Below are 138322 nucleotides of genomic sequence, written 5' to 3'. Positions count from 1 at the left end.
TCTTGCTGGACAGTGTCTTTCAGCAGAGGCGCCTCTGGGTGGGGGAGCCTTTGCTGGAGGAGAAAGGAGGCAGGCAGATGTGGGCACCGGGGGCAGGCTCGGGCAGGGTGGCTTCCCCCTCCCCGGCCCCCACCCCACCCCACTTCCCAGCCGGGGGGCCTCCAGACAAGCCTGACTCTGCCTGCCGTCCTGGTAGCAGCCTGCTCCCCTCGGGTGGCCTCTCCAGGGGGCTGGGCCGTGGGCAGAAGGAAGGGCAGGAGAAGATGCAAGAGCCCTGAGGCTGTGCGGGCCGAGCCAGGGGAAGGTTTGTGGGCCAGGGGAGGAAGCCAGGGCCTCTGGGATTCCACACATGGCCTGGGAGGATTCCCCTCTCCTCCGCCTTGCCTCCAAGGCTGGCCCAGCTCTCTGCCCAGCGTGCCCAGCCTGGTGCCTCAGCCTCCTGATGTTTCTAGAAAAATGTGGGTGTGCTGCAAGGGGGGCTCGGGCAGGAAAGGAAGCCGCCCTAAGCACGTGGGAGTGGCCCAGGCCACAGTGTGATCTTTAAATCTGAATTCTTCAAAGCCTGTGGGGGGCACATCGCTGGGTTTCCCTCTCCGCCTCCTCCACTAGACTCACGGACCCCCCGGGCAGGCTGCGGCTGACTCAATGCCTTGTCTGTGTGTGTGTGTGTGTACACGCGCACATGTTGGAGGGTGGCCCACGGAGGCCAAGTCCTGCCTGGGGACAGAGCAGGGCGGAAGGAAGCGATCAGCACCCCATCCCCTGCCCGCAGCCCGGGGCCTCCTGCCCACCCACACTTCCCTCCCTGCTCCTCCAGCCCAGGGTCTGGCTGCCCCGGTGAGGGGTGAGGGACACAAGCCCAACACGTGCACACCCCCAGCCGCCGGGTGAGGACCCAGAGGACGGGTGCGGGTGCTGCCTGGGCTCTCCTGATGGCCCCTCCTCGCCCCAGCCTCGCAGGCACACCCACCATGTGGCCCCTGTGGCCCCTCACGGCCCTGCTGGCCCTGAGCCAGGCCCTGCCCTTTGAGCAAAAAGGCTTCTGGGACTTCACCCTGGACGACGGGCTGCCCATGCTGAATGACGAGGAGGCTTCAGGTGCCGACACAACCTCGGGCATCCCAGACCTGGACTCCCTGCCGCCCACCTACAGCGCCATGTGCCCTTTCGGCTGCCACTGCCACCTGCGGGTCGTTCAGTGCTCCGACCTGGGTCAGTCCACGGGGATGGATGTGGAAGTCTGAGGGTGGGCAGGGGGTGACCCGGAGCTGGCTCCGGGATCCTGATTGCAGTGTGGCAGGGTGTCCACTGGTCTGCTTGTCAGCAAGTGGAGAGCTGCACGCGGATCTGCATGCGCGTGAGTCCCTGGGCTCCACGCCACCCTGGGGTTGTGGCCGTGGCTCACACTGGTGACGGTGGTGACGGCCCCCAGGTCTGAAGGCTGTGCCCAAGGAGATCTCACCCGACACCACTCTGCTGGACCTGCAGAACAACGACATCTCCGAGCTCCGAAAGGATGACTTTAAAGGGCTCCAGCATCTTTACGTAAGCCCACCCTGGCCCTTCCGAGGGGCTGTGAGGAGGTAGCAGGATTGCAGCCTGGGGGACTGGCTCCAGATGGGTGTGCGCATGTACTTGTGGAGTGCGAGAGGGGACCGGGGACCCGGGGAGTCCTAAGAGAGGTCTGGAGGTGGCTGTGGTGGGAGCGCCCAGGGGAACAGGGCACATGTGTGGGTGTCAGCAGCCCAATTCCCTTTTCCTCTAAAAACTGTTCATCTTTGGCTCCTCCCAGCAACACAGTAAGAAAAGATTTTATTGCAGCCAGGGTGCAAGTGGGGAAACCGGGGTGCAGAGAAGTGGCTGGCTGCACAGAGAGACCTCCTGGAGGCTGAGCTGGGGCTCAAACATCTGTAAAGTCCTGATGACTGCTAACCGCCAATCGCTAGCTCAGCTGGCAGGGGATGGGGGGAGAGGAGAAGGCGGGCAGGTGGGGAGCTGGGTCCTTCACTTCGGCACCTGTGCCGCCTCAGGCCCTGGTCCTGGTGAACAACAAGATCTCCAAGATCCATGAGAAGGCCTTCAGCCCCCTGCGGAAGCTGCAGAAGCTCTACGTCTCCAAGAACCACCTGGTGGAGATCCCTCCCAACCTGCCCAGCTCCCTGGTGGAGCTCCGCATTCATGACAACCGCATCCGCAAGGTGCCCAAGGGCGTGTTCAACGGGCTGCGCAACATGAACTGCATTGGTGAGCGAGGCCCCGCCCACGGTGGTCCTCACCCCATCCCCATGGTGGCAGGGGCAGGGAGGGCCAAGGAGGGGGCTCAGCCAGAGCAGCTGAGTGCTGGGCCATCCAGGATGGCCATGGACAAGCTCGCTGGACCTCACAGAACTTTCTGGAGACTTGTCTAAGGGCATGCCCCATAGCTGCCAAGGCAAGGTGAAGAGAAACTCAGGGCCCATAAGGAAAGGGAAGGGAAAGGGCTGGGTGGGGGGTGGGAGCCCAGCCTTGACTTCTGTCTCCCTTCCCTTTCTCCCTGCTCCCTCTGCCCTGTAAGGCCTGTGCCAGGCCCAGTGCCCTTGGGAGTTAGTGGTCTTGAACAGCGAGGAATCCAGGTTTAGTCCACTTGCATTAGTGAGTTAGTGGCGCTGCTTTCAGGGGGAGATGGAGGAGCGGGTGATTAGCAGGGCCCATCAGGCCAGCCTGAGCCAGGCAGCTGACAGGCCCCGGGGGTGTGCAGGCAGACGCTCGCCCTGGCTCCAGGGCTGAGGGGGCTTCTCTCCTAGAGATGGGTGGGAACCCCCTGGAGAACAGTGGCTTTGAACCTGGAGCCTTCGATGGCCTGAAGCTCAACTACCTGCGCATCTCTGAGGCCAAGCTCACCGGCATTCCCAAAGGTAGGAAGGCAGCCCTTGCTTCCCACGCTACCTGGCCTTCGGGGCCCAGACGGGCACAGGTGGAGGGCCTGGAGCCACCTGGAGCAACTCCGTGTACTCACGGAGGGCTTTGGCCGCCCCTATCCCCACCTGGGGCAGAGCTGGGGTCTCTGCTCCAGCAAGCGTGGGAGCATGCGTATGCGCACACACGGCCTCCCCTCCTGCACTCAGCTCAGAGCATCCTCTTTTCCCGGCAGACCTCCCCGAGACCCTGAATGAACTCCATCTGGACCACAACAAAATCCAGGCAATTGAGCTGGAGGACCTGCTCCGCTACTCCAAGCTGTATAGGTGGGCTGGGGGTCTGAGGGGGAAACGCAAGTCCACCCAGTGCCATGTGGCCCGCAGGCCCCACCTTCTTTTTCTCACCCACCCGTTTGCAGGCTGGGCCTGGGCCACAATCAGATCCGCATGATTGAGAATGGGAGCCTGAGTTTTCTGCCCACCCTGCGGGAGCTGCACTTGGACAATAACAAGCTGTCCAGGGTGCCTACTGGCCTTCCGGACCTCAAGCTCCTCCAGGTGAGAGCCGGGGGTGGGCAGGCCCTGGTGCCGGGTTCTCTCAGACTAGGGGAGGGGAGCAGCCTACGTCCCAGGGCAGCTCCTCAGCCCCTGCCCGCCCCCCCCCCCCGCCCCCCGCGAGTGGAATGGGGCCTTGTTGTGCAGCTGGCCAGATGCGTGGTCCGACCAGTTACTCCCACTCTGCCTCCACCTCCTCATCTATAAAGGAGCAGTCTCGGGGATGCCTCCCTCAGTGCCAGTCACCTGCACTGAGGAAGAAGAGGGTGGAGTGGGGCCCCACTGTGGACAGCGGGAAGGGCCAGGCAGGGGGAGAGCAAGATTGTGAGGGATGAGTGGGGTCCAGCCTGGTACATGCTGGAGCTCAAGGTCTCTCGGTGGGTGGAACACCAGAAAGGTGCGGCAGGGCTCAGGCGGTCAGGGAAGAGTCTGGGCACCGGGATATCCAGATCTTTAGCAAGACAGGGACAGCCCAGGGCAGGAAGTGGGTTGATGAGGGGATACAGGGCCTGGCCTGGGGTTCTCTCAGCCGCCCTATCCCCAGCTTGTTTGCCAGCCACACGGATGAACTTGGCCTTACTTGGCCCTGCTCTGGACCTCAGTCTCTGCCTCAAACCCATTCACACGTGCCAGGAGACTCGCCATTCTCGCGGGCTGTCCGGTCAGAGCCAAGTCCACCGGAGCCCTGCATGGGACCGCCCAGCTGCAGCGGCAGCGCCCCCATGGCCGGCTCAAGCGCGCCCTCTAGTGTCCGTGTCCTCGCCGCCTCTAGAGGGCGCTGCTGCGGTCTGAGCACCTCCCTGCAGGCATCGGGTCCTCACTCTCTGGCCCTCCTGTTCCATAGAAAGGGGCTTCAAGGAGTTGAGGGCTGGAGGTGCGGGGTAAAGTGACCCTGACGAATGGGAGAAGGAGGAGGCTTTCTCCTCCCCTGTCCCCAGGGCTCTAGAGTAAGAGGCTGCTTCCCTGAGGGCAGGCCCAGAGCCCAGGGAACACAAAGGGAGGGCCAGGGACTTTATGTGAGCCCAAGGTACCATCCTTCCCACATGTACAGCCCCACCCCACCACTTGTGCCCCACGTACTCTTCACTTCACACCCACTCCCCCTGAGCTCCTCATCCCAGCACCCAGTCACACACCAGTACCTTAATGCTGGCCAACACCCACCAACAACCATACCCAAACCTCAGTTTGCTCCTCCAGACAATGGGAGCATCACCTCCACGCCCTCAAAGGGCCCCTTGGAAGCAACACAATGAAATGTGGCCCACAAGGCAGTGGGGCAGGACTCAGCTGGGAGGGAGGGCACCAGCCCTCAGGGTTCTGCCCTCAGCTCAGCCTAATCAGGCAGGACAGACTCGGGCAGGGGGTGGGGGGTGACTGGGCCACAGCCCTGAGCCTGAGCCACGCCCCTCTGCCCCCAGGTGGTCTACCTGCACACCAACAACATCACCAAAGTGGGCGTCAATGACTTCTGCCCGGTGGGCTTCGGGGTCAAGCGAGCCTACTACAACGGCATCAGCCTCTTCAACAACCCCGTGCCCTACTGGGAGGTGCAGCCGGCCACCTTCCGCTGCGTCACTGACCGCCTGGCCATCCAGTTTGGCAACTACAAAAAGTAGAGGCGGCAGCAGCCGCCAAGGTGGCCTGGGCAGGGTCTCTCGGGACCAGAGCAGATGTCCTGAAGGGGGACGCAAAGCAAGGGAGCGAAGCCAGTGGTCAGCTGCACCCGACCCAGCCCCACCCTTGATCCCCAAACCCCCACTCACTGCCCCCCAATGCCCTCGCCCTGGTTCCCAAGTGTGCAGGCAGGGCATGAGGCCCTTGGCTTCAGACCTGCCCCTGCCCCTCCATCATAGCCACGCAGAGGTGCCCCCCATCAAGCTTTCTTCCCATTCACCCCAAAACCAAATTGTCTGAGGCTCCAGTCCAAGGAAAATGATCCCTGGGTCTGGGGGGCCAGGGATGGAGACAACAGACCCCACTGAGCCCACCCCACCTTCCTGGCACACATCCCTCCTCAGCCTGGCCTGCTACCCTTGTCCTCCCATACCCACTGCCACCCTTCTGCAAGTTCGTGGCCACCCATCCCAGCCTCCTCGTTCCACTGGCCCCTGGACCAGTCCTCTCCATCTCTCTCTGTCTGTCCCTCTCTCATCCTCCCTCTCCTCCCTCACATCTTTGGGCTGGGTCTGGTCTGTGTCTCGCTGGGCCTCTGCCCAGCCCCCACCCAGGCAGGTGGGGATGGGGGACAGCTGCCCCCTCCACGCCCAGGCCTCGCCCCCAAGCCTGGATGATCCTACAGGAGGCCAGCAGGCGGAGGCGCTGCACCCCCACCCCGTGCGCTCAGCAGTCAAGGAGGAGTGTTGGACTCAGCCAGACCCTGAGAGTCTGTCCCCTGGGAGGGAGCCAGCTGCCCCCAGAGTCCGCATCGCGCTTCTCACTGTCCCCCTCCCCCAGATGATGGCTGGTCTCCCCTCCCCTTGCCTTCTGGCCCCTGGTGTGGTGGGGGTTCCAGCGATCACGCCCGGCTTGAGGAGGGGCTGCTTCTGAGGTCGGTCGTTGTCTTTCAATTAAAGAAACACTGTGCAATACGGCTGTGTGTGCAGCCTCTTGGGGTGGCCCGGGGACCCAGGAGAAACAGGAGCCCCGAGGGGCCACCATGGCCGGCTCCCAGGCTCTGCCTTTCTGTGCCCACTCCAAGCCTTGGGCTGCCTATTTGCTGCTTTCCCTACCTTCAAGTGGGGGCCCTCAGCACCCCCAGGTTCGGGGCTGACCCAGGAGGCCCCAGGCAACCAGGCAGAAGGCCCCGGGCTGCCCCCTTCCCCTCGCTCCTAGTCACTCTGTTGCCCAGGCTATCCTCAGACTGGGCTCCTGAAGCAGTGCCCGCTGAGCTAGCACCTGCCCTCTCAGAGCGGAGTGTCTGCCAAGCGCCTGCTGGCTGCAGAGCACCAGGCTAGAACCCTGCCCCGCCACCGAGAGGCAGCCGGGAAGTCTTAGGGCCCTGCCTGCCTGTTTGATGGGGTCGGGGGCTCAGAACAATGCACCAGGGGGTGCGCTCCCAGGAGGGCATCCACCCAGCAGGTCACCCTGTGCACCAGCAAAGCCAAGCCCAGGTCGCAGCGTGCGGGCGCTGGCTCCCAAAAGAGGATCCAGGGCACAGCCCGTGAAGCCTGGGGACACAGGTCTGCCCCGGAAAGGGCAGCAAAGGGGGGGACTGTCCCCTGAGCAATACCCCTCAGATGGCAAGCCTGATGGGCTGAGCAGGAGGCAGGCGATGGCCTGGCCGCTCTTCCCTCATCCCACACTAGGGGCCTGTGCCCTGGGTAATGGGAGCCAGGGCTTCCCTGAGCAGCTGTGGGCCACCAATGAAAACAGAGCAGGCGGGGCTGCCGGGAGCGCCAGCCCAGGAGAGAAGGAACGCAGAGGCGCTGCGCGCTGGCTCCGTGCACAGAGCCCTTCCGCCTGGCCTGGCCTGGCCTGGGGCACCCGGTGTTCCTGGGTTTCTCCTTTTGGGGACGGGAGGCGCCGCTCAGTGTGGTGGCCCAGTGATAGAATGTCACCCGTCGGCATCATAGCACTATTCTGGGCCATGTGCTGCATGGCCCAGCAATCTCTGCTGAGCTGGGCAGGCTCAGGGCAAGGGCATTGGCAGGGGGCCAGGAGTCAGGGCCTCGGTCAAGTCCCCTCTCTGGCAGGAGGCGGGGCAGCTGGCACAAGGGCCTGGCGGAGAGAGAAATGCAGAGCCCTCAGGCCCCGGACCCTGTGGTGTGGTTTCAACTCAACCCCTCCGTGGACCGCTGTCTTCTCTCCCAGCCTTCCTGCCCTCTCAGTCAGGAGCATCGGTGCCACAGCCACCTAGTGGGGGGTGTGGTCATGGTGAAGGTGCAGAGGAGACCCCATTGTTGGGCCCCAGGGAAGGTGTCCCGTGGGCCCGGTGGGTCACCCCACACGAGATGGCACAGCGCCCTGCAGGCAGGACCCACCCTCTGCCGGACCACAGTGTGGCTGTGAGGCAGCCATGGGACCCCTGAGGCACCACTGCAGGCACCAGGGAGGTGAACAGGGCCACATCCCGCGCAGGCTTGGCGATTGTGGCTGGAAGGGAGGTCTCCCTACCCAGAGCACTTGGTCAAAGAAAAACGGCCCACTTAGCTTCCCTCTGCCATTGACTGTGTTGCAAACTATTAGATGATAATAATAACAAAACAAAAGTTGAGACTGACTGGCCTTTGAAAAAGCTTATGGCAACATCTCTGCCCGCCAACAGCCCCCCCACCCCGTGTACACTTCCCCGTACGCCTTACACACCACGCAAGACTCCTCCCTGTGGCGCTCAGGGCCCAGCTGTGGTCCCGGGAAGCCCCAGGTGGCAGAGCTGCAGAGCGCTGGGATGCTCCGCTGTGAGCTGTGGGCGGGTGGATGGGCAGAGGGGGGTGCAGTCCCAAAGCCTCGGGAACCCGCAGGAAAGGGGTGGGAAAGATGGGGGAGGTGCCAGGTCCAGCAGCAGCCTACACTTGGATGCAGACTGGACATGAGGTGAGAGCTGTGGAGTGGGGAGAGTGGGGTGTGGTGCCCCTGGGACCTGAAAAATGCCCCCCGAGGGCCAGGAGCACCCCGGGAGTTGTGGGCACGCGAGTGCAACTCAGAGGAGGGGTCTGATCCAGGGGCTGAGCTGGGATGTCACAAGTGCACGCACACACACAGGGCAATGAAAGGCTCACTCGGGGCTCACCCTCATGGCACAGCTCACATAGCAGCTGTCCCATGAAAAGAGAGGCCACCAAGGAGCTGACTCTGAGTGACATGGGGCTGGGGTGGGGGACATTCACAAGTACTTATTGCAGGTCAGGTGCCTTCTGGATGTAGCCGGGCCCAGCTGGAGCCTAAGCTCAATCCACTGCTTGGGTTTAGACAAGTTGGGGCTTGTCAGGGGGCAGCCAGCCAGGTGTTCACAGGCCATGGCTGCGGGTGGGGGCAGGGCACCTAGAGGGGCAACCCCTCCTTGAAGGGCATGAGGGGTAGAGGGGCCCACTCGGAGAACTTGGGGGAGGGGTGTTCATCCATCACTGGCCCCACCCCCACAGGCTCCAGGCTCCAGGCTCCGGGCTCCGGGCTCCAGGCTCCAGTCTCAGGAGGGAAGGGGTTTCAGAAAGAGGCAAAGCCAGCTCCACTCCGGACACGTGGGGCAGGGCACCATCGCCAGGGGTGGCACAGAGCCACTGCGGCCCCGGAGAGCCCAGGGCAGCTCCAGCACTGAAGGGCTGCAGCTCAGGGCTGCCAGGTCAGGGCTGGTATGAATTTCCTGGGGCCACCACCGTAACAAAGGGTGGGCGGCTTCAAACAGAGGTGGAGTCTCTCGTGTTCCTGGAGGCCACAAGTCCAAAAAGGGTACCAGTAGGGCCGCACTCCCTCGGAAACTCTAGGGTAGGCTCCTTCCTTGCCTCTTCCAGCCTCTGGTGGCTCCAGGCGTCCCTTGGCTTGTGGTTGAGTCACTCCAATTCCTGCCTCCATCTTCACAAGACCTCCTGCTGTGTCTGTGTGTCAACTGTCCTTCTGCCTCCCTCTTACAAGGACACATCACTACATCTCAAGATCCTGAACTTATATCTGCAATGGCCCTGTTTCCACACAAGGTCCCAGTCCAGGGTGGGGGGGCCGGGGGATGGTTAGGATGTGCACGTCTCTCCAGGGGCAATTCAGCCCCTCCCACCCAGGGCTGCAGAGGAGCACTGGCCTGAGATGTCCGGGCACGCTGGTGACCCCCTAAGCCGGGGGTGGTGGCTGTGATCTCAGCCAGGGAGAGAGTGGGAAGAGGGGGGGGACCAGCCAGAGGGGCTCCCTTTTCAGGGCTGGGCTGAGGATTGCTGTTCCCAGAGGAGGCGGTGACAGCCACACCAAAAGTGGCAGGAGCGAAACCAGGCAAGGGAGGGGTGACAGCTGTGGGGCCCACGGAGAGGAGGGGCCTGGGGACAGGCGGTGGCCATGGACCTGGGAAAGAAAGCATTGGGGAAGGGGGAGGAGAGTGAGCACTGAAGAGGCAGCTGGCTCTGAGCTCTGGGAGCAGGACGCACTTCACGTGCCACTGCCAATGCCCCCATGTGGACAGCAGCCATCAGTAAAATGAACACCACCCCCAGAAGTGATAATATGTCCCCTGGTCCCTGAGGGAAGACACTGATGCAGTGCCAAGTGAGTCTTCTCTCTTATCTTCAGCCACTCCCAAGCCTCCCCTCTCAGCACCCATTTCTTCCCCACTTCTGTCCTCCCAGAGCCACTGACACATATCTGCTAAGAGGCTGACCAATAGCCCAGGTGTTTGCTACCAGCCAGGGTGCACCCCCTGTTTGAGGGAGGCTCTGTCAAGGGCCCGGGGAGGCCAGGGGCCTCAGGCCTGGGGTGGAAGGACGTACCCCTGTGCCAGACTGCAGGGAGTATGTCTCCCCGTAGGAGGCCAGGAACAGGGGCTTGAGTCTGGAGGAAGGGCTCTCAGGAGGTGACCCACCGTTTGGGTCTCCTTTCCCCCTGTGTAGGTGCCTGGGGCAGGCTGGTGCCCCATCACCCGGCCCGATGAAGCCCCAGCTTGACCACAAGCTCCAGTTGGGGTCTGGTGCCCCTCCGAGCGCAGGGGTGGCCAGGAGAACAGCGCGGAGACACCGGGCCGCAGGGGCAGCCCTGGGCTCTGGGGCTGCTGACGGCCGGAGGGCGCTAGAGCCAACCAACATCCGGGGAAGCAGCTCCCTCTCAGAGCAAATCCCAGCAAAAGCAGACGGGGTTGGAGTGCAAGGGGAGCGTGCGCTTGAGTGAGCGTACATGAACAAACTGTGTGTGTGTGTGTGTGAGAGAGAGAGAGAACAATTGTGTGAGGCTGTGTGAGAGGTATGAGGGAGGGTGTGAGCGTGTGTGACTGAGGGGTAAGAGTGGGTGTGTGTGTGAATAACTGAACAACTATGTGAGGAAGCGTGAGTCTGAATAACTGAGCGTGTACAAGCGTGTGCGAGTGTATGTGAATAACTGCGGTGAGCGTGTACAGGTGTGAGAATAGCTGAGCACGCGTATGGGTGGGGCGCGTGAGCATCAGTGAGCTGTGTGCGGCAGCGAGTATGAGTGTGACTGAGGGAGCGGGACTGAGCACTTGCAAGTATGCGTGAGTGAGCCTGTGAGCACGCGAGAGCTTTGGTGTGAATGTGCATGAGGAAGCACGTGTGTTCCGTGTGAGCGCGTGAGGGTGTCGGCGCGCCCGTGTGTTCTCATCCATGAGGATGTGTGTCAGCATGTATGTCTGTGTGTGTGCGCGCACGCACCCGCGCTTGTGACCTCCACCTGCACTGAGAGGTGCCAGATCTCAAGGGCTGTCCATGGTACAGCTGCTTCCTGCAGGAGGGCCAGGCCGCGGGGAGGTGTGCCAGTCCCCTGGCCCAGGGAAGATCCCCTGCAGTGCCTTTAGGTCTCTGTCACAGTGGGACCTCCTCAAAGAAGCCTTCCCTGAGCTCCCAGCACCATCTTTCGTCTCCCCTTGCAGTGCTCTCCTGGGGCCTTTACCAAACCACGATGCCTTGAGTTCACTCTCTGCCCACCAACTCCCTGTTTTAGGGTCCCTGCTGCGTCCATGGTGCCCAGCCCAGGCCTGGCACACAGGATGCCCCGGGACCCTGTTTGTCCAAGGCAGGAGAGAATTAGTGGCTGTGTCCACACCTCTTCTACCTGCCTGCTCCGGGGTGGTGATGCTCGCTGCGGGCCTGTCACTTCCCTCCTACACACTCAGCCTCCTTCCTGTGCCGCCCCCACCCCCTTGCACTCTGGCTCACTGCTCACAGGCAGTGGCAAAGGCCTGATCCGAGTTCGGAGGCACTCACTGTCCCTGCGGCTGGGCTGCTTGGGGCTTTAAGGACCAGGGGCAGGGCTGGCCAGCTCCCGCCTGGCCACTGAGTGTCCATGGGCACACACTCAGGTCTCTGACCACGGATGTGCCTACGTGCATTTTATTTGGGCGTATGGGGGTCTTCTCTGCATTGGAGCTCTGTCTGTGTCTGTCTCCACTTGTGTCCACCAATGTGTGTCCCTGTGTGTCTGCCTCTGGATAACCACCTGTGTGCAGGATCTCTCTGCCTCTTGTATAAGGGTGTTTCTGTGATAACCTTTCGGGGTCATTGACTTTGAGAACCTGTCCCAAGCTCCAGCTCCCCTCCCGGAAAAGATGTCTTACTCCCACCAGTTAGCAGGCAGCTCTCGGAGGTCACCGGGTGGGGGTGGGGGGCAGAAGGGGGCATGGACCCTACATTACAAATCAGCAACTCAGCTCCACACCCCATCTGACTGTCAAGGAGACGGACCCAGGGGACAGTCTGGAGAGGAAGCGGCAGCCTGCCTGGTGCCCTTTCTCTGAGCTTCCTGGTGCCGGGGCCCCCCAGTACCCAGCCGTGCCCACTCCCACTTGGCCATCGCCCTCCGGGGTCACCGCCAGGCCAAGAAGGGCGGGCACCCCCGCGCATCCTGGGGGACAGAAGGGCGCGCACCGGGCGTGTAGCTGGGGAGCCGCGTGCCTCTGGAGCCCCGCGGCCCCCGCGCCGCGCGCCGCCCCCCGCGCCCGCTCCCTCCTCCCTTCCTTCTCCTCCCCCCTCCCGTTCCCTCCCTCCCTCCTTCCCTCCCTCCCTCCCTCCGCGCTCAGAGCTGCGGCTGGAGCCGAGCGCACCGCGTCGCCCGCCGCCGCTGGTGCGGAGCGTGGGGAGCACTCGGCCGCAGCCCTCGCCCTCCGTGGAGGGTCGCGCCCGCGCCGCCGGCCAGGCCGCCCCGAGCCCGGGCCTTTTGGTCCCTGGAGCGGATCATTGCCCGCCGGGTGCCCGCCCGCAACGACTAGCGACAGCGCCCGCCGGAACCGAGGCCGCGGAGGCGGCCGTGCCCATGACCGGGTAAGTGGTGCCCTGGGCGCGCGGGCGCCGCCGGGGTGGGCGCGGGCGCGGGGCGGGGGGGGGAGGGCGGGCGGCCGGGCAGGTGGCGCGGCTGGCAGGTGGGGGCCACGGATCCCTGCCCGTGGCACCTGCGCCCCGCGTCTGGCCTGCTGTGTCCTTGCGGCGCCGGGGCCGCGCGTCACCCCCGGGGCCCTGGGCCGGCGGGCAGCGCCCCGCACCCTGCACCTCGCGCCCCGCATCCTGCGCGCACGCGCATCTGCGTCTGGGGGGAAAGGCCGCCGGGGGCTGCGGGCGGGTCCGGGGCTGGCACAGTGGGGGGCTCCCGGCCCGAGCTGGAGCCGGCCGCCCGCACGCACCTTCTCAGAGCCTCTTGGCACCCCTCCCCCCGCGCCCTCACACTGTGTCATCCTTCCCGGACACACTGTCTGAGAAACCCTCACACGTTCCCCCGCCGTTGGTATGCCAACGGCAAGCAGCCCCGGCCACACTTGGGTAACTCCTTCCCCATCCCTCTGTGCACAGCTGTCCTCCCCTCCTCACCTGTGTGACCTTGGCCAGATGGCTTCTCCCGACGGGTCCTCAGTTTTCTCACAGGTTTAGGATTCTGGAATTTGGAGCGCTGGTGTGGCATCTCCCAGAGGAGGGAGCCCTGGGTCTCCCCCTTGGACTGTCCTATTCTCTCTCAGACCTAGTCTCCTTCCTTCTGCTGGCCCCTTTAGGGCTTATGGGCCTAGCCAGCTGCGGGGGGGGGGCACAGCATGGGGTAGGGCAGGACCCGTTGGAGCCTTGGGAGCCCAGGGTGAGGATCTGGTTGGGAGAGAGTGTGGAAAGGCTCCCCGAAGGGACAGGGCAGGGCCGCCTCCTTCAACCAGGCACTTGACACTCTCCGGGACTGGGGTGGGGGAGTGGGGCCACTAGGTATTTCAAAGGTGAGGCCGTTGGGCCCCCAACCTCAAGTGGGCCCCTGCTAGCCACAGGGTCAAGTCCAGCCTGACCCCAACCATCCCAGTCTCCCTCGGCTCCCTGCAAGTACTTGGGTGCCAGCCTGGCAGGCAGTCCCCTCATTTGCCTACCAACTCTTCCCCTCCCTACCCACCACAGTCACCCCTCACTAGACTGTGAGCATCTTAAGGCAGGGACTGGTACTAGTCTACACTCGGGTGCCCAGCACAGGCCTGGCTCAGAGGGGGCATGGGTTTCTGCGTGGCACATTCACGACCTTGACCTCGCTGAGTCTGCAGAATCACCCGGTGAGGGAGGCAAGGCCTGGATTTTTGTCCCCATTTTTCAGACAGGACAATCAAGGCCCCAAGAGGGGAAGGGACTTGGCCCTGCATTGACTGGATGGGCGGCTGGCTGGGGACACGCTGATGGGCCTGGTGGGGGGAGCACCTCCCACACGTCCTGGCACGGTTCTAAGCAGGTTTCTAGACCCTCTGGCTGAGTCTCACAAGCTACGCCACTGTTTCCATCACCCCCTTTCACAGCCAAAGACACTGAGGCCACACGGCTCACGAGAAGGGAGCCGGGATGCAGACCTGGCCAGTGTGAACCCCCTGCAGAGGGGAGGGCTGGGGGGCAGCCCAGGCCCCTCAGGGCCTCAGCTGAGGCTTGGAAGAGGGTCTGAGGGTGGAGCCAGCCCCCGGAGAGCAAGCTGTTTGGAGGGGGCTGGGCAGCCGTGGTCTGAGGGTGTGGACTGTCCCTGCTGCTGGCCTCGAGGAGAGGGGAGGGCCATGGACACAGCCCGTCTGGACCAGACCAACCTGCTCCATGCCCAGTGCCGCCAGGTGGTCTGAGCGCAGGGGCAGGCGTCTCTAGCACATAAGTCGGCAGGGGGGGCTCACGCAGGCAGATGGAGCTGGGGCGGCGTGGGAGGGGGCTTTGTGCAGAGCCAGAAGGAAAGCCAGTCCTTCGGGGAAGGAAGCCCCGGAGGCTAAGAGCGCGCTGGGGGGAGCTACAGCGCCGGGTCAGGTGGCAGGCAGGGCCACTGCAGCAGGCCCCTGAGGGGCAAAGAAGGGGGCAGGAAGCTCCGGGGTTTGCTGCCAGCTCTGTGCCTGATGGTCTTTGTGACCTTGGCTAAGTCCCTTCCCCGCTCTGGGCCTGGGGAGCGTGGGGGTGGGCCTCGGTGGACTCCGCTGACATTTCAGGATTCAGAGCTGGAGCTTCAGAGGGTGAATCATTTGCGAGCGCAGGGAGGCCAGCCGTGAGTCAGTGAGCGCTCTTTAGCCCAGAACAGCTTCTCCCAGTGCAAGGAGGCAGCAAAGGGGGCTGGGGTCAGCGGCAGCCCCTCCCCCTCCCCCAGCGTGGGCAAGGTGAGAGTGTCCTGGGCCCCTGGGGACTTTGAGAGCTGAGCTTTGGCTGGGGCTCTCGAAGCCGGCAAGGCCAGGCCCAGCTTCCTCCTCCCACCTTACAGAGTTGTCAGCACATATGTGGGCTCTGCCCGCTACACTCCCTTCTGTTTTTAAACTGAGGGCGTATATATTTAACTGATGGCTGCTGTCTCTGTCAGAGGTTACCAGCACCTCAAATAATGTCAGTAATGACAGGGATAATAATTTGTGCCAGACACTGTTTTCAGTGCTTCACAGCCATTCTCTCACTTCAATGAAACAACCAAAGGAAGCAATGGCGTGTTACTGTCCCCGTTTTGCAGATGAGGAGACTGAGGCCCAGAGATTAGGCAACTTGCCCAAGGTCACACAGCCAGTAGGTGGTAAAACCAGGATTGGAAAGCAGACCATCAGGCTCCTGAGTCTGATTTGTGCGGGTAGCCACTGGTTCCGTAGCCTCTGGGAGTCTGTGCTGAACTCAGCAGAATGGCACTCTGAATGAGTGAGCCGATTGTCGAGGGCACCTCCAGTCCTGGGAAGACCCTGCAGGTCAGAAGCTGAACCACCCGGACCCCCCATCTACCCACTGAGAGAAACAGACCAGCTGTGGATTTATTTGAGTCCGAAGCAAGTTGCGGAACTAACCGCCCTTCAGTAAGTCTTCCCCATGACCCCTCCAGGGCACCTCTACGAAGGTGGGTAAAAGTCTGCTGATAGGGGGACATCTGTGCTGTGGTGCCGAGGGCCAAAGCGTCAATCTAGCCCAGGGCGTGCTGCCCGGAAGCCTCACCAGTGCCGTCTCTGAGATGGGCCCAGGAGCCGGGTTCTGGCTCTGACTTTGCCAGGCACAGCAGGCAGACACGTGGACCACACAGATGATCCTCCCCACCCCACCCCCATCCTTTCCCAGAAGACCACTTCTTTAGCTGGGACCTCAGCTCCTTGCTGTTTCTCCCTTCCCTGCCCTGGCTAAGCTGGCAGAAGCCAGGCCAAGTGGTGCCTGGTTGGAAAGCCCTCCCCTGCCTGTGCACCTTCTGTTGGGTGGGAGGTGCTGGAAGTGGGCCTGGGAGCGCCACCTGGAGAGCAGGATCTGAGCCCACACATCACCAGGACAGAGGAAAGAGGCGCTCCACCAGAGGAGCAGAGGCTGGGCGTCCCAGACTGTCCAAGGTTGGGAAGAGGATGAGGCCAAGGTCACGTGGCTAGTAGGTAGCAGAACTCAAACCAGAGCCACAGGGCAAGGGAGAAAGGCGCAGGTGGGGGGAAGGGCTGGAGGTTTCTCCTGAGTCCCGTGTCTGAGGACTGGCAGGGAACTTGGAGCACAAGAGGTTTCTGGAAACTTGGGTCCAAATCAGAGTTGTGCGACGGGGGTGCTGTGGTGCATGTCCTTGGGGATTGCCTTATGTAACGGGGTCTTGAGCTTGCTCATTGTTCTGTAGATTGCTCCTCAGTAAAGGGGTACCCTTTTATTCAAATTAGAAGTGCTTTCCTGCAGCCACGGTCTCCAGCGGCGAGGTTCAATGTGACAGCCACTAGCCACAACTGGCGATTGAGTGAAAATTAAGTAAAGTTGAAAATTCCTTTCCTCAGCCACACACCACGTTTCAAGTGCTTGGTAGCCACACGTGGAGAACATTTCCATCATTCCAGAACATTCTGTCACCCTGTGCCGCTTTAGAGCCAATGCAGACCAAGTCCTCACAGGGACCTTGAGGCCACTCTCAAGCCTGAGCCCCCAATGGCTCCTTGACAATGGAGCAGGCCAAGCAGGTGTGGCCACCTCCGGGCAGCCTGTCTGTGCCCTGCAGATACTGGAGGAATCACCAAACGCTTGCCCAGGTGCCTGCACAGAACCGGGCAAGGGAGGCAGAGTGCCTCGTTGCAGAAGCAGCCCACTACTTGGTGGGCAGCAGCCCTGGCACGAAGCTTTGGGCAAATTCGGATCTGACCCCTGCCCTGGGCTTTGGCTCACTCATGGGGCATGCTAGAGGCGCCTGGGTAGCTCTGCAGACGGGAGATGCTCTTGGGTGTTTTTTTTTAATACGTTTATTTCTTTCATTTAAAAATAATACATTTAACATGCATGCTCTTTACAGAAAATTCATGAAAAGCTGAGAAGTAGAAGATATAGGAACACACACACACACACAACCCCCCCATCCTATCACCAAACTGCAAGCCAGTGTTTCCCATTCCATTGGACGAGTTTCCGCTCCGTTTTCTTTGCATGGGCTATTTATTTTCACATTACTGTAATTATACCATGGGCACAATTGTGTAATCTATTTTTTACTTCACACAAGCATTTTCTTTATTAATGTAATCCCTTTCTAAATGATTTTTTTCAAAATGGATATGGTTTAATTTTTTGAAGATTAAGAAAGCAGTAAGTACTTATTGCAAAAATAAAGAACTTGAAAGGAGCAAAGAAGGAACTACGCATGATCGCTCGCTCATTCAACAGCTATTGCTCGAGCACCCAGGATGTCTTGGGGCGGTCCTTGGGGCTGTAATTACAATTTTTAATGGCTGAATAATATTCTCTCAAGAGATTGTAATTCGCTTAATTATTTGGCTATTTGTGGAGATCCAGGCAGTCGGATTCGTTTCCCTCTCCTACGTGAGGCTCTGCTGTGCATCTCGGCGGGTGACTCGTTCTGTCCCGAAGAGAGAGTGCCCAGACGGAAGCTCATTCTGCCAAATTGTGCTCCAAAGGGCTTTTCTGGGCGTCCGAAGGGCTGGCTCGCTGCAGCCTTGCCAGCATTAGGCATTATAATCAAACAATCTGGCATAAATATCTCGGTCCAAAATACCTACTTCAGTTTCTATTTTTTGAATTGTTCCTGAGGGCGAGCATTTTTCCACATGTTTGTTAATTGTATCTTTTCTTGTTCAGTGATTTGTCTGTTCCTCACCTTTATTTATGGAGGTCCCAGTATTTCCTCTTGTGGGTCTGAATGAACTTTATCCATGAAAGATAGTGACAGTTCAGCATACTTGTTGCTAATAATTTAAAACCGTCTTTGTTCTTTGCCTTCTCATTTTTTTCATGCAAAAGGTTAACACTTTCTATCTCACAATTTTTTTGTGATTTTTTTCCCTTGCTTGTATGCTTACAAAATCACTTACAGAAATCTGAGAACTTTCCAGAGATGGAAAGTTTAACTCTTTCATCCAGGGGTGGGCAAACTTTTTCTGCAAAGGGTCAGCTAGGAAATATTTTCCACCTGGCAAGCCACAAGGTCTCTGTCCTGACCATGGCTGTGTGCTGATAAAACTTTATTCACAAAAACACTTGGATGCCAGCTTTGGCCCTGAAGCTGGAATTTGCCAAGCCCTTTTTAATCCCAAAAAAAAATTGTGTTGGGGAATAGTTATGAGGTGAGGTTCCCCATTTCTTTCATTAAACCATTTGTCCCCTGGTCAGTGTGTGCTCCTGGACTGTCTGTCCCATTCCATGGGCATGGGCACCCACGCTGGTAACTGCATCTCTTGATACCCTTGCCTCTTTGTCCCCTGAACTTGAGAGCCATTTGTCCAATCCCCCAAATCAAGCTCTCGTTCTCTGGGCCTCTTTAGAGTCCGGAGCAGCGGCTGCTTCCCTGTGGACTCGGGTGGTGTCTGGCTCTCTGCAGACACTGTGGGTTTTCCTCACAGAGGGACACAGGGGAGGCGGGTGTGGGTGGGAGAGCGTGATCAGAAGCAAAGGCTCACAGCTGAGGATGGCCAGACAGCCCAGGATGGCCAGCCCCTCCTGATTACGAAGCAGGAAAACAAAGCCAGCAACCAAGGAAGGGGCAGGGAGATGCCGGCGTCCCTGCCGGCCATCTCCATCCCAGCCACGGTGGACCTCAGAGCGCGGGGCTTGGGTCCTCATGCTGTGCTTTGGAGTCACCTGCCTGGCCGGCCCTGAATGAAGGTGGACACCACCGGGCTGCCGCGGGTACTTCTTCCCTACTGGCCTGGGAACGTCCTCAGCCCCCGGACCGCGGGACCCTGGGAGCCCCTGCGCGCCTGCATCCTGACGCACACCCCGGACTGGGGGCAAGGCCCGTGGAGCTGTGGGGGGCTCCCTGCCAAACCTCTGCGCACACGATTGCCCGGCAGCTCACGATGGAGGCGACCGCCCGGGGAGGGCCCTTCTCCGTGAAAGGACCAGCCTGACCACAAGCGCTGAGCGCCCTCCATGGTGCCCAGTGTGAGGAAGGGCCGGGCACCGCTTCACCGCCACCGCTTCCGTGCGGGCCTCTGCCAGCCACGCCAGGCCCGGGGGACCTTCCCTGACACCCCCTCCCCACCCCTGGGCGTCCACTCCGTTCCTCCTGGAAGAACCTGAGCAAAGTGTCCCGCCTCGGTTTGGAGCCAGGGGCCTGGGGGAGAGGCCCGGGGCCCGGGGCCGAGAGTTCCAGGCTCGTGGGTGCTGGCTTCCCAGGCGCAGCCCTGAGGTTGGAGGGAGGGGCTGGGGTGCAGGCGTCAGCCGTCCTAGGCACTCCCCACCCCGCCTGGTCCCCCCCTCCCGGGCCCCTGGCTGGATGGCCCACAGCGCCACGACTGGTGGCCGGGCCCTTTCTCTCGGACACCTCTGTGCCGGGGAGTGCGGCAGAGCCAGAGGCCCCCCTGACCCTGCCATCCACCCGCGGACGGCCCCGAGGGACGCAGGTGACTGCAGCTGTGGGTGGGACGGGGGCAACACTTCCGCTGCCTGGCAGGTGGTGCCAGGCCCGTCCCCCCATCCTTTCCCCCACCGCTCACCACCCCTTTCCTGGCTCTCGGCCTTAGTGGGCTGTGATCAGGGGCGGGGTCCTCAGACCCTGCATTATTGTCATTGAGGTGTTCCCATGTGACAGGGGCCCTCCCGCCTCTGCATGACCCCCCACTCCCCTCCGTGCACCTCCTGGGCCTGCAGGAGCTCTGTGGTGTCTTTTCAGAGCTTCACTGGAGATGTTTCTGGATTTGTGTGTGCAAGGGTCCTCCATCAGAACTAGCTTTCAAGACCCAGCAGGGCGTGGTCTGCATGATTCAGATGGCAGCCAGGCCCCTGCTGTCTGGTGCCCTGATGACCTCCAGATCCTGCCGTTGCTGCCAGTCGGGGTTGGTAAGGATGCTGGAGTGGAGCCTGGGAGCCTTGCAGATGCCAGTCCCTGGGCCGCAGCTTCCGAGGCGTGCTATGGAGTGGCACTACTGGCCACTCTCCTCCTCCATCCGCACATTTGGCAGCGAGTGGCCCTCCGTGGTCAGCCTGGAAAGGCATCCCGAATGCTCTGGTGTGTTAGTTCTTTGTGTCTGGGTCACAGAAGGCCAGCTAGACTGGACTCCCATATTCAGTCTGATCACGTCTTCTCTGCTCTACCCAGCACCCCTCCCACTCACCCCTCCCAACGGGATGCCTAAGAGCAAGGTCTTTTCTACGTACTCAGAGTGGCCTGTGCCCAGGGTCCCTGTATGGTGACAGTCCTCGTCACCTCTTTCTCCCGGTTGGGCTGGCTCTATGGGGCAGTCAGCCCGGTCACTGGACCGGCTCTAACCTCCAGCCAAGCTGAATCCTATGGGGGACACAGGGAAACTTACTTTGCCAGCACTCAGAGACCCCCTAGGTGGAGCCCAAGTTAGCCAGCACATCTCTGGTCCCCCATTTGGAGGCCGGCCTTCTGGACTCTTCCTGGTCACAGGGAAGTGGCGTCCTTCCCTAACAGTCTCCCAGCCCCTGACCTTCACCCTAGAGTCCCTCCAAGCCTATCGTCCCAAGGACTTCACCCTGTTTCCAGAAACCGGACCCTTCCCCACCAAGACTCACAATGGGGACCCCATGGAGCCTGTCCTTAGGAGGACACGTGTGTCCTCCTCATCTAGTCACCCTGGGTCTGTAGCGTCCCATGGCCTCCAGCTGTCTGTAATTTCCTTAATTACCTGTTTAGGACTTGGTTGCTTCTGGTGGCTTGGAGCTGGCTCTGGGGATTGGAAGCTGGCATGGGTGGACAGTGTGGTACCATGGACAGAGCCGCACAGATTTCAGGGAGGATTGGGACGGAGGGCCCCACATTCTGTCTGCATGTTGTTGGCCATGAAGGCGTGGAGGACAGGGCCCCGCAACCTCTGGGACCCCATGTGTGTGTTCTCTGCTCCTTCTGGGGCCAGAGGCGTGCCCCAGAGGCCAGGCTGTGGCACTTCTGGGTCTCCCCACCCCGCCACTCCCGAGACCACAGGCCAGGCCATGCTCTGCGGGGCAGGCCTGGGACCTCACTGGCCGCCAGCTGCTCGCACGGTAGAGCAGGAGGGGCGTGGGCCAGAGTGTGCCAGGCTGGAGTGCGGGGGTGGGGCAGCTGGCCCCAGCTCCCTGCTGCAGTGCAGCGCTCTCCTCGCACAGCTGCTGTAATTGGATAATTAGTGTCATTATGCTTCCTGCCCACCGGCTTCTCTGCTCCTGCTCTCTCGCACTCTCACCTTCTCTGGCAGGAAACAGATGACTGCCCGCCAGTGTAGGGTCATGACCCCCGAAACTACACTTCAAGGCTCCAGCAAGCAAAAGGCTCCCAACTTACCTCGGGGACCAAGGGGCACCCAGCACGGTGAGGGCCACCCATGTGGGAGTGTGGACTTCCCTCCAGAAGCATCCTGGGAAGCCGGTTACTTCCCAGCCCCCCGCCAAGCCTAGCGCTCCCCAGGAGGGCTTCAGGGCCTGGGCAGGCTTAAGGATGGCCCCCAGAAATGGGGAAGCACGGAGAGGCCCATGGGGTCAGACCCTGGCCGAGCAGAATACTCTGGCCTCCTGGTGGAACCTGGTCCTGACCTCTGAGTCCTGAGCTGCAGGCAGGGCTGGTGGGTGCGAAGAAACCTTGCAGGGAAATGGGCCCCCTGGGGCCCTTCCTAGGTGTGTGTGTGGTGATGCCCTGTCCTTGGAGTTCCCACTAATGCAGCCAGGAGGAACGAGGATCCATTTCCTGGATTTAAAAGTGGAGACCAAGAAAGGTTGAGTGATTTGTGCCAGTTCACATAGCCAGGCCTGACTCGAGCACCTGCACCCCCAAGCCCTGAGGTATATGGGGACAGATTTCCTGTCTGGTCACTTGGGTGACCTGTTTGAATTGGTTTTAACTACATATTCATTGCTTTTCTGCGGTTTTCTGGGCAGTCACTTGGCAGATGACCAATGTAGAATTCTTTGCAGCCAGACCACCTGAGTTCACCTTGGCCTCTGCTCCTTGCTGGCTGTGTGACGTTGAGTGAGTTCCTTAAACTCTCTGTGCCTCAGCAGCTTCAGCTCTAAAGTGGGAATAATCAGTCCTCCCACTTTAGAGGCTTGTAGCACAGAGGGAATGTGGGATTCCGCCACAGCACAGAGAAGGGTGGTCAGTATTGCCTGTGACCAGCTTGCTATCTGTCTCTCTCTCCAATACTCTCTTGGTTCTGTCTTCTGCTTTGCCTAGAACTTCTACGACAATATCAAATGACACAGGCGAGAGGAGCCCAGTTCCAAACTATCCCATGTCCCAGGGAGCCCATGAAAATGTTGGGGATTGGTAGGTCATGAAAACTTTGGGGAGGCCTCGCGGCTCTCCCAGAACCAGGGCTGACTTCGGTCATGGAGGGAAGGCAGGCATCTAACCTGGTGACAGGGTGGGTTCCTCCCTATATACCTGAATTACCTAGGAGACAGGCTTGAGCTCTGTAACAGAGAACCGGCTGAATGGAGACAAAAACGAGAAGGGGGAGGATTTCTTCTGTGCAAGAAGTCTAGGTAGGCAACCTAGGGCTACTTGGCCATCAGGGATCAGGGCTCCTTCGATTGTGTTGCCGTCCTTGACATGTGGATTCCATGTGCAAGATGGAGCGAGATAACTGCTCCTGCTCCTGTCTTCACATCAGCATTCCAGCCTGCAGGAAGGAGGAGAGGGGCAGGGGAGAACACATCCTTCCCTTTAAGGACACAACCCTGAAGTTGGCTCTGTCTCACGTGCTGAGAACCCTTAGTGCTGTCCAAGAGTAAGGCGGGTCCTTGTCCCTTTTGCTCACATCCCATTGGCCAGGGTCTAGTCACATGGTCCTCTGTAGCTGCAGCAGAGTTGGGGGAAGATAGACGTGGGAAGATGGGAATAGAAATCAGGGAAAGTCTAGCGAGTCTCTGCCACAAGCTCCTGGGGATGTGTGAGCACCTCCTAAAGCCATATTGTCTGCTCAGAACCTGTGGTCTGGAGATCGGGCCTTCCCAGGTGCTCTGGCCACCGCTTCCGGTTCCTTCTGAGGACAGGGAGGGGTCAGTGCCTCTGAGGAAGTGAATACCAGCAGCAAGGAGAGAGGGGGCGCACAGGGAGGCCCTTAGGCCACACTTCTTTCAGGTAGGGGACAAGAGCAGCACCGATGACTGCCAGCAAGCCTGGCCCCTCAGCTCATCTGCTTCTCTGCCACCTATTGGGGCAACCACCCAGCTGAGGCAGCGTGTGCCTGGTGCTGAAGGGCCCTGAGGCTGAAGGGTGGGGGTGCAGAAAGGTATGCTTAGGTTTCCGTTCAGATAGGGAACGCTCCAGGAAGTTAAAATCCACAGGGGCAGAATCGTCAGCTGATCGGCCAGCCAAGGTGGTGGAACTCATACGATCACTGCATGGCCTGGGGCACCACGGGAAGCTAGTCTGTGTACAGAGCAAAAGGGCTGGAAGGGCAAGTTTGGTTTTTTATTGTGGGAAAGTACACATAACATCGAGTTTACCACCTGAACCATTTTTAAGCGGCCAGTTGGGCGGCATTAAGTACATTCACGGTGGTGTGCAGCCATCGCCACCATGCGCGTCTAGAACTGCTCATCTTCCCCAGCGGAAAGTCTCTTCCCAATTAGACAGCAGCCCCCGTCCCCCGCCCCCAGACCGTGCGCCCCCCCCCCCCAATCCTACTCTCTGTCTCTAGGAAGCTGATGACTCTAGGCAGCTCATATAAACGAAATCATCCAGAATCTGTCCTTTTGTGTCTGGCTGATGTCACTGACCATAATGCCTTGTAAGTGCATCCGTGTTGTAGCAGGTGTCAGCACGTCCTTCCTTTTTAAGGCTGAATAACACTCCTGTGTGTGGATGGACCACTTTTCCTTTATCCGTTCATTCACTGGTGGACACTTGGGTTGCTTCTGCCTTTTGACTACTGTGCGTAGTGCTGCTGTGGACATGGATGTGCACATCTCTTGGAGACCCTGCTTCCAGTTCTTTTGGGCATGTGCCCAGATGTGGCGTTGCTGGCTCCTACGGTATGTTTAAATTTTTGAGGAACCCCCATGTGGTTTCCATAGAGGTTTCACCACTTCACATTCTCTGATGGGCTTGTTTTCACTGGAGAATTCTGGGCCCTCCCTGGAGCCTCTGAAGGCAGGCAAATATGTCGCATCGAACCTGGCTGGGCCTCGGGAGCCTCTGGGGGAGCATGGCAGAGTCCGGTGCCACCCCCTCCTGACTGAAGCTCTGACTGGGACTATGCGGTGTTCCATTCCCCAGGGATGGGGGGCATGGGGGCCCCTCTGGGTCTGGCATCCGCTGCTCTAGATTAGACTAAAGCACTGGGCCATCGAGTCACAAGGGATACAGGGGAAATTCACCCACCCGAGGGCAGTAGCTGAATCCAGTAAACACTGGTCCCTGCCACCTCAAGGAATCTAGACTTGTGTTTCCCTGGGTTCTAGAATTCTCCTTGAGTGGACTCTGATTACTGGGGACTTCCAATGCCCAGAGTCTGTGCGACTGTCTTTCTGCTGGCCTCACACAGTCCTTTGAGTCTGGATGGGGTGCTGGATAGGAAGCATCCCTTGACCTTGCTGGCAGCTGTCATGAGTCCCTGAGGCAGCCCTGGTGCCCTGGTCACAGCACAACAGGGGCAGCCACGCGTGGGCAGAGGAGGTCGCTGTGCGGGAGTTTGGGGAGAGGGTGCCGTGGTGGTGGTGGACGCTTTTCTGCTGTTACTGTTTTTGCCCAGAGCTGTTCCCTGCGGGAGCCACTTGACGTGTGCACAGATTGTACCAGGAACAAGGGGGGGAAGGAACGGAGGTGGGGGGGGGGGGAGCTGGGCTGTCCCTTTAAATCTGTTTTCTCTGTTTTATTTCCTTCTTTTATCCACCCTCCTCCCTCCACGAGCACAAGTGGCGGAGCTGTGAGGGCCCAGGAGCTGCAGTGACGGCGCCTCTGAAATATTAATGAGGCTGTTCTCTGCCTCGGCTCCTTCCCCCAGGCTCCCTCCCTCCCTCCCTGGTTGAATGCAGGCCTCATCCTTGGAGCCCTCCTTTCCCCTGTCGGGTGGTCGCCAAGGTGCGTCAAGCCAAGGGGAGGGGGCGGGGCCGGCAGGAGGGACGGGCCTGGTGGGGGAGGGGCGGCAGTTAAGGGCGAAAGTCGTGCCTGGGATCAGCATCACCGAGCGCTGGGCACCCACTCCCCGCTCCCCAACGGCTCCGCAGCCTGTGGGGCCTCCTGCTCTCCCCCTCTTGGGTCCCTGGGGCCCGGCCCAGGGTTCAGGTGCCCGGCGGTGGAGAGAGGAAGGGCCTGTTATTTGCAGGAGTCCCCACAGCGAGTCACAATGCTCAGGCCCCGGCCCCCCTGCTGCTGGCTCTGCCGGGAGGGCACGTGGTGGGCTGGCGTCAGGCAGAGCCGTGTGCCCTGGGATGGGACTCAGATGGGACTTGGTACTCAACAGGAGGGGTGCTTCTTGCCTCAGGGCGTGGCGTCTTGGGCCAGTTGGACTCACAGCTGGGGGTATTCTTGTTACCAGCTCACTGACAGGAGGGCTGAGGGCCCAGGGACTTCTAGCTGGTGCCGCTGGCCGGAATCCGTCCTCCCCAGGGAGGTGGCGGTGCCGGCAGCAAATGCCTGGTCACCAGTGTGGGGACAGATGTCCACTCAGCCCCCAGCAACAGCAGACTGCTGTCGGACAGTGGCTGCCATGGGACTGTGTCTCCACAACTGTGAACGGGGGCAAATTTTAATGCGTTGCAACCTCTCACTTGGGTGGGGCGGCAGATGGGATTCGTCCTCCATCCCTCGTCTCCCCTGTGAAGGCTGCTGGGTAGAGCACAGGACCGACCGCTAGGGAAGCAGAAGTGCGCTCTCTCTGGGCAGCCAAGGGGCTAAGCTGCCCGGGGTGGCCTGACTCTCTCCTCAGGGATGTGGAAGGCGAGGCCGGGAGGTCTGAGATGGAGAGAAGGCGTCTCCTTGCCTTCACAGAGTATCTGTGAGGATGCAATGAGGGAAGCACCTGGAGAGGCGTCTGGAGAGAGGGGAGCTTGGGAACAGAAGTGCCCCCACCTCATTCAGGAAGTTCCTAGCTGCCCAGGGCCTGGGGGGAGGGGCCAAGGAGGCCAAGTGGGTGAGTAGGGCAGATTAAGTCAGAGGTGCTGGGAGAACCCCCAAAGCCTGAGCAGCAGTGGCCAGGGAGGGCTGGCGCAGGGGGGAAGACTCACTCCTGGGTTTCCGGTTGGGTGGACGTGAGTCACTGGGCCCGGGGGCAAGAGGCCTCAGACGTCCAGGCCTGAACTGGAGCGATCTCCTGCTGTGCCCGGCAGCCCGCCCCCTCACCCCCCGGGTAGCAGCCTGTTGAAAGTCACAGAGCCAGGGAGAGGCGGCCCAGGGAGCCCACAGCAGGTCTGCTCCTGCCACCCCACCAATGCCGGCCAGATTGGACCAGGATGGAGCAATGGCCAGAAGGTCCAAGTCCCTCTCTGTGGAGGTTTTTCAATTCAGTGAAGCCAATTAAGGTTTGAGAGATGAAAGAGTACAGAAATGGTATGTTCCCTGCCCTTTTGGTGCCTACAGACCATTCTAGGCAGCCAGCCCAGGCCGGAAAGTCTCTGTCAGGCCTGCAGCACTGATAGGCCCGATCACTTCTGTTCTTGGCCATTTCGGCGATGGCTGCTGTCCTTATTCAGATGGAGGGAGGCCGTTGCCCAGGCTGATGGAGAACCCAGGGAAACAAGAGCCACTTGGTCTCTCCGGTGACCAGCATTCACTGGAGAGGGCCTTAGATGTTACTGATGGCTCCTGTACCCAAGAGTTAATGAAGAGGGAGGTTCGGAGGCGCACCGTCTCTGACTTGAGGGGCCCGAGCTGGGGGTAGCGGCGTTCCCGCTTGTCATCCCTACATCCCTGCTCTCCAGGATGGTGTTTCCCCCTCCCAAGGCTGCCATCGCCTCCTGGGCCTCCCACTCACTCCTCCAGGCCCCTGTCCCCACCCAGGGCTGACCACGCAGTGGGCTTCCCGCCTACTCAATAACCACGTGTCTCTAAGAGCTGACGCCCCAAGTGTGAGAAAGACGTGCTCACAGGTCGTTGCCATGCCAAGCAGAGAGAAGTAGGACTGCTTGTGAGATTCTAGACTCAGCAGCAATCGCTTTGGGCGGGGACTTTCTGGAGAATGGTCCACTCTGATGCGATGCCACTCAGATGCATCAGAAGCTATTAGGGGAGAGGGGACAGAAGGGTGTGCTGGCCAGGCTGTGCGCTACGGCAGGGCTAGCAGTGCCCTGGTCATACGTGGATGGCCCAGTGTGGGGCATAGCTGAACGGTCAGGGCAGGACAGGAGCTGGGGGTTCCCTTGGAAGAATGTGGCCTTTTGCTTCACCAGGCAGGGGAGGGCTGAAACGCGGGCAAGGCTTTCTGGAGGCCAGTGCAGCTTGGAGGCAGAGAGAGTGACAGCACCTGAACCAGGCGATGTGGTGACCAAGGATACTGAGGTGTGGTGCGACAGCCAGGCCAGCTGAGGGGCTGTGGTGAGGGCAGAAGGCCAGGCCTCGACTCCCCGCCCAGTCCCCTTACCGTGAGTCACCTTGCGCCCAGTCGGCCACAGCGCATCAGTTAGGAGCAGCTGTCTGGGCCACCGCTGTTGCTTAATGGAGGGCCACACTTGGGGGAACAGGGGCAGGGAGCAGGAGAGGGAGAGTGAAGCCACCCTTGGGTGAGTCCTGGTTGTCGGGGCAGGGGCGGGGCTGCCCCGAAGGGTGCGCCCTCCACCATGGTGAGCTGCTGGCTCCCAGCACATGCCCAAGAGCCCACCCACCCATGGGCCGTTGACTGGGTCACCCCTTGGAGCCCACCAGTGTCACGCGGGCGGAGCCGGGGGCCTTCCAACCGGGTCTTCTGCGAGTGGGCGTAGAGGCCCTGGCAGCTTGGTGGGGGCTGCGCGGACACCCAGCTTGTCCCTGGGGCCCCGGGGTCGAACCTGCAAGGTCTTGGAATACAGGCCAGTGGCCTGCCCGCCAAGGGCAGCAGCGCCCGGGGTGAGTGCTGGCCACTCGCCTCAGCCAGGGCTGGCCACTCTGCTCAGGCACAAGAGACTCGCAGATCTGCCAATGCCCCCCACCTACTGGCACCCACGGCGCCCACTGGTGAAGCCAAAGCCAGTGCCTCCACAAACAACCCGGCCCCACCCTCCCCGCAGCAGCCAACAGGCTACGGGGCTGGGGAGAGAGCCCAACCCCACCAGTTTCACCCAGGGAATGGCGAGGCAGGGGCAGGCAGGGGCAGGCAGGGGCAGCACCTCAGCAAAGGCGGGGAAGGAAGCAGGGGGATGACGGCCCTGGGTGTCTGGAGAGGACCGGGGAGCATGAGTGACAGTCAAAAGCTGCCGTCACGGCCTCCAGTGCCTCCCGGGTGTCCCTACGGCTCTGGCCCTTCACCCAGCCACGGGCAGAGTGATTCCTGCTGGGCCAGCCCGGGCGGGTGGTGCGTTCACAGAGCACCCCAGCAGGAGCCCGCCCTGCCCCGGAGCCTCGCTTCCTTCAAGTCCCCTGAGCTCCAGGGGCACCCCCGCAGCCCCCACGCCCACCCCCTTGCAGCCCCTCCCTCGTCTCCCAGCTTCTGCCCCTACAGTCCGACATCACCCAGCAGCCCTCTGCTCGGTGGTGGCCTTTGCCACTCATGGCCCTGTGGCATCTGCATCCTCGTTCCCCCACCGCCCTGTCCTGTCACCTGCCTCCTTCCTAGTGTCAGAACCCTCTTCCCTCCGGAAGAATGGCTCCCTCCTCCACCCTGGCCCCCAACCGAAACTGCACCCCCACTGCTCTGAAGCTGTTATGCCCATCTCTCCCACCAGCGGGACCTGCTAGGTGCCCATCTCCAGCAGAGGTGGCCAGTGCGGGCATACAGTAGATGCTCAGTAAAGATTGGTCAGATGGTGAACAGCAGGGACAGGAGGTGGGGAGATGCGTGGGAGCAGGAGAGGACGGTGCATTCATGTGTCTACCATCTTGTTCCCACATCTTCCGGCAATGAAGGCTGCTCTGTGCAGAAAGTGTCTAGAGAATTAACACTTAGGTGCCCAAACTTTTAAAACCTGGCTCATCTTGGATGGCCATTTGCTGAGGTGCCTCTCTGTCTTCCAGACCTCTCTGGCAGGGACTGCCTTAAGTACGTGAGATTTTTCTTGACAGCATGGGGCCAGGGCCCAGAGGAACTGAGGCCTCCATCATGTTCTGAGCCTCCTCAGGCCTGTGGGTGTGGGGGAGTGGACCTTCTTTCCCAGAAATCTTGGTCTCATCCCTTGAAGACTGTGGCGCGTCCCAGCTCCTGGCGTCCGCTGGCCTCAGAGAGAGGTGGGAGCCTGCTGAGAGCAGAGGCCACAAGCTCTGGGCTGTTGTGTTTTCATGGGCGGTTCTAGATCAAAAACCTGGATTGGTGGCCAAGTTCTGCTTCCAAGGGGATCCTTCTGAGCCAGGAGCTTTCCCAAAGGTGAGGGATCAGGCCCAACTGAGCCACGTTGCCAGGAGGCTTCTTTGCTGGTGTGAAGGCCAAGGCTCTGTGCGCTGAGACTGGTTCAGCCCCGGGAGCTTAACCCACAGCCTTGGGGGATGCTGCCACTCATGCAGGCCGCGAGCTGGGGATGAGAGGTAGGGAGAGACCAGCAGGAGAAGCTCGGGGCCCAAGACGGGGCAGCCCAGCAGGCCCCCGTGGTCCATGCCACCAGACCCTGTGAAGGCTGCGGGCAGGGCAGCCAGGGTGCCGGAGGTTCCTCAGGCAGGTGGGGGTGGTGGCAGCAGGGTGTGGGGACAGTGAGAAGGAGGACAACTTCGTGATGCTCTGAAGAGGAGGAAGGCGGTGTGGCCTGGGAGTTGGCCGGCTGCTGTTAATTTGGGGAGACCCCGGCTCCTTACTTTGTCATCTGGAGGGCAGAAGGGTGTGGAGGGGAGTGGGTGGCACTGTGCTGTGGGGCAGGGTGATGGAGAAGTCACAGTGACCGTGGCTGCTTTCCGCTTTCTCCTCCACCCTCCGCTTCCACTCCCTTCCTCCCTCCTTCCTTCCCCCTCCCTCTCCCCATCTCCCCACCCCCACCCCCACCCCCCTTCCTTCCTTGCCCCAGACCCCAGGTACCCTCAGGACAGCTGAAACACCGTGCGCGCTAAGCCTTGACCTAGCGCCCAGCTGGCTGTGTCCATGGCTTGGCCTGTTCCCTGGAACCCTGCGCAGCCCCGGGCCTGAAACCTTGAGCCGCAGAGGCGGTGCCAGAAGACCACTGCCGCCAGGGATTTATAGCATGCCGGCTGCACAGGGCGAGTCTTAATCAGGCAAGCGCGGGAACGTGATGGAGCAGACAAGGAAAGCTCGAGGTTGGGCACCGGCGCAGATAACCCAGTCGTGCCAGGGCAAGACCAGCCACTATTCAATCCTGACGCATCGCCCCTGCTTCGGTGTGGGTTCCCAGGTGGATTGGGGGGCAACAGGTCCTTCCCCACGCGGCCAGCACTCCCAGCTTGGGTGCTCGTGGTGGGCAGGACAGGGGGACGACCTGGCAGGTGGGCCTGGTGGGCCATGAGGGCCAGTGGCCCAGCCCGGGAGGGGAATTTTGCACTCAGTGAGTCTTGTCTCGGACTGAGAGCAGATTTGCAGAGAACGTTCCAGAAGAGTGCACCTTGGTTTCATCTCAACCGTGCCCTGGGCTTCTCACCTCCTTCTCCCCAGGTGTCTGTGCTTGGGCACTTCCCCACTGCTGCCACTGCGGCTGCACCTCACCCAGGCGCTGGGACCTCGGGTGGCCGCCTGCCCCCAGCTGAGGCCGCACCTTGGAGAACGCCCCCCCACCCCGCACCACAGGCAGGATGGGTGATGTGGCCAACAGTTCCATCGAGTTCCACCCCAAACCCCAGCAGCAGCGGGAGGCCCCCCATGCAGGCGGCTTTGGGTGCACGCTGGCCGAGCTGCGCTCCCTCATGGAGCTCCGAGGGGCTGAGGCACTGCAGAAAGTCCAGGAAACCTACGGGGATGTGGGCGGGCTCTGCAGGAGGCTGAAGACCTCGCCCACGGAGGGTAAGTCTACCGGGTGGCTGTGCACCAGGGATGCAGGCACCCCACCGCCCCACGCTCCTCCCTGAAGATGTTCCCTAGCCCCTGGGCAGGCCCCGTCAAGGGCTGGGTGGGCTTGCAGCAGCTTCCCAGAGGCACCGTAGACCACAGCCATGACCGTGACTGCCCGTGCGCTCCCTGGGCGGCCGTTTCCCCCGGAGTGGGACATGCTCCTCGTGGGGCAACCTGATCCCCTGCACTGGCGCCTCCGTAATCAGCAGTTGCCACTTGCATCTCTTCTTTGGATTAAATAGAAATGCAACGACAGAGAAGAGGAAGGGAGAAGCCGGCCGAAGCGCACATGCTGGAGGGATGGGCCCCAAACTGAAACCCCAGAAGCTCTTCCAAGAGACGAGCAGGGCGGCCCCTGACCGAGTGTTCCCGGTTCCCCATGTGCTCGGCCCTTTGTGCAGTTAAGGGGAACAGGAAGAGGAGGAAGGGCATAGGGTTCGATCCTCTGGGGAGGGGCTGCGGGGGGGGCGGGATGGAGTGCCGAGGGGAGGGGGCACCAGTGCAGGCTCAGGTCCAAGTCTGACACCAGCTACAGGGAGCCTCTAGGAAGCCTGGGGTGTGTCCTTTAGAAAGTTCTAGGAGTGGAGGCCTGATTGCCATCTTGGGTGGCCCCTGTGCCCTGTGGCCTCTGCCCTGCCCTGCACCAGCTCTCCCCAGTCCCGCCCACTGGGGCTGCTGGAGGACCGGGACCCCCGGGAGCCAGGCTTGGGCCCAGATCCCACAAGCTGGAGTGTTTCTGGCCCAGCTGCCGCCTCCCTGGCAGGGCTGCGGGGCGGTCCCAGCCCGGTGCCAGGCCTGTGCCCGGCCAGTGCTGATGAATCGCCTCAGCTCGTGTCTCGGCGCTCACACCTTCGTCCACCCAGGGCCCTGGCCGTCACCCTTGTCTCCTGCTCCCTGGCTCCATCTGTCTGCAGGTGACGCCTGGGCTGGAACAGAGTGGAGATGCCCCCTTCCCCTCCCCATAGAGGAGGTGGGTCTGAGGCCTGGTGAGAGGGCACCCACGCAGCCAGGTCAGGAGCTCTGAGGGGCCGCCCGGGTCTCTCTTGCTCTGTGCTCTAAAGGGACCCAGCCTGGTGTGGGGGTGTGGGATGTGTGATCGGGGCAGATGGCTTGGCTCAGGGCCAGAGGCTCTCTCTCCTTCTCTCCTCCTTGCCCATCCCTGCCACCGAATTGGGGCGGAGAGGGTGGGGGGGCCAAGGTAGCCGGCCATTTAGCCACAAGGGCTCTGGCCTCTTCCAGATAAAAGGAAGCAGATGGGCTTCAGCTGGCAGCTCTTTCCTCTGCCTGTCAGGCCTTGTTAAATATTTAAAATGTCAAGGCCCCTGGGAACGTGCCTGATTCTGCCACAGAGGCTCTGGCGCTCACCCGATGCCTGTGGAGGGGCAGGAATAAAGAAGGGCAGGTGCCCAGGTGGGTGGCCCGGCCCCAACAGAGGGAGCTAGCCAGGTCTGGTCTGCATCCCGAAGAATGAGCGGTTCGAGGACCGCCCTCCCCTCTCCAACCCCGGGAGCCCTCAAGGCCCAAGAGCTCTCACCTGGACCTTCCCGCGTCTGCTCAGACACAGTGACCTGAACTGGGTCGGGGGCAGCTTAGCTGAGTCCCAGGCCCCACGCACAGCCCCTGGCAAGGTGGACAGTCTCGGGGGTGCCAGCAAACTGGTGCTTTGGGGAGGGTGAGCAGGCCAGGGAGGGGCGTGCTATGTTGGAGGAGGAGACTTGGTCATCTCCTGGCAATAAACACGCCAATGCGCGCCACCTTTTTAGTGATCCAAGAGGTTTCCAGAAGCCGGGGAGCCTGGGCCTTAGTCCAAGCTGGGGGGACCTGGGTCCCGGCCCTTCCCTTGTTTGGCCTCCACTGACACTCATGGAAAGGAGGGGCAGATTAGCCAAGAGCCGCACAATGAGGTCCTAATCCAATTCTGATGGCATCTGGCCTCTGCTCTGGGCAGGGTGCCCATCTGTGTCCATGCCAACCGCCGGCCACTGCCCCTGCACCCAGGACCTGGGCCACCTTGGGGGCCTGCTGGACCAGTGTATGCTCAGAACCAGAGGGGCTGCCGCTGCCTTAGTTGCCCCAGCGAGTGCTTTGGCGACGGCAGCTCTCCAGACCTCTGAGTCCACAGGAAGGCCAAGGCCTCCGGCTGGTCTAGAGCAAGGGAGAGAGAAGCATTGCTGCAGCCGCAGGGGCGAACCAAGGCCAAGTGACAGGCTGAGGGAAGGAGGGAGGGAGGGAGCTCCTGGGGAAGGGGACCAGCTGGGTGTGGGGCAGGGCGGGCAGGGGAGGCAGGATGCAGATTTTCCGACGTGAAGAATACCCATGCGCTCTCTAGGGGTGGGGGCCACTCTCGGGGGCTCCAGATCCGCGCCCTTTCCCACGGCAGGGGTAGTGGAGACCCTGGGTGCCTGGGAGATTCAGGGTTCGAGGCCCTTCCTAGTATTAAGCCCACTTTTCAGGTCTCCTGTAGGTCAAGAGAGTGGGACGTGGGCCCTCATCTGGGTCCCCGGCCCTTAGGAGCTGAGGTCCTGAGCTTCTCCCAGACACCCAACTGGGAGGCCATAGCCTCCAGAAACTTGAGCCGTGGCTGGGCCCAGGCGCCGGGAAGAAGGGCAGAGACAGCTGTGGCTCCTGCGGGGTGGGGAGGACAGTGTGCCGTCATGGCCTAGCTCGAGGGACGTGCCAGGCGGTGCGTCTGGGGACTTTTGCTCTTGTCAGTCCTTCCACCCCGAGGGGCTCCACCCTCCCCTCCCCCTCCCCGAAAGCCACCTTTCCCACCCAGCACACACCCACCCTCCTTCCTTCCAGCTCCTTTGCACTACACCCAGCACTTTCTTGTTCTCTAGTCATCTGGGACCAGGTCTTGTGTGGCTTTCCAAGCCAGCAGGGAGCACCCTACGGGCCCCACCGTCACCACCCCCACCTCGCGCCCCTCCCCACTGGAGGCCTGGGGACTTGCAGCTACTCAGGGCTGGGAACTGCAAGCCACTGTCTGTCCACGAGGGGTCAGTATAGGGCCAGGCACTTAGGGGCAGAGAAGCCAGAAAGGCCTTTGGGGGGCAGGGGCCTGTGGATGGGCTTGAAAGGAAGCAAAATCCTGAGGGCTGAGGGCGGGACCACAGACTGTGTCATCCCATTTGCTTGCCTCTGGGGAAGATAGCCAAGTGGGAGTCCAGCCTTCAGAGGCAGTGGCCTGGATGCCAGTCCCACGTGGAAGCTTTTGGTGCCTTCAGGAATGGGCCTGAGGAGACTCACGATCTAGAAGCAGAGACCCAGAGGCCTTGGTGCAGGCCTGGTAGGAAGTGGGTCATCCCAAGAACGAGAAGTCAGGGCCCACCTTGCAAAGCTGGCCCCTCTGTGGGTGTTGATTCTGAGCCACTGCATAAAGCAGCCCGCCCTCTCTCCCTGCCTCGCAGCCCACACACAGCGCTTGTCGAGGATGCAGAGGGGACTGGATGGTCCAGCCCTTCCTTGTGCTCGGGCAGCACGTTTTCACCCCCAGGGTTTGCAGAAGGGCCCCAGTGCAGGCCAGTGCAGCTGCTGCTTTCCAGGAGCTTTCGGTCTAGAGGGAAAGACAGGCACGGAGAAAGGAGCAGGGGGATGCAGGGCTGGCCTTTCCCATCCTCTCCTTCTGTGCCTCTGCTCCACGTCCCCCCCCACTGCGCAGGCCTGGCCGACAACGCCAACGACTTGGAGAAGCGCAGGCAGATCTACGGGCAGAACTTCATCCCTCCCAAGCAGCCCAAGACCTTCCTACAGCTGGTGTGGGAGGCCCTGCAGGATGTGACCCTCATCATCCTGGAGGTGGCTGCCATCGTGTCCCTGGGCCTCTCATTCTATGCGCCTCCGGGAGAGGAGAGTGAAGGTGAGGGGCAGGGCCGGGAAGGGCAGTGAAGGAGGACCTGGCAGGACGTGGGCAGCAGCACAGAAGGCCCGGCAGGAGGGGAGGGATGGAAACTGAGACTACGGAGGGTCACAGACTGTCCCAGCCCCAGCCGGTGGAGGGACTCCTCTGCCACGTCTGCCCTTCCCTTCTGTCCTCGGGCACAGCGTGCGGGAATGTGTCGGCTGGGGCAGAAGACGAAGGGGAGGCAGAAGCGGGCTGGATCGAGGGGGCCGCCATCCTGCTGTCTGTCATCTGTGTGGTCCTGGTCACGGCCTTTAACGACTGGAGCAAGGAGAAGCAGTTCCGGGGCCTGCAGAGCCGCATCGAGCAGGAGCAGAAGTTCACCGTCATCCGGAACGGGCAGCTCCTCCAGGTCCCCGTGGCCGCGCTGGTGGTCGGGGACATCGCCCAGGTCAAGTATGGTGAGAGCGCCCATCGCCACCCATGCTGTGAAGGAGCTCAGCTCCCATTTCAGGGGGAGGACGGACCAGAGGAGCCCCACCCCGCCATCCCCCAGCGCAGGCCTTCTCCTGGGAGCACGTGGGGTGGGAGGCTGGAGGCGGGGAGCTCGGGCAGGAGGCAGGTGAAGACGGAGAGCTTCAGCAGCTTCAGGACCACAACAACAGGCTGTCCCCACAGGCACGGCAGGGCACTTCTGTGGGCCCCATTCCCTGGAAGCTGGGCGGCTGGGCTAGGGCTTGGTGGGTACCCCCAGAAAGCAGGAGACTGAAGGAGGAGGGCCGCACACCTGACGGGACCTCCTCTTGGGGAGATGGGAAGCATCGGGGAGGAAGGGCACCTGGACGCATGGTCTGTGGTTCTGGGTGCCTGGCCGGCCTTAGGAGACCTGCTGCCCGCCGACGGCGTGCTCATCCAGGGCAACGACCTCAAGATCGATGAGAGCTCCCTGACGGGCGAATCAGACCACGTGCGCAAGTCGGCAGACAAAGACCCCATGCTGCTGTCAGGTGAGCCCAGCGGGACCAGTGTCCCTGCTCCTGGGAGGCCCAAGCCAAAACCTGTTGGTGCTGAGCGTGCCTCCCACCCAGCGGTGCAGATCTCTGTCTCAGTCTCTCTGTGTTGCTGTGCCAGGCACTCATGTCATGGAAGGTTCTGGAAGAATGGTGGTGACAGCCGTTGGTGTGAACTCGCAGACAGGCATCATCTTTACATTGCTTGGAGCGGGCGGAGAGGAGGAGGAGAAGAAGGAGAAGAAAGGTAAGGGGACACTCTCTCCTCCACGTCTACCTGCTGACGTCCCCGTGCTGGCCCAGTCCCTGGCTCTGGCACTGGGGAGAACCAGCCCTCAGGGGCTGGGAGCCCAAACCCTTTCTTCTGATTCCTTTTGGAGACCCCTCTTTTGGGGTGTTTGCTCCAGAGACAGCAGGTTGGGGGCCCCCCAGTTTGGTGTGAGGCAGTTTCCCTAAGATGGCTCTTCCTCGAAGGCTTTGGGGGGTGTGTGCCAGGGTGCGGGGAGTGCCCTGCCTGGATAGGAATGAGGTTGGAGGGCCAGGGACCAGCCACCCTGGCTTGGAGGTATTCAGCCTGCATGCTGAGGTGCTGAGGGTCCCAGGCCAACATGGCAGCTAGGGAAACACAGGCCATGCAGCCAGAGGTGGAGGGCCCCGAAGCAGAAGGGACTGGACACCCCAAAGGACATCCAGGGACAGAGGAAGCTGAGATGGGGCCAGGGTGCTTACCCCAAGAGGAAGCTGTGTTGAGGGACAGACGTCTTCTGAGAGTCCAGCTCTGTATCCACCCCGGCCTCCCTGGCACATGGCTACCCAGCTGCCTCCTCTTGCCACCGTCCTGAGCTCCAGGCATGGCCGGTGCCCCCGCCACTGCTCAGAACAGGGCTTACAGAGATCTGAAGCTGCCCCTAGCATCTCCCGCCACCCACATCCCAGTCAGGACCCTGGTCCCTTCCACAACTCGGGCCTGCATCTGCTCACAACTCACCTTGCTCTGACCTGAGTCTCCCCTCAGGCCACTCCTGCCATCAAACCAGGAGAGGAATGACGTTTTCTAGATGTGCAACCCACCTCTGAGTGAAGCCACCTGAGCCACACCAGGCCCCCTCCCTGCAGGGCTCAGCCCAGTGTCTCTCCACAGTCAGCACCCTGGGGCCCACAAGAGGGCAAGTGGGTGCGTAGGCAGGCCCTGGGCCTCCTCCGGGCTGGGTTGGAGTCCCTGGTGGCCCTCCAGCGGCACCCTGATTCCACATTCCTTCCCGGGCTCATCCCCTCCCACTAGGTCCCTTGCATGTCACTGTCCTTCAGAACTTGTCCTAGGCCCCTTCTTTTTGACCTTGACAAGACCCCTCCAGCCCCCCAGTTCTCCCCAGCCCCGGCTCCTCTTCCCCGCTTGCTGTGCCACTTAGGAGTCAGAGGAGGGGAGCCCTGAGGGGCCCTGCAGGGGGAGCTGAGAGGGGTTGGCGGCACCCACAGCCCCTCACCTCACCCCCATTCCCCTCTGCCTCTCCATCCTCCTGTGGGCTCAATGCTCCTTGTCCACCAAGGGCACTGCTGCTCCCCACCCGTTTCTTGCTTTCTGGCCTTGACGGCTTTTCGTCCTTCTCTTTGGGCTGACCTCTTTCCCCTCATCCTCCCCTCCCTCGGCTCCTAGCCCCTTTCAGGCCAGGCCCAGTCCTTGTCTTCCCACAGTGCTCATCTCAAACCTGCCTCCTCCCTCCTCCAGAAGGTGCCCACGGCCCCAGGGCAACACCCCCTCAGTGTGCTGTATTGTCATCCACCGTGTGTCTACACGTGTCTCCCCTGCCCCAGCCCCAGAAGTCTCCTTTACCTCTGAACGCTCCCACAAGGCCCAACTGACACCCCACTGGGGCTGGAGGGGGCCTCTCCCTCCTCCCTGGGACCCCCAGAGCAGACCCCGGTGCCTGGGAGTCACCTGGCCTCCAGTCTGTGTCCCTGGCTCCCAAGCGACATGAGCTGTTGGGTCGCGTGTCTGCAGGAGGAGCGTGTGCGCGGAGCCTGACCCCCGAGCCCGCAGCCACTTAGCGGCCGGCTCTCCTGGGCCCTCCCAGAGGTGCAGGCCTTCCTGGCCTTGGAAACCGGAGGCAAGGCCAGCACCGTTTACCTTGGCCTGGGGCAGCTGGTCACGGCCACAGTCCCTAGCAGCCAGCTGCGGGCTTTGTGGTAGCAGAGCACACCTGTGCAGGAGCCCCCACACAGGTGCACCCGGGGCCTAGCCCGTCCCATGCCCCTGCCGTTCCCTCCAGTGCTGTGGGTGCCCAGCACCCAGCCCAGTGCCCCGAGCCTGGCCGATTCCTCGTCTCGCTCCTTATCCTCTAAAGTGCACACAGAGCTGACTGCTGGCCGTGCTGCACAGAAAGCTGGTCTCCAGGCCACCGGGGCTTAGGAACCATCGAGGCAACCCACCCCCCGTGCTGGTTCTAGGGGAAAAACCCATCCCGACTGGGGGGCCCTGCTTGAGGCAGCAGAGCCGGGACCAGACACCTGGCAGCTCTCATTACCCACGGTGACCGCCCTTCCAGAAACCTCCCGCTGCCGACCATACATAAGCCAAGGTCTGTCCAGGGCTGACCTGCGGGTTCACTGGAGGGCTTGAGACAAGGCCCTCTTCCCCCGCCTGCCCCCTCCCCCCTCACTGGCTGGCTGCACTGTCTGTGCCCCGCTGTCCCGTGTGCACGCGTGCGTGCGTGTGTGTGTGTGTGTGTGCCAGGGCCACGTGGGTGTTCTCAAGTCTCCGTGTCTGTCGTTCCTCTCCCGTTGTAGGCAAGCAGCAGGATGGGGCGATGGAGAGTAGCCAGACCAAAGGTAATGCGCGCCCTGCGCTCAGGATGGATGGCAGAGGGTGTGGCGTGGGGTGGGGGGCCGCCCGCCTCCGTTACAGGAGCAGCACCTGGAGGCCAGGTGAGTGCGGTGAGGCGGCTGGTCTGCAGACCCCGCTGGAAGGACACAGGGATGGCCTGTGAGCCGACATCCTGGTGAGGAAACTGAGGCTCTGGAAGGGTGACTCACCCAAGACCTAATCAGGTCTGTGGGTTTCCCGCTTCAGCTGCCTTTCTGCTGAGCCCTTGAGGCCTGCTCCCCTCTCAGCCGGTGGGGGCTGGTACTCTGTGGCCGGGCTGACGGGTTGTAGGTGCTGGGAATCCAAAGCTGGATACAGCGTGGTCCGGGCCCTTAGGAAGTCACGGTCCAGAGAGATGAGTCCAGGTCACTGCTCACGTGCAATGTGGGACCCGGAACACAGGCAAACGGCTGAGTCCAGAGGTCGGCTGGGGTTGGGAGGGCATTTGGGACAGGAGGACAGTCCCTGAGGACAGGCCAGGACCCCGGGCAGGGACAGGGAGGGGCAGTCAGTGGGATAGAGGCTAGAGTGGCCCGGCTGGGTGGGACCTTGTGTGTCGCTGATGCTGTGGCCTGAGGCTGTGGAAAAAAGAGGCCACTGATGAGTGGTCTCAGGCAGCCAAGGGGAGAAGGGATGGGCGGGGAGAGGGAGCAAGAGGGATCAGTTGACACTGCACCAAGAGCCCCATTGGGTGAAGACAAGGATGAGTGGCAGATTAGGGTGCCCCCTCCGGGTGGTGGATGCCTAAGATTACGTGGGGCAGAGGCGGGGGGTTGGGGGGTAGGGGACACACCACCACCATGTCAGGGCCCACCAGGGGAGCTGTGAGGGGGCTGCTGGTTCCAGAGAGGACGTGGAGAGGCAGCTAGGGGAGAGGAGCGCGCAAGTGCTGAGCCGGGGCCCCAACAGAAGTCGAGGCGTCCACCAGAGGGGCGTCCACCTGAGGGCTGGCAGGAGAGACAGCCTGAGCGGGGAGCATGGGAGAAAAGTGTGGGGATTCCCAGGCCTCCCTGAGGGGACTGGGGACATGGCTTAGAGTCAGAGTCAGCTCTGGGTTCTGGAACATTCCATGGGCCCCAGGCCTCTGCTTTCAGGTATTGAGATTTGGGGCATTACAGGACTGGCCACGCTGTCCATGTGCCCAACTTACTAGTGCTTGTGTCTGTCCTCCCTTCCCCTGCGAGGCCCCAAGAGAAGCCTCTCTGTCCTGCCCAGGACAGCGCTGGAGCCACTGCCCACCTCAGGAGGGCCTGGGCTGACGAGAGAGGAGGGAGAAGACAGAGCCCCCTGTTTCCTCTCAGATGGTGTGGCATATCTTTCTCTATGAAAGCCCATTGTAGCCCTTGCCCCAGCCACCAGGCCCTAACCTTGGCTGCGGGGTTCTTCTGTGTGCAGCTAAGAAGCAGGATGGGGCGGTCGCCATGGAAATGCAGCCCCTGAAGAGTGCAGAGGGCGGGGAGATGGAGGAGCGGGAGAAGAAGAAAGCCAACGTGCCCAAGAAGGAGAAGTCGGTCCTTCAGGGAAAGCTCACCAAACTGGCCGTGCAGATCGGGAAAGCAGGTGGGGGCAGCCGAGGGGGCGCCCCAGGGGCCACTGACGGGCAGGGAGGACGCTGGGCTCCCGGACTCGAGGCCGGACCGAGGACAGCTGGTGGGAAAGGGATGTGACAGAGGGTGTGGGCCAGGCAGCACGGGGACAGGTGATGGCCTTCAGGGCCTGGTTCCACCGCCCCCTTTGGTGACTGTGGACTGTAAGCCTCTGTGAGGCCAGGGACAGGGAGCGCCTCCCCGGACTCCGGCTCAAGCGAGCACAGCTGCAGCGTCGCTTACCTCTTCCCTCTCGCTCTCTCCCACCCTCTCCACTGCCGGGCCCCCTTCCTGCCTCTACCCTGCACGGCCTCCCCTCCGACGTGGCTGCAGGGCTGGTGATGTCTGCCATCACCGTCATTATCCTGGTCCTCTACTTTGTGATCGAGACCTTTGTGGTGGGCGGCCGGGCGTGGCTGGCGGAGTGCACGCCCGTCTACGTGCAGTACTTCGTCAAGTTCTTCATCATTGGTGTCACGGTGCTGGTTGTGGCTGTCCCGGAAGGCCTGCCTCTTGCTGTCACCATCTCCTTAGCTTACTCTGTCAAGGTAATAAACACAACAGAATAAGAATTCAGTGACACCCAGGACTTGGGGTGCAAGGTTGTTAAGCAAGTCGGACAAAGTCAAGACTAGTTCAAGTTCGGGATCGCTTCCTGGGCACCAGGGCAGAACGAGCCGGCATCTGTAGGATGAGGGCAGGGTCGCCGAGGGGCCAGGGAGTTGAGGTGGGGGCAGGGAGCAAGGGGAACCCCTGGGAGACAGTGGGCAGGGCGGGGCAGAGATCAGGGTGGGCGGGGGAGCCACAGGGCCGGCAGGTGACCCGAGAGGGGGCTCTGGGCAGCAGGGAGGCCCCAGCTGAGCTCCAGGGAGAGCGGCCACCCAGAGTCGACTGCTCGGCCAGTCTGATGGGAGTCCTTACGACTCACAGGCCCGCTGCCTCGCTTTGACCACCACCCTGCTGCCATCTGAGCTGCGCCTCTGGGCACGGCTGTTGGCCCATGGGTGAGGGTGTGTGCCTGCTGCCCGAGGCCCCCAAGCCTCCATCTGTGCCCTTTACAGAAAATGATGAGGGACAACAACCTGGTCCGCCACCTGGACGCCTGCGAGACCATGGGCAATGCCACGGCCATCTGCTCGGACAAGACGGGCACACTCACCACCAACCGCATGACCGTGGTACAGTCCTACCTCGGGGACACCCACTATAAAGAGGTTCCAGCCCCCAGCGCCCTGACCCCCAAGATCCTCGACCTCCTGGTCCACGCCATCTCCATCAACAGTGCCTACACCACCAAAATACTAGTGAGCCAGGAGCGAGTGTTGGGTGGGCCAAGGCAGGGGCGGGATGAGGGGAGAGGGCCTGGCCCGGCTGCGGTGTGGGCTGTCGCCAGGAGCTCGCTGAGCTCTCTTAAGGGCTTTTGACCAGAGCCACAACTGTTTCTGGGGTGCTGGTCTCCCTCCTTGTCCCTGGATGCTGGGCGGGGCCTGCAGATTCTGAAAGCCCTTGCCAACCCAGTGAATGGTGGCAAACCTGCCCGTCTAGTCCACACAGGAGGCCGTTCTTGGCTCCCTGCCACCACACCTGAAAGCATGACGGCTGAGGCTGGGCCGGGGCCAGGGGGCAGTAAGGAGGGTGGACGTGGGCCCCCAGGGCCATGCTGCTTCTCTTCACCTCTCAGCCTCCAGAAAAGGAAGGCGCCCTCCCACGCCAAGTGGGCAACAAGACAGAGTGCGCTCTGCTGGGCTTCGTCCTGGACCTGAAGCAGGACTTCCAGCCCGTGCGGGAGCAGATTCCCGAAGATAAGCTTTACAAAGTGTACACCTTCAACTCAGTCCGCAAGTCCATGAGCACGGTCATCCGCATGCCCGACGGCGGCTTCCGCCTCTTCAGCAAGGGCGCCTCGGAGATCCTGCTGAAAAAGTGAGTGGGCAGCAGGACCCAGCCTGGGGCTGGGGCTACCTCAAGGGTACGGCGTTTCTGGTTTTCTTATTACGGTAAAGTAGACATCGAATAAAACTGGCCTTTTTCATCACTTTAAAGTGGACAGTCGAGTGGCATTAGGTCCCAGAAGCAGTTCATCACCCCAGAGGAAAGCCCATGCCCATCACACAAGCGCTTCCATCCCCCTCCCCCCAGCGCCTGGCAGCCACTAATCTGCTTTCTGTCTCTGTGGATTTACCTCTTCTGGACATTTCATATAAATGGAATCATACAGTATGTAGCCTTTTGCACCTGGATTCTTTCCCTGAGCATAAGGTTTTCAAGATTCACCCCAGTTGTAATGCATAGCAGTGTTTCATTTGTTTTTATGGCTGAATAATATTCCAGTGCACAGATGGACCACATTCTGCTTACCCAGACACTTGGGGTGTTTCCACCTTTTGGCTCCTGTGAATCATGGTGCCTTGAACGTTCATGTACGAGTTTCTGCTTGAACACGTGTTTTCAGTTCTCTTGGGTATATTCATGGGAGTGACAGTGCCAGGCCGTATGGTAACTCTATGTTTCGTTTCTTGACAAAACGCCAAGGTGTTTTCCACAGGGGCTGCCCGACTTCACATCCCCATCAGCAGTGCATGAGGGTTCCAGCTTCTCATCCTCACCAACGTGTTATTACCTGATTATTATTATTGCTGTTGTTGTTGTTATTATAGCCATCGGGATCTCAAGGTGGTTTTTTTTTAATAAATTTATTTATTTATTTATTTATTGGCTGTGTTGGGTGTTTGTTGCTGCGCATGGGCTTTCTCCAGTTGCAGCGAGTGGGGGCTCCTGTTCCTTGTGGTGCGCGGGCTTCTCATTGCGGTGGCCTCTCTTGTTGCAGAGCCACTGGCTCTAGGCGTGCGGGCTTCAGCAGTTGCAGCACATGGGCTCAGTAGTTGTGGCACATGGGCTTCGTTGCTCCGCGGCATGTGGGATCTTCCTGGACCAGGGCGTGAACCCGTGTCCCCTGCATTGGCAGGTGGATTCTTAACCACTGCGCCACCAGGGACGCCCCTCAAGGTGGTTTGGTTCTGCTTTTTGCCGATGACTAGTGCTATTGGCTCCTTTCCATGTGCTTGTTGGCCATTTGTCTTCTTGGATGTGAATTGTTTGTCATTTTATTGCTGAGCTGTGTGAGCTCTCTGTTCTGAATATTAGATTCTTAACACATATCTGATTTTGAAGTATTTTCTTCCATTCTGCGGGCTGCTGTCTTTTCACTCTCTTGATTTGTCCCTGGATGCACAAATGTCTTTCAATTGTGAAGTCCAGTTTATCTCTTTTTCTCTTTTGTCGCTTGTGCGGGGTTCCTTTTAGAGCTGGTGAAAATGTCCTTAGGTTGACTGTGCTGATGGTAGCACAACAGTGAATATACTAAAAGCCATTGCACGGGACATTTTAAATGGGTGAGTCATGTGCTGTGTCAATTATATCTCAACAGAGCTGTTAGGGAAACCGAGGCGGGCAGCGTGAGGCTCCACCTCCAAGCACCCCACCCCCCAAGCACCCTCCCCTTCCCACCTGGCTCCTCACGTACTCGGGAGCCACCTTCTAAGACTTGACCTGATTGTGCCTCACTCCCGGCCTTCTGGGGCCTTCAGGACAGAGTCCCAAGCAGGACCTCCAGGCGCCTCCCCTGGCCTCCAGAGCCAGCTTCCTTCCTTCCTCACCAGTCTTCTCGGGGGCCCCCATTTGTCTGTCTGCCACGCCAGACTCTGAGGCCCGTGTTTCCTTTGTGCCTTCCTTTTCTGCCCCCAAATCCTGCCAGCGCTTGTGTGCTCGCTGCCTGTCGTGGCCCGGTTCCACGGCACTCGGTTTTGCTGACGTCCCACCGCTTGCCCTGAAGTGCAGCGGGGCAAGAATGACACACCCTACCAAAGTCCCTGCACAGCCAAGCCCGCACAGTCTCTGAGTTCGCAGCTCCTGTGGAAACAAAGTCCATCGGCCTCATGGCTTAAAACCACAGAGCTCTGTTTCCCCAGTGCTGGAGGCCAGAAGTCCTAAATCAAGGTGCGGGCGTGGTCATGCGCCCCCCCAGACCTGCAGGAGAGCATCTTCCCTTGTGAGCTCCAGCTGCCAGTGGAGGCTGGCCGCCCTTGGCCTTCCTTGGTTTGTAGCTGCATCTCTCCAGTCTCTGCCTCCGTCGTCACATGGCTTTGTCCGTGTGTCTGTGTCTCCACGCGTCCTCTTCTCTTTTTGTAAGGACAGCAGGCAGCGGATTGAAGGCCCACTCTCCCCCAGCATGATCTCATCTTAACTTTGCAACAACCATCTTTCCAAATAAGGTGACATTCTGAGGTTCTGGGAAGAACATGGAGGCGGGTACACTGTTAGGCCCTGTATAAGCAGAGCGCCTCCCTCCTGGGAGAAGCCCTCTACCGTGTCAGATGGAGGGTTCAGATAGCGCCCTGGCCCCCGTGCCTCACGGGGCCGGCTCCTCCTGTTCCGTCCGCCCCAGGTGCACCAACATCTTAAACAGCAATGGGGAACTGCGCAGCTTTCGCCCTCGGGACCGGGACGACATGGTGAAGAAGGTCATCGAGCCGATGGCCTGCGATGGGCTCCGCACCATCTGCATCGCCTACCGGGACTTCTCCGCTGCTCAGGAGCCCGACTGGGACAACGAGAACGAGGTCGTGGGCGACCTCACCTGCATAGCCGTCGTGGGCATCGAGGACCCCGTGCGGCCCGAGGTAGCCAGAGCCCCTCTGTGAGCCGCCCGCTTGTGTCCTCAGCGGTGAGGCCTTTGGACATAAATTCAAGGAGGGAACACCCCCTTTCTTCTGCCCTCCTGCCCATCATGGCACTCCCTCCCAGACTTCACAGGCAGAACAAATGGCAGCCCACCAGAGCTGGACCAGTTGGGGAGGGTGGGTGATGGCAGAGCCTCGGGGTCCTCCAGGGACGTGGCCACAACGCCCCAGATCACGCCTTCCCAGGCACACTGGACCCTCCTTCTCCTCTTACCCTGCCTCTGTCAGGTGAGAGACGACGGCAGTTAGAACCTCGATGGCTGCCAAAGTGCACAGGAGCGATGGACCAGAGGGGGGTTGAGGAAGAGGGAGGAGCCAGGGACAACTCCCAGGGCTCTGGTCCTGAGAAGTGGGTAGATGGTGCTTGGGGGGGCTGGGGGAGGGGAGGGCAGTTCTCAGTCGAAGGTTTGGTTGGGGCCAAGTGAGGTTCGGGACATCCCTTTGGAGACATGATGTGGTTAGGAGTGGAGAGCTCAGAGCAAAGGTCCTGGCCAGAGAGACATTCTCCAGAAGTGTCTTTACGTGGGTGATGGTCGTGGGTGTGGCCAAGCAGAGGTGGGAGGATCTTGCGAAGGAGACTCAAGGAAAGGGCCAGGCAGGGAGGGGAAACTGTGAGGAACATGTGGCCGAAGCAAGAGGGCAGCTTAGCCAGGTCATGGCAGAGGCCTCCCCACCTTGACCTGAGCAGGTCCCGTGGGATGTCATGCAGCGAGCCAGCATGTGGTCAGAACTTTATCCGGAGCAACAGGGCAGAAGCTGGTGAGGCTGTCGACAGGAAGAGCAATGGGGAGGGTTGTTGGTCCTTTGAGATGACCGACCCCCGTGGGAGAGAGCCCGCCAGGCTGGCCCCAGAGCAGGATGCTGGCGGCGGCTGCAGGAGACCGGGCCCCGAGGGAGTGTGCGAGGCACAGAGGGTGCGGGTTGTGAGGCAGGGAAGGACTCTCTCTCTTCTCCCAGCGCCTCTCCAGTGGCGCCCACCTCGTGTCAGAAGCAGGGGCACTTTGATCCTGCCAATTAGCCCTCAACTCTCCCTCGGGAGACAGGCGTTCACACAACCCTTCCATTCAGAAGGCAATCCTCACCACAGCTGAAACCTAGCCAGGGGCCATCAGTGACAGCGCATCCCCGAACTCCAAGGAGACGGGGACCATCATGTGCAGACAGGGGGCACCCGGAGTTCACCCCAGGAGGAAGAGGGTGGTGACAGAGGGGAGGGGAGAGACTTCAAGCCAAGGAACGGGCCCAGAGAAGGCAGGTGGTGGGAGGAGCTGCCTGGAAGAGCAGGGGGAGAGGGTGCTGCTGAGGGTGGCAGGGTCACCCCCAGGGACTCAGGGGCCAGGCCTTTCCCTTTGCCAGACCAAGGAGAAACTGAGGCACAGAGGAGTGCTGTGTCCATATGGCAAGCCGAGTCCTAAAGCCACATGGCCCTTGCGTAGACCCAATGACCTCCCCATCTGAAGAGAGCCGTTCGCCACTGCCAACCGCAAGTGGCTGCGGGCCCCTGCGTGGGGCTCTGTGCTGCTCCAGGGTGATGGCTGTTCCCTCCTTACTCCTTGGGAGGTGTCAACAGTAGCCGCTCTAGACTTTTCTAGCTCACTGGGGCTGGGTGAAGCTGCCGGGAAGCCAGAGCTCCTGTTGGAGCATCTCACAGACCCAGGAAGGGGACATTGCCAGATTCCCAGGGCCACGGCCAAGGCCACTCAGCAGCATCATAAGCAGCCCTCCCAGCCATTGTCGTCTGAACCCCTGGACCAAGGAGCCCTGCAGGCTTCCCCTAATGTCCGGCATAAATGTTTGTTTGTCACAAACTGAAGTTCTAGTCATTGAGGTCAGGTTGGAGGCATGAGATGTATTTGTAGATGTCCGAGACAGAGCTGCAGAGGCCATCTTTGGGTCCGTGGCAGCTCATTTACAGAAGCGCCAATGAGACTAGCCTGGGGGCCGGGGCGGGGTCCAGATACAACAGCCCCAGAAGGGCCGCACATAGGTGGGGCGAGGCCCAGCCCGTCCCCCGTCAGTGCTCTTCTCATCTTAGAAAAAATACAGATAAAGGAAGGTCACCATGAAGGCTCAGCCTCAGGGGCTGCCCCGGTGGGTAGAAGCACAGGGTGAGCGAGCCCTCAAGGCCAGGCAATGGGCGGCTTGTTTAAGATCCAGAAACAGCCTTGGTAAAAGGGCCCAGGGGACAGGATAGCTCCTCTCTGGCTGAAGAGTGGCCGAGTGAGAGGCTGGGCAGCAGGTGGCAGCAACAAGGCCGGGCTGGGGACCAGCCAGCCAGGAGGTGGCCAAGTAGGGTACCCCGAGGGCCCGGGGGAGTCCCGGGTGCCAGTGGCAGGTGGGAAGGCCGATAGGGCTTGCCAGAATGCCCGGGGGCCTGGGACTGCTGCATCCCAAGGAGGGCCTTGCAGGGGGTGTCTCTGCCAAGTGGACCCTATAGGCGAGCCATATTTATGCCAGAGGAGCAAGGGGGCTCCTGCGGACACCCGGCTGCCTGACGCTGTCAGGCCTCGGCGAGCATGCAGGGACCGCGGCTGGGCCCAGTGGGACAGCAGGCAGGCAGGTGAGGAAAGACAATCACCTGATGCAGGAGAGGGCGCCAGCAGACGGAGGGGAACTTGTGCCACCTGGCTGGGAGGCCGAGGGCCTTTCAGACCAGAGAGGGAGCCGGGCCTGGGCCACGCCCACACAGAGGAGACCAGCGGAGGCTGGATCCCTGACTCCCAGGGCTCAGGCTCATCGCGGCCACTTGGGGGCAGCAGAGGTACAGCTTCCAGACGCTTCAGAGCCAGGAGGAATCTTGCTGGAAGGGGGTTTGTCTCCAGGCAGCTCGTCCTCCAGCTCCCAAGGATCCTCAAAGAGCAGAAAGTGTCCATGAGGCTGCGAGCGAGGAGACACATTATTGGGGGTGCAGGATGCAAGCCTCCTTGCCAGGGCTGGGCCTTCTAGGCTTCTTGACAGTATTTGCTGCAAGGATCCTAAGGTCACTCTGTCCCAGCCCTGAAATGGGAGCCCCTCTGGCTGGTCCCCCCCCTCTTCCCACTCTCTCCCTGGCTGAGATCACAGCCACCACCCCCCAGCTTTAGGGGCCACCAGCGTGCCCGGACATCCTGGGCCAGTGCCTCCCCTGGGGTCTCCCGGCTGCCCTGCCCCCCACCGCCTGGCCCCGGCTCCCCCGGCCACCGCACCCGTGTGGGCCAGCTCACCCCTCTGCCCCCGGCTCCCCGGCCTGGCCATGGGCCGCACCCTGGTCCCCGCGTGCTCGCGAGCTCTCTGTTCTCGTGCTCAGACTGTCCCCGGGGCTTCCGGGTCAGCCCAGCGGTGCCCACTGGGAGCCCACAGTGGGGTGCACTGGGCCCAGCGGACACAGCAGGGAGCCGGCTCTCCCCAGGCTGAACCCCTCACCGGGGCCTCTTCAGGCACCTCACAGCCTGGCTCCTCACTGCACTGCAGTCTCCAGGCTCCCGAGTCCCCTCCTCCTTGGAATGGGGGTGTCTCCACTCCCTTCAGCCCATTTTCCACTCAGCACTAGAGGGATCTCTTGTTCTTCTTCCTTTTCCGGAATCCAATCTCATGTTTGGCAAATGGAGATGAGTGCTAAGTAACCCGAGTGAAGGTCCATTTCCCATAATGAGCAGTGAGAATCCCTTAGCATCTCAAGCCTACAGCTCTGTCTTAGATTTTTTTGTTTTTTGGTTTTTTTAAGTGGTGGGGAGACGAGCAAGAGGTGCCCAGAGCTCGGCCACAAGGCAGCTGACGGCCAGAGCCTGCCCTGGGTCAGGGCCCGGGAGGGTCAGGCCGCCGTGGGTGCTGCCGTCCGGCCGGGCACTGGAGGCAGAGCTTCCTTTCACGTCATTCCAGAGTTCACCGTCCTGGCTCGTCTGCTCTGGGTCTCCAATTCCCCAGTGGGAACTGAGGTCGAAAGGGCTGCCCTCCAGTGTTCCAGTGGCTTCTCCCAGCCTTGCTCGTGGTGTCAGGGCCTGGGTCTGAGTCATCCGTGGTCCCCGGGGCTAGCCCAGGGAGGCACGTGTGGTGGGGGGCACGCTGTTCCCTGGTGGCCAGGCTGACAGCGGGGACAGAGCTGACAGGCCTTTGCTCCTGCGTGCTGCACATCTGGCCGGAGGAACGGGTAGAGCCTATACACATGTGTGTCTGGCCTTGACGTCCCCGCCCGGCCATCTTGTCCCTTCCAGGTCCCTGAAGCGATCCGCAAATGCCAGCGTGCCGGCATTACGGTCCGCATGGTGACCGGGGACAACATCAACACGGCCCGTGCCATTGCGGCCAAGTGCGGCATCATCCAGCCCGGGGAGGACTTCCTGTGCCTGGAGGGGAAGGAGTTCAACCGTCGTATCCGAAACGAGAAAGGCGAGGTAGTTCCCGGCCCATCAGCCCTCCTTCGGGTCCAGGCTTCTGGCACTTTCTCCACCCCCGCCCCCTCTGTTCAGCCCTGCCTGCCAGCCCTGCAGTGTCTGTGTCCTTTCCCCTCCCAGATAGAACAGGAGCGTCTGGACAAGGTGTGGCCCAAGCTGAGGGTCCTTGCCCGATCATCTCCCACCGACAAGCACACTCTGGTCAAAGGTAAAGGCAAGGGCTCACTCCTCACCCTGCCCCGCCCCTGCCCCAGGTGGCATGACACAGGCTGGGTGTGGCCGTCAGCCCCGCTGGTCGTCTGCTCCCAGTTGTGGAGCTTCCAGTTGCTCTCCGGGTCCTGCCTAAGAAGCAGGTACTCAGCTCTGGAGCCATTGCTGCTGGAGACTTTGTGTCTCAGAGGAAGTCACCGGCCCTCCCTGAACCTCAGTTTTGTCATCAGGAGAATGGGGATAATAATGGAGACTCCCTCAAAGGGCTGACCTGCCAGAGCTCAAGCGTCCACTTCTCTGCACTCACAGTATCAATGCAAGATGCCAGTAGAGGCCAGCCTCTCATCATAGCAGATGGGGAAACTGGGGCCCAGGAGAGGGAGACTTTTATCCAAGTGGCCCAGCACAAAGCCCCTGCCTTCTACCAAATCCCGTCACCCCGTATCATTTCACTGGGTCATGGGCCGGGGTGGGAGAAGGGGGATGGAGCTGCCCGTCAAGGCACAGGACTTGGTCCCAAAGGTGATGGAGAGCACGGAGGATTGGAGAGGACTGGCTCAGTAGCAATCTCAAAGGCTTTCCTGAGCCAACTGGCCCCCCACGGCACCCGGGCTGGTCACCCAGGGCCACAGATGGCAGTAGCCCTGCCCTGATCTGTGTTCCAGGGATCATTGATAGCAACACCGGCGAGCAGCGGCAGGTGGTGGCCGTGACCGGGGACGGCACCAACGACGGGCCAGCCCTCAAGAAGGCAGACGTGGGCTTCGCCATGGTAAGCCACTCGCTGCCAGCCTGGCTCACCATGCCTGGTGGGGCCTGGTGATGGAGGACGTAAGCTTTGTGCAGGAATGTGGGAGCTAGCGTTGAGGCAAGTTTCAGAGTGCCAGAAGTTTCTTTCTCTCACATCCTGGCCACTTGGGCCTCTGCAAGCTCTGCCGGTCAGGGGACATGCGTGTGATATGTGTAAAGGTATTATTGGGTGTGATGGTGCCTGAGGGGACGTGGGGCTGGGCTGCACCGCTGGGGGTCGGGGGGGACCTGTCAGCTGAGCATCCACCTCGCCGTGTCCCGGTCCAGTCTGAGTGAACCTCCGCCCCAAGCGCGAGTGTGATGGGCTGAGTCCCCAAACAAGCTTTTCCTCTGTGCTTCTCTCCCATTGCTTACATAGAGCTGGTTCTTTCTCTAAAAACTGCTGAGCAGGGCGGCCTTGGCAAAAGAGGGAGCTGTGCTCAGCTGCCGAAGGCAGAAACCCAGCCAGGCCTCTCCCACCTCACCTCGAAAGAGCCGTGCGGCCCTCGGTGCACAGGCACCGGGGACACAGGCCAGTCCTTCCCAGAGCCGGACCCGGAGGGGGACCAAGCCCCGGCCCCAGGCGCTGCGGGAACCAAGCTCAGCAGCAAGCTGGCGACGTGTGGGCTGGGAGGCCATGTGCTCACTCTGCCAAAGGCGTCCTCTCCGGGCCTCCCAGGGGCTCCTTAGCAGGGACCGGAGGCCTTGTTGGTGGCTGCTGCAGCATTGGCGCCCTCTTTGTTTGTGAGCAAAAACCTCTCTGGTACAAGGACGCGTTTGGAGTAGGTCATGGCAGTGAGGAAGGGGCCCGTGGACACGGTGTGTGTGTCTCCCAGGGCATCGCAGGGACTGACGTGGCCAAGGAAGCCTCAGACATTATCCTGACGGATGACAACTTCACCAGCATCGTCAAGGCCGTCATGTGGGGCCGCAATGTCTACGACAGCATCTCCAAGTTCCTGCAGTTCCAGCTGACGGTCAACGTGGTGGCCGTGATCGTGGCCTTCACGGGCGCCTGCATCACTCAGGTGGGCACTGGGGGCCACTGGGCCCAAGGAAGACCCTGGGCCCTCCCTCCCATGGTCAGGCCCCACCTGCCCGGTGTGCCTGGACCCCAGTGCACAGAGCAAGCCCAGGGCACCCCACCCACCAGCAGGGTGAGGGCTGAAGAGCCCCTACCTGAGGACCCAGTGTTGGGAGCCACATTTTTTTTGTTGCAGGCTTTTTTGGTTGAGATAGAATTCAGCTACCAAAAAATTCACCATTCAAGAGTGTACAGTTCAGTGACTTTTAAGTACATTCACAGTGTTGTGCCATCATCACCTCTGTCTAGGTCCATCATGTTTTCATCACCCCAGAAGGAAGCGCCATCCCCATGAGCAGGCACTCCCCACTCCCCCTCCGCCAGCTCCTGGCACCCGCTCATCTGCTTTCTGTCTCTACAGACTTTCCTATTGTGGACATTTCAGCTACATGGAACCAAACCGTAGGTGATTGTTTGTATCTGGCTCCTTCACTCAGCACAGTGTTCTCCAGGTCCATCCATGTTGTAGCAGGCACTTTATTCCTGTTGATGGCGGACCGATGTTCCATTGGATGGAGCTAGCACCTTGTGTTTCGGCATCCCTCCGTCAATGGGCATTTGGGTTGTTTCCACCTGTGGCCGCTTTGGACATGCGTGTGAGAGTCTTGGTGGACCTGCATTTGCACTTGTTCTGGGTCTGCTGGGAACTCTGTGGTTAATCTTTACAAGAGCCCCTTCCCCTTTTTCAGTTGTCCAGTTCTCCCCATTAGTGAGTGTCCAGAATTTGTCTCCCTTTCAAAGGTATTTTTTTAATTGAGATAGAATCCACATAGGATAAACTGTACCATGATAGCCATTTGAACCAAACTGCACAACCGTCCCCTATATCTCATTCCAGAACTTCTTCATCACCCCTGTGTCCACTAAGCAGCCACTCTCCTCTCCCCAGCCCCTGGCACCCATCCATTCACTTTCTGTTTCCATGGATCTGTCAGTTCTCGAAGTTTCATAGGAACGGAATCCTGCAGGATGTGGTCCTTGGTGTCTGTCTTCTGTGAGGCTCGTTCTTAACCAGCAAGTCAGAGATGATGAGAAGGAAGGTCCAGTGTAGTTTCTACTTCTTCCTGGCCCTTCGGTGTGGGCGCACAGGAGAGCACCCATCCGTTGAGCTCTTTCATGGTCTGGTGCAACTGACAGGGGGGTGGCAACCTCCTGCTAACAATTTGGACCACACCCTCTAGATTACTGCCAGCAGGTGACAGAAGAAGGGAGACTGACAACATTTTAAGATCAGGAATCTGAAAGCCCAGCGAAAACTCTCTGCTAAGCTTAAGAAAACATAGGGATGGAGATGTCACGTTTTTGTGGGAAGGTTGGATTTGTTGCATTTTGAATTCAATTCCAGCGACACTGACCCCAAGCTGAGTCTCCTCCCAGGAGTGGGGGGCCGGTGGGATTTCCAGGCCCACGTCGAGGTGACTGGCTCCTCTCCACAGGACTCTCCTCTCAAAGCCGTGCAGATGTTGTGGGTGAACTTGATCATGGACACATTCGCCTCTCTGGCCCTGGCAACGGAGCCGCCCACCGAGTCGCTGCTGCTGCGGAAGCCGTACGGCCGGGACAAGCCCCTGATCTCGCGGACCATGATGAAGAGCATCCTGGGCCACGCCGTCTACCAGCTCACCATCATCTTCACGCTGCTCTTTGTTGGTAGGTTGGCCCAGGGCACCCTGTTCTGTGGTGGAAGGGACAGATGGGGGCCCCGATTTCCGGGAAGGACCCCTTGGCCCTCACCTCCCTGCTGTCCTGGGAGTTTTCTTCTGTGTCTGGCGTCAGCTTCTTTTAGGAGATTCCTTTATTTACGTGGGGCGGGTTGGTCGCTTTGTCTTTTGTGGTCTCTCTTCCTGACATCAGGGGGCCTTCCACGGGTCTGGTGACCCCTGACCACAGGGTGGCCCGGCTTTCAGTGCACCTTTCTAGGAGCAGAGTTGAAGCTCAGTGGCAGGGATGGCATTGGCCGAGGGGCAAGAGTCATGATGTGAGGGGCCCCCAACGGCAGCACCTGGGGGGTCCTCTCATGGGGCCTTTCTCTGCTATCTTGGGAGCAGAAGCTGGTCATGGCTGACCCGAGGGCTGTCCTCAGGGCAGGGCAGAGCAGAGGAGGGCCAGTATGGAAATGGGTCTTAATGTCTTCACTCCTGCGGTTTCAGGGCTAACCCCCCTGGTCGGGACCCATCTTGGCTGTGAGCTCCCGTCGGTTAGCCCCGGGGGCTGGGGGACTCATGCCTTCCCCCCATGTCGCCCTGGGCTTGCAGGGGAGCTCTTCTTCGACATCGACAGTGGGAGGAATGCACCCCTGCACTCACCACCCTCCGAGCACTACACCATCATCTTCAACACCTTCGTCATGATGCAGCTCTTCAACGAGATCAATGCACGCAAGATCCACGGCGAGCGCAACGTCTTCCATGGCATCTTCAGCAACCCCATCTTCTGCACCATTGTGCTGGGCACCTTTGCCATCCAGGTAGGAGGGGCGGCTCTACTCTTGGAAAAGGTGGGGGAGAGGGGACCACCTCCCCCACCCACAGCACCAGCCTCTGCTTCTCTGCTCCCAAAAGCAGCTCTGCCCCTCCTGCCTGCGTTCTCCGCCCCCTGTGCCCTCTGTAGGCCTTCATCTTCAAAACCCCCACCTTGCCCCGGGCTCACCTGCTAGGTTCTAGGGGGATTCAGTGGACCTTCCTCAGAACTGACTTTTTCACAGGTCCCTCTGGGTCTGCTATTCCCGTTTCTGGCCCTCGATTCCTTGGCGGGAGGCCACCCTAACTCCGGAAGCTTCCTGTGGCGATGCTGTCTGGGGCAGCACAGTGCTGCGGCCAGGCTGCTCAGTCAGCATTCAAAACTAGGGCATATTGATAGAAAATGTGAGGTAGAGCAAGGCCAACAGTCCAGGATAGTTTGTTTCTCGCAGTTCTCAGAGGGGGCCCGCCACGCCACGGGGAACACCTGGGGAAGCAGGCAGGCTGGTCGGGAGGCAGAGGGAGAGTGGGGAACCCGGGGTGGGAGCTGAGGACTTGACATTGTGAATAATCTCCAGGCTCGGGGGTGTAGGGCTCTCCACCTCGTGGTCTGGGACCCCGGCCTGGGTGATTAGGGCAGGGGGACAGTGGCCTGAGGGGGAGAGCACAGGACCCGAGGGAGTTGGAGTGCAGGCTTGGGACCAGTTGGCCTGTAGTTGCAAAGCTCCCCCTGGGAACAGGACGCCGCCTGTGGAGGGGCCGTGAGGCTGCAGGAGGCCCGTCAGGGTGTCCGGGACATGCACGTTCGAGCCCTGCGTTCACAGAAGCTGGGAGCGTGGCTAGAATGGCTGAGCCACACCCAAAGCCTGGAAAGGGGACAGTTTGGGGTGCCTGGCTCAGCGGGCACCTGGCACCAAGCGAGGCCGCGTGCCCATTCGCCAGGTGCTCATCCGGCACAGCACCCATGGCCTGTGGTCAGCCAGTCTGGGAAGCTTCTTTAGGCACTGGCTGGGTGGCTGGGTGGCGGGGTAGGGGGGTGGAGATGAAGGGAAGGAGCCCAGAGAAAGGAAGGCTCCCAGGAACAGCCTGCCTACCTGGGTAAGCCAACAACCCCCCTGACTCCCTGAGCTGGGCCCCCAGGGCAGGGGCTGCCCCGAGGGCTAGATGTGCCAGCTGGACCCATCTCCCGCCCACCCATCTCCCACAGATTGTCATCGTCCAGTTCGGTGGAAAGCCCTTCAGCTGCTCCCCGCTGTCCACGGAGCAGTGGCTCTGGTGCCTGTTTGTCGGTGTTGGGGAGCTGGTGTGGGGACAGGTGAGTGTCTGCCTCGGTGGCTCTCCAAGCCCTGCCCCCTTCCCGTTTGTCTGGGGACATGTAGGCAGCCCAGGGGCCCCTGCCCCGCCTCTGAGACAGGCCATGACCTAGCTGCAAGACCACAAGTGACAGCATCAGTGGAGAGCACGCAAAACACCCTCCACTCCCCTTTCCATGGTAGGAGCTGAAAATCGTGCCTCAGAATTGGGTGGCTTGCAAAATGCTCACATATTTGAAGGTACACAGCACCTCGCTGAACCTCACAGAGGGCAAAGAGAACGTCTTGAGAGAAAGGAGGAAATCCTTTGAGCTGACGGAGGGCAAGTCTTACACCTCAGGCTCTGTGGCTACAGCTAACGCCAGTTCACAGCGCCAAAGGTTACATTAGGAAGAGAGAGCCTGGGTGCTGGGGCTGGGCAGAGGCTGGGAGGGGCAGCCCAGGCCATGGGTGCACAAGAGGCCCCTGACAGCATTTCTCCAGAATTCTCGAACATTGGCATAGCAGGCTGAATGCAGGATCCACTTCTCCCTGTGTCTCAGGCCACCTCAGACCACCACGTCAAAGTAACAGACAGGGCAGCTTCAATGGCAGATGTTATTCTCTGGAGGCTGGAAGTCCAAGATCAAGCTTACGTAGGGCAGGTCCAGCAGAGGCCAGGCTCTAGCTCCCAGGTCCCCCTCCAGGGAAGCTGCAAGGCAGTGCCGTTTCTCCCAGCAGTGATGTGTGATGACTTGTACAGGTACCACTACCAGGGCAGCTGCCCTGAGCGGTGCGGTCCAGGGACTTGAGTGGGGGTCGGTCCTGGAGGCCTGGGGTGCCCTTGATCTCTGTGCCCTGGAGGTCAGGCTTCTACATGCGGCCCAGGGCCCCATCCCAAATCATCCCTGTGGCGTAGACTACCTGCCCTTGGCCCCGGACAAACCAAGACCCATCAGGCAGGGGCCTAGAGGTCCCCTCCCAGGACCCAGACCAGGGCCACACGTCCCTTACATCATGTGCTGTGCAGGACATCAATGGACGAGGAGCCATGGGCGCACACACAGGGCCAGTGCAGGCCCCAAGTGGGGCCCGGGGCTCCAGCCGCATCCCTGTCCCTCACTGGGAAATGCTCCTCAGCCCCTAGCAGCCTCCAGTCTCAGCACCCCTGACCCCGCAGGACTGCATTCAGCCTGCTCTCTTCCCTTAAACGTAGAAACACAGAAAACCACAGCCTTCAGAGGAACGAGGCCAGCTCCTCCCTCTGGAGAGCAGGATTTGGCAGCTGGCAGAGGTGGCCCAGGGGCTGCCCACAGGGAAGGAACGTTGAGGAAATAGCCGAGCACAGTGTCGGGGGAGGGGAGGGGCGGGCACAGATGCCAGCCTTAGCCTGGGTCAGAGCTCCCACCTCTGATGGCCACTTCTGCCTGCTGTCCCTCGCCTCTGGCGACTCAGGTCATCGCCACCATCCCCACCAGCCAGCTCAAGTGCCTGAAGGAAGCGGGACACGGGCCCGGGAAGGACGAGATGACCGACGAGGAGCTGGCTGAGGGCGAGGAAGAGATCGACCATGCCGAGAGGGAGCTCCGCAGAGGCCAGATCCTCTGGTTCCGGGGCCTCAACCGGATCCAGACGCAGGTAAGCCGCCAGGCCGCTCGGCCACTCTGACTCTCCCGCCTCCAGATGAGCCCAAGACCAACAGGGAAGCCTTTGGGTCTTGCCACCATGATCACAAGGGCAGTTGCTGGCTGTGCCCGATGACAGTATGTCACCAAGATGGCCTCTCCTGACACCTCCCTCAGAGCCCAGGTGGCCCTCCCCGCAGTGGGCGCAGGTGTCAGATAAGGGTGTGTCTCGGGGAGGTGGGGGCATGGGCCACCCGCTGTTCGAAGAGCTGCTAGGACTGGTTTCTTTGCTGGGAGCTGCCCCAGGTCACAGGGAAGGGACCTTCTTGGGAGGAGGCAGATGTCCGTTTCAAATAGCCTTTGGCGAGCTCAGCACTCGCTGGGTTATATTGTGAATTCTATGGAAAGACTTCATTTGGGAAGCAAACTCTGGCCAAGTTGGTCCATTCTGTTCATCCCAGTCTCCAAATATCAGTGCCAGTCAAGGTCAAGGCCGTCAGCGGCTGTCCTCTATAAAGTCAGACAGACACGATGACTGCCCAGCTGTGGGCACTGCCGAAGCCTTTATGACAGTCTGCCTGACAGAGCCACTGTCACTTCCTGCCCCCAACTCTTCCTGGCCAGCCTTCTTGCCAGAATGTTCCATACTCGCTGTCTCTCCGTGTCCTTCTCTGGCACTCACTGGCGACTTCATCACAGCCTGACATCAGCCCTCAACACCCCAGAGGCAGTTCTCACCAATGTCTGCAAGACGTCCTCCCGGCTCCCAAGCTGGGCCGTCCCTCCATCCCTCCTGCTTGGAGGCTGCTTCCCAGCACCCTTCTGGAAGTTCAGTCCACCCTGCTCACCTAGCAGCTTGCTGTCCGCTCTCCATCTTCCTTGCCTGTCACTCCAGCCTCCCGCTGAGACCTTGGTCTGCCCTGTCGCCTAGCTGTGACCCTAGCTGCTAGAAATCCCACATTCCCACGGGCGCTGGTCTCTTCTTGCCAATTGCCCACAGCCTGGCCCTCCCCGCACAGCCTCCAGACGGAGACCAGGCGCCCCTCATGCACCATCTCCTCGTCTGCCTGGCTAGAAGCCCCACAGCACCCCCCCTGCGCTCAGCTCAGCCCAGACCACAGGCCCCACCACCCCGAGCCCACTTCCTCCCAGCCTCCCAGCTCCTGATCGATGGTTCCGCCACTTCTACTGCCCAAGCCAGAGCCCCGGAGCTGTCCCAGATCCGCTTCCTGTCCCCCCACACACTTGGGTGCATTGGCATGCCCCTTCGAATGCACATCCCTAGCCCAGCCACACCTGGCACAACCCCCCCCAACATCCTCCTGGCCCAGCCACCTGCGTCTCTCCTGGATTGAGGCTCCCTGCGTCCCCCCGGGACCCCTGAAGCCTTTTCTCAACATGGCCAGCCTGTGACACCCATCACTCCCTGCTCCTCCTGGGCCTTTCCCCGCGCTCTGTCCTGGACCCCCAACCCCACGGCCCCAGCCCAGCTCCAATTGCTTTTCCCCCAGAGGCCCGCCGGAAGGTAGAACACGGCCAGGCACCTGCCTCCGCGGTTTCCCACCGTGGGCCCCTGGCCTGGGCCAGGACCTGAGACCACACCTCTCCCCAGCATCTGCCTCCAGCCTGCCACACATCACCATGGGCTCATCCCTTCCACGCGAGGCGCCCAAAGCGCCCTCCCAGTGCACAGGGCTCACCAGCTGCTCCCGCACAACCCCTGGGGGCCTAGCCTCCTGGCGCCCCTCTTCTCCCCAGGTGCCAGCCTCAGCCCCCCAACCAGAAGCTCGCAGCCTCCCACCTGCCCCTCGGCATTGCCCCACGCAGCCCACGCCCTCAAAACCCCTGCTGCCTTTCCAGGCTGCCGCTCTGCTCGCCCAAGTTGCTGTGCCTCCCCAGCTCCCACCGTGTCTCCCCAGGGCCGCTCCTCGTCCAGCGGCGGCCCTGTGAAGCCTTCTCAGAGTCCACTCCCTCCCACCACCACAGCACACGCACTCAGGGCTGGGATTTCTCCACACAGCTGGCCGTCTGTGCTCCCAGCCCAAGGCGCTGGGATCAGATGCCCCAGGGAACTTTCCAGAGCTGCAGGGTCCTGGGCCACCCAGATCCTGGCATCCTGTGGGGCTGGGTGAGGTGGCATCAAAGAAGGAGCCCTTCTGGGTCCCAAGGGGCTCCTCCGGGCGTCTGGCTCCACCCTTCCTGGTGTTCCAAGCGTCTTGGCCAATGTGGCGGGGTAGGATGTCTTGGGCCCAGCTGGAACACTGAGCGCCCAGTAGAATGGAAGGAGCCTTTGTCACCAGCTGTCCGGGTCACCCCCATGGCCCCCCGGCTGCTCGACTGTGAGCCCCACCCACCCCATCCCCGCCCTGATGGGCTCTGGTGTGTTGTGCTGGGTGGGTTCTGCGGCGGAGCTTATTCGCTTCCATCGACAAGCTAAAGTCGCTGCTAGCTTTTCTAGCAGTCGAGACCTCAGCCGTGCCCCGATCCTGGGTGTCCGGCGGGGAGGTCCCTCATACCCGAGCCACCTGTGTACCTGTGTCTTCTTAGTGCCTGTGGGCTCTTGGACCTGACACTGCTACCCTGTTGGTAGAGTGGGTCCCCTCAGTCGGAGTCTTATAGTTCCAGGCCGGTCAGGTCCCTGCTTTCCACACGGGGAAATGGGACCCATAGAGAAGGGACTTGCCCAAGGTCACCCAAGTCTCCCTCCCCCACCCCTTAGCCTTGTCCTTTCCATTGAACCACTCATTCCTCCCCTTGACTTTGTCACATCAAAGCCACCATGCTTCTCAAGAATGCCGAACCAATTGGTTACTTTAGTTCGCTTTTTAAGAGCATCTATTCATTTTGATTCAAAATACCTGCATGAAAAGCAGAAATAAAGCCTAGGAGAAATAAAGCCCCTCAGGTTGTGTACACCCCACACCAAGAGAAACATTCTCTAGGCAGCCAGCCCTGGATTTCCAACTTTTGCAAAACACAAAATTGCTCCGCAGATTTGGGAGCCCAGCTGCTGCCTGCTCTCACCATCATTCCGTACTAACATGGCAACGTCCGGGCATGGCGGAATCCCACGATAAAAGAGTCCGCAAACTGCAGGACATGGAGCTTTTTAAAGTACTCACGAAGTGGTCTATTTCGCATTCCATCATATACCTAAGAGAAGATTCAGCAGTGACTGGGCCTTGTTCCTGGCCCAGCGTGGGGGCTTCTGCAGTGGGGGCGGGGGCGGGGGGACAATTTTGTGGTATTTTGACTGATACCATCATCCAATCGGGACACCATGAGGAGAGGCCCAATCAGAGGCAGGAAGGGCATTTTTCCCTTCCCTTGTCGCCTTTGTAAGTGTCCCCTCTTGAGACAGACCTGTCTGAGTAGCCTTAGAAATATCTCCATCTAGGGAGGAGAAGCTCCCCCTCCCCCGAGACGGCGACACCACGGCATGGGTCATCTTCCTTCAGTGCGTTGGGGCACTCGGCACCGTGCCAGTCCCCGTGGGCACTCAGTACACCTTGCCTCTGCTGGGCAGAAGGGGGCTCGGCCGTGGGTACACAGTAATAAGTCTGTCTCACAGCGCGTCCAAGGGTTGAAATGATGGCCTTGTTCACTTTGGTTGGGATGGGAGGAGTCTGAGCACTCCACTGCCTTCTTCCAAGAGCCTGGCCCCGTCTCAGACACACCACGGAAGCTGGCAGCTACCACGTAGCTACTTGGGGACTTGGGGGCGGAGGCTCTGGGCTCCAGAAGTACGTACTTGCTCTGCTACTCCCATCATCCACCTTCTAAGGCCAAAGATTCCACACACACTCCCCTCTCAGAGGGCATTCTCTAGGAAGCAGCTCAACGTGTGCCACAGTGGGCGTGCTCTCTTGATGGGGGACATTTACGGTGGCCGCCTGGCCACAGTTCCTCAGGACCCCACGCCTGGGTTTGCTCCAGCAAGTTCACCCTCATGGCTCTCATTTCCTGAAGCCTCCTGGGAAGCTTAAAGAGTGGGGGACAAAGCAAAAGCCATCTTTGTCCCCCAGACCTGGGCCCTCCACTCTCCCTCCCACCCTGCCTGTGGCTCTGTGGGAAAGGGCTCTGGTGAGACACAGCAGGGGCTTTGGGGAAACCCCTCCCCCTCTTTTAAAATCCCTTCCTCCACTGAGACTCTCCACGGGGTACCCCTCAGTCACTTGGATGAGCCACATAAGGAGAGTGGCAGCCCTGCTTAGAGCAATATAAACCAAGGACGGGCCGGGGAAGGGCCCCTGTCCTCACCATCAAGGAACCTCATTTTAATGGGAGCCTGTCACATCCCTCAGGTGTGTTGGGGCGGCAAAAAAGGTTGAGAAGTACTGACCTAGGATAACAAAGTATTGCAGACACAGGTATTTATTGACGAGTGGCTTGCAACGTGCATATCGTGAATGCAGATGGCTCTTTCTAAAATGTTTGCTGTGTGCCCATCTGATCCGTCGTTAACCCCCCGCGCGCCCAGTCTTCGGAGCGCTAATCATTTGCTCAGTAAACCCTCTCTTGGTGGATGACGCAGAGGCCGGCCTCGACCTCGGCCATGGCCCTGTCAGAAGCACCGAGACTACCTCGATGAGGCTTTGCTGTCACGATATGCACCCAGTGTGGCCCCTGTCCCCACCCAGCCCCAGACCCCCACCCCACCCCCCGTGCGGTCACCAGGACCACAGTGCAAGCCAACCTTTATCTCATTTTCTCTCCCACAGATGGAGGTAGTGAGTACCTTCAAGAGAAGCGGTTCATTTCAGGGTGCTGTGCGCCGGCGGTCCTCGGTCCTCAGCCAGCTCCATGACGTAACCAATCTTTCTACCCCTACTCACCTAATTCTCTCTGCTGCCAATCCCACCAGTGCCGCTGGGAGTGAGTCTTGAGTCCCCTTTTCTCTCATAAATGGCACCTCTGGGGGAGGAAAAAGCCTCCCGCCTCTTCCTTCTCTTCTTTTCCAGTCTTGCATCCTCCGCTCACCGTGGCTTTTCCGTTCTTTCTTTATTGCCCTGTTCAGTCCTTCCCGCCCAGACGGTGTGTCTCTCCAGAGCCATGTCCTCTTATGAAATGTATCGAATCCATGGCACTGCTGGACCTTCTGTTCTTTTCTTTGTTTGGTTTTTTGGTTTTCCTTTAGTGCTCCTTCTGTCATTGGTTTTCTTTTCTTGAACTTGTCTGCCTTTGCTGATAGTTCTTCATGAACTTGGGCCGCTTCTGGTGGTGTCTGGTGTCAGGGTGGGGCCTTGGTCAGGGTTCCGCGGGGCAGCGCGAGGGAGGCGCGCAGGCTCAGGGCTGCCCTCCAGGACTGGAAGGAGTGGTGAGCGCCTTTGCAGCGTCGTTTGCAGCGGAAGAACTCAGCCCACACAGTTGGGACTAGAGCGTCAGCTTCCAGAACTCTCCTTGAGGTGGTTTCCAAAGGCAGTATACTTGAGCCACCAGGTGTTAGAGGTGTCCCCAGGAGCCCTCCTCATGCCCCGAACCCACCCTCGGCCACATTTCCATTAGTTCCCAAAGCATCTTTGCTCTTTCCAAGCAGGCCTCAGGATTGGAAGGTCTTAACCTGATCTGGGCCATACTTTCTGTCCTCCCTTCCTTCAAGAAGCTGGGAGAAATTGATTCCTTTCTATACACTCCTCTGAAAAGTTCCTGCCACGTCCCTCACATTTTAAAGGGAACCCAGGGGCTGTCCTAAAGAGGTAAACGTCCATATTTGCTTACATTTCTTTACAAAGACAAAAGGAAAGCCACGAGACCATTGAACCCACCACCCCCACGGTCCCCCCCCCAGTGAAAGACAATGCGACGAACACTGTGGGCCCCCCACACCCACCCAGGGCCCCCTGCTTCTCATAGCAAACTCAAGATTTCAGAAGCCAAACACTAAACTTCCAAGTATGAGCCCAGAGCCCCTGCCAGGATGGTTCAGTGCTACCTCTTTCCTTTCCTTCCAGTGGGACCCAGCACTCATCACCTCCGTGAACACATCACTTCCCCACAGACAGGAGTTGTTAACTACGCTTTTTTCCCGCACCAGACTCTGGGATTTTCTTTTTACTTGATTTCTTCTCTTTTCCTTTTTTCTTTTGTCATGTATTTTGTTTTTTGTTTTTTCTTCTCTTCTGCTTGTTCTTTTTTTCTTTCTTTCTTTTTTTAGGAACTGGTGAGAGGTCCCCAGTGGGGGGCGTCCCTCCTCTTACTTAAGCTGTCATTTCAGACCACCCTGCCCTTTAAGGAAGGGATGTGGGTTGCACTGGTCCCTGCTGGGACCACCTTGTCCCCTTTGGAGACAGCGCGCACATGAACACACACGCACACACACATACACACGCACACACACAAGTGTGTTCTCCATCCCACAGGGCACACACGTGTCCAGCTCCCTTGAGTGTTCACCGAGACAGCCACCCAAGCCACAAATATTGGCTGACGGCCATCATGGGTGAGCTGGAAAGCTCCAGCCTTGTCCCATAGGGTCCTTGCTGCCACTCCAAGCAGGGAGGCTGGCAGGAGGCTTGGCCAGGGCCTACTGGGCCACAGCTGCCCTCCTCCACCACTTCCTCCACGTGTTCCTTTGCCATCTCTCTCTGTGCTTCCTCTCTGTCTGTCCATCCGCCTGTCTGTCGACTTGGGGGAGGCAGCCACCCCGCCCTCCGCTCGCCCCTAGGCCTTCCCCACACTCCTGCTGAGGCCGGCTCTCTCGGCTCCCTCTGGGTGCCTCAGGCTTCCTCCCTGGGAGCAGCCTCCCTCCTCTCTCTTCCTCGGGCTCCTTGCACCTTCCTTCTTTCTGCAGCCACCTGTCCCACCCCCTTCCCACTGCCGGGAGCCCAGCAGCGTGGGGTAGGACCCACTCCAGGGGGCCCTAAGTAGCTCCTGACCAGAAGCAGGGTTGCGGCCCCTTCCATACCATGTGCCACTGGGAGATGAGTGCCTTCTGCCTGAGGGGCCTCCTGATGTCCTGACTCACAAGGGGAAGGCCTAAAAGGCTCATCCCAGCTGAGCCTCAGCACCTCGGAAAGGACCCCACTGTGGAGGAAGATGCTGGATGGAGGACCAGGCAACACTAAGGGACATTCCTGCTTCCAGAAGCTTCCAATCAAGCCCGCTTCCTGCCACCATCACTGCGTGGCAGATTGGCTTGGAACTCCGAACTGGTTCCTAGTCCAAGCTTCGAAGATCCTGAGAGATCACCAAGCATCTGGCACCCACATCACAGGAATCAGGAAAAGGCCTGGCAGAGCAGAGGACAGCACCAGGCCTTCATTCTCTCTCTCTCGGAACAGAAGGAAGGCAGGGTGCAGTGGTCACGGGGCACAAGGTTTCCTCAGGAAAACCCGGCTCTTTCAGGAAGGCTCCTGTCTTCAGCCCAACATCTCTTCCACTGAGAATCTCGGGCTCTCTAGGTGGAAGGCCTGGTTGGGGGTGTGGACACGGCTCCTGAAGGCCAGAGTGAGAGGTGATGTAACACCTACGCAAGCCGTGGCCGGAGAAGGTCCACAGAGTCCGAGAGGGAGGAGAGCCCCTCAGAAGGGTGATGGGGGGAGGCTACAGATGCAATGACCCCCCAGGCTTGCCTTGCCCGCATGTGCATGTGGGTCTTTGCTGCTTCTGGATTCGGGAGTCTCAACGTGGTCCCCACTCCCCTGGTCTCACGCATTGATCTCCCAGCTCCAGAATGGCCTTGCCTCCTCCTCCCTGCTCACTCAGCCATTTTTCCTGCCTGGCTTGATGGCCGCCTCACCATTGCCGTTTCATTCTTGGCCCACCATCTCATTTCATGGGATCTCAGCCATGCGTGGCCTTGAGGCCACCCATCTGAGTGGCTTAGGAAAGAGCATTCTTTACTAACTACGTTCAGTCTTTTGGAAACAAAGCAGGTGTGAAAGCCTATCCCCTGTTAGTAGGTCAGTCACCCTCATTCCTGCCCTAATCACACTTTCACACAGTAATGCTTCAAGAAACTCAGCCTCACTGCCTAGCTGGCTGTCAGGATCCCCAAGGTGTAGCCAAATGTGGGGTGTCTACTCACTCAGGTTTACTAACAAGCAGCAAGCCCAAGCCACCAGATGGCTGCCCCCAGGTGCACGGGGACACACAGCCACAGCCCAGGCCCTCCCCTGCCACACACCCAAAGCCTGTTCCCCACCAGCCTGGCCCTCCTGCGGCAACACTGGACCTCTATACTCAAACATTTACTGTCACAGGGGCAGGTAGTGAGTTTGGTCAGATGTAGCCAGAGGACTCCCTCAGGGCTGTTCAGTTCTGATCAACCATGCCACAAACAGATTATGGCAGTTGCTTTATTGTATTTGGCTTTTGCAACATGAAAACCTTCCATCCAACTTGGTGAATCCCAGCCAGGTGAGGCCCCAGGGCTTCCATGGACGTGCCCTTCTGGAGCCTGGGGAGACATGTTCCTCACATACTCACAGAGCAGTAGTAAAGCCAGCCACATGGAGGAAGGAAACTTGCAAAGTGAAAGCTCTCTTGTTTGCTGGAATCTGCTTCCTTCTCAGGAAATCCATTGATTTCAAGCCAAGCCTGCCCATGTAGGTTTCTGGGAATAGTGTATTGGCATTTTTGGTCAGCTCTTTGACAGTGTGCACACTGTCTCCACACTAGGAACAGTATCAGCCTTGCCCAAGCCTTCCTGCAGCCAGAGGCCCTACCACATGGGAGGCCCTTCCAGGCAATCCCTAAAGCACACACCAGCTGGCAGCCTACACCAGACCCTGGAAGCCCTGCTCCACAGGCCTCCACAATAGGCACTTCCAGGCCAACTCCTGGGGCTAGGAGCCAGGACCCAGGCTGCTCAGGAGACTTATTTAAGGCCCTGCAGCTTAAGACAGCCAGGCTGAGAGGCAAGGCCAAGTACCCAAAAAGCCCAGGAGTCTCCATGCCTGGGTCAGTTCAGTGCGATGTCTCATTGATGCTGGCCACTGAGTCTGGGCTGTCCTGGTCCTGGGCATACACACATGCCCACAGAAGGGGAGGTAATCTTCACAAAACTCACCAGCCACCAGCATTCTCAGCTTGCCAACACACACAAAGCCGTGTCTTTAGTTTGGGATTCGATCCTTCATGGAAGGGCCAACTCTGGAGTTTGCATTTTCACGTCTCCTAATTCCATGGTGAGGAAAGGGAGCCTTCCCCTTGCTGCACCTTCAACTGTGGGTCCATCGCCCCACACTTCTGTGTGTTGCTCTCAAGTCATGATTCACCCTCGCCTACAGGAAGGGTTTGGGACTTGGGCACCCAAAGTTCATGGAGGCCCCATGCCTCTCCCTGGCTGCTGTGTTCAGACTTTGCTCTAAATCCAAAGCCCCAGTGCCAGGGAAGCTGCCAGGTTCCTTTCTCCCACAGAACGTTCTGGTTTAGTGGTTTGTACGGAGTCAGGCATGTCCATCAAGTGTGCAAGGGCTTTGAGGGAACAGAGGAAGGACAGGGCAAGTGCTGGATGGAAGGATTTGGAGTTCTATGAGCTTCACAGTGAGACAAGCAGAGGGTAGAGGGTGACCACCCCCCAGTTTCTGTTGTGGCCATTGTCATTGTTGTTCAGAAGCCTTTGCTTTTATTGTTTTTCTTCTCTCCTTTTCTTTTCCTTTAATGGGGTGGGTGTTCCCTTAGTCCTTCACCTTTCTCCCTACATTCACATCCTTTCTCCGCCTCCACCACACCTTACATTGCAAATAGCAAGCGATTAAAGTTCAAAACAAAACCAGGGTAATCCACTTTCAGCCGTGACCTTCACCCCCTCTGCCCGTGCCACAACTCTTTATCAGTAGCACAGTCCCATGGCAGAGTCTGACACTAGCATCCCTTCTCCGCATGGCCGAGGTGGTCCCGCGGGTCTGGAGCATCGTGCGCCCCGTCACCGCTGATGGAACTCACGGTGAGGGGAAGGCAGGCCAGGGCTCACACGCAGGGGTGAGGGCCGGGCAGCGAACAACAGAGAAGTAAGCTTGCGCTGAGTGCAGGTGGTCACCAGCCTCAGAGGAAAAGGAAACGGAACGAGAGAAACATTAGTGGTGCTATTTGGATAAAGGTTGTCCAGGGCAGCCTCTCAGGGGATGGATTGTGAGCTGAGTTCCAAGCAGGGGGACAAGGCCGGCGTGGGCCGATCTGATGGAAGAAGAATGTAGGCGAGGGAAAGGGCAGGTGTGATGGCCGTGGGGGACACTGAACCTTGCTGTTCCGAGCCCTGCGGATGGAAAGCGCTGGTCGGGGGCACTCCGGTGGGAGGCACGTGGCAGGCCGTGTGGGCCCCCTCCTCCCAGCACCTGTCCACTGAGCCCCTGCTGCACGTGGATGCCATGCTGGGTGCTGCAGACGTCAGGGAACCACACGGACAGACCCTTAGCCTCAGGGGCCTTATGTTTCAATGAAAGGAGGCAGAGGAGAGAGTAATGGGATGTGCGGGAGGAAAGGAGGCGTGAGAGGCACCAGGTGCTGGGGGAGGTGGGCGGACTGCGGCTGTAAACGGAAAGAGGTGGGGGGAGGCTCCAGGCTCACTGGGGAAGAGCCTTCCTGACAGAGGGAACAGCCAGTGCAGAGGCCCCGAGGCAGGAGTGTCGTGCTTGAGGAAGAGCCAGTAGGCTGGACAAAGTAAAGGAGAAAGATGAAGAGAATGGCCCTGGCAGGACTTTTCCTTTGAGGGAGACACAGCCATTGAAGGGTTTGGACCAGTGGAGGGTGCGACATGCTCTGACTTTTTGTTTGTAAAGGTTGCTCAGGCTGCCATGCTGACAAGAGACTGCGGAGGTCAAGGGTGGCAACAGGGAGACATGGGGGGAGACTTGGGGGCGGGGGGGGAGGTAAAGTTGAAGAAGCAGGCAGGGCCCCGAGTCTGGACTTTGAGATTGGGGGTCCTTAGCAGACAGATGCCTAGAGGCACCCAGGAAATGCGTGGATGTGCATGGAGAAAAGGCCCAGACGGCCCTGGGGCCCTTGGCCACGAGGGGATAGGCAGCAGCAGGAGAAGGATCTGGAGCCCAGTGTCCAGCCCAGAAGCAAGGGTGTGGGGGGCACGGGGCACCCAGCCGGACAGGTCCCCAGGGAGTGGCGGCAGACAAGAACAGGGCTGAGCGAAGCTGGGCCCCTTGGTACCAACAGCTGGAGGGACCAAGAGAGGGGCAGAGAGTAACCTAGACGAGGGAAAGGGAGGTGGCCAGGGTGGCCTAGGCAGTGAAGGGGGAAGCAGGCTGCATCTCAGAAGCCAGGAGGTGTGGGGGGCAATGAGCCCTCAGCCCCAGCCAGACCTGCTCCTCGTTGGCTGTAATCTAGGAGTCCTCTTTACTGGCCGGTGCTTTTCATGTCTTTCTTTTCCCTTCAGATTATCTTACAGTAACCTGGACTTGGGCGGGGTGGTCCACGCTGCACAGAGTGGTGTGAGTGCCGCCACAGTCAGGACCCAGAGCAGCTTCCGCAGCTGCTGGAATGTTTGGAGTTCCCACCTGGTAGATGCCGAGGGCAGGGCCTGACTCAGTGATCAGAGATCCCAGGGACAGCCGCCACGCAGGTTGGAGCCCGGGAAAGATCCAGGGAGCAGGCAGGGGGCATCTCTGTGCCCAGGGGTTGTGGGTCCCTGGCAGACACAGCTGCAGCAGTGGAGGTGGGGAGGGCTCCACTGTGGAGAGGTTTGCGAACAAGGGATCGCGAGACACGCTGATGTGCGGCACTGGGGTTGGGGGTAGGGACCTCCAAGGTTCAGCCAGAGCCCTGCCCTGGGACGCGAAGACTAGGCGAGGGGCAGTGTCGGCAGGCGCAAGGCTGAGGGTCCTCCTGGACCTCCTTCAATTTCAGAGGCCCATTAGGTGGAGGCAGCGCAGGGGGCGTCAATGGCGTCGAGGTGGGCTGTGGGCTGTGGGCTGCGGGCGGCTCTCACAGACTTGAGGGCAGTGGCATCCCTCCGGGTGTTCTACAGATGGAGAGGAGGACCCCTGGGACAGCCCCAGGCCAGGAGAGGAGCTTCAGGAGGCAGTAAGGGCACATGCTGAGGAAGGGCGCTGGACACACCCGGCTGTGACCAGGCTTTCACAGGGACACACTAAACTCCGCCGTGGGGATGTCCTCAGGCCCCCGGGTGCGAGCTCTGTCCTCCAGGGCGGCCTTCTCTTAGAAATGGTTCCCCGTTCCCACCCAACCCGTGTCCCGGGGGCTGACTGTGCCTTCAGCATGGGATGGCCTGAAAACATCGCGTCACAGGACCAATCCCAAGCCATGTGTTAAGAGCCCAAGATTTGGACGCGGGGAAATGGAAGCTGGAGGGAAGCTGACTCACTGCCAGCTGTAAGACGCTCAGGATGACTCAAGCCAGCGGCGCATGTTTGAGCAGGCAGCCCTGGCACCTCCTGTCGGTGACTGAGCGGCCGCTCTGCACCAGGCTCTGGCGACAGGCAGCAAACAAGGCTAGTGACGGGCATTGCAGTGAGTCTTTGATTACACCTGGGAGGAGTGCCCTGAAGGAACCTTCCAGGCCAGAGCAGCAGAAGCTGGGGAGGGAAGAGCTGGCTGCCCTCTGGGGGCACAGGGAGAGCTGAGGATGAATTTGAGCAGGGCCTGGCCTGATCACATGACCCAGGTCCAAGTGAGGGGAAAGGATGTAGCCAGGGCACCGGATCACTGCTGGCGACCTTACCACAAAGGCCTCCAGGGTCAAGGGCAGTCGCATGCCATTTGCTCCCGTTTCTGTGGCTTGAGGGGTGTGACTGGCAGCCGGAGTAGGTCCTCTGCCACCACCATGCAGCCACCGCCAGTGTCCCAGTGGCTCTTCCACAATCCTGGCACCAGAAAAGGCCCAAAACATGAGGCCACATCTGCCACGGCCACAAAACTGAATTGTTTCATTAAAAATGTCAAACAATCCTCAATTTCTGTGTCACCCGATCTCAGAAGCCAGTCTGGGGAACGAAGGGGCCAACAGCAAATGATGGCCATCTACGACCTGGAAGATGTGGTTTCCCCAACCTCAGAGAAAACCCTAACTGGATTTAAGATATGGAATTAGAAAATTCCAATTTTCTGGAGCTCTTTGGCTCACTTTTTTTGCACTTGACTGTGAGGTTCTCCTGGTTTAAACTGATCTAGGAGCACTGAGCTTGGCAGAGCAATGCTGACCTCAGGGTCCAGACACTGGAGGATTGAAAGGGACTCATTGTCAATACTGGGATTCATGGTCTAAACCAGGGGGCAGCAAACTTGTCCTATGAAGGGCCAGAGAGTCACTACTTTCAGTTTTGTGGGCAGAGTCTCTGTGGAAACTACACAGCTCTGCCCCAGACCTTCAAGTCAGCCACAGACATGCACAAAGGGTGCGCATGGCCAGGTACCCTATAAGACTTTATTTACAAAACCAGGTTGAGGGCCAGAGTTAGCTCTTGGGCCACAGTTTGCCAAAACCTTGTCTAAACCAAGAAAAGCCAGCCCTAGAACCTTGGACCTGAAAATGGCTTTAGAACTCACGTTATGTCCACCTACTCGGGTAGGGAGGCTCTGGCCTCCCCATCTCAGCACAGGGCCAGCTGGCTAGTGTGGGGCCCAGCCAAGGGCTTCCCATTGATTCTGCCTTCTAGAAGCATGAGGGAGCCCAGGCTGGGGGCCCAAGGAAGGAGCAGAGAGTGGCGGCAGCTCTGCAGCTTATAAACCCGATGAGATTTGAACACACACGGAGGTGAAGGCAGGGCAGCCAGCGGAGGCCGAGGGGCTAGTTCTGCAAGCAGGGCCCTGCAGGAGGCACAGGGGTCAGGGGTGCCTGAGCTCAGCTGGGGCTGCAGTAGCTGGGGAGCAGGGCGTTGTGGGAAACTCTTCCCCGGGGGGCACTTGTGCTGATCTGAGGTCTGCAGATCCCAATGGAGCAGCCAGGGAACAAAGTGTAGAAAACCTGAGTTGGGGGCAAATATGGCCCCCAACCAGATTCCAGGGACTGACAGAAGTTGTGTGGCTTGGAGAGTGAAAAGAAGGAGGACACGGTTGGCAGGTGCAAATCAAAAGTGGGGTCATTTTTCATCTTGGATGCCTCCACATCGGGGACTGGCAGGCTAGTGGGCCTGGAGCTCTGTCAAGGGGCCTGGGCCGCAGTCCCTGGTTATAGCCAGATGAGCCCAGAGCTGTGGCCAGGGCGAGAAGGTGAGCCTGGGGGTGTGGTCAGGGAGGAGGAGGGACAGGGGCAGGCCACGGCTCTGGGCACCCCGGAATAGAGTAACGAGCAGTGGAGGAGATGGAGACAGAGAAACTGGTGAGGCAGGAGGAGGGCCAGACAGGGGCAGTGTCAGGGAAGCCAGGAGCCCTTTCCAAAAAGAGGGGCAGTCGGCCCCTGGGGGATGAAATAAGATGGAGACACAGAAGGGTGGTGGGACTTAGCGGCAGGGAGAGTGATGGGCAGATGGATCTGGGCATGGCCGGTGTGGGCTGCAGCCACAGGAGCTGGGGGGCGGAGGAGAGGACCCTGAGAAGCCAGGGAGGGGGACCCATTCGAGAAAGGCCTGCAGTGTGCCCACAGGCTGGGGACTTTCTCTTACCAGAAAGTTCTTCAGACTCTCTGGGAAGAGAAAGTGGAGCTCCCACTGTCCAGCATTGTCCCTTTGCCCAGTCATCTTTCTGGGCTCCCATGCTGGGATCCCCCAGTGCAGGGGAAGTGGGGGGAGGAAGCAGCCAGGAGTCCCACGCATCCATCGCTCTTGAGTTGCAGACTATCTGCCCAGGTCAGCCTAGAGGAAGACGTGCCATTTGTCCTGCATGTGCATCAGGTGATGGGAGGAGGACCGCAGCCAGGCAGAGGGCTCCAAGTGTTCTGTTCCAAAAGACAAATGTTTGTCATGCAGTGACCCCTGCTATGGATGTGGGCGGAACTCGCTGGCCCCAGCCAGCCACTGACAGTCTCCTTCCTTCTTCCTTCCTTCCCGTCCTCCTCCTCCTCCCCTCCCTCCTCTCCCACCTCGGCCCCTGTCCTTCCCCCTCCCCCTCCAGATCCGGGTGGTGAAAGCATTCCGTAGCTCCCTCTACGAAGGCCTGGAGAAACCAGAATCCAAGACCTCCATCCATAACTTCATGGCAACGCCCGAGTTTCTGATCAATGACTACACCCACAACATCCCGCTCATCGATGACACGGACGTGGACGAGAACGAGGAACGCCTGCGGGCCCCCCCACCGCCCTCCCCCAACCAGAACAACAACGCCATAGACAGCGGCGTCTATCTGACCACGCGCGGCACCAAGTCAGCTACCTCGTCAGTGTTTTCTTCCAGACCCGGGAGCCCGCTCCACAGCGTGGAGACGTCCCTTTAAGCAGAACTGCTCTCAGCACGCGCACGCCCGCACACACGCGCACCTGGCTGCGAGGGCACCGGCCACAGGGAGGGCCCGCCAGGCGGCTGAAGATGCTCCACAGCACTTGCCAGAAGCCAGTCCTTTCTAGGCTTCTTACCCAGAAGGACCAGGAGGGGGAGGAGGAGGAAGGCGAGACCAGAGAGCAAGAAGAGTTGTGTTCCCCCATTTTTCTATGGAAGCTTTTCTAAACGAACACTGTAATTCCACTGAATGCTCGCTGCTTGGGCTGTGCAGCGGCGCAGGGGCTGGTTTCAGTTTATTGGGAGCTTCGCGGCACCCCCTGCAGAGCATTTGGATCAGCAGGTTCAACAGGTGAGTGCCGCTCTGCAGGAAGGATGCTCCCGCCCAGACGGTCCAGCGGCCCAGCACCCCCTCCACAGGACGCATGCAGTCGGTCGTGTGTGCGTGTGTGCGTAGCCACATGTGTGCGCGTGTAGACGTGTACGTGCACATAGGACCAGATGCATATCTAAAGAATAAGGAACTACTTACCGGCATGATATTTCCATTCCTCTTATCGGGTGTTTTCATTTTGAAATTTCATTGTTTGCTGCGGCAGGGTTTTTCAAGGAACTAGACTGCAAGAATATCCCCCCCCCACCCCGCACTGCTCCCCTCCCCCCAGTCCCCTCCATCCTCCGTCCTCCCAGCACAGTAGGGGAAGGTCGGAGGAGGCAGGCGGGAGGCCAGAGCCGTTACAATCAGAACATTTGGAACATTTGCACTTTGAGACCCCTGCCTATAGAGAAAAAAAACCATTCGATGGAATTTGTATTTAAAAGGAAAATACCAAAGTATTGATGAGAATGATCCCCTCCAGCAGGTGAAAGGGGGAGTTTTGCTTTCGGTTTCCTTTGGTTCCAACTCCAATTCCAAGTTCTGAATTCTGGCCAGTGGATGGGCTTTCTTTGTCAGCGCCTCAATGTCTAGAGCGTGAAGCCCATCCCCTGCCGCACCTGACCTCTTGGGACGATCCGGAATCCCCCGAGCAGCCCCAGGAGAGCCAGGTCCCTGGGTGGAGGTGGGGAAGAAGGCAAAGAGAAAGAATGCGGAGACAGAGGGACCGTCCAAACCCAGAAGGAGCTGACTCGGCCACAGCGCGGACCCCAACCCCCTTGGTGCCTCCACCTGGACGCCCACTCTGCTCTGGCAAATGCCAAGAAGTTGTCACTGAGGCCCTCATAAAGTGACTGGGAAAAGTTCTCAGTCACCACCCGCCAAATCGCAAAGCGCCCTTCTGATCCTGGTCTTCTTATTCAAGGCTAACTGGGAGCCACAGGGGCATGGCCTTGGGTCTGCAGCCACCTACAGCAACCTCGGGGAAGCCAAGCCCCTGGGACCCATGGCACCGCGGCTCTGTTGCTGTAACTGCGAGTGCGGAAGGCTGAGGAGGTCAGCTCTGCCACGTCGTCAGCCAAGCACCGATCTGCAGGTGGGGAGAGCTGGGCCTGGGCTCCCCAGACGGTTCCCTTGGGAGCCTCTCCTGGCAGTGTGGGCACCCAGCGTGCCAAGTCTCAGCTTTCCTCGAGTGAGTGATAACCAGGGTGGGAAATGCAGAAAAAGCAGAGGTTCTTTTACCTTCAGAATTCTTCTGTCTCACGTTTTGCAGGGAGGAGGTTGGGGTCCAACCACGGCTGGTACAGGTGCCTGTTGCTCAGGCCTGGGGCTGAGCCGCTGGGGGACAGCTGGGAGCTGAGGGCCGGAGGCGCAGGTGTGGAGAGGCACGCTCAGCAGTTGAGCACCAGCTGGATCGGTGGCGAGGCTGGTTCCCCCATCCCATGCCTGTGCGCGTCCGGGTGGTGGCGTCCCAAGTGTGCTCAGTCCCCGCTGTTGACACTGATACCATGTCACCCTGAGCAGGAGTAGTCAAATCTCGGGCAAAGGAATTTCGGTTCAAAACGCAAATCCCACTTAAAATGCCAGCTACTGATACCTTAAAGCCATCCCTTTTTTCCAAAGGGCACGTTGAGAATGTTACCCATTTGTAACTTGTTCCCTAATGTCCTTGTTTAAACAACAACAAACAGGGCAACTCAATTTGTTGAGGGTCTCTGTGTTCTTAAACAAGAACTAAAATTGGAAATGTTTGAAGTGAAGAAGATACGCTGCGTAATGCTACGCTCACGGGCTTCTTTTCATCCTCTGCTGTAGACACGTTGGTAGAACAAACGGTTGACATATAGTACAAAGCCTTGCTGCTGCTGTCCAAAGTCGCCTCCTGTACACGGCAACTCTTTAGTCCCTAGGTTGCCTTTCCACGGGGTGTGGGGTGCAGATCGCTGCTCTCATTTCTGTGTGTCTTCAGGCCAGGGGCCCTGTCTCATTGGGAAGCCCCTCTCTCTAAAGCATTATCTTACACGGAATGGCTTGGTCAACTGTGTTCAGTTATTAAATCTGTTTTACATTTTTATCTGCCTGTTATAAAGATGAACAAAAATATCTTAATGAAGAAGACCACAGATGCATAATAATTTAAAGCCTGTAGTTGAATTTCCTAATTTAAAGAATAGACCAAAATTTCTGTGTATTAAAAAAAAAAAATGAAAGGCTCCTACAATCTCAGTCTGACTAACGTGTGTGATTATTATTATTATTTGGTAAATTCTCCTCAGGACCTAAAGAGAAGTGTCTTCCTCCTCTTCACCAAGCTGGGGTAAGCCGGGGAGCAGCAGGGTTTCCCTGGGGTGGCGGCCACCTTGCCGATCCTAACGGAAGGAGGAGAGGGCTTGCCCGCCCTGTGGGGTCAGGTTCGCATGGTGGTCCTCAAACTGTCTTGACCTGGAAGGGCCTGACCTGAGTGTCCAAACTGGCATCCTCAGAGGAGGCTGGGGGCAGGGAACATCACCCAAATGCCAGAACCCTGGCACACGTGCAGACAGCCTCTTTTCTTATTGTGAGAAAGTACACATAACATCGAGTTTACCACCTGAACCATTTTTAAGTGTCCAGTTGGGCGGCATTAAGTACAGTCACGGTGGTGTGCAGCCATCGCCACCATGCGCGTCTAGAACTGCTCATCTTCCCCAGCGGAAAGTCTCTTCCCAATTAGACAGCAGCCCCCGTCCCCCTCCCCCAGACCGTGCCCCGCCCCCAACCTACTCTCTGTCTCTAGGAAGCTGACGACTCTAGGCACCCCATACGAGTAGACTCATACACTATCTGTCCTTTTGCGTCTGGCTGATGTCACTGACCATAATGCCTTGTAGGTGCATCCCTGTTGTAGCAGGTGTCAGCATGTCCTTCCCTTTGAAGGCTGAATAACACTCCCTTGTGTGGATGGACCACATCTTGTCTGTCCATTCATCCATCAGTGAACACTTGGGTGGTCTCCACCTTTTGGCTATTGTGAATCATGCAGCTATGAACACGGGTGTACAAATATCTGTTTGAGCCCCTGCGTTCACTTCTTTAGGGTGGACACTGAGGAGTGGAGTGGCTGGGCCCTATGGTAATCTCCTGCTGTATTTGTGGAGGGATGGCCACACCATTTTCCATGGCACCAGCAGCATTTTCTATGCCCCCTAGCAGTGCACAAGGCTTCCAATCACAGATTTCCTCTTTAAGCCAAAGCCATGGAAAGAAAGCCCATTGTTGCCCTCATTCGCTTGCTCCAAGGGTCACTGCCCCATTCATTCCTTTGCTCACTTTGAACAGCTGTGCTGGGGACAGCCGTGCTCCACGGCCCAGCCCCTCTGCTCCACCAGCACAGCCACGAAGGCAGCTCTGGCCCAAGATTTGCAAATGACTTCCGCAGCAACGGTGCCCAAAGTCCCTGTGTCCTGTTTCCTCATGTTTCTATTCCTCCACTCTGCACGTCACCCTTGTAGACTTAGCCAGGCCAGAGGAAGCATTTTCCAGGGAAGCTGCCAGGAAACGAGCAAAATGGCTTCTAAGTTCCCTCCCAAGCGGCAGAGTCCATACTTCCAAAAAAGCCCAAAGACAAATGGCAGAAAACAGCAGACGAACAAATAGCAAGGAGCTCTTGCTTTGTTGATGTACAAGGCCATCTCAAATCCTAAAGCTAAGCAAGTCTAGGTTGGGCCAAACACCATATCAAGACAGCTGCACCTTCCGGAGAGATCTTGTTCATTTATGTCTGAATTCTCTTTTCTGCGGACTTCCACTATCAAATATGACCCAGGTTCCCATGGGAAGAAACTGGTACTTAGCCAAATGCCTTGGGGCCAGGAAAGTACTACAATACCCATCGCTTCACAAAGCCGGACACCATCTTTACCAGCCAGCAGCCTGGGAACAGGCGTGGGTGCGAGGAGTCAGGAGAAGGTCCCTGTGCGAATTTTCTAGGCTGCTGTAACAAAGTACCACAAACTGGGTGGGCGGGGAGTGGAGGGGGCCCTAAAACAACAGACATTTCTTCTCTCCCAGTTCTAGAGTCAAGGTGTGGCAGGGCCACGTACCCTCTGCAGGCTCTAGAGGAAGATTATAATTTCTTCCAGCTTCTGGCATCACCAGCAATCCATGGCTTGTAGACACATCACTCTAGTCTCTGCCTCCATCACCACAGGGCCTGGGCCCTGTGCGTCTGTCTTCACCTGGTATTCTCCCTCTGCACAGGCCTATTTCTGTGTCTCTCTGTGTCTCTCTCTTCTTATACAGGATACCAGGCACATTGGACTAGGGCCACCCTACTCCTGCAGAACTGCATCCTACCTTGACAACACTGCCAAAGACTATTTCCAAATAAGGTCCCATCCACAGGTTCCAGGGCTTAGGATGCGAACATGTCTTTGGGGGACACCAGACACCCCATCCCAGCTGAAAAACAAGAGATAGGCTGAGCCCCACATAGAACCTGGTTTGCCCCCCTCCTTCCTCTGGCTTGACAGGCCAAGGAAGGATCAGCATTTATCACTTTACAGTAACTAAGATGTGCTCTGGACTAAAAAGCTCCTGGAAGCTTCGGGTTCTAGAAAATCTTATCTCAATCTCTCATTGCTGACCTTTTTGAATCTAAAATAAAGGAGGTGGAAGGTCGTATATCTTTAATTCCTTCTATCTTTTACAAAAGCCTCAGTGATAGGAAGCCAAAGCAAACAAAAGAAAACTACCCTGCACCAAATTTTAATTCACATTCTATGGCCGAGCTGTCCTTACAAAGCACAGCTGGCTGTCATGTATTCCCCCAAAGCATCCCATAACATCCCAATACCTTTCCTTATCTCTGTTCCGATGACAACACACACTGAAGGTGGGACTCACAGCCTTGGCCGCATCAGGAAGACACGCAGACGACCTCTTAGTGACAAGCGCTGAGAGGACATCGAGAGAAAGGAACTTGCCTGATACCTGGTAATCGTGAGAGGCAACTTAGGGCCACAAAACGTCCGGAGAGGCTACTGTAAGCCCCGCAGCCCAGAGCTCACCCGCTTCAGCACGGTGGCTCTCGGTTGGGGTGGGGACACGCAGGCAGGCAAGGCCGGGGAGGGGGAGGGGGCTGGGTCTGGCCTGTGGGGAGGAAGGGGGTGATGGAGGCAACGTGCCCTCAGAGGCCTGCCAGCTGGGCCCCTCACCCTCCACCGTCCACACCCAGAGTCCCGGCCCCGGGCCCCAGGCTTTGGTGCTGACTCTGTCGTCAAAGGGCACCCAGTTGAGCTGGAAAGGACACACTCCTTCACCCTGGAGACAAATAACAGTCACTTCGTAAACCCAAGCAAGCCCTACTGCCTGACTTGGTCACCAATAAGTGACCCCTCCCTGTGCCCCTCACCCAGGGCACCCTGGAAGTGCCAACCAGCCCCCATACCTGTGGGTGCCAGAGGGCACGGTGGCCAGTGTCCAGAGCCTCGTAAATGTGGTGCAGTGCCTGGGACAGTCCCCCAGCCCTCACACCATCATGAGTTGCAGGACGGTCCCAAGCAATTCCACCTGGAGAGCATCTGAGGGGAAATCGAGTCTGGACAGCACCCACAGGCTACAGAACAAGCACAGCGTGTCTCAGTCGATTTGTATCATCTTTTATTACACAAAATAAAGTTCATTCTATGTTGCACATTCATACTTTCTATAAATCTGGCTTTTAAAAAATCCCCAGGGATACAGTCCCATCTTTTCCTTGATTTTCCTTCCGATAATGTCACCCTCAATGGCAGTCGGGTCCTCTCAAAGGTTAAAAGCAGACGCGGCGCCTGGCCTCGGGCAGCCCCTCGCGGTGCACTCCCAGCCCGCCCGCTGGAGGCATGGTTCCCGTCACTGTCCACACCATGGCTGCCAGGGACAGTCATCGCCTTCACCAGCCCTCCCAGCTGGTCCTCTGGGGGCCGGCGTTCATGGCCCTGTGGCAGTGCCGTCCCCAGGCCGCCGAGTGTCCCGAGCTTCTCTTTGGGCAGGCCTGGAGCAGGGCCTTAGGGGATCTCTGTGTCCATGGTATAAATCTGAATGAGATCAGACACAATGTTATCAATGATTGGCTTGGTAAGGTCTTCACTAAACACCTAGAAAGGAGAAGGAAAACAGGTTCCGGTTAGACTCCCTCTGGGTTAAACAAGGTATCCACCACTAAGCGCAGAATCACAGTGCACTGGGGTGTGTGGGGCAGACAGCATGGGGGCTCGGCTATTGGAAACAAGGGTGGCTCTCTGCAAAGCCAGTTCAGGTCCAGCCTGCCGAGGCTGATCACAAAGCAGAGAACATTCCAGGTGGAAGTGGCTTTGGTGATTGTCCGACTCATACGGGAGAGGGGACGTGTTCTGCGTTACATGGGAAGCTAGTGACAGAGCTGGGCCCACAGCACAGGCTGCTACCTCCCCCAGCGCTCTCAGATCCACAGTCTCTGAGGATGGGAGCGGAGGTGGGGAGTTCATTTCCAGAAATAGGCAGGCTAGGTCTCCTGGGCCTCACCCAAGCCTACGCCAGCCCCTGGGGAACACATGGACCTGTTCTCTAGCCTGGACCAGACCGCCTCTTTTCTTTCTCTTTTTTCTTTTTTGCCCACACTACACAGCTTGCAGGATCTTAGTTCCCCGACCAGGGACTGAACCCGCGCCCTGCCCTGAGAGCGCTGAGTCCTAACCACTGGACGCCAGGGAATTCCCCAGACCGCCTCCTGACTGTGCCACAGAGCTTATAAAATTGCAAGGTGAGTCCCCGGGGGCCCAAATGAAGAGGGCCTAATCCTGCACGTTCCCAAGGAAGGTCTGGCCCTGGCCTGACTCCTGGGAGGGGACCCCTAGGCCCCTACCTGATGAGAGGGTCTTGGTTTGCCCGGGGCCAAGGGACCTGGGAGCGCGTATCTGGTCTCTCCTGGACCTGTCGTCCATTCCCTTTATCTCTGCTGATTTCAACCTGTACCCTTCCCCACTAACTAACCCAAACACCCATAACCACGAGGCTAATGGCTTTTCTGAACTCTGTGAGTCCTCCCGGCAACACACTGGGCCTGAGGGTGCTCTTGGGGGACCCTGATGACACGGGAAGTAAAAAGCAAAACAAGGAGCCCTTGGTTGGATGCCGTGGCCCCCAGGCCAGGGGGTTGCCGCCTGGGGAATCAAGGTACCACGAGGGTCAAGGCCCAGGGCTAAGCTAGGGCAAAAGCTGCGCCTGAGTCTACCCTCCTACATGGCCACCAAGGGAAGCTAGAGCCCTCCATGGGTGGTCACCTCGGGCGGGAGACAGTGACCTGGAAACACCCCTTCCCTCGACCACTGGCTCAGGGAGATCAGCCATCTCCCCCTGGACTCTGGGTGGGAAATAAGTACTTCAGAAATACAGGCTTGCTTGTCAGGGTCAACTACCTGTATGCTCCTGGAGACCCCAAGCCAAGAAAGGACCATCAAAAAGTAGTCCAGGGCCAGGACTTCCCTGGCAGTCCAGTGGTTAAGACTCCGCCCTCCCAACGCAGGGGGCCCGGGTTCAATCCCTGGTCAGGGAACTAGATCCTGCATGCCGCAACTAAGAGCCTGCCTGCCGCAACTAAGAGCCTGCCTGCCGCAACTAAAGATCCCATATGCCTCAACTACGACCCAGCGGAGCCAAACAAATAAATAAGTATTTTTTTTAAATGTAGTCCAGGGTCAAAAGCTGGAAGCAACCCAAGTGTCCACCCACAGAGGAATGAACCAACATGACGTGGTCCAGCCATACCACGGAACAGGACTCTGCCTTAAAAAGCTGGATATTCTGACAGCTGCTACAGCTCACTACTGCTTTAGAGCCAGAGCCTCATCTACCCAGAGGCCCCACGCTCCAGGGCAGACAGGTTGCAGTGGGGATGTCAAGTCCCCTGAGGCACGTGGGAAGCCCCGCCACGGCACACAAGTGGCATCAGAGAAGCGGTGGCTGAGAACAGGTGAGCAGGAAGAGTGCCTCACAATTCAGAGGAAGCATCCCAGGGCTGGGCAGGGGGCCCGTCAGCAGCCGTTCATCACCAAGCAAGCGGCCCTCACGTGCCCCAACGATGCCCGATGGCTCCGGTGCACGGAGCCCAGAGACACCAGGAGAGAGTGAAGAGCTAGGGAAGCGTGGATGTGCCGCCCAGAGGGCAGCCTCGTCCAGAGGAACGGTTACTGGGTACGTGTGTGGCGCCCAGAAAAGAGGCCCATGGCGGAGCTGCTCCCCGTGCTCTTCTCTCGCGAGGGGTGAGGGGTGAGGGCCGAGGGCCGAGAGCGGGAGGCAGAGGTGCCGTGGCGGCTCCGCCCCGGTCATGGTCAGGAGCAAGTGAAAAGAAGAGCAGCACGGAAGCCACGCGCAGGAAACGAGTGATCACCCGGCAGATCCAAGCAGCCACCACCTGATTCAAAGAGGGGGGACACTGGGTTCACATGACGTGGAAGTCCTCAAGAAGCCCGGCACGGAGCAATGCTTTTGTCCACACAGCCGCCCTTTGCCCCCCATGCTGCCCTGGGGCAGCGCCCGGGGCCACAGACGTATCTGCGCACCTACCACCCGCCAGGCCCCAGCACTGCACGTGGGGCAGCTGACCAAGCAGACGAGGTCCCGGCCGGGGCAGGGCGGGGGGTGCGGTCAGACAGGGAGAAGCTGTGGTCTCCCAGGAAGGGTGAGTGGGCAGGGGTGGGGTGCCTCGGGAAGGGGAGGCGGCCACTGTGGGGTCGCAGGGGAGGGGCGGGGCATAAAGAGGAGGCGCCCATCACCTCGAAGTCTGCTTGCACGGAATTTCACTCTAGGACAAGGAGGGACAATGAGGTATCATGAAGAAAGGAACAGCAAATTTCAAGGATAGCAAAGAAAAAACAGAGAATGATCTCAAAATCCCATTTTAAGAAACAGTGGGACTATGCAGGGTAACTCACTAGGACTGCAGCCGTTCTGACAGACACAGTTCACCCAGCTCTTGGCAAACGGCTCTGCAGATTCAGTAGTTCTGGGGGAGGCAGGGTGTCATCTATCTTATCTATCTATGCCTCTATCCACCCACCCACCTATTATCCAACTACCATCCACCCATCACCTATCCATCTCCATATCTATCCACTAGCTACCTACCTACCATCCATTGTCTTTTTAGAGCACCCCTTATCCTTCTTCCAACGTGAAGCCAGACTTCTTAATCTCTGATCTGGGACAAGCCCCCACTCAATTCAATAACAGCGCCTGGTTGAGCTCAGCAATTCTCAGCCGGGGGTGACCCCCATCCCAAGACACTTGGCAACGTGTGGACACGGTCTTGGTTGTCCTGACTGTGGGGAGGACGCTCCTGGCATCTGCGGGTGGAGGCCGGCGATGCTGCTGAACGTCCCTCCGCGGCCCCGCCGTCGAGGGGGAGACCCGCCTTAGACTGCTACGACAGAGGATTTTCAAGCTTCGAGGTTCCCAAGTAGCCTGTGTCTGTCTTTGTGGACAATGACTACAAAGAAAGGTGACACCAGGTACAGGGACTTCTGAAGGTACTCAGGCAGAGAAAAGGGGGACACACGCCAATGCAGCCGCCTCACCTGCCACCAGGGCTTCTCAGCCTCGGCCTCGGCGGGCACCTCGACCCCGTAGGCCTGCAGGGCCAGGTGAAGCACCGCCACGGCTATGTGCTGAGCCCGGAACCGGAGGCACAGCCCCCCATGGTAGCTGTCCCGCAGCAGGGCCCAGGCGGTGACGGAGACGGGGGTCCGTTGCCAGCTGTAACGGTTCAGCCAGTTCTTGAGGGAGACCAGGTAGTGGAGCAGGTACTGCAAAGACATGCCAGTCAGCTGGCCCCCAGTCATCTGCCTCCTTACTGTGAGCCTGTGCCCCTCCGCCCGCCAGCCACTCTCCCCGAAGCGGTCGCAATGTGTACACAGATCGGACGTAGATCAGATGTCGCCTCCCTGTGTCACTCGCGAAAAAGCCCCAGTGCTTTCCATGGGCCTTGCCGCATCCTCCCTGCCAGGTTCACCTCCACCCCCGCCCCAGTCCCCACAGCCCCCCCCCATCCTCCGAAACCCGCCTGAGCCACTCTCAATGGCCACCCCACCACAGACCCTCTCCATCAACGTGGCCCCACCCCGACCACCATCATAAAGTATTCTGCTCACCCCCTTGGCCCAGCTCAAACATAAAAACTCCAGACACAGCGTCTTGACCTGCAGAACAGAGCATGGCACTCACAGTCCAGCCTGAGGCGAGGGGCCAGCCAGAGATAGGACACCGGCTTTCAGGGGGACTAGAGCCTCTGAATGGCCTCCAGCTTGGCTGCCTGTCAGCTCCCGCTCTGCCCCGCACCACACTCTCCTGCGCCCACGGGCAGCGCCACCGAGGAGGGGAGCCCCGTACTGCGCGCCGACAGAAAACGCTGCTGCCGGGAATGTCCACCAGGGGCTCTGGGGTCAGGGAGGCCATTGGGAAGAGTGGGGCTGAGGCTGTAAGAGGGGCAGCAGGAAGGCCTCCGCGAAGGCCGAGAGAGTTGTTTTGTACATTAACCCACACCCCAACTGTTACCTTGTATTAGAGTTTTGCAAAATGCCATTTGGGGAGACTGGGCAAAGTCTTTATCTGAAATGGGGTCTCTGTGTTATTTCCTCCAACTGCTTGTAAATCTATAACTCTCAACAAAACTTCCAATGAAAAAGAAACAAAATCACAGTGCAGTGGCCCATGTTCCCCCCGGTCTCTCTGCAGGCACAGGGCCTCCGGCAGATCACGAAGCCAGCCCTGCCTCCCCTGCCTCAGCCAACACATAACTCATACGGGTCTGGGGACGGGCACAGCCTTCAGAGCGCACACAGATCCCAGCTTGCGGCCACAGCCCAGCGGGCGGAAAGGAAGAAGCTGAAACGAGAGCTGCCTGAGGGATCCCAGGAGTGGGGACAAGAGAGGCTGTCCCAGCCGGTCACGGCTCCTCCTTGGGGCCCCGCCCCATGTGGCTCCAGGCTCAGGTGGCTGCACGTCCCACATAAAATGCAAATAGCTTCGTGCCTCTGGGAACTGTCGGTAACCCCCCAGCGCGTACCTTGTGCGGGTGCTGGAAGGAGACCTGGAAACGCAGAACCCGCAGCACGAGTAGCTCACACTGCACGATGCTGTCCCGCAGCTCCCAGAAGCGTGAGTCCAGCTCCAAGGGCTCACTGCCTGGGTGGAAGTACCTGCGCAGAGAAATGGCACAGCTGACAGGGGAAGGGGGGTGCCCCCAGGAGCCCCACTCATGGGATGTTCAGATGCAAACGCCGGGGCCCCTCTGCCGTCATCAGCATAGAGTCATCATCACCCACTCTCCACCTACGGGTCTATGTACGGGATAAAAACAGTACCCAGAGAGGAAAGAAGCCACTTCTATGAGGGTGAGTCAAAAACTATCTGCACTCCGATTATATGAAAACTTCTGTTGGCCACACTGTCTTATCAGCGCTTTCCGTTCAAGGCTACTGTCTCCCCAGTCACTGCGGTGCAGATGTGAACGTGTTACATCCGTTCATTTGTCACTGCGGTGCAAGCAAACACAGATGCCCCACTTGTGACTTGCACGAAAGAACAGCAGCGTGCAGTGACTCACTGTTTGTGGTCTGAAGGTGTGCACATCCTCACACTTCTGCCCACACTGTCGACACTCTGCAAAAACTTCGTTTTGAGGTGTTAAAGCATCCTCCCTATAGTCCTGGTCTTGCTCCATCGGACTTTCACCTGTTTGGTCCCCTGAAAGCAGCCCTACAAGCACAGAGATTCACTTCTGATGAAGAAGTGACGACCGCTGTGCATGCATGGCTCGCAGCTCAGCCTAAAACATTTTTTATTGAGCGAACACGAAAGTTTGTGGACAGATGGACAAAGTGTGTTGAAAAGCAAGGAGATTAGGTTGAAAAAATGATGCATTTGTCTTTTCTAAAAGTTCATCAAAATAAATTCTACAGCCAGAGTGCGGATAATTTTTGACTCAGCCGCGTGGCTTTAGCCCCAATGGCTGTCCCATGTCACTCAGCAAGACGTCGCGTGTAAAGGTGGGCTCTTTGCACTACCTGCAGAGGAAGTCTTTGCAGCCAGGGCAGTGATGCCCACGGCTCTCACGCTGGGCCCGAGGAAAGTATTTAAACACAGGGATGATGCAGTCAGAAATGCAAGTGTATTTTAGCTTCCTATCTCCCAGATTGTCTTTCTTTCATTCCAGATCTTTCCGTCCTTATTTACACCTCATTTGCCCACAACACTCCCACCTACGAAAGATCACCAAGCTGTACGGGAACAGGATTTACACTCCAGTGATCACAATTCTCTGCCGCTGACTCACCCTTCCCAGCTCCTGACTTGTCTTCTGATCTCCCCACAGAACCCCCCCGGGCACCCACGTCCAATTAGTGAGCCCCACAATTTCCCCGTGTGCCCGCCCACCCTCCCTGCTGAGGCCCTGGTAATTACAGGTGGACTCTAGCTGCCCTCCCGCAGCTCCCTCTCCTGTTTTTTTCCTAGTCTTTCAGGGTACACCGTGAAACTGTTATGTTTACGGGGTGGGGAGTGCTTTTCCATTAACTGTTTATTAAAAGCAAAGCAGCACAAAATAGTTTTCTTCCCTAACGATTAGAGTTCCTGGAAAGGCTACAACACACCACTAGTCAGTAACTTTCCATAAATTGCTTTCTCCCAGGCCCCCTGGGCCTCAGCACAGCCCATCCATCCGGCTGGACCCCTACGTCCTTCCCCAACAGGAACACAGCTGCTCGGGCCCAGGGCTGCAAGAGACACTCCTGAAACACTCTGACCCAATTTCCACACCATCTAAATAGGACGATGGCTCCAGAACCCAACTGGTTCGATCCATCCTGTCCAACACTCCAGGAGAATCTTCTTTGACATCTCTGCGAGCTGCCTCTGCTCCAGCTGTGCCCACCTGCGACACCGGGGACACCCTCTTTCCCACCCACCTCAGCACTCCTCTGGCCTCCGAGGTTTCCCAAAATCTGGCCCCAGCTTCTCTCGCACAGATGCTCCTAGGCTTCTGGCTCACACCTGCCTCTGCTGCTAGTGCTTCTGGCCCCAATTCAAGGCCACCCAGGTGCCTCCTTCTGAGTTTGACTGCTGCCACCTGGGGGGGCAGGGCCTAGTGGGACCCTTCTCTGGCCTCCCATCCAGGGGGACACCGGACGCCGCTACCTGTTGGAAACGTTGATAATGTCACGAGTGCGCAGGTGCTGCTCCTCCACTTTGCCGGCCAAGTAAAGGGAAGACATGGCCACCAAGTAGGGGTCATAGGCGTCCAGGTCGATCTCGCAGAAGAACTTATGGTAAATGGCACAGGCGGTGGCGATGGGAATGGACCGCATCCCTAGCTTGACACCTACCAAGAGAAAGCAGGCAAGGGAGTGCTTCATCCAGGGCTCACCCCCTACGAAGTGTGAGGGGAGCCGCGGGGTCGGGCCCTAAGGGTGCACATCCCTACTCAGACAAGACCAAGAGCTCAGGGCCCAGTTGGCAGAGGCTGCCAAGCCTCCCACTGGCTCCTTGACCTGAGGGATTTAGAGGCAGGCTTCTCAGACTCTAAAAGTGCTAACAAGTCCCTGGGGGTCACACTCAAGTGTAACATTCCCTTCGGCAGCTCTGCAGGCTCCACACTTCCCACAAGCCCCCAGGCCACACCAGGAGAAGCAAAGCTTTAAACTACTGCCCAGTTGCATCTGGCATATCCCTTTCTGCATGTGTTGAAAATGACCGAGTTTTGTGTCTGTTTCCACCTCAACAGGCATTTAACTAGAGATCGCCCCAACCCCTGCAGCTCACCTAACCAAAATCCTGCCAAGGTGACAGGAAGAAAAAAGGCCTCTGAGCATCAAACAGATGCTACAAGTCCTGATGTTATAGTTAAAGATTATATGCAGCACTGGTTTACTAGTCCACAGGTTAGAAAAGGCAAGAAAAGCAAGCAGGGTGACTGCCAAAGGCAACCGCAGGCAGAGCAGGAGAAAAGCAACATTGATGGCCACAGCCAGGCTCGAAGGAAGACGAGCCACACAGTGAAGAGAACTCAAAAACCAGAGCATGATGGTTTGATTTAGGGGTTAAAGCCCTAAATCCCCTGGACAGCTCCTAAGAAAATCACTGCACTGGGTCACAGAACTAAAACAAATTCACAATGACCAGGGTTAACAAGGGAAGGTTAAGTGACATCCCATAGACTGAAAGAAGGTGGAGAACAACCAATAATCATTAAAATTGTGTTCAACATCCTCTACCTAAAAAGGTGTATTATTTCCCCAGAGCTGCTGTAACAAAGTACCACAAACTAAGTGGCTTAAAACAACACATATTTTTTTCTCTTCTTACAATCCTGGTGGCCAGAAGTCCGAAATGAGTCTTAGGGGGCTAAGCTCAAGGTGTCGGCAGGGCTGGTTCCTTCTGGAGGTTCCAGGGGAGAATCCATTTCCTTGCTCCCTCCAGCCTCTAGAGGTGCCAGCAATCTTTGGCTTGTGGCCCCTTCCTCCATCTTCAAAGCCAGCAGTGCAGCATCTTCTAACTTTGCTCCCATCATCACATGGCCTTCTTCTCTGCCTGTCTACTCCTCCTGCCTCTCTCTAAGGATGGGTGTGATTATATCGGGCCCACCAGATAATCTAGGACAGTTCCCAAACATCAAGATGCTTAATCCCATCTGCAAAATCTCTTTTGCTATATGAGGTAAGAGTCACAGGTTCTGGGGATTAAGATGGGGAAATCTTTGGAGGACCAGTATTTAGCCTGACACGGAGGACAAGGGCATATGCAAAACATTTTAGCATTAGCTTTTAGCATTTCGCATTTTGGTTTCAGCATTTCAGGGTTTAAACTTCAGTTTCATAGACAGTTCCTACATGGGACCGTCCTTCTCAGAGATTAGGGGGTATTGCTGCACGTGACCCTCCAAGTCTTGTTTTTTATATAGCAAACCCTCAACGGGTAGCATGCTTCCCTGGCTTACATGGACCCTCCAAGCACATGTATGGAGTATATGAGGGGGCACTGCCATCCTTCCTTATATACTTTGCAAAACCTCTTGAAAATTAAATGTACAAAGCACTGGGCTTAATGGTCCTGCACCATTTCCCCGCACTCTGCCCACCTTGACTTGAAAGCAGACTCACCCACTCCCCTCTTCCCCAGAATGTACACAAAGTAACAAAGATCAGAAACAGGATCTGCCGGCTGAGCAGGCGGAGAAACAGTGTTTCTACAGGAATCCCGTATGGCTTCATTGTTTCGCCTTAGGAGCAGAGGCACCCAACGACAGGCTGAGCGCCCTGACAGGTTCAAAACGAAAGCTGCGCCCTGGGTCCTCGCTGTGATGGGACCTCGTCAACAAGGCTTGTCAAGAGCCTCACCGGCAGCGTGCTCCAAAAGGCTCCGTGTGACCAAGCGCCAGCGTCCCCGTATGCTGGGAGACAGGTGGGTCCGAAGGCGCGGTACACTCGATCGAGGTGCGGACGCCGCGATTCCGCCACCTCTAGCTGGAGCCAGTCCCTTCCCACATCCTCGCCTTGGGCCTACGCGCCCGCCCAAGAAATGGCCCTGACCGCGTAAGCCTCGCAGCTCAAAGCCTAGCGCGCAGGGCGTGGCGGAAAGGCGGAGGCCGGTACCCCCAAGCAGAGCCTCCCAGCCTCCGCCAGGGCAGGGCAGGCCCAGGGTCGTCCCTCCGCTCAGCCGCGCCAGCTCCGTGTCTGGCGGGTCCCCTCTTCGGGGCAGCGGGTCCCCGCTACGCCAGCGCCTGCGCGCCCGCTGGATGTTCCCGCAGCGGGCTGGGGCGGGCTGGGTGAAAGTGCAGCAGTGCGGATCCGGCCGCGCGGGGCCTGCCCTCTCCCCGGCCGCGGTTACCTGCCTCCATGATGAACCTCGTCACTCGGAAGTGCACCCTCGCCTCGGGCGCTGGCCGCCCCTCCGCGGCCCGTGCCGCGCCCCCTCCTCCGCAGGTCCCGGGGCCAACGAGCTCCATGGGGTCCCGCCCCACGGGCCCAGACCCCCCCCCCGCCTGAAGGAGAAGCGCCCCAACGCGAGGCGGCCAGCTCCCGGGGTGCTCGCGGCCGGAGCGGAGTCCCGCCCCGCCCCGGCCGGCGAGCCCGCCCCCGGGTGAGTATCGCAGCCGGGCGCTGAAGGCGGGTCCGGCCCGATACGCAGGCGCAGGCGCAGGCGCAGGCGCAGAGGCTGACACTGCCGGGAGGCCGGCGAGCACCCGCCCCGCCCGCGGGTGCCACACAAGGGCCTCTGGAGCCGACGCCCAGACCCTGGACCCTCGACGCAATCCGATCCGCCCCTGGGAGGCGTATGCCCCGCCCCCGGGAGACGTACGCTCCGCCCTCGCGAGCCGAAAGGCGGCAGCCGAAACCCGCGGGGCTGCTCCTCCGGGGCGGGGCGCGGTGAGGTTACCGTCCTAGGGCCAGGCCACGAAAGTACCTCCCGGCACCTGAGCTGCACGTCCCTGCGGTCCGACTAAGGTGTCTCTGCGGGTTGGTGGCCCAGTGTGGTTTAGGACAGGAAGAGCTGGCTGCGTCGGCCAGGCCCGCGGCGGGGGGCGAGGGCGCGGCTCGCTTACCGGAGCTCACGTCGGTGTCTCCCAACTGGAGAAGTGGGGTTCAATGCCAGGGTTCATAAAACCCGACTCCGGGTTTGCCGGTTTCCCAGACCTACAAATGAGCCCCAGAGGACATGCTGTGCCCAGAATGAGGGCCTTAGGGCTGTTGTGTCCGCGTTTTCCAGGGGCAGCACAGTAGGCGCTTAATACATGTTTGCTAAATGAATGTTGTTGAATATGCACATTTCGTTTGTATCTTCCACAAGTAGGAAGTTGTGCTTCAGGCATTAGGCATGTACAACACCAAAGGGACCCCCCAGCTGGTGATAGACAGTCACTCTGGTCATTCTGATACACTCAGACAACTGCTGTGATTTGAGGGAGCTTGGAACATTGAGAGAAAAAAAGCCACCTTTTCCCACCCACTCAGGCCAGCCTTAATCTCCTTCTTCAGCTCCCACCGCCCCCCTCAGTCCTCTCCACACCAGCCGGGTTGGTTTCCTGGTGCTGCTGTAACAAATGACTAGCAAACTAGGTGGCTTAAAACAGTAGAACTTTATAGTCACACAATGCTAGAGGCCAGACATCTGAAATCAAGGTGTCAGTAGGGCCATACTCCCTCCAGAGGCGTTATAGGAGCATCCTTCCTCTGCCAGCTTCTGGTGGCCCCAGACGTCCTTGGGCTGGTGGCTGCATCACTCCAGTCTCTGCCTCCACCCTCATGTGGCCTCCTCCCTTGTGTCTGTCTCTCTCCTTTTCTGTCTCACTTGTCACTGCATTTAGGACCCACTGGACTAGTCCTTCATTACGTCTGCAAATCTGCAAAGACCCTTGTGCCAAATGAGGCCACATTTGCAACGTTCTAGGGATTAGAACACAGACACATTTTTTTTGGGGGGGGGGCTACCATAGCCCACGACACCAGCCACCAAAGTGAGCTTCCTGAAACTCGAAGCTGAGCAGACCCTGCCCTGCCTAACACCCTTCAGGGCCCCTTCACCTCAGGAGAAAGACCAAGGCCTTGGCCTGACATTCTATTCCTTGTGGAGTCACCCTCCTGACTGGCCACTCATGGCAAAGGCCTTGGGCAGCTCCCCGAAGGTTATGATCTCCCAGCCCAGGGTCTTTGCACGTGCTCTGCCCAGCGAAGGAACTACTGGCTCTCATCCTTCTCCCCAGCCCCTCCTGTCCAAGGCAAGGGGCGGGCCCTCTGGGCTGAGTACCTCTGTGTGTGCATGTGTGTGTATGCACACGTGTGAAGGGGCTCGGGGCCCCCAACCTCCTGGGCTGCTGACCCCCATCATGCCTTGAGCACTCTGTCGCTGCTGTCTGTCCCTGGGCCTGGAGGAGCACCACCGTCTCCCCTCCTAAAGGGGCTGTGAATCTTGGGAGATGGGGCCACTGCCTCCCAGCTCCCCACATCCATGCACAATGTACACGCCCCCCCCCCATGCACGCACACACAGATGCATGCACACGAGTCAGACACTCCCCCCACGTACACTGGGGTGCACACCCAAATCGTAGCACTCGTCCCTCTGGCCCCTGGCCCAGCAGCCTGCCTGTCACCTCCTTGCCTGCTGTGTTTGCTGGTTAAACAGCGCTTCTGGGACTCCTCCTTCTCCCCCTGGGCCTTTTGTGGTGTGAGGATTCTGGGCTCAGCGGGTAATAGGTGCCTGTGAATGTGACTCGAGGGAATGACTCAATGAACACAGGGCACCCTCCTGGCAGGCAGCCTGGGCGCAGTGCTTGATAAATGAATCATTCACTAGCCACCAATTGGAGCCAGCAAACCTCGAGGCAGCGTCTCCTCTCCCACAGGCAAGCCACACCCACTGCGGGGGCCCTCCTTTCCCTGCCACCTGTCACCACTCCCACATGTGGCATCTCCGCTCTCATCCCCCCTCCGCTGACCTCACCTGGGAATCATCTCCAGGCCCTGCACACAGAAGATGGTCAATAAAGGCGGGGCGGACATGATCTCAGAAAAGGATTCTATGATATTTACCAACGCCTCCTTACCTACCCCTAACTGAGCACCTTGACACTGAGTACACCGCAGCCTCCTCTCCCAATGGTGCAGTCACCTAATGAGTGAGTGAGTGAGTGAGGGGGTCACCCTGAAGCTCAAAGGATGAGGCAGAGAAGGGGCAGAGGCATTCGGGGTGCAGAGGAAAGCCTGTGCCCAGGCGGGACCTCAGGAAAGCCCGCGTGCTCTTCAGAGGCAGGGGTGATCTCCAAAGGGCCTGCCTGCCCACCTGCTCCCCAGGGGCCTCCACCCAAAAGAGTGGTCAGTGGAAGCACAGCCTCGTCCAAGGCCAGCCCTGCCACTTGTCCTTGGGAACTTCTCATTCTACTGTCACCACTTCATCCCCCTCCCCTCCTATCCACTGACACCTCTGGGCCAGTGAGGGCAACTGTCCGAGCCTCCCTCCCCCCATAGGCAAGCCCAGCAGCCTGCCTCTGGGCCCCTCTCCCTGCCCCCACTGCCCTCTGCCCACCCTCCCTTCTCAACTCCACATCCCTGAAGCCACTTGTGTCCCTGGATTCCACACTCTGCCCTTGCCCCCACCCCGCATATGGCCCCTGCTGCAGGAGACTGTCCCCTCCACCCCAGCCCCACCCCGTCCTCCTCTCAGTCCATTTGGGCTGCCATAATAAAATACCATAGACTGGGTGGCTTATAAACCACAGACATTCCTTTCTGCCAGTTCTGGAGGCTGGAAGTCCAAGGTCAGGGTGCCAGCATGATCAGATTCTGGGGAGGACCCTCTTCTGGGGGTGCAGATAGCCAACTTCTTGCTGTGTCCTCACATGGTGGAAGGGGCAAGGGAACTCCTTGGAACCTCTTTTATAAGGGCACTAATTCCACGAGGGTCTGCCTCATCACTTCCCAAAGGCCCCACCTCCCAGTACCATCACCTTGGGCCTTTGAACTTTACCATATCAGTTTAGGGGAGGGGCCGTTCGGACCATAGCACTCACCAAGGTCGTGTCACCTCTGAGGTGCCGCCCACTCACAGCACTGGTTGCAGTTGACCGCTTGGGACAGGGTCTGGCCCTGTACTTGGATGTCTGCCTGCCAGTAGTTTGGAAGCCTCATCCTCCCTGTGCACTCATGCCCCATGTCTGGGCAAGCTAATCAGAAAACCCGGGTGCTCCCTCCTCTGGCACCAGAGGGCACTTCAAGCCCCTCACAGCAACCCTCACCCCAGCCCCAACTGTGACAAAGAACCCCACCAGGCTCCTTTCCGTGCTCTCAAGCCATCTTCCCACCACCTCAGGGGCCTCAGTAGCTGAGTAAAGAAACTTTTCATAACCTCTTGATGGGTGTGGGGCCACCAGTCTCCACATCCAAATCAAATTTCGGGTGGGGGTCCGTCCTGTTTCCGCAGAGTGATCACAACACACTCCTTCCTGCCCCCAAACGCTTTCCCCTTGAGGATCCTTGCTCTCCTGGCTCCTCCCCTCCCTCCCTCCCTCGTCAACTGAGTGCCCGCTGAGCCCTGCTCCGGAGGTGCTAGAACAAAGCAGACAAGGTCTTCCTCCTGTAGCCTTGCCCTCCTCTGGCGCCAGACAGAGCGAGCTTTGTAAAAGTGAAGTCTGATCGGTGCCCTGCCCTCTCTGAGCCCGCAAGGGCCATACCAGCTGCCAGAAGCAGCTCTATTTACGTGGCAAGTCAGGGCTTGGTTTCATTAAAGAAGGTGGAAGTTTCCTCACAAGTGTGGACACTGGTGGGATTATGGTTCCTGGTTAATCTACTGCCTGGGATTATTTCCTTTTGAGTAAATGAGTTTTGAGAAAAAATGGAGTGAGCTCTGAGAAGGGTTGAGAGTCGCCGTGAGGGTCAGAAAACACATCCCAGCCACAAACACCTGCTACGAATCAAGAGACAGAAAGTAGATTAGTGGGGGCCGGGCGCTGGGGAGCCATGGGGGTGAATGGTAATGGGCACAGGGCTTCTTTGGAGGGGAATGAAAATGTTCTGGAATCAGATGGTGGTGACAGGTGCATAGCTCTGTGAATATATTAAGAACCGTTGAATTGTACAGCTTACATGAGTGGATGTTATGGTATGCGACTTACATCTCCATAAAGCTGTTATTTTAAAAACTGCCATGCTCAATTGTGCCATCAAGAACAAAACCCTCCAGTGGGGAGAAGGGGTTTCAAAGAAGAGCCAGAGGAGGGGCCTGCAAAGAAAGTCAGAGGGCGGAGCAGAGCTGGCGGAAGGACCGCGCCCTGTTTCTACAGCCGGGGAGCTCTTCAAAGACAAGTGAACTCACAGACCCACGGGGGTGGGATGTGCCTTCAAAGTCCCAAAACAGGAAGAATGATGTCACTTCTGAACCATGGTGCTCTGCTCCCCCTTGGGGAGGAAAGCTTGGTGGATTCATGGAGATGAGGGAACACCAGGCCTGGGGGTGCTGGCACTTCCACACACCCAGGCTCCACCGGCCAGAGTGGGGGCTGATGGGGACATCTTGACCCGAGTCCATCTCACAGGTGACCTCCTTAACCCACAGGCCATGTGAAGACAAAGGCAGGGCTTAGAGTGCTGTGGCCACAAGCTGAGGAATGCCTGGAACCACCAGATCTGGAAGAGACTTGGAAGGGTCCTTCCCTAGAGCCTCCAGAGGGAGCACAGCCCTGCCAAGCCCTTGATTTCAGACATCTGGCATCCAGATGGCAGAGAATCCATTTCTGTTGTTGAGGCCACCCAGTTTGTGGTCATCTGTCGTGGCAGCCCCGGGAAACTCACACAACGGAGTGTGGGAAGGAGTGGTTAAGCCCCACCCCCCCACCCTGCCGTCTGATGCAGAGATAGTAGGGAAGATGGATGTGGCTTCCAATGGCTGCCTGGGCCCCTCGCAAGCTCTGCTGGTGGAGGGAAGAAGGCCTGAAGAGGCATAATCTTTACCCCAGGGCATTGGGAAATAAAAGAGATGAAGAGAGATTGGGATTAACATATATACACTAATATGTATAAAATAGATAACCAACGAGAACCTGCTGTATAACACAGGGAACTCCACTTCACTGTACAGTAGAAACTAACACAACATTGTAAAATAACTGTATCCCAATAAAAACAGGAAAAAAAGATATAAAAAGACTGCAGATGAAGGAATCAGATCCAAGGTCGGGTGGCTTCTCAAGGCCACCCAGCATGTGGATGCCATTCCAAATGGGAAGCTTTTAGCTCCTGCAGCAATGCTTTCCCTGGCATCCCGAGCAGCCCCCATTGAGGTTAGAAAGTGAAGCTCTCGCCAATTTTGTCGTCCTTGCCAGCCCTCTCAGTATTTCCACCAGACCCTCTCGGGGTCACTGCCAGCAGAGCCGTTCCTGTGTTTGGGATTGCCAAGGATCAGGGCCAGACCCACTGCCAACCGCACCCTCCGCCTGGCTTCCTCTCTCCCATATCTTTGGCCATGGGGAAAGCGCAGCCCAGATTTTACTCACGAGCTCACAATCATTTGACCAACTCTGTCTCTGAGGGGCTAAGTCCAGAGGGATAATCTGATTGGATGAGCCTCGTTTATGAACACACCCCTCTGAAACAGGAAGCCACCTTTGGTCAAATCAGCTATGTGCGGTGTGGGGGGGCGGGCAGGGGTGGTGGTGTCAGGATCCAATGTCTGTACACGTTCCTATGGAAGGAGTGTGGGAGGTAGGCACTGACCGGCCACACGAATCCAGGAGCCCAGGGACACCCATTTGGCAGGGTCACTCTAAGGGCACCTGAACCCACGGCCTCAGGTGCCACACTTTGTGCACCACCCCCATACACCCAGAAAGGGACTCAGGGAAAAGGATGGGTCAGGTCAGCCAGAGATCTTATCTTTGATATTTGTTCACTGGGCAAGGAAATCAAGCCCTCAATTCTCTTGGCAGGCAGTCAATAGAGATGCTCTACATTGCTAGATGAAGAAATACCTGGGAAAGACAATTGTCTGGTAATGTGGAGGCAACTATCAGAAGAGTTACAATATTAGGCTGAAGGCAAGCAAATGAAATAATGGCAAAGTGCATCCAGACTGGAAAGGGAGAAATAAAACTACCTCTACGCACAGATAACACAATCTTATATAGAGAAAATCCTAAGAAAGACACACACACACACACACACACACACACTACTAGAGCTAATAAATGAATCCAGCTAAGTTATAGGATACAAGATCAGTGTACAAGAATCAACTATATTTCAATACACTACCTATGAACAATCCAAAATGAAATTAAAGAAACAGTTCTACTTATAAAGGCATCAAATGAATAAAATACCTAGGAATAAATTTAACAAAAGGAAGGAAAGAATTGTAAAATGTACTGTTGAAAGACATTAAAGAAGATCTAAATAGAAAGTCCTCATGTTCACATATCAAAAGACTTAGAATGTTAAATTGGTAATATTCTTCAAATTGATCTACAAATTCAGTGCAATCCCTATCAAAATTCTAGCTGGCTTTTCTGCAGAAATTGACAAGGTGATCCTGAATCTCATATGGAAATTCAAGGGACCCAAACTAGACAATACAACCTTGAAAAAGAACAAAGTTGGAGGACTCACACTTCCTGATGTATTTATTTATTTATTTATCTACTTATTTATCTATTTATTGCCTGCATTTGGTCTTCATTGCTGCATGTGGGCTTTCTCTAGTTGCAGACAGCAGGGGCTACTCTTCATTGCAGTGTGCAGGCTTCTCATTGTGGTGGCTTTTCTTGTTGCGGAGCACTGGCTCTAGGTGCATGGGCTTCAGTAGTTGTGGCACGTGGGCTCAGTAGTTGTGGCTCACAGGCTCTAGAGTGCAGGCTCAGTCGTTGTGGCACATGGGCTTAGGTGCTCCGTGGCATGTGGGATCTTCCCGGACCAGGGGTCAAACCCATGTCCCCTGCATTGGCAGGCATATTCTTAACCACTGCACCACCAGGGAAGCCCACACTTCCTGATTTTAAAACAGGACTTCCCAGGTGGTGCAGTCGTTAAGAATCTGTCTGCCAATGCAGGGGACACAGGTTCAATCCCTGGTCTGGGAAGATCCCACATGCTGCGGAGCACCTAGGCCCATGTGCCACGACTACTGAGCTTGCGCTCTAGAGCCCTTGAGCCACAAGACTATGCAGTACTGGCACAAAGATGGAGATATAGATCCATGGAATAGAAAGAAACCCATACTGCTTTAGTCAGCTGATTGTCAACAAGAGTGACAAGACATTCAATGGGGAAAAAATAGTCTCTTCAACAAATGGTGTTGGGACAGCTGGATAGTAGCCAGATGCAAAAGAATGAACTTGGACCCCTACCTCACACCATGTAGAAAAATTAACTCATAATAGATCATAGGACTTCCCTGGTGGTGCAGTGGTTAAGAATCCGCCTGCCAATGCAGGGGACACGGGTTCGAGCCCTGGGCTGGGAAGATTCCACATGCCACGGAGCAATTAAACCCATGCACCACAACTACTGAGCCTGCACTCTACAGCCTGCAAGCCACAACTACTATTGAGCCCACGAGCCACAACTACTGAAGCCCACGTGCCTAGAGCCCACGCTCTGCAACAAGAGAAGCCACCACAGTGAGAAGCCCGTGCACCACAATGAAGAGCAGCCCACCCTCCCCACAACTAGACAAAGCCCATGCGCAGCAACAAAGACCCAACACGGCCAATAAATAAATAAATTTTTTTAAAAATGGATCATAAACCCAAATGTAAGATCTGAAAGTGTAAAACTCTTTTTAAAAGCATACACATGAGGAATCAGGCTCCCCAACTTCAGACTATACTACACAGCTACAGTAATCAAGACAGTATGATACTGACACAAAAACAGAAATATAGATCAATGGAACAGGATAGAAAGCCCAGAGATAAACCACACACCTATGGTCAACTAATCTATGACAAAGGAGGCAAGGATATACAATGGAGAAAAGACAGCCTCTTTAATAAGTGGTGCTGGGAAAACTGAACAGCTACACGTAAAAGAATGAAATTAGAACACTGCCTAACACCATACACAAAAATAAACTCAAAATGGATTAAAGACCTAAATATAAGACCGGACACTATAAAACTCTTAGAGGAAAACATAGGAAGAACACTCTGTGACATAAACCATAGCAAGATCCTTTTTGACCAGCCTCCCAAAATAATGGAAATTAAAACAAAAATAAACAAATGGGACCTCATGAAACTTAAAAGCTTTTGCACAACAAAGGAAACCATAAACATGACAAAAAGACAACCCTCAGAATGGGAGAAAACATTTGTAAATGAAGCAAGTGACAAGGGATTAACCTCCAAAATACACAAGCAGCTCATGTAGCTCAATATCAAAAAAACAAACAACCCAATCAAAAAATGGGCTGAAAACCTAAATAGACATTTTTCCAAGGAAGACATACAGATTGCCAACAAACACATGAAAAGATTCTCAACATCACTAATCATTAGGGAAATGCAAATCAAAACCACAATGAGGTATCACCTCACACCAGTCAGAATGGCCATCATCAAAAAATCTAGAAACAATAAATGCTAGAGAGGCTGTGGAGAAAAGGGAGCCCTCCTGCACTGTTGGTGGGAAGGCAAATTGATACAGCCACTATGGAGAACAGTATGGAGATTCCTTAAAAAACTAAAAACAGAACTATCATACGTCCCAGCAATCCCTCTACTGGGCATATACCCTGAGAAAACTATAATTCAAAAAGATACATGTACCACAACATTCATTGCAGGACATGGAAGCAACCTAAATGTCCATTGACAGATGAATGGATAAAGAAGATGTGGTACATATATACAATGGAATATTCCTCAGCTATAAAAAGGAATGAAATTGAGTTACTTGTAGTGATGTGGATAGACCTAGAGTCTGTCATACAGAATGAAGCAAGTCAAAAAGAGAAAAACAAACGCCGTATGCTAATGCATATATATGGAATCTAGAAAAACGGTACTGATGAACCTAGCAGCAGGGCAGGAATAAAGACGCAGATATTGAGAATGGACTAGAGAACACGGCAGGGATGGGGACGCTGGGATGTAGTGAGAGAGTAGCATTGACATATATACACTACCAAATGTAAAATAGATAGCTGGTGGGAAGCTGCTGCGTAGCCCAGGGAGATCAGCTCGGTGCTTTGTGACGATCTAGAGGGGTAGGATGGGGGGGTGGGAGGGAGCCTCAAGAGGGAGGGGATATGGGGCTATACGCATACATACAGGTGATTCACTTTGTTGTACAGCAGAAACTAGTACAACAGTGTAAAGCAATTATACTCCAATAAATATGAAAAAAAACATAAAATACATCACATTATGTCACTCAAAAAAAAAAACATAAATCTTCGTGAACTTGGATGAGGCAATGGTTTGCTAGCTATGATACCAGTAAATAAGTAACAAAAGATAAAGTAGATACGTTGTACTTCATAAAAGTTAAAGCAGCAAGAGAAAAAGTAGATAAATTGTACTTCATCAAAATTAAACAGTTCTAAGACTTCCCTGGTGGCGCAGTGGTTAAGAATCCACCTGCCAAGAAAGTGAAGAGACAATGCACTGAACGGGAGAACCTATCTGTAAGTCAGACAGCAATAAGTGGCTTGTGTCTAGAATATATAAAGAACTATTACAATTCAATAATAAAAAGACAAATAGCCCAATTAAAAAGTGTCAAAGCATCTGAATAGACATTTCTCTGAAGACATTAAGGAAAAGCAACTCAAAACAACCAGATACCACTTCACACAAACTAGGGTAGCTATAAATAAAAAGAGATAATAACAACAATTGTCAAAGATGTGGAGAAATTGGAACCCTCATACACTGCTGGTGGGAATGTAAAACAGTGCAGCCAATATGGAAAGGTATGGTAATTCCTCAAAAGTTTAAACATAGCTACTGTACAACACAGCAATTCCACTCCTAGGTGGAATCACCCAAGAGAAATGAAAGCATATGACCACACAAAATCTTGTACATGAATAGTCATAGCAGATTTATTCTTGATGGCCAAAAAGTGGAAACAACCCAAATGTCCAGATGACTGGATAAATAAAATGTGGTCTAGCCATACAATGGAGTATTATTTGGCCGTAAAAAAGAATGAAATACTGATACATGCTACAACATGGATGAACTTTGAAAGCATTGTGAGTGAAAGAAGTCAAACACAACAGGTCACATACTGTATGATTCCATTTATATGAAGGGTAAGAATAGGCAAATCCATAGAGACAGAAAGGAGAGTCACGGCTGCCAGGGGCTGAGGGGAGGGGGCTCTGAGGAGTGACTACTCAGGGCTAAGAGAGTGATGATGTTTGCACAACCACATGGTGATGGTGGTGAAGATTCTAAAACCATTGAATTGTACACTTTAAATGGGTGAGTTGGTATGTAAATTATATCTCAATAAAGCTGTATTTTTATTTTATTTATTTATTTATTTATTTATTTATTTATTTATATTAGCCATGTTGGGTCTTCGTTGCTGCGTGCAGGCTTTTCTCTAGTTGTGGTGAGCGGGAGCTACTCTTTGTTGTGCTGCACAGGCTTCTCATTGTGGTGGCTTCTCTTGTTGCCGAGCACGGGCTCCAGGCAAGTGGGCTTCAGCAGTTGCGGCACACGGGCTCAGTAGTTGTGGCTCACGGGCTTAGGTGCTCCGCAGCATGTAGGATCTTCCTGGATCAGGGATCAAACCCGTGTCCCTTGCATTGGCAGGTGGATTCTTAACCATTGCGCCACCAGGGAAGTCCCTAAAGCTGTATTTTTTAAAAATGAAAAATTAATTAATTAATTTAATTAAATAAAACATGAAAGCCAGAATGGAACCGTGAAATTGTTACTGCCCTGGGGCAACTCTGCCTGGAAAGTAAAGGATTTTGTCCTGAGTGAAGACCCTGGACCCTGACCTCAGAGCCAGTGGGCTACTGCGCTGTAGTTATGTAAGATGTCACCATAGAGGAAGCTGGGGGAAAGGTACGCAGGACCTCCCTGTACTGTCTTTGGAACTTCCTGTGAATCTATAATCATTTCAAAATAAAAACAAAAGATATCCAGTGCGGCTGGGCTCTGATCTGGAGGCTCCGTTTCCAAGATCATTCAGGTTGTTGGCAGAATCCATTTCCTTGAGGCTGAAGGACCAAGTTCACTGCCTCCTTGACTCGTGGCCCCTTCTTCTTCAAGCTGGCAATGGCAAGCGGAGTCGTTCTCATTATCTTTGAAGCCTTCTGAGTCCCCTCTGGCCTCAGCCAGCGAAGCTCTGCTTGTTAAGGGCTCCTGTGACGACACTGGGCCCAGCCAATAATTCAGGCTAATCTCCCTATGTTCAGGTCAATTGGTTAGTAGCGTTAATTACATCTACAAAGTCCCCTCAGCTATGCAGTGTAACATATTCATGGGAGTGACATCAGAGGGCCAAGGTCACATAAGGCAAAATTCTGCCTATCACAGTGGATTATTTAAAATCTATTTGGGATGTAACCCCCCAGGATGGGTGAGGAGTTGGGTGGAAGGGGGGAGCCATGAAGGAGTTTTCTCCAATTTGGGGCAGCCCGAAGGGGAAAGGCCTGGACAGCCACGAGGGGGGCTGTGGTCACCCAAGGAGAGGGTGGCAGGTGGCAGGTGGAAAGAATGGCCTGGTGGAGGCCAGCTGCGATTCCCTCCTGGGATGCTCTTGAAAGTTCTCCCACAACAACCGTAGCCTGCCGTTTTCTCCTTGGACGTAGCATCAGAGGACCAGTCTCCTGCCTGTCTCCTTCATCTCCAAAGACCGCCCCCCTCCTAAGTCAAGGCTGGAAGGAATCCCAGTGAGTCGGGTGGCAGCCTGCCCCGCTGAGCCCAGTGTGCTGGCCACAGCCTGCCGCTAGGGGGCAGAGTCGACTACACCAAAGGCTACAGAGCTGGAGCGTGCGCGTGCGCAGGCATGTTGGGGGCATGCTCATTGCTGGAATGAAGAAACTCGACTCTCTTCCCCAACCGTGCCGGAGTCTCCTCCCTGCTGCCAGGGCGGCTCAAATGTTCCTGTCTGCTGGAAACACGAAGAGGTCATGCAGTGAGGGGACCCCTCAGTGGGTCCGGTCCGGTCCAGTCAGGCCCAAAGCACCCATCTCGCCCTGTTAAGGCAGAAGAAGGGATCCTAGCGGGCGCTACAGATTGAGTCTTGTGGCAGCACAAACGGCCCTGTTTGGGGCCAGGAGTTCAGTCTCCTTCAGAGAAAGGAGAGGAGCAGGTCACTTACCCAGCCCCCCCAAACTCAGGCCCAGCACCCTCAAAGCCAGCTCTCGAGAATTGAAATTCACATCAAAATGCAGAACTAGTGAATAACTGGGCTCAGGTCCCAGAAATAGGCTGCCCTTTCTACGGGGTGACTGGAAGATCCTCCCTGCTTCCTGTTGCCATGGTTTCCACTCAGCTACCAGGCAGCGGGCGCGGTGGAAGCCATTTCCCGCAATGGGATGCTCGTACTGCCTGGGTATGCCGCTGTGGCGGCCAAAAGCGAGCAACAGACGGTGAAAAAAACCTAGTCCCAGAGATCTCCACCCCCGCCCCCTGCCCCAGGGCCAGAGAGTAAACGTCAGGGCATTATATACTCCTTGAGAGCACAGATCAAGAGGAGACTACACAGGAAAAAAATTGAAATGCTAAAGCCAACACATGCTTGAGCAGGAGACACCGCTGGTGTGGGCCCTGGGCATGGCTTCTGGGGACGGAGGAGCCCATTTCTCTTTCGGCCAGAAGAACACAATGAGGGAGAGAGCCCCTCAGTCGTCCTCCCCACAGAGGGACGTCTTAGGGGTTCCCAGCCTGCAGAGACAGACTCTGGGGGTCCTGCTCTTCCACGCCCTGCCATTTGGAACCTACGAAATTGCTAGTAGCTCTGAGCTGGGGACCCCATAGGCTGCAGCTTCCCTGTTGGGCCTGGTCTGTTCTCCATGGGCCCAAGGATGCCCTGTAGGCCTGCTCCCCCCTGGTGGCCCGCCATCATCCCAGGAGGCTGGGTAAGAATCTGAGCCCCTCTAGTCCCCAGACCTACGGACAGCCACTGTGCCAACTCAGGGACCCTCTCTCTACTCAGGTTTCTGAGACTACTCAGGGGCCCCACCCTGCCCCCGTACCCTCAGCTCTGGGAAAAATCTCCTGGGGTAAGGAGGGACTGCGGTCCACATGGCTCAGCTTTCAGAAATTAGAAGGCCCACTGGGGGGCTGCCCTCCTGCCCCCAGGCCCCCAGCCCAGCTGCTGCTCGCTGCTCTGTCCTGTGCCAGCCCCAGCCGAGGCCCACCCGCTGGCCCCATCTGAGGGGAGGGGTGAGGAGGCTGCCCCAAGGCCTGGCCTGGGGCTGGGCACCCAGAGCCTGGCACAGGAATCACACCTGGGCCTGCAGCCCCTCTGGTACTTCCTGGGGCTCCACCAGCCGTTCCAGACCTTTCCCCGCTGGTGTAACTCACTATAAGTGTTTGTTTACACCACTCACAGTGTGTTCTGGCACCTCCCCCACCCCCACCCCCTCACCCCTGACCATTAACTTTTCTGCTCCTTGCAGGCAATTAAAATTCAGCCCAGACTCACATCCCATTTGAAGCTCCCCATCCCCATCCCCAGGACTGGAACGGACCGGAATGGAGACAGGGTGCTCTGAACCCCCCTTCCCCTCCCAACCCCACCTCCTGAGGCTGGGGCCAACCAGCCTTGTCTTGTGCCACCTGCCCAAGGTCGAGGGGGGGAGGATGCCCCATCCCTGCCTGTGGCTCCTACCGAGGGGTCACCCCTTTCCCGGGGTGGGCTCGGCCCCTCCTGGCTAAGGATTCTTGGGGCCCTACCCATGTCCACAGCCCTGCCTCCTCTCCAGGTGGGCGCCCCCTCCCAACCTCGGCCCTCTGGCCCCCAAGCTTCCTGCTCCCAAGGTGGAAGAGAGCTGGGTACAGGCGGCCCAGCCTTTCCTTCTCAGCACACACCCTCAGTCCCTCCTGGCCCCACTGGGGGCCCCTCCAGCAACCCTCCTGCCTCCAGAAACCCCAGTGGAGAGACACAGGTACCCGCCATGAGTCCATGCACCCCCACATCTCACTTCCTGCTTGGAAGGCAGCTGGGAAGAACAGGGGGGTCCTTCTCCCCAAGTGACACTCTGAGCCACCCCTCACTGGGCTAGGGGTTATCCCTCCTGCCATTAAACCATGAACAACTTCTGAGTGAGGAATGGGGGAGGCAGAAAGAGGGGCACAGGCCTTGCCCTCCAAAGATGGCAGAGGCCCATGGTGGGGTGGGGTAGGGGGCAGGGGACTCAAGGAAGGCTTCCAAGGGAGGGTGCTGATGAAGAGAAGGATCCAGAGACCTGAGTGGAGCCCTCCAGGCTGAGGGAAAGGCAGAAACAAGGAAAAGGGAGGCAGCAAGGTTGCATGTGGAAGCTACTGTGAGGCTGGTTCTGTGGCTATCGGGCCTGATTTCCTCCCAACTTTTTAGCATTGAAGGAAGGAAGGAAGGAAGGAAGGAAGGAAGGCAGGCAGGCAGGCAGGCAGGCAGGCAGGCAGGCATTCCTCTAAGGGCAGCTGGCATTAATCTGTGTTTCTGCAGCAGTTAAAGTGCATCGCCAGGCCAGCCTCACGGTAAACAGTGGATGGATTAACCCGATTAACTCCTCACCTATGTGAGGGACACACCATTCTTGCCCCAATTTACGGAGGAGGAGGCTGGTCTGACCTGCCCAGGGTCAAGGAGCAGGGCCAGCAGAGCCGTTGGGTCCAGACCAGTCCTTCTCTCTTCTCTCATCTCTGGAGTACTTTAAGGACTTTTTTGCCTTTTGATATAAAGATCTTTCCCTAAAGTTCTTTTGTTCTAGGGAATAAGTATATTTTATTAAGGTATTTCGTACATCACTTCATGTCTCCCGATCCTGTTTTCCTTTGTGGATTGGATATAGTGAGACGTAACAGGCAGCCGAGGGCAGTACCTTCGTGCCCCACTTGCCCCTTCACTGGACAGACCTGGGCCAGGCAGCTCTAGGAAACGCTTTACAGCGAGACACATCTACTTTTGAAAGAAGAAGCAAAAGAGCCCCCAGGAGAGCCAGTTATCCTAACCTGGCACACAGCAATCCTTGGAAACACACCACAGAGACAGAGGGGCCATCGGTGAATTGGCTTCAAAATGCTTAATTTTTTTTAATTAGGCAAATTGATCATTAGAGAACTGATTAAGCTGGAGCCACTGTTAGAATAAAAGGTGGACATAAACTCCTTCATTTGAATTCCAAATTCAGGCTTGGAGGTGACCTAGTAATTAGGCGAACTGGTGAACTGGTCGTTAGGCGAACTGGCTGTGGACGGGGTGGCAAACGGATCCGGTGGGCGGACGTAACCTTGACTCTTCCCTCCTCCCAGAGCGGGGGTGCTGGGCCTTGCACAGCAGAGGCCCCAGGAGGCAGCTCCAATGCTCCTTGCACTCGACCTGGGGGGCCCAGGCATGGGGTGGGGGTGCGAGAGCACGGTCTCAGGGGCCCCTGCTGGGCCTGGCGGAGCACTAGTTACAGGATCAGACTGGGGGCAGGGGAGCAGCAGGCAGGGAACACCTGAGCTGCAATTTACTGATGGGTGCAGAAGTCCTTCAGCACTTTAACCGCGGGTACTGCCCTACCCAGGGCTCTAGCTGCTGCGGCCAGGACCACAGGGTCAGAGCACCAGGCCCTCCTCCCTGGGAAGGCGCCAGGGCCTGAGGGGGACTTCTGAGGTTTCCAGCCAGGACAGGATCCCGGTGCCTCGCCAGAGGTAATTCAGCAGAACTCCTAGTCTTTACAATTGTTTCTGTTAGATATAGAGAAGACACAAAAGAATATTGACAAAACGTGTGTGAGTAGGGAGACCAACGCCCCCAGCCCCTGCGTACTCACTGCTCAGCTTGGAAGAAAAGAAAGGCGACATTTCCTGTAAGGATGTCATCCACCCCACCTCTGCTACCCGCTCTGCTTCAGACGTGACCTCTTCCTCGGATTTTGCACGTGTCACTCCAGGCTTTTCTTTATAAGTCTCACCACCTTTATCTGCGTCCCCCAACAACACATTGTTTCCTTTCGCCTGATTCCAACTTTACATAAGTAGAATCATGCTGTTTGTATTCTTCTGCCACCCGCTTTTTCATTGAGCATGGGAATCCCGAGACTCATCTCTGCTGCTCTGTAGGAGCTGGACCCCTTGGTCCTCTGAGCATTCCGTCCTTTCACGGATCTAACCTCCACCAGTTGAGTCCCATTGTCAGCTTGATGGACGGTGGGGTTCATTCCACCTTTCGTGCTGTTACAAACAGGGTTGCTCTGCACGTTTGTGGGCAGGCGTCCTGATGCTCAGCACAAGTTTCTCTAGTGATCACGTGCAGAAGGAAGCCCCTGGGCCACAGGCCACATGCGTCCCCCACTGTGCTCAGGACGGACAAATTGCTTTCCCAAGGCTTGCACTGATTCCCGGGCCGAACTGCAGTATCTGAGTTTTCTCGTGGTTCCCCAGGCTTCCTGACGCCTGATGTTGTCAGACTGGATTCTCCACGTGGATAACCAACTACCCCAGGATCGTTCATTGACAACGTCTCCTCTCTCCACTGCCCTGGAATGCCAGCTTCGTCATACAGTGAATTTCTCCACGTGGCTCGTCTGCTTACACTTTCTCTATTCTGCCCCTTTGCTGTTTGTCCCTCCTTTTGCTGACACCGCAGCAGCTTAAATGTGGTACCTTTAGAATCCGTCTCAGAATCCGCTAAGGCAGCTCCCTCCACCTCCTTCCTCAGGAGCGTCTCAGCTCTGCCTAGCCATTTGCTCTTCCATACACATTTAAGAACTACCTTGTCAAGCTCCATTTTTAAAAATGGCATTTAGATTACTACTGTATTCAATCTATAAATCAAATGGGAAAGGATTGGCATGTTCAAAACATTGATTTTTTGGAGCATTCTGGGTAGCCGAGATAATGGCAGAGGGGTCCACATATCTGAAACTCTCAACACAGCTTCCAAGCAAAAATCAATTAAAAAAACAAGAACAAATAAACCCACACAAAACCCATGCCCTCAGCATAACTACAAGACAGACAGCATCAAAACTTCAAATTACCTAAAATAAATAAAATCACAGGTACGGGGGGAAATACCCTAAAAATGAAATACAAACAGAAACAAATGAACCAAACCATACGTCAATGTATAACCACCCCAGAGGGGGAGAAACTAACTAAGCCAGGTAACCTTTGAACACGGTCCTTGGCCTATCTGCCCTTAAGCTAAAGACAAAGAACTAGAAACAAATATTGAACTCCAGAGAGTAGTTTTCTTGTTTGCAGAGACATAAGTTGACAATTCTGAAACTGCTTTCTGAGTATTCTAGGGTTGAGCAAATACAGAAATGAATTGTGGATGATGGGAGCCAGCTTTCTCAATGCTAGAAGTTATAACTACGCAAGTGGGAAGAAGGCTAGAATGAAGCTGGAATTAAAGATGTCAGTATGAACTCATGCAGAGAGAGAGAGAGACACAGATAGATAATTGATAGAGATAGACAGACATTAAATGATGGTAGATGATAGATAATAAATACAGATGTGCGGAAGTACATGCATGTGTGCATATATACATATATACGTGGTGTGTGTGTGTGTGTGTGTGTGTGTGTAATTTCCCAATAGGTTTCTAGTTGCAATAGTTTTCAACTCAGAATGAACTAGGGATCCTAGAATAAATGGCTGATTCCAGGAATGGGGGCCAGGGAAGGTCTGGAGGAGCTTAGAACATCCTGTTTCTCCAGAAGGTAAGGAATCCATGAGTCCATGTTGATATGAATAAATAAGTAAATCAGGAGAAGGGAAGCTCTTCCTCACAGTAGAAGACAAGGAATAAATGCGGAAAGAATGACAGAACTGGCAAGGCACCATTTGGCAACAACCACCGTAGTAACGGTCAATGCAAGCCAGAATGATCAACGACTGAAAACACGAGCGGGTGAAAGCTTGACGAGGAACAGGATGTGTAATTAGTCTTAAAATCTACCCCCCCCCCCCCCGCAAAATGGAAAACCTTAACTAAGTCATCAGTTACCTTCACCAGTAATGGGACAGACCGCCATTGTGTGCCTTCAGATGTGAGGCACTGGGGACACATCGCTTCTCTGACACTCCTAGGGAACGTGCAAAACCTGAATCTAATGGTGAGGAAATATCAGAGCAAGCAAAATGGAGGATATTCCACCAAATAATTGGTCCATGCCCTTGAAAAATGTCAATGCCGTAGAACGCAAAGACCAAAGAACTGCTCCAGATTAAAGGAGACTAAGGAGATATGGTAACTGAATGCAATCCGTGATCAGAGATGCTCCTTTTCTAGAAAAGGCATTATTGGAACTGGCACAACAGTGTAAAGCAATTATACTCCAATAAAGAGCTCAAAAAAAAAAAGAAAAGAAAAGAAAAGGCATTATTGGGACAACTGGCAAACTCTGGACAAGGATAAATTTATAGTATTGTATCAACGTTAATTTCCTGATTTTGATAACTCTACTGTGCTTAGATTAGAGAATGTTCCTTGTTTTTAGGAAATAACTGAATTATTTAGAGATAAAGGAGCATCATGTCTTAATTGATTTGAAAGATCCAGAAAATGTGTGTGTGTGTGTGTGTGTGTGTGTGTGTGTGTAGATATGAGACAAGAATAAAGCAAACAGAATAAAATGTCAACTTTTGGGGAATCTATATGAAAGGTATAGAAGAAATCTATCTACTATTCTTTCTTAACAGCTATAGTGAGATATAATTCACATGCCATACAATTTACCTATAGGGACTCTACTTAGGAGTGGAATTGCTGGGTCATATAGTAACTCTATGTTCAACATTTTGAGAAGCTGCCAAACTTCCAAAGCACCTGCACCACTTTACCTTTTGACCAGCAATGCAATGTATGAGGGTTTCAATTTCTCCACATTCTCACCAATGTTTGTTTTGTCCCCGCCAACCATCCCCCCCACCCAGCACTGTGCGGCATGCGGAATCTCGGTTCTCCGACCAGGGATTGAATCTGTGCCCCCTGAAGTGGGAGCGCAGAGTCTTAACCACTGACCACCAGGGAAGTCTCTGTTCGTCTTTTTGATTCCAGGCATTCTAGTGGGTATGGATTGGTATCTCATGATGATTTTGATTTGCATTTCCTTGATGATTAATGATGTTGAGCATCTTTCATGTGCTCATTGGCCACTTGTACATCTTCTCTGGAGGAATATGTATTCAAATTCTTTGCCATTTTTAGATTTGAGTCATTTGTCTTTTTATTGTGGAGTTGTAAGGTTTCTTTTTATATTCTAAACACAAGTCCTTTATCCAATATATGCAGTCAAATGCTCTGCCCCTTTTATCCAATATATGATTTGCAAACATTTTCCCTCATTCTGTGCATTTTTTCACCTTCTCGACAGTATCATTTGCAGCACAGAACTATTTAAAAGAAGTCCGTTTTATGTATTTTATCTTTTGTTACTCCTGCTTTTGGTGTCATATCTAACAAGGTCATGAAGATTTACACCTATGTTTTCTGCTGAGCTTTCTAGTGTTGGCTCTCATATTCAGGTCTCTGATCCATTTTGAGTTACTTTTTGTGTATGGTGTGAGGTAGGAATCCAACTTTATTTTTTGGCAGGTGGATAACCAGTTGTCCTAGCACCATTTGTTGTAAGATCATTTTTTTCTCCCATTGAATTGTCTTGGCTTCCTTGTCGACAAATTAATTCACCACAAATGTAAGGGTTTATTTCTGAACTCTCGATTCTATTATACTAATTTATAAGTCTATCCTTATGCCAATACCATACAGTCTTGATTCCTGAAGCTTTGTTAGAAGTTTTGAAATAAGGAAGTGTGAGTCATCTAACTTTGTTCTTCTTTTCCAAGCTTGTTTTGGCTGTCCTGGATCCCTTGCATTTCCATATGAGTTTTAGGATCAGCTTGTCAATTTCTGCAAAAATGCCAGCTGGAATTTTGATGAGCATTGTAATGAATCTGTAGGTCAATTTGGAGAGTACTGCCACTTTAATATGTTATTTGATCCATGAACATAGGATGTCTTTCTACTTATTTAGATGTTCTTTAATGTCTTTCAACAATATAATGTTGTACAAGCCTTGCCCTTCTTTTGTTAAATTTATTCCTAAGTATTTTATTCTTTTTTTGTGATTTATAAATAAAACTTTCTTAATTTCATTTGAATTATTTATTGCTGTATATAGAAACACAATTGAGTTTTGTACCTTGACCTTGTATCCTACAACCTTGCTGAACTCATTTATTTGTCTAATAGTTTTTCAGTGGATTCCTTACAAGTCTTTAGGATACGAAATCATGACATCTATGATGAGAGATAGTTTTACTTCTTCCTTTCCAATCTGGATGCATTTTTTTTCTTTTTCTTGCATAATTTCCATGGCTAGACCCTCCAGCACAATGTTGACTGGAAGTGACAAGAGTAGACAACTTTGTATTGTTCCTGATATTAGGGAGAAAGTTTTCAATCTTTCACCATAAAGTATAATGTTAGTGTGGGTTTTTCCTACATGCCCTTTATCAGGTTGAAGATGTTCCACCTCTATTTCTTTCTGCTATTCTTGTAATCGTTCACAAATTTGAAATTATGTTAAAAAAATTAAAGGGAAAAAAATTATGTGTTCCAATCCATGAACATAGCAGGGACTTCCCTGGTGGCACCGTGGTTAAGAGTTCGCCTGCCAATACAGGGGACACGGGTTCGATACCTGGTCCAGGAAGATCCCACATGCCGCGGAGCAACAAAGCCCGTGCACCACAATTACTGAGTCTGTGCTCTAGAGCCCACAAGCTACAACTACTGAAGCCTGCTCGCCTAGAGCCTGTGCTCCACAACAAGAAAAGCCACCGCACTGGGAAGCCCAAGCACCGCAACAAAGAGTAGCCCCTGCTCACCACAACTAGAGAAAGCCCGTGCACGGCAACAAAGACCCAACGCAGCCAAAAATAAATTAATTGATTTTTAAAGAACACAGTATATATTTCCATTGTTTTTCTATCTTTCCTTCAATGTGTTTCAAATAATTATACATTTCTACAAAATGGTCTTGTGTGTCTTTTTTTTAATATTACTCTGAGATAGATATTTTATGGTATTGTAAATGTTATCTTTTATTTTTTTAATAAACTTTATTTATTTATTTATTTATTTATTGGCTGCATTGGGACTTCGTTGCTGCACACGGGCTTTCTCTAGTTGCGGTGAGTGGGAGCTACTCTTCGTTGCAGTGCGCGGGCTTCTCATTGTGATGGCTTATTGCAGAGCATGAGCTCCAGGCACGTGGGCTTCAGTAATTGTGGTACGCGGGCTCAATAGTTGTGGCTCATGGGCTCTAGAGCGCAGGCTCAGTAGTTGTGGTGCACGGGTTTAGTTGCTCCGCGGCATGTGGGATCTTCCCGGCCCAGGGATCGAACCCTTGTCCCCTGCATTGGCAGGTGGATTCTTACTCACTGTGCCACCAGGGAAGCCCTCTTTCTTTAATTTATAAATTCTGTCCCTGTTTATTTTTAAATATTGATTTTTGTATCCAGAAACTGTGCTGAATTTTCTTATTAATTTGAATAATTTATTGGTAGAATCTTCAGTTTTTTTATGTAAACTATCATACCATCTGCAAATAATTTCTAAATCTTCTTTTTTTTTTAATTTGACTTGTCCTACTGCACTGGCCAGGAACTCAAGTACAATGTCAATTAGAATTAGCTGGTAATCTTATCTTGTGCCTGATCTGAAATGTAATGCCTTCGACATTTCACAATTCAGTAATTTGGGTTTTAGCTATTTTACCCTGATATCCCTAGGTGTGCATTTCTCTTCATTTATTCTGCATGTAGTTTCTAAGCCCTCTTTAACTTGTTGTTTGAGGTCCCCCCTCCCCCCCATTTTTGGAACGTTCTCAGCCATTATGTCTTGTAATACTGGTTATGCCCCCTTCCTTCTCTCCTCTTCTAATGACACATATGTGGAGCTCTCATGTATTCTGTCTCTTTCCCTCTTGTTTTAGTTTCCATCCCTTTGGCTCTCCTTGCTTTATTCTGCATAGTTCCTTCTGACTTATCTTCCAGTCCACTGGTACTCTCTTTAGCTGTACATATCCTGCTATTATGCCCATCTATTTATTAATTTTGGTTACTGTCATTTTTAGTTCTAGAATTTTTAAGTAGCTCTTTTTTATAACTCCATTTCTCTGCCATAATTATCAGTTTTGTCATGTATATCTTTGAACAGTGTATGCTTCGTTATTTTAAAGTTTATATTTGATCATTCCAATATCTGGAGTCACAATCCATGAGACCATGAAAAGTAAGCTCAAGGTCACCTGGGTCCACAAATGCTCTCAAGATTGGCTTTGGCATTCTGTTTACTTCTATGGGTTTCTGTGTTGATTTAATTTTAGGACTCTGGGATTCCTTAGTTTTTCACTATGTAATTGGTTCATTTAAAAGGATGATTTTTAAATCTTTTATTCAGCAATTTTAGTTATTTTCATCAAAAAGGTCATGCAGAGCATCTAGTTTATAATGCTGAAAGAAACAGAAATAAACTTCTGCCTTTCAAAAGGTCTCAAACCTTGCATCCACACTGACATAAAAACAGCTTCCTTCTTTGTTTTCTGATTGCAAAACTCTGGATACATTCACCTAAGATGAATTTCTCTTTCTCTCATTCTTGCTTTTTTGTTGAGGGGTGGCCTTGTGTTTCTCTTTAATAGATAGTTTTGTAATAATAATAATACTAATACATCATCAAATGGCTGTTCCCGCACTAGATAATAACAGGGAGCGCATCTGTTCTGTTTTCTCCTCTGTCAGTTAGGATTAGGTTCAGTTACACATATGAGGAAAACTTATAATAATAGTGGATTAACCAAGGGAGACATTTATTTGTCTTGTGCATCCATGAAGTCCAGAGGTGAAACATTCAGGACTAGTATGGATCTTCCACAAAATCACTAGGGATCAAGAGTCCTTCGAGATCATTCCAGCTCACTGCTCCATAATTGCTAGAGTGTGTCCTTCATTGCCTTGATCCAAAATGGTAGCCAGAGCTCCAGCCATAGCACCAGAGCAGAGGTGAGGAAGAAAACAGGGAAAGGGGTGAACGAGGAGAATACCAGCATCTCTGAAAAGTGTCTCCCAGAAGACCCTATGTGACTGCCAATTAATCTTACTGGCCATACCTGGTCATGTGGCCACACCCAGTTGTAAAGGAGGCTCAGAAGTGTAGTCTTTACTCAGGCGGTCATGGGCCCAGCTAACGATCTGGCACCAGAGAAGCAACCAGCAGTCTCCACCATAATCGCTGCATCCAGAGAGCCAAGTAGAACATGCAGGAAGAATTATAGAATCAGAAAGTCACCGTTTGTAACCCCAAAATAATGGGCCTAGATGGAGCTCATCGATGCCCACTAAAGCTGCTGGGTCAGGCTAACCCCACCTGTACCTACCAATCCATGTTGACTTTGAAAGTGGGCAACTGGATGAGGTGTGTCTCCTGGCTTAGTATGGGAAGTGCTCAGCCCCACCTAAGTCATCTTACCAACAAAACTTGACCTGAATCTGATCATGCCACTTGCTCTAACTACCAGTTTATAGGAAATGCAGGGGACAAAGGAACACAGCAGACACCACGAGGATGTCATCAGCCATATCTGGGCTATGAGCAATGCTTCAGGAAGGACTTGGTCTTTTCAAGGTTTTAAAAGACATTAGCACGAACTTCCCTGGTGGCGCAGTGGTTAAGAATCCGCCTGCTAATGCAGAGGACACAGGTTCGAGCCCTGGGCCAGGAAGATCCCACATGCTGCGGAGCAACTAAGCCCGTGCGCCACAACTACTGAAGCCTGCACACCTAGAGCCCGTGCTCTGCAACAAGAGAAGCCACCACACTGAGAAGCCTGCGCACCACAATGAAGAGTAGCCCCTGCTTGCCACAACTAGAGAAAGCCCACACTCAGCAACAAGGACCCAAGGCAGCCAATACATAAATAAATTGTTAAAAAAGAAAATAAAAGACATTAGCAGTGAATCAACCCCATGCTAAGTGGGCACCTTGCCAGTGGTTGTTCATACCTGAACAAAACAGCTATAAGAAGGCATCTTTGAGACAATCAGGGAAAGTGTGCATTAGGTGACCTTAAGGACCATTTCTTATATCAGTCATCAGGTGTGATCATGATTTATGGGATTGTTTTTAGAAGCCCTTCTGTGTTAGAAATCTGTACTTACTAATATTGTACCAATGTTCATTTCTCAGTTTTGACAAACGTACCTTGGGAAGACCAGGTGTTAACATTAGGGGAAGCTGAGGGAGGGGCACCCAGGAGCTTCTGTACTATCTTTGCAACTTTTGTGTAAAAGTAAAATTATTCCACAGTCAAAAGTTCACTTTGGGGGACCCCTCCTACACTGCTGGTGGGAATGTAAATTGGTGCAGCCACTATGGAGAACAGTATGGAGGGTTCTTGAAAAACTACAAATGGAGCTACCATATGATCCAGCAACCCCACTCCTGGGCATATACCTGGAGAAAACCATAATTCAAAAAGACACGTGCACTCCTAAGTTCATAGCTTCAGCATTCACAATAGCCAAGACCTGGAAGCAACCTAAATGTCCATCGACAGGTGAATGGATAAGAAGATGTGGCACATCTATACAATGGAATATTACTCAGCCATAAAAAGGAATGAAATAATGCCATTTGCAAAGCAACATGGATGTACCTAGAGATGATCAGACTCAGTGAAGTCAGCCAGAAAGACAAATACCATATGACATCACTTACATATGGAATCTAAAATGTGACACAAATGACCTTATCTAAGAAACAGAAACAGACTCACAATCACAGAGAACAGACTAGTGGTTGCCAACGGGAGAGGGAGTAGGGGAGGGAAGGACTGGGAGTTTGGGATTAACAGATGCAAACTAGTATATATAGGACGGATAAACAACAAGGTCCGACTGTAGAGCACGGGGAACTATATTCAATATCCTGTGATAAACCACCATGGAAAAGAATACAAAAAAGAATGTATATATATGGAACTGAGTCACTTTGCTGTACAGCAGAAATTAACACAGAAGTGGGGAGGGGGGCACCAGCCTCCTGTCCGTTTCTTTGCAACTTCCTTGAATCTAATGATTTCAAAATAATAAATTCCCCAAAATACTCCAGGAAAAAAAGAAGGGTCTAAAGGAAAAATACAAGCCAGTTGTTGATAACTGTTGACACTGGCTGGTCAGTCCCCAGGGCCTCATTAACGATTCTCTCCACCTTTGCTTAACGGGTGATATTTTCCGCAATAAACAGTTTTCTTAAGAGTCACTGCGAAAGCAATGTCTGTTGAATGAATACATGAAGGGTTAATGAGTAACCACAGTCAAAACCTGCGGTTCTATAGATCGTGGAAGCAAGACTCAGGGAGGCCTACGCAAGGCCACACGGGATCACAGAGGGCAGGCCTCAAAGCCACAACTTCTGATCGCCAGTCTCACTCTTTTAAAATATATTTTTTAAACTTTGCAAAAGCAGTACATAAACATGTGCTTGTTATTAAAAAAAAAAAAAAAAAGGAGGGGGGTGGGGAATTGACCATAAACTGAAGGCTGCAACATGGGGGGCTTCCCCAGGAGACACCAAAGGGAGACCCAGGGTGCCCTGCTGCAAGAGATTTTCTTCAAGATGAAATCACTTGAATGCGTGGTGTGTTTGAACGTCTTGAGAGAACATTTACACACCGGGACGAGTCTAGGGTTGAATTAGTGATAAGTGCATGGGAAGCTAAGCAAACAGTCAGCCAGAGGACAATTATTAACTCCTGGGAAAACAAAATGCTGTGCAGAGAAGAAAAGTAACCATGGCTTGCTTGGCTTAACTGTGAATGGCATTTACGTGGCCGCATAATTTTCAAGGCTGGGGGGATTGGAGTGGGGGGTGGAGAGGAGAACCCTCGTCCTGCAGAGAAGCCCTGAAGCAGGCGGGGGCTGCAAGGGCGCGGGGCCTCTGGGCCGGGCGACCTTGTGAGCAAAGGTTTGGGAGCAGGACGGAGGGAAGTCTACCAGAAGGTCCTCAAGATGTAGCTGGTCCCTCTCCCAAAATGCTTGTTCCTCCCCCACCCTGGCCATCTCCGTGACCCATATTGCCCTTCACTCCCTCCCGTCCCTCCAGATGGCCTGTCCTTGCTCCCATGTGAGGCCAGCCCCTCCATGGGGGTGTCGGGCCCCTCCTCACTGGCCTTCTCTCAGTCACACGCTGAGACGGCTCAGACAGCAAACTGTGCACGTGCCCAGCTGCAGACACACCAGGCCCCTCTGAGGCCGGAACTCCCATCTGGCTACGTGCTGGACAGTGGCTAGGTGACAGCCCCCATAGCAGTGACAGTCCCCCACAGAGCACAACACAGCCACACGGATGCCCCGTCCTCTGGCCTGGCTGGGGCCACCCAGGAACCCCCACAAGCCGTTGTCCTCAGAAGTTCACTGCCTGTGGGTGTGGTGGGGGGAATGGTGGCCCCCAAAAGATAGGTGCACATCCTGGCCCCTGTGAATGCAGCCTTATCAGGACAGAGGGTCTTTGCAGATGTGATGAAGTTAAGGCTCTGGAGATGAGATGGCAAGTGTCCTTAGAAGAGACAGAAGAGAACTAGAAGGCAGGTCTTTACCCCGTGGTGGTGACCGTGAGGGCAGCCCCAGGACACTCCCCTGGGGGAGACGGGGTGTGAGAAAGAGCCCCTCTAAGCACCAGGAGGGTGAGGGCTGCTGCTCCCGACCAAGGGCAGGGCTGCTACCTTGGTCCCGCGTGGCACCCAGTGTGCCCCGCCGACCGCAAGGGCTGGGCTACTGCGAGTCAGCACCTGGGAACCCCTCCAGCCACCACCCCCTTGCTCTGGGGCTTCTGCCCTTTCAGTGGCCACCCACCCCGCTTCAGACACTGCTCTGGCCGAGGCCCTGCCTGTCACCAAACCTGCTGGCCTCGGCCCTTTCCTTTCTCTCCGCAATGAGCCTCCTCCCTGCAGGCCCAATGGCCCATCTGTCTGTCTGTCTGCAGCTTCAGCTCCATGATCTCTGGCCTTGACGGAGGGCAGGGGGAGCAGTGGAGACCCGGGACAGCCCGACAGGCTGGTCGTCTGAGGCATCCTTGGGTTTACATGTTAAGAATGGGAGACTGGATAGCCGGGGCGGGGGCGGGGGGGGGCGGTTGTGGGGGGAGGGAGGGTTGGGGGGGTCGGGGGGACGGCACTGCAGGCAGGAGGCACAAGGAGGGGAGGGTCCCAGAGGTCCCCCCATGGGGGCAGGGGCCGCCGGGGGCAGCGTGCTACCCTGAGCCTAGCCCCTCCCCTCACAGCTGCGGGCTCACTGCCACCCAGGGCCCACCAGTCACCAGAGGGGACCTGCCACGGCTACACCCTGAGCTTTGGGAAACTTGCCTTTTATCCGGGTGACCATCTGGCTGCCCTGCTTGAATGTCACCGCCTGAACAACAGTCACTGGCTTTGCTCCCTGTTCCATCAGCACCCGGCACAGCACGTGGCCTGTCAGGGGCGCGTCACTGTTTTTTGAGTGAATGAAGAGGCCCATCACCCCCTGCAAGAGCGGGGAGCAGCCCCTGCCGTGGCCGCCGTCACCCGGGACTGCCTCCTGCACCTTCTCCCTCTTTGAGGGGCGCCCTGGGTATCAGAGCCATGGCCGATCGTGCCCCCAGGGGCAGGGGGCCTCCTGCTCAAAACCACGTGGCCTGGCTCCTGGGGACATGTCGCCAAAGCCCTGCTGCAGGTCCTCACTGCCCCGGCCCCCCTGGCTGGCACTCTCCCCAGCCTGTCTCCCCGTGTCTGAGGCTGGCCGGGGACAGACAGTCAAGGTAGCTGAGGCGTGCGGGAGCCAGCACGTGGGCTAGCGGCTTCCTCCCGGGGGCAGATGGGCAGCGCGGCACCAGCTCCGCCGCAGACCCCCGGGCCACCAGCCGGGAAGGAACCTAGGGAAAGGGTCCAGGGTGAAGTGAGCCGACCCCTTGGGAAGGAGGGAAACTCCGAGCCAGCAGTGGGAGGCCAGGCCCGAGGAGGCCATGGACCGACTTCGCAGAGGGCAGGAAGTAGACGTCGGTGCCACGGGGGCTCGGCGGGAGGAGAGTGGGGATTCTGCTGAAAGCCTGTGGATGCACCAGCCAGCTCCACGCAGGACTGTCCTGCTCCATCTCTGCCCCGTCCGCCTCCCCTTACTGTGGCCGGGGGCCCAGGGCCTCTGAGAGAGGTGGCTTCACCCTCTGCAGGCAGAGACGGCCCGCCCTGGGAACTTCAGCCCATGCCTTTGCCAGCAGGGCCAGGGCCTGGCCCACAGGGGTGCCCTAAGCTGGGCTCCAGCTGCCGGGTAGGGGGTGCCCAGGAGCTCTGAGTTCACACGTCAGGCCCTGTTCCCCCATGGGACCAGGTCAAAGCCAGTGAGGGTGGCAGGTATCTGCCAGGGCTGCACATGGGAAGCGGGGTCCTGGGGTGGGAGTGGGCCCAGACAGCAATCGCCCCAGGCACTTGCCCTCACAAGGAGGCAGAGTCAAGGGGAAACAAGCTCATACCCAGAAGAGAGAGAATGTGCGTCAACTCAGTGCAAAGGTCAGGTATGACCAGAGCCGGAACCTCAAGGGGCGGGCAGGAAGGGGGCCGGGCCCGCTGAGTTGGGGGGCGCACCCCCACTGTCTGCCACCCAGGGTGCCTGGCTCAGGCTTGCAGCCAAGCCCCAGATTCGTGGGTCCAACCACCCACCCACGATCTCCCAGGGATGCGGGGATGGATGTCCTGCCTCCCTTGCGGGGATGCATCATGAAAATCCACCACCCAGCTCCCTAGCCAAGCCGCTCAGCCACTGTGTGACCCCGGCTCCCCTCTGCCCGGCCATGGCTGATGCAGCTTCAGGTGCAATCGCTTATTCCTCCCAGATGCCTTCCTGTTCTGTCCACCTCTTGTCCTTCCAGACCCACCCATGAGCACGCACGCAGGCCTCCTGCCTGGAGGCTGAGTGATGGCCATGGTGCCCCAAAGCCCCACTCCCTTTAGTGCTAATGCAGCCTGCTTGGGGGCTGTGAAAGGCTCTAGCCCTTTCCCCTCCAGCAGTTCTCTGAGGGGCTGAGTGAAGGTTCACACACACATGCACGCACACACACATACACAACTGCCTTTGCCTTGCACATGCAAGTGAAAATCATTGAATCCCCCTGACAGGCTGGCAAGGAGGCTGGGCCCTGCAGCCCCAAGTATCTCCACACAGCCAGATCTTGGAAGAGTAGCACTGCAAGTGGCCTATTCAATGGTCACCTTCCTGTTGGCCCAGGAAGGTGGCTGCTCCCAGGGGCTCTGGGAGACAAGCTGGCATCGGAGAAGCACCCTTGGGCTCTTGAACAAAAGGGGCAGCCTTGCCCATCGCCCTCCCCACGGCCCCCTCCTCTGATGCAGCAGCCATGTGGCTGTGCACATCCGGTTCTTCTACACCTCCAGGTTCATTTTTACCCCAAACAGACACAAACGCATACATGCCACAAGGTGTGTTTCTGGGACCCTGAGAGGTGAAGCATTTTCATACCTCCATGCTCTCGCCCATGCTGTGCCCTCCTGGTACCACTTTCTTACCTGCTCCACCTGATGAACTCCTACTTCAAGACTCAGCTCCAGGGCCCACCCTCTACAAAGATTTCCCTGGTCCTGCCCAATCTGTGAATTTTGTTGGCCACTTATTGAAGGCAGTCCACTTCCTCCTGGGTTTTCAGCTGCTATCTTAATAACTATTCCCAGACCTAGATTATCCCTGGAAACCAATCTAATCACTTCATTCACTCATTCCACAGACACTTGTTAGATGCCAACTAAATTATGCTTCCTCCCTAAAGATAAGCTCTTAGTTAACATAACTAATTATCAACTACTAGGTTGGGAGCATACTTAGGAAAAGCTATACTTTAGAGCAGGGTTTAAAGGAATGCCATTAATTAAGAATAAACTAAGGGTACGTCCCTGGCAAACCAGTGGTTAACACTGCACTTCCATTGCAGGGGGCACAGGTTTGATCCCTGGTCAGGGAACTAAGATCCCACAAGCCATGCAGTACAGCAAAAAAAAAAAAAAAGAATAAATTAAGGACCTTGTTTCAATGTCAACTACAAATTGCCATTGCTTGTTAAAGCTGAGTCTGTCTTTAGAGGTAGAATAAGGAAACACCTCTTCGTGGTTTCTTATCAAAACTCCCAGCCCCATCCATGCCCCTGCTTTCAGTTCCCAAGCAGGTGAGAATATTCACTGGTGGCTTCCTCCCTTTTCCACGGTGAGGGGCAGAGAGCAGTCCAGGCTTCCCTTTCTTTTCCTTAATTTCAGTCTAGAATAGCCAAAGAAACCAAAACTACCTCCTCTGAGTTGAGTTTCCTTTCCCTCCAAGACCCTCTTCTTCTGCTGGGTCCCCTAAATCATGAAAAGCATAACTGGAAAAAAAAATTCAACTGCATAAAAATAAAAAATTCACCTCAACAACAAAAACTTATCATGATAAAGGGTCAGTCCACCAAGAAGACATAGCACTCCTAAATGTGCATGCACCAAATAACAGAGCTGCAAAATATGTGAAGCAAAAATTGTTAGAACCAAAAGGAGGGTCATTCTATAAAATACCTCTAATTTTTCTCATGCTTGGGCTTCTACATTTATCTTCAAATTTCTTCATCTGTTTTATCATAATTTCTTTCTCCTTATATGTTTGCTCTTTGCTCATATTTTTTATACTTCATCTTCCAGGCCACTGACTTGGGTCTAAACGATGACCATGCTATCCTTCGATCTGTCTACTGAAATTCTTCTTATTAACTCCAGTAACAAGTGTGCACTGTTCTTGAAGCTACTTAAGTGTCTGTTATTGTCATCATTTTACTCTACTAGCTTTCTACTCTGGGCAGCTTCAGAACTTGAAACTGTCTTGTTAGCCATGTGTTCAAACTCCTCAAGTCTCTGAATCTCTCTTCCGAATTTTCTTGCTTCCCTTTCCCCAGAGCTGCTGCTCTGTTTGGACCAAACCTCTAACCAGGTCCAGAGTGGCAAAGGCCCCTGGGAGAAACACAGCTGAAGATCTTCATCTTATCTCTGATGTTTTTCTCATGATTAGACTGGGGCTGTGGTTTTGGGGGAGGAAGACCACAGAGGTAAACAACCATTCTCATCACATCATATGAAGGGTATAGTTGGAGATGTCAACACTCCTGTGTCAAAAACTGGCAAAACAAATCAGCAAGGATATAGAAGAACTCAAAAACACCATCAACAAACAGGATGTAATAGACATTTAAAGAACAATCTACCCAATAATAACAAATATGCATTCTTTACAAACACCATGTAACACATACCAGTATAGAGCATATCCCAGGCCATAAAACAAGCCTCAACAAATTGAAAAGAACTGGAATCATACAGAGTATGTTCTCCAACCACAATAGAATCAAACTAGAAATCAATAACAGAAAGATAACACAAAAGATTTCCAGACACTAGAAAACTAAACAACACACTCTTAAGTAATCCATGGGGCAAAGGTGAAGTCTAAAGAAAAAAATTTAAATACACTGAAATGAATGAAAATAAAACTCCAACACAGCAAATTTTGTGAGATGCAGCTAAAGCAGTGCTGAGGAGGGATATTTATAGCAAAAAAAAAAAAGAGAGAGAGAGAGAAAGATTGACTGTTTCTCTCCCTTAAAAGGAGTCAATTTATCAGAGGTAGGACCATGCATAGAGTAAGGATGTACAATTTGCCTCGACTCATTCAATCAATAATACCTGTCGGGCCCAAAGCTTCAGAAATAAACCCTTTAAAATAAAATTAAAACCTGACTGTATCAGGAAGCTGGGAGACTTTAACGCTCTTACATTTCACTGGATCTAGATTTTAAACTAGATGAGTTTCATTGAGCCCCGGGTCTGCTTCAAACTGACTGAATACTCTGAGAAAGTCATTCAAATGTTCTGAATCTTAGTCTCTTCATCTGTGAAATGCTAAGACTATCTACCTCATAGGGATATTTTAGCTTTAAATGATACAACAGATGAGAAAGCATTTTGAAAATTGTAAGGCTCTCCACTAGTTTGCTAGAGATGCCATGACAAAGTACCGCAAACTAGGTGGCTTAAAATAACAGACATTTATCGTGTCACAGCTCTGGAGGCCAGCAGTCGCGGATCAAGTTGTCTGCAGGGTCCTGCTCCTTCTGAAGGTGCTAGGGAAAGGTCTGCTCCAAGGGCGGCCCCTTGCTTCTGCTGGTGACATTTGATGTTCCTTGGTTTTACAGCTCTGCCTCCATCTTTGCATGGCATTCTCTCTGTGTGTGTCTGTGTCTAAATATCCCCTTTTGGGACTTCCCTGGCAGTCCAGGGGTTAAGACTCTGCGCTTCCACTCCAGGGGGCACGGGTTCGATCCCTGGTCAGGGAACTAAGATCCTGCATGCTTCACGGCATGGCCAATAAATAAATAAATAAATAAATGTCCCCTTTTCATAAGGACACCAGTCATATTGAATTAGATGCTCACCCCACTCCGGTATGACCTCATCTTAATTACATCTACAATGGCCCTATTTCTAAATAAGGTCACATTCACAGGTACAGGGAGGGTAGGACTTCAACATGTGACTGGGGGTGGTGGGGAGGGAACAATTCAACCTATAACAAGTGCTATACTAATGTTGTATTAGAACATTTTGGTCTTTTTAATTATTGTCCCTTTTGTTGGCTACAGCTTATGTGGTCCAATTAAATCTTAATTGGATATATACGAGAGTGTGCACATGTGCGTGTGTTTCAACCTTGGCAGGCTCCCTGCCAATCTGCCTGGATGGCTGGAGAGGTGAATTTATGCCCTGTGAAGGCTCATGCACATTCACGTGTGGACACCACGTGACTACCCTTGTTCCGGGTCTGCGCTGCCATAGTGCTGCTGATGGAGCAAGCTTTAGTGCCAACACAGGGAGCCAGCAGGTGCACGCAGCCTTCTCCCTGGCCCACCCCGGGGTCCCTGCCACCCTGGGAGTCAGCCAGGCTCTCAGTGCACATCTTTGGGGCCATCCAGTGGGATTCTGTGCAAAATTGTGGGCATCCAGTCCCTCATTCCTTGAAGAGGTGCTTGTCTTCTTCCTCCCAGATGCTGAGTATGTGCACGAGGCTCCGGTTTCCGCAGTAACCAAGGCTGACTGGGCAAAGAACCCACAGCAGAGGTGTCCCAGGGATGCCAACAGGATGCCAAGGCAGCTCATCCTCCTCCCGCCCTGCCCACCTTTCCTCTTCAGCATATGCCCAGCAAGCACCTCAGGGTGGGGCAGGGGTGACCAGCCCCATCCTTGGAAAGCACCCACTCGCCCCCTGAGGGATGAGCATCAGGTGAGGGTCGGTGGAAGAGAAGGCTGGGGGTGCTCTCCAACGGTGCCCGTGGGCTATGGGGTACACCCGAGCACACAGGAAGGAATCAAGATGGTCATCAGAGCTCAGGCCCCAGGAATTCACAGTCCTCATCTGGAAGCAGGAGAAGGCCATGGGAACGAGAAGGTGGTATGACACGTGCCAACAGTGAGGGAGGAGGAGGGCAGCCCTAGGCAGGGAGGGACCCTGGCAAGTGGTCAGACGGCTGCGGGCCAGTGCAGGGGCGCCAGGCTGTGCCTGGAGTCCCACACGTGGGCAGGGGTCTCCAGAGGCCGGCCAGGGCCCTGTTCTCTCTGTGCCCTAACAGAGTGGGGTGCCAAGAAGGTCCACGTGGGGTTACACAGCTGTCCCGACTCGACATTGTTCACTCAGGAGACGTCAGTGGAGGGCCTGCGGTGCCCAGGCCCGATGCCAGGTGAGCTGGAGCCCAGAGGTGTGTGCAGTACGCTGGCCTCGCAAGCTGCCGGGCACAGAAGGGGACGACAGACAAGGAAGCCCTGCAACACATGAGGGCAGGCAGGGTGACACCTGGGGCATGTGCCCCGAGCTGTGGGGCCAAGGGGGAGGAGGGAAGGACTCTGCAGGCAGTGAGCCGCGAAGCAGGCTGGTGTGGGTAAGGACCAGGCCCCGTGCAGTTCCAGAAGGTGCCCGTAAGGGGTGGGGGGGCGTGCAGAGGCAATGCCTCAACGACAACAACGCAACCTCTGAGTGTCCCCCCAGTGTGCCCCACGCCACAGCCCAGCAGGGACCCAGGCTGGCCCCTCCCCTGGGTCCCGAACCCTCTCCTTCATGGTGCCGCACACCCCCACCCTGGCTTCCTCATGACCAGATGCCCACTAAGGCCGAGAGCCAGGAAGGCGGTGGTGAGCGGTGGGGGAAAGGATGGGGGGACGGGCCTGGCACCACCTGCCAGGCAGTGGAAGTGCTGCCCCCGTCCCACCTACAGCCGCAGTCACCTGCGTCCCTCGGGGCCGTCCGCGGGTGGATGGCTCTGCCACACTCCCCGGCACAGAGGTGTCCGAGAGAAAGGGCCCGGCCACCGGTCGTGGCGCTGTGGGCCATCCAGCCAGGGGCCCGGGACAGGGGGACCAGGCGGGGTGGGGGGTGCCTAGGACGGCCGAGCCTGCACCCCAGCCCCTCCCTCCAACCGCAGGGCTGCGCCTGGGAACCCAGCACCCACGAGCCTGGAGCTCCCGGCCCCAGGCCCTGGGCCTCCCTCCCAGGCCCCTGGCTCCAAACCGAGGCGGGACACTTTGCCCAGGTTCTTCCAGGAGGAACGGAGTGGACGCCCAGGGGTGGGGAGGGGGTGTCAGGGAAGGTCCCCCGGGCCTGGCGTGGCTGGCAGAGGCCCGCACGGAAGCGGTGGCGGCGAAGCAGTGCCCGGCCCTTCCTCACACTGGGCACCATGGAGGGCGCTCAGCGCTTGTGGTCAGGCTGGTCCTTTCACGGAGAAGGGCCCTCCCTGGGCAGTCGCCTCCATCGTGAGCTGCCGGGCAATCATGTGCGCAGAGGTTTGGCAGGGAGCCCCCCACAGCTCCATGGGCCTTGCCCCCAGTCCGGGGTGTGCGTCAGGATGCAGGTGCGCAGGGGGTCCCAGGGTCCTGCGGTCTGGGGGCTGAGGACGTTCCCAGGCCAGTAGGGAAGAAGTACCCGCGGCGGCCCGGTGGTGTCCACCTTCATTCAGGGCCGGCCAGACAGGTGACTCCAAAGCACAGCATGAGGACCCAAGCCCTGCGCTCTGAGGTCCACCGTGGCTGGAGTGGAGATGTCCGGCAGGGACGCCAGCATCTCCCTGCCCCTTCCTTGGTTGCTGGCTTTGTTTCCCTGCTTCGTAATCAGGAGGGGCTGGCCATCCTATTCAGTTGTCTAGAAATTCTAGCCAGAATCTTGGATCCGTTTGCTCCTGGGGTCTACACACGTTCCTGGAGACCCATTCCAGAGCCAGGCTGGGTGCTAAGCGTTGGACAGAGACACCAATACGACAGGGCCCCTGTCCTCCAAATGTTCTGTCAACCGAAAGAGGTGGCTTCCCGGCCAAGAGCTGCAGTGGTCCAGGCCTGGGAGTACACAGCCAACCTGTGCCAGGTGGGCCCAGTAAAGGGAAGAAAGCGGGTGCTCCCTCGCCAGGCAGATGGTGGGCTGCGACATCAAGTGGCGAGAGCATGGCAGGTGAAGACGTTAGGGGATGGCGGGGTGGTGGGAATGTATTTTGCACGTGGGCTGACGTGAATTGGGGGCAGAGGCCGGCCAGAGTGGGCTGAAGAGTGGTCCCGCAGAATGTGTGTGCACCTGGAGCCTCAGAGTATGAGGTTATTTTGAATAAAGCAAATGGACACGAGACAGCTGTATATTCTGGCAACCACTGGTAGTGCAGTGGGGTTGGAGGAGTGTCCCGGGAGACGGGCTGGGAGGTGGCAGGAGCTGGTGGCATAGGACCTTGTGAGCCACCCGAAGTGCTCCAACTGTGTCCTCGAGGCCGCTCGGGGCCATTGAAGGGTGCTGAGGGGAGAAGTGCCGATAGCCTCCGCTTTTGGACACTTGCCACGTCCACCATGTCGGGGACGAAGGGAGGACTGAGCCTGGAGGCTGAGGACAGCGAAGGGGGGCAGGGCCTGGCCAGTGATAGGAGGGCAGCAAACTCAACAGAAACTGTTAACGTGACGGGGTGGTGGAAAGAAAGGGGAGTTGAGTACCACCCCCAAGGCCAGGATGTGGGCAACTGAGGGGGAGACAGTGAGTTCCCTGTGGCACACAATGCATTTGAAGGACACTGGGTCATCCAGGTGGCAGTGGAGACACTGATGTCACAGTCATCACCCAGGAGAGGAGCTAAGGTCATCCAGGGGAAACACGTAGAGGGAGAAGAGGACCTCAGAGCCTGAGACATACTTGAGTGAAATGGCCAGAGTGGTGAGACGCAAACTGAGAGGGCAGAGAGGGGTGGGCTTTCAGGGTTTCCAGGGTCTGAGGCAGAGAAGACGAGAGGGTACCTCGGCAGGCGGCATCTGAGCCTGGACGCCAGGGCACTGGGACTATAACTGCTGGCGGCTTTGACTCAGGAAGGGCAGGAAGTCCAAGGAGCTCTCCCCCGACTGGCCTGAACGTGCTTGGTCACGTGGGTGGCAAAGGCACCCGCTGGGAGAGTCAGGCCTCAGCTGGGCTCCAGCAGACCGATGGAGATTGGGGCTGGCCCCTGAGGATTGTGGGAAGGGAAGTAGACAGGTGCAAGTAAGGGATTCAACAGGCGGAGAGCAGGGTACGGAGTGGAGAGGGGGCCAGGGTCACCGGAGAAGCAGGGAGTGAGAGGTGGGGTGGCTGAAAGGAAGAAGCTTGAAAGCCCTGGAGTTTGACACGAAGGTGGACAAGTCACATCTAGAAGCCACCGCCTTGGGAGGTGGGTGTGGAAGAACACGCAGGGGTGTCTCCACTCCGAAGACACAAAGCGTCATGGAAGGATACTTTTTTTGACATTTTGTGTTATGCACAGGTTTTTGTTTAATTTAGCAAAGCATTTATTATTTATTTATTTATTTATTTGAAGTATAGTTGATTTACAAGTTGTGTTAGTTTCACGTGTACAGCACAGTGATTCAGTGATATATATATATATATATATATATATATTCTTTTTCAGATTCTTTTCCCTTATAGGTTATTACAAAGTATCATAGAAGGACTGTTGAGAGCTATTTAGTGACTTGAGCGGAGGCAAGGCTGGTGCTGAAAGGACAGGGGCGGGTGGGGGGGCGGCGGGGAGAGGACACGGTGATGGGAGCCATGGGGAAGGGTGGGCTAAGGTAGGTAATAAGGAGACAGCATTCCGAGCACCCCATGTCCCACTTCCTGAAGATGAAGACAGCTTCTGGACACTTTGTCTCCCTTGTTGCTGTAGTGAATGGGGCCGTCACTGAGAGCCGGAGCACAGGACGTTTGCATCTGGGCCTTGGTGACTTCGTTGTAATGATTGGGAGAAGTCCTCTTGGGCTTATAGACTTGGGGACTCCATCTTTGACCCCCCTTTCTCCTCTGCGGCTGCAGAGAACAGACAGTTCAGGCCAGGGGTGCCATGGGGAGGCCAAAGTCACGGTCACAGTCCCTGTGGCTCTGGCCAGGTCCCAAGAGTCAAGCAGGTTGACACATTGGGCTGCGTTACCCTCATGGCCTCTGCCCACGCCAGCCCAAGCAGGTGTCCCCAAAGTGGAGGTGCCATGAAGAGAGGTTGCCACAGCTAGAAAACCAGCCTCAGGCCACTGCCTCAGGTTGGCGACAGCAGAGACAAACAGGACCCCGGAGCGACTCAGGCTGAGCCGTGACCCTTTGTGCCCCGACAGGCCCTGCCTTTTCTTTCCGTGATGCTGACATGCTGCTGGCAGGGCGTGGGGGAGGAGGTGGCCAGCTGGCAGGCACTGAGTGCTCACCACCTGCTGGGCACCGGGCGAGGCCCCACAGCACAAGGGACCTGACACACTGCCCAGGCACATGGTGACAGAGGGAGACAACTCTGAGGATCCCTGCAAGGAACTCCTGACTCCTCACAGCCTCCGTCCAAGAGGGCAGCTTCAAGTGCGCGGCTGTGGCTCTCCCCTTCCTGTCCGAGGTGCCTCTGGGGCAGGGACCCATCCCTCTGGCTCCGCTGACCGCAGGCCCTGGCCTTCCCCTCCCTCTTCTCCGGGTCTCTCTTCCCCCGGGGGCTGCTCTCCTCTCTGTGGGAAGCAGGTACTGAGGTGTAATAGCTACTCTCTAAATTTAGACGGGGAAAATCCCCACAGAGTTGGCAGAAATATCCTGCGTCTTCCTTGCAGCAAGCGTCTCAGCACGAAAGTGGGGAGGGGGCAGCTAGAGGGGCTGCACGGGGACAGTGGCGGGGCCGAGGGACCGTGACAGAAGAGAAGTCCTCACCTGGGCCAGGACGCACCTGCTCTAGGGGCCTGTCTCTGTCCCCCTGGGGCCACAGCCTGGGGCTCCACCTAGGCGGGGTTGGCCTGGACTCACAGGAAGACCAGGCTCTCTCCACAGTCAGTTCGCTGCCTGTGTGGACGGCTCTCCAGGGCCCCTCTGCAACCAGCAGCTTCGTCCTTGCTTGCTCTGGCTGGGTCGCTGGCCCCCGTCCTGCCGCCCCCAAACCAACGAGAAAGAATGACCCGGACCTGAGCCCTAACAGGAAAAGCAGTGCCCTCTCTGGAGGCTGCGGCCTGGCTAGGGTCCTCGGCCTCATCTCTCCGTGCCTCGGTTTCCTCATATGGAAGTCTCGTGGCCCTTGTTCCTGGCACGGTGACCAGGAGCTACTGTTTTCATTATTTAAGGGTCCCACAAGGGGGCTTTCCTGGCAAGCAAGGAGGGCCGGCTCCAAACTTTGTGATCTGGGAGCTGGAGACCTGGGCAACAGCTGGCTGTGTGGCCTGATGTGGTGGGGCCCTACCCAAGTCTCTCCCGGCGGCCGAGTGGCTGTGTGAGCCGGCCCTGCACAGCGCTCTGCTGAGGCCTGCCCTGCGCTGACGCCTGCCCTGGACGGCACTTCCTGCCTCTTGCAGCTGCCTCGCCACCGCGCAGGGCCATGGCAAGCTCCCACCCTGGGCCTGGGCTCCCTGGTGCCTTCACTGTGCGAGACGGACCAGGGCTTCCGGGCCCAGAGCTGGGCCTGCAGAAGTGCTCCCAGAACAGACCAGAGGGAGGTAAGCTCCCGCGGTGGGAAGAGAGGTGAAGAGAGGTGCTCAGTGCCCCTGACCCCAGAGCAGCAATGACCCAGCCAGCCTGGTGTCAGGCCTTGGTCTGGGCACGTGGAGCCAATGGGGCCCAGGCTGGGCCTTGCAGTGCTGGGAGGAGGAGTGGGAAGCAAGGTGCTCAGTCTGTGGTAGAGGGAGGCAGACCCCTGAGCATGGAAGTGAGAAGAACCCTCAGCATCGGCAGGAGCCCCGGCCCGCCCCCCAAAGACAACTGAGCCCCCGCCTGGGTCCAGCCTCACTGCCTGTTTCATGCATTCCTTCCTGGGAGGAGGTGGCCTGACTCAAGAGGCACGTTCCTGGTGGGGGAACGGAGAGATGTGGCCAGAGAGCCAGGTGGGCCACTCACAGAGGCCTTCATCAGAGTGACTGTCAGGGGGTGGTGGGGTGGGTCCTGCAGCAGGGGAGGGACCCTCTATAGGCCCTCGGCACCCCCAATCTCCTGGCCTGTCCTGGCCCCGTTCAGCCCTCTCTCTCCTCCCCTTCCACCACCGTTCTCCCCCGTCTTCCCTCTCGCCTCCCTTTGCCTGTCCAGCCAATGGGCGTGGGTGTCTGGCTCTCTCCGGATAAAAGGATTATATCATCTGTAATGTATATCCAGACACGCGCGCTGCTTCTTGGGAGGACAAGACAAGGAGAGGGAGTGCGCGCAGCTGGCCGGAGGGGGTTTATAACCAGGTTATTGAACCTGAACCTGAGCCCTCCCAGAATGGGGGTGTTAATGGCTCCCGAGGTCCCAGCCCCTCGGAAATCAATGGCTGCTGCGCTGCACAGGCGGCCTCTTGGCCCTGCCCCCTCCTCTCCCCTCGGCTCCCTCCTGTCCCTGCCTGCTTCTCACCCTCACCCTTTCACCTGGGCTGCAAGGGCCGATCTGAGAGCAACCACTGCGCCATTTGGTTTCAAATGTTCGGATGTGGTTCTGTCAGGGGCTGCGGCAGGCAGGTGGGGTGCTCCGCAACAGGGCCTAGGATGTGCTCCTGAAGGCATGGCAACTGGTAGTGAGACGCGATGCGTCTAGAAGATGCTGGCTAAAGCGCCTCGCATGGGGGAGGGGCAGAGTGCGGCCTGTTACCCAGTGGTGGACGGACGCCGGGGGCCTGGGGGGCTGTTGTCATGTGAGCAAATGGCTTCAGCGGCGGAGAGCGCTCTCAGTGGGACCCAATGGTTGCCCAGACATCAAGCCTCACGTGTGCGTGCACCCAAATGCCGGGGCCCGGGGGGCAGCAGGGTCTCCACGCAAGGACCGAGTGGGATGGGCCTCTTCTCAAAGCTACAGTTGCCTGGAAAGTGACCCAGGATCGGGACCTGAAAAAGCTGCACCCCGTCACAGGTACGGCCACCTTCACCCAAAGGCCCACAGGGGCACAGCCCCGGCACATGCAGAGCACGGCCCAGCTTTCTTTCCCTCCGCCTTGCACAGGCAGTTCCTGCTGAGTGCCTTCCGGGGGGCAGTGGTTCTGGTGGGAGAGAGGGCAGGGCCACAGAGGAGAGATTGAGGGCTGGAGCTGCCCCATCAGCCCACCCTGAGATTCCTGTTAGGAGCAGACAGAATCTGAGCACGTGGGCTCGCTGCTTCAGAGATGGAGGCCCTGCTGTGCCTTCAGAACAACCTCGATTCCAACACTGTTGGCCTCTCCGTCAAGTCCTCTTCGAGAAGGTTCCCCATTTTTTTCCTCACCCGGGCACAAGCTAGGCCTGGTCAGCCAAGACAAGTCCCTGGGGATGAGGAGGCAGCCCCGGGTCCCGGGGCAGAGCAGACCTGTGCCTCCGGAGCTCCCAGGACTGGCCGGGCCATTTGTGTTAGCTTCCGTCTCTTCCAGCGCTGGGTGGGTCTTGTTGCCTGGAGAGCAGAGGCCCTGTGGGAGGGCTGGGGCAGGAGCTTCACAGGGGTGGGGGCAGCATGGTTCAATCCGAATATTCCTCCTCCAGCCGTTCAGCCCTGAGTCACTAAAGCACAGGATTGGGGGGGAGGGGTTGGTTATCCAACCTTTCCAGCAACTCCTCTGTGAGTCAGCTCACTGAGTCTTTGCAGGGGGCCAACTAAGTGCCCAGGGCCGTGGGCACGGCTGCCGTATGTCTTCCCCCAACGGGAGGATCACCAGAGGAGCCGGCACCATCTTTTTTGGTTTCCATGTATTTTCACGTTTTGACAGATAAAATGGTCCTATAGATGAACGACACGGCTTTTAGCACATGTTGATTACTTAGCAAAGGCCCCCTGACTTCAGGACAGCTGGCAGCGTGCACTGTCACGGAAGCACGGGGTCATGCGGCACGACCCACACACAGTTTCGTTTGCTCACTCGTGTGGCATCGTTTTGGCATTTCAGTTCCACGCTGGCCCCTGGGGCCCTGATGCTGAAGGGGAGGTGAAAGGTCAGCCCAGCCCAGGGCACCTTAGGTCTGCCTGTCAGATACACTGGCCAGGGGGTACAGCCCAGAAAGGCCCAGGAGCCCAAGCAGGGGGAGGGTGGTAAGGGTGGGCATCAGCTGAGGCTGGAAGGGGGCAAAGGGTAGGATGGGCACGCCAGGCTGGTGGCAGCAGGACCCCACCCCGGCTCCTACAGCCTGGAGAGAAACTGCAGCAAAGCTCCGGAGGGCCCTGGAGATCACGAGGTCTGCCCCTCTCCCCACAGATATGGATGAGGAAACAAAGTGGCCCCTCTCCTCTCTTTTCCAGGGGCGATGACTCAGGGGAATTCAAGGCTGCCACAGACACTAGCCAGGCAGCCAGGCCTCCCTTGGCTGCCCCTCATCCGTGGAGCAGCTGGCACCCCAGCTCTGCCTACTTCCACCATGTCCCAGCCCAGAGCCCACCCGGGCCCTGTCACTACACTACGGTGTGACCGCCAGGAAACCACTGCCTCATTGACTCTAGCTATAGCATGGGAACGGTCTCCTCTGACCCCCAGACTGATGTAAGGACAAAATGAGGTCCTTGATGGGGTTGCTCTTTGCAAAGGAAAGCTAGCGGGGCCTGGTGACAACACCCCCTCCCAGCCCCGCCCCCAACGTCCTGGCTCCACCCCTTCCAGGCACTGAGGCCCAAATGCTATGACTATTAGCCAGAATCTGATACATGAGAAAGAGAGAAGAGTGTGCCAGGGGGACCAGTGGTTGGGGGCACTTGCAGTGCTGTCAGCTGGACCTTATGCCCTGTCCCCTGTGACAGCAGAAGGTGACTCAGGCGGCCAAGCTGTGCCTGGTCCTCGATGGGTCCCTTCTTGAGGAAAGCAGGGGTGCCCGCAGACTCTTCGGTGCAACCCTCTCCCAGCCCAGGCCCTACCTAGGTCAGGGCCCCCCACCCCACTCCTGCGCCGCAAGCTCGGGGACCCCACGCAGCGGGGCCGTTGGGGGCCGGGAGCTGCAGGGGGCATCCCGGAGAGGGGCCGCAGCGGGGGGCAGAGGCTCGCAGGTGGGAGGAAGGCGGGCGGGGGAGATGGAGGGAGACGCCGGGCAGGCTGGGGCCCCTCCCCGCTCCCTCCCTGCGCGCCGCCGGCGACATTGCCCCTCCTGGGCAGGGGGCGGAGAAGACGGCGACGGGAGGGGAGGAGGCGGCGGCGACGGAGGCGGGATTTGGAGTTTCCCTCCGCAGCGGCGGCGGCGGCAGCCCCTCGGCTCTAGGCGAGGCCGCCGCCCGAGGCTCCGGCGGCGCTCGCCGGCAGCGGCTGTGGCGCTTCCCGCCGCCCGGGCTTCGGAAACTTCCCGGCCGCGACGCGCGGAGCCGGCGCAGGAAGCCGAGCGGAACGGAGGTGAGCGGAGGTGAGCGGAGCACGCGGCGCCCGGGCACCCACCCCACCCCCACCCTGCCTGGCCGCCCCCCGACGTGCGCTCCTCCATCCTGCACCCCCAAAGTCTTGCCAGCGCGCACCCCACGGGGCGGACGCACGCGCCCCTGCGAGACCCAGGCACGCGCCCTTGGGAGACACACTCAGTCCTACCACCGCACACCCCCCCCCCGCATCCTACCCGTGCACCTCCCGTGTCCATGGCCACGCACACCCCCTGACACTTACACGCGCGTGCACAAACCATGCATCGCGGACCCAGGTCCCTGCAGTGCACACACCAGCCGCTAAGTCACCATCCACTACTGTCCCCAACTCAGGCCAGCACCCATCCCAGACGCTGCCACGCCTCAGTACACACCCAGGCGCGCGAGCGCGCGCGCGTTCAATACACACACACACACACACACACACCCCGAACACATCCCTGCGATATCTGCACCAACATAGCTCCCCTCACCGTGCCCCCACCATCTCCAACTCCCCATATGCTCATTACAGACACCCCACCCACGTTCCCAGCCCAGAGACACTGCAATCCACCCACCCCTGAATGAAACCCCAACACTAACCCGCATCCCAGAGGCCGACACTCCCCACTCCCCGAAGCCAGGCCCGCCCCCCAGGCACACACCTCTAGCATCCCCAGCTCGCACTCCCATACACCGCAACATGTATGCACACCTGCTGGATTCGTGCTCTTCAGCACCCTGCCCCGCCCCCATCGCAGATAGCCCTCAACATCCCCCAGCACATCCCCGAGTCCCTCCCACCACCACCCCCCAACACCTGGCACACGGGCTCTAGAGGCTGCAGCATTTGGTGGCATCTCTGCCAGGCGCCTCTGGCTCGCCTTCGCAGCAGCAGCTTACCATTCTGAGGCCCCCCAGGTGCCTCCCTAAACAGACCTTGAGTCTCCCCAGCGACTGGCTTGGCCTCTTCCCCAAGAGATAAGGAAGGCACTAGGGGTGCAAGGTACCGTACTTAGATGGGGGGGAGGGGGCGGGGAAGGAGAAGGGAGAGGCAGGCACTGAAACGAAGGCGGCCCAGCTGGGACCAAAGGGGCCCCAACTGCCTACACGCACGTAGTAGGTGGGTTTCCTGGGGGCGGGAGTCGGAGTGCCGCGTGTGCCGGCCTGCCCGTGCGGTGGGGGGAGGGCCGTGTGCGCACGTGTGCTTGTGCGTGTCTGGGTGGGGGGAGAGTGTGTGACCCCCTGGGGGAAAAAGCAGGAGCGCCACCATCCTGGGCTCCCTCACGCAACAATTGGTTTCATTCATTCATGCCGTCTTTGTTAACGAGCATTTCTTCCGTGAGCGCCGCGTGCCAGGCCCTTCACTGGGGGCTGGGGCCAGCTTGGGGCCGGGCACACACCCGCTCCTGCCTTGGAGGAACTCCCAGTCCCGCGAGGAGACCAACCGGGAAAAGCAGAAAGCCATCCCCAGCGGAAAGTGGATTTGGTGGCAAAGACAGTGGATTTGGCAGGAACGCTGTCGCTGGGAGTTCTGCTCCTGGCCATGTGACCGGGCCGCGACAGCCGAAATTCTGCCACTCGGCCGGGCGGGAACCCTGTGTTTCGGGGCTGGGGGGGGAGGATGGGGGGGGAGGCGGGGCGCCGCTTTCCGGAGGCTCCGGGGATCAGAAAGCGCACGCGGCGCGCGCGAGGCCTACGGGCAGCAGCGTTTCCGCCGCCTCCGAGGGGCACTGGCTGGGCCGGACGGAGGCCAGGGGCGCCCGGCGGGAGCTGGGGCGGCGGGCGCAGCGCCCACCCTACGGGAAGCGCGCGGCCTGGCTCCGCCCGCCGGAGGGGGCCTGGCGAGGCCCGGCGCGCCCCGGGAGCTGGTGCGGGGCGGGGCCGGCGCCCAGGGCCGCCGCTGCGGGGGGCCCGAGCGTGGGCGGGCCGGGGGAGGGTCGGGGGAGGGGGGCTTGGCTGCGCTCAGCCCTGCAGTGCGGAGGTGGCAACAGGTTCCAGTCTGTCCTGCTGCTGGCGCAGCGGGCGCTGCTGGCGCCGGGCAGCGAGCACTCACTTTCCAGAATGAATCCCCCTCCTGAACGCTGTCTCCCTGCGGGAGAGCTGGCCAGCAGGGGTCCAGAGCGAGGCGCAGGGGAGCCACTCCTCGGGCATTGCGAGGCGCAGGCCCGGTACAACCCCAGCCCCGGGCCAGGGGCGGGGTTTCTTGGGCCCTAGCTTCCTCTCCCCGCACCCTTGCAGAAGTTGCCTCCCTCCTCATCCTCATCTTCCCAGCGTGGCTCCAGTCACCTCCTCCAAGGAGCCCTGTCCAGAAAGCAGTCGCAGGCACCTCAGGAACTGCTACCTGTCACGGGGTTGGCGATCCTCTCTCCAGCCACACTGAGTCCCCTGGACAGGGCGGGTGGGGACACGTGCGTATGTCTCCACCTCCCTGTCAGGTGCAGCCATCCCCACTGCCCACGACTTGGCCAAGCCGGACACCCCAGGCTGGCACATTGCAGAACCCCTTGGTGCCTTCGACCCCTGCCCACCCCAGGCTCCTGCCCACAGTTGCGGCAGGCCTGGAGGGAGGCCCCAGACTTGGGGCCCATGTGCAGGTGGCATCCCACCTCTGCCTCTGGGAGGTAGGATGGGAGAGAGAAGCAATGCCCCTCCACTCCACTCTGGCCCAGCTGGCAGCCTCAGGAAACTGAGGCCTGGAGCACAGAGGAGGGCGACAGAAGCCTTGGGGGCGGGGAGCTGAAGAAGGACAGAATCAGGACAGGCTGCAGAGGAGGAGGCCCCGGGCCAAGGGGTAAGGGGACCCAGCCCAACTGCCTGAGGCCCCTGGATGCGGATGGTGGGACTCATCCCAGAGATCAAGACATAGTGGGCTGTGGCCAGAGATGAGTCCCAGACTGGTGGCCCACTGGGCCAGGGAGGGAGGGAGGGAAGGGGGGAGCAACTGGAGGCCCGTTCAAGGCAACCTGATGCTCTGTAACCTGCCCTCTCCCCAGCATTACCTCCTGAGTTTTCTCATCTTACTTTGTATCTGTGAGAGGAGTCTTTGGCAGCTGCACTGACTGAACCGTCCTAAACAGTGGCCCTCCATTGGCTTTGCACTCTTCACTCCTTAGTTACCTGTCTTGTGGTGCCCATCCTGTGTGCATAGCTCTGCTTTCTTTTACTTAGTGCCTTGGGTTAGGTTCCCAAAAGTGGCCAGAGGGTGTGGTGTTCTTCTCAGCTCTGGATGCATATTACCAAGTTAGTTTCCAAAAGGGCCATACCAGCAGAGAACCCTCTAGCAACCAGCAATAGAGCAGCGGGCTGATTTTCACAGCGTCCTTGCTGGCACGGGGTGTTCTCATTTTGAGAACATTTTACTAATGTAACAGGTGGGAATTGTTACCTTGTTTTCTGTTGTTACCTTGTTTTTTAAATTTGCTTTCCTTCCATGCCTGAGGTTGAACCTTCCTCCAAACGTCTTGGACTGGTTACATTTCCTCCTTCATGCAGTCTTTTCTGGTTCCTTGCCCATTTATCTATAGGAGTCTTAACCTTTTGATTAAGTTGTATGAGCTTTATCTTATCTGCTGTGCATTTTCCTTCAACTCTGCTATTTGCTTTAGATGGGCTTTAAGCAGAGAAGGGACACAGACCAGAATTTTCAGAAACCTCCCCCACCTCATTTCATTGTCTCAGCACTTATCACACCTGCTATTATCTTGCTCGGTCCCCCAGTGTATTACTGACCTGTCCTGCTGGCCTGGGAGTGCCGTACAAGCAAGGGCCCGGTGTGTCCTGCCTGTTCACCACCCTGTGTCCATGGAAGGTATGGAGGCCACCGTGGGCCTTTGCTGCAGGGCAAGGCTGAGGGGGGTTCAGGCAGACAGGCCTGGAGGTGGGGAGAGGGCTTTGGAAGCTACGATAGTGACCCGGGCCAGCACAGGGGGAATGTGCAGATGTGAGAGACATTTAAGTAGAGACGACTTGGCTGTTGACTAGGGAGGAGGCAAAACGAGAAGCCGGGGTGACTCCCAGCGTCAGTGACATAGTAAGAGCAGAGCACCTCAGTTCAGAGCTGAGAGCACTGAGCTCCCGGAGCCTTTGGCCTGGCCTGTGCCAATGAAGCCATCATGGTGCCCAGAAGCTGCCCCCTGCCTACTGAGCCCTCCAGCTAGCCTTGGGCAGAGTTCTGGCCAGAAGGCAGCAGCGGGTTTCTGGTCCTGCTTCCCCCTCCCGTCCATGATTTCACTGGCATCCCATGGTAGCCTAAGGCGGTGGCTATGATGAGCCTGTTATACAGATGGGGCCACTGAAGTCCAGTCAGGGGACGCGATGGTCCAGGGTTACCCCAAGTGAGTAGGGCTGGAGGCAGCCTCTGGGGCAGGGGCACTGGGCTCTTGTCCCCACCCCTCCCCCTGCCTCCAGGGGCCTGACTGGCGCCGGCCAGGGGAGCTGCAGCTGGTCCCCTGCTGGGCCCCTGACCTGCCCTTGGCCTCTGCCCTGGCCCTGTCCCGCTTCGGTGGAAGCCCCGGCCCAGCGCGCCACTTGCGGGGGGCCACTCAACTGCTTTCGAGGGCACCCGTTGGCTCGCTGGCCCCCTGAGCCCGCCCCCGCCGCCCCGCCCCTCCCCTCCCCTCCAAACGGCAACTCCACGTCCAAAGGCAGCAGCTTCCAAGGTGGAAGCTGGGTCCCACTGCCAGGAAGCGGCCGGTGCGCGGGCGGTGGTGGACTCGGCCTCCACGTGCGCGCCCGCTCCGCCGCCCCGCCCTCTGCCCGGTGGCCGGGCTCGGGGACACCCTGCCCGCGGACAGCGCCCCTCGTCCCGCGGTGGCCGTGGCTGGGACGTCCGCACGCGGCCGCTCGCCGCGGGATCACGCTCCAGGTCTCTCTCCTTTTGTTTTCTTCTGGGGGAGGAGGGCAGCTCCGAGAGGTCCGCCGGCCGAGGCCCAGCACCTCGGCCCCACCTCCATTCCCGGGGCCGCCTGGCCGTGGGGGAGATCTCAGCCTAGACCGCCTCTCACGCGCACACGCCCCCCAAGTCCGAAGCTCGAACGTGGGGAGTGATTGCGGGCGGAGTGAGAGACGCAGAAAGGGGGTGTGGGGGGAGATGGCCGCGGCCCTGGGCCCCCAGGAGGGGTCAGGAAGGGACCGACGGCGGCTCCCGAAGGGGCCGTTGGACGCCCAGCCTTCCTCTTCTGGGGGACCTCTCACACTTCGCTTCCCGGGACCGGAGCAGCGCCGGGCGCTCGAGTAGCTGCCTGGGGCGTTCTTCTTGGGGCCCCGGGGCGCCCTTCTGCACACGCTGACTGTGGGAGGGGCGCGAGGGGAGCGGGCAGCAGAGGGGCGCCCGCCTTCAGGACCCGGGCCCGCGCCCCTCGGCGGCCGGGCTGGAAGAACGCGGGCTCATGTCGCGCGCCTGTCCTCTCTCTGCAGCTCCGGAGGCCCGACGTGCCAGGAGCCGCGAGCCCATGGAGGGTCTGGGCCGCTCGTGCCTGTGGCTGCGCCGGGAGCTGTCGCCCCCGCGGCCGCGGCTGCTCCTCCTGGACTGCCGCAGCCGCGAGCTGTACGAGTCGGCGCGCATCGGCGGGGCGCTGAGCGTGGCCCTGCCGGCGCTGCTGCTGCGCCGCCTGCGGCGGGGGAGCCTGTCGGTGCGCGCGCTCCTGCCGGGGCCGCCGCTGCAGCCGCCCCCGCCCGCCCCGGTGCTCCTGTACGACCAGGGCGGGGGCCGGCACCGGCGCGGGGAGGCCGAGGGCGAGGCCGAGGAGTGGGAGGCCGAGTCGGTGCTGGGCACCCTGCTCCAGAAGCTGCGGGAGGAAGGCTACCTGGCCTACTACCTACAGGGTAGGTGCGGGTGCGGGCCTGGTGGGCACCAGCCTGGGGAGGACCCCGGCCCAGGGAGGGCAGGGCCCCACCTTCTGAGGGCATTCATAACTCCTTTGACCTTGGACAAGCCCGGCCTCATTTTGTCTAAAGTGGAGGTGAGATTCCCCTCCCCGAGCATGCCCTTGGGGAAGTCCTTCACTCTTGGGAGCCCCAGTTTCTGAGTCTGGAAAATGGGGAGAATCTGACCTGACCTGGCTCCCTGGATGCTCAAGAACGGAGTACCCAGGGCCGGCTCCCAGCCCCCATCCTGTCCTAGTGCCCCCTCCCCCAGCTGCTCAGCCATGGGTGAAGGAGGCTGGAGCCACAAGAGAACAAATCCCGCTCTGCAAAGGGTCTGGAAGGGGGAGGGGAAGAGAGAGGGAGAGAGGCAGTGAAGGCA

At 57.2% G+C, this 138322-nt stretch overlaps 4 protein-coding genes and 1 long non-coding RNA gene across 30 annotated transcripts in view; 3 read left to right on the top strand and 2 right to left on the bottom strand.

Annotated features, from left to right (window-relative positions):
• The window catches only part of BGN (biglycan), a 14137-nt gene extending 8094 nt beyond the window's left edge, over positions 1–6043 (top strand). For both annotated transcript variants that reach the window (XM_057719176.1, XM_057719175.1), the window contains 7 exons: positions 953–1212; positions 1433–1545; positions 2031–2244; positions 2784–2894; positions 3131–3224; positions 3317–3455; positions 4874–6043. In XM_057719176.1, coding sequence (XP_057575159.1) covers positions 972–1212; positions 1433–1545; positions 2031–2244; positions 2784–2894; positions 3131–3224; positions 3317–3455; positions 4874–5071 — 1110 coding nt within the window. In that variant the 5' untranslated portion in view covers positions 953–971 and the 3' untranslated portion in view covers positions 5072–6043. The remainder of the gene's footprint in view (positions 1–952; positions 1213–1432; positions 1546–2030; positions 2245–2783; positions 2895–3130; positions 3225–3316; positions 3456–4873) is intronic.
• A 24694-nt stretch (positions 6044–30737) lies between these two features.
• Positions 30738–72140, top strand: ATP2B3 (ATPase plasma membrane Ca2+ transporting 3). 15 transcript variants are annotated; one of them, XM_057717943.1, is made up of 21 exons: positions 30738–30945; positions 34655–34852; positions 35038–35295; positions 35716–35841; positions 35966–36091; positions 38629–38670; positions 40100–40264; positions 40624–40838; positions 41352–41594; positions 41972–42213; positions 44735–44969; positions 49220–49399; positions 49520–49607; positions 50275–50381; positions 51235–51426; positions 52919–53132; positions 53738–53949; positions 55149–55256; positions 56689–56871; positions 61580–61666; positions 71820–72140. In XM_057717943.1, the coding sequence occupies exons 1-21, from the start codon at positions 30738–30740 to the stop codon at positions 72138–72140; spliced, it is 3750 nt and encodes a 1249-aa protein (XP_057573926.1). The 15 variants fall into 15 exon arrangements, with proteins under 15 accessions (XP_057573926.1, XP_057573925.1, XP_057573927.1 ...); XM_057717942.1 differs by having other exon boundaries at positions 61580–61705; XM_057717944.1 differs by lacking the exon at positions 61580–61666 and adding an exon at positions 37392–37411 and having other exon boundaries at positions 35966–36129; positions 38597–38670.
• Positions 72141–73088: 948 nt separating this feature from the next.
• Positions 73089–77439, bottom strand: LOC130842495 (uncharacterized). Its single transcript, XR_009050454.1, has 3 exons — positions 77353–77439; positions 76854–76958; positions 73089–74034 (listed from the first exon to the last, which is right to left on the bottom strand). It is a non-coding gene; the product is annotated as an uncharacterized LOC130842495 (long non-coding RNA).
• A 703-nt stretch (positions 77440–78142) lies between these two features.
• Positions 78143–88676, bottom strand: CCNQ (cyclin Q). 11 transcript variants are annotated; one of them, XR_009050383.1, is made up of 8 exons: positions 88395–88675; positions 85707–85890; positions 83578–83710; positions 82664–82711; positions 82091–82318; positions 81646–82002; positions 81290–81318; positions 80124–80928 (listed from the first exon to the last, which is right to left on the bottom strand). XR_009050383.1 is itself a non-coding variant. In XM_057718890.1 (6 exons), exons 1-6 carry the CDS (start codon positions 88510–88512, stop codon positions 78545–78547), a joined length of 801 nt encoding a protein of 266 aa, XP_057574873.1. In that variant the 5' UTR covers positions 88513–88676; the 3' UTR covers positions 78143–78544. The 11 variants fall into 11 exon arrangements, 5 of the variants coding, with proteins under 5 accessions (XP_057574873.1, XP_057574875.1, XP_057574877.1 ...); XR_009050385.1 differs by lacking the exons at positions 80124–80928; positions 81290–81318 and adding an exon at positions 78143–78634 and having other exon boundaries at positions 81642–82002; XR_009050381.1 differs by lacking the exons at positions 80124–80928; positions 81290–81318 and adding an exon at positions 78143–78574 and having other exon boundaries at positions 81642–82002.
• A 48852-nt stretch (positions 88677–137528) lies between these two features.
• The window catches only part of DUSP9 (dual specificity phosphatase 9), a 2653-nt gene continuing 1859 nt past the window's right edge, over positions 137529–138322 (top strand). Inside the window, exon 1 of the mRNA XM_057718803.1 lies at positions 137529–137901. Within this exon, the coding sequence (XP_057574786.1) occupies positions 137529–137901 (373 nt within the window). The remainder of the gene's footprint in view (positions 137902–138322) is intronic.

This window comes from Hippopotamus amphibius, chromosome X (genome assembly GCF_030028045.1).
Source record: "Hippopotamus amphibius kiboko isolate mHipAmp2 chromosome X, mHipAmp2.hap2, whole genome shotgun sequence".
NCBI lineage: Eukaryota > Metazoa > Chordata > Mammalia > Artiodactyla > Hippopotamidae > Hippopotamus > Hippopotamus amphibius.
This window is presented reverse-complemented; position numbering and strand designations above follow the sequence as displayed.

Coding starts and splice junctions, on each gene's coding strand:
- ATP2B3 (XM_057717942.1), top strand. CDS start 30,738: ATGGGTGATGTGGCCAACAGTTCCATCGAGTTCCACCCCAAACCCCAG. Junction 30,946..34,654: donor GAAGACCTCGCCCACGGAGG/GTAAGTCTACCG, acceptor CCCACTGCGCAG/GCCTGGCCGACAACGCCAAC. Junction 49,608..50,274: donor CAAGCACACTCTGGTCAAAG/GTAAAGGCAAGG, acceptor TCTGTGTTCCAG/GGATCATTGATAGCAACACC.
- CCNQ (XM_057718890.1), bottom strand. CDS start 88,512: ATGGAGCTCGTTGGCCCCGGGACCTGCGGAGGAGGGGGCGCGGCACGG. Junction 83,711..85,706: donor ATTATCAACGTTTCCAACAG/GTAGCGGCGTCC, acceptor TTCTCTGCGCAG/GTACTTCCACCCAGGCAGTG. Junction 82,712..83,577: donor CCTTCCAGCACCCGCACAAG/GTACGCGCTGGG, acceptor TCTGTTCTGCAG/GTCAAGACGCTGTGTCTGGA.